Genomic DNA, 132,902 nt, shown 5'->3' with positions numbered 1-132,902 from the left:
AACTTTTCTGGTTTTAAGCTTGTAAACAATATTTCCACCAACCTGTTTCTTTTTTTGGGAAATCAAAATAATGTCAACAGTTTTTCCTGATATGGATTGTACTGATCATGATTGTTTGTTGTATGTATGGTCATATTCATAGGGTAAAACTTTGGCATTTGTGTTGCCTATATTAGAATCTTTGACAAATGGAATTCTCAAGGGATCAAGAAAGACTGGTTATGGAAGATCTCCTAGTGTTTTAGTACTTCTTCCGACTCGAGAGCTTGCTAAACAGGTATTCCAAATTAGAACTTAGTTTTGTATTTTTGTGTGCAGCTGTACTATGATTCACTATCTCATCTCTTGATGATCATAACCATATATCTCAGGTGCATTCAGACTTTGAGGTCTATGGTCAAGCAGTGGGGTTATCTTCATGCTGTTTGTATGGTGGGTCTCCTTTCCGTGCTCAAGTAATGTCAATAAAGGAAGGTGTTGATATTGTTGTTGGAACTCCAGGACGTGTAAAGGTATATTTTTTTTTCCTATAGTTTCATAAGAATTTTTAGGCCCAGCTGTTTTCCCTAAAAACTGTCATATCTTGCAGGATCACATACAGAGAAATACTCTTGACCTAAAAACTCTAAATTTCCGTGTCCTCGATGAAGCAGATGAAATGTTGAAAATGGGTTTCGTGAATGATGTGGAACTAATTCTCCGTATGTGTCTTCACTGTCTTTCACCAATTTCGTTTCGACTTACATCCTTTCAAAAGGATTTTTTTTTTATCTAAGCATAAATTCATATTGCATTCTTTCACTTGTTTTATGACTAATGTTAATTTTTTTCCGTCCTTTTTTATTCACAGGCAAAGTTGAGGATGCTAAGAAAGTTCAAACTCTCCTATTCAGTGCTACATTACCTGACTGGGTAAAGAAGGTATATATCAATTTTGTTTCCTAGAATTTCACTCTTGTTTCAAGTAATTTTTGTCCAAGGATGTAACCTAGTTTGTACTTACTCTACCGCATGATTCCATTTCCATATTGGCCTAACATCTTATAGGAACACCATCGCCTTTGAAAACTATAGCACCTTAAGTTTCAAGTTCAAAGAAACTGTATGAGATAACTAGTTGATTATGAATTCAATTTTATGCTTATGCCCTTTTCCACATATAATACCTTTTCCCCAAATGTTCCCAGATATCAGCAAGGTTCCTTAAGAAAGATAAGAAAACAGCAGACCTCATTGGCAATCAAAAACTGAAGGCTAGTGCTAATGTTAGGCATCTTGTTCTTCCTTGTTCTCCTTCCGTGAGACAAAAACTCATTCCATATATTATCGATTTCTATAGCAGGTTTGAATTTTTTTTTTTGTTATCCACCCACACTTTCACTTCTCTGTTTATTCGGTTCCTTGTGGATTGGTTCCTAAGAGTGTGCCTGTGGAAATATTCGTAGTGGAGGCCGAACTATTATTTTCACCGAGACAAAAAAATCTGCAGACAAGCTTGGTAGTATCTTACCTGGTGCACAGGCTTTGCATGGAGACATAATGCAACAACAGCGAGAAGTATGTGCATGACTATGAGAGATCTTTTTCTTTAAAATCATATTGCCCAAGTGGTCTTCAAATTCATCAATTCATATCTCTGTCTCTGTATTAGGTCATACTAGCTGGATTTAGGTCTGGCAAGTTTTTGGTTTTGGTTGCAACAAATGTGGCAGCTCGGGGATTAGACATCAGCGATGTGCAATTGATTATACAGGTCCTTTATATTCTCAAACTAATTTCATCAATTATTATTATTATATGAGTTTAGATTTGAATATTATTAGTGATCTTAAATAGCTATGACTTGGAGATCTTACCTATGCTAACAATATGTTCCATTGCATAACTAAACTTTTTTCAGTGTGAGCCCCCACGTGATGTCGAAGATTACATTCATCGCTCTGGGCGAACCGGAAGAGCTGGTATGTATGTGTATATTAATTCCCCAGGGTGTTCATTCATTCATTTCATTCATTTGACGCCAAGTTATGACAGAAGTTTCTTTTAGGCAATACTGGCATTGCAATCCTACTATATGAACCCAAAAACAAGTCCCGTGTTTCTCGAATCGAAAAAGACTCCGGTGTTAAATTTGAGCACATCTCTGCACCCGAGTCTGCTGGTATTGATGAATCAGCTGAATCTTTAGCAGCTACTGCTATTACAAACGTTAACAGGTAAGCTACTACATTCTTGTTCGGAAATGCTTCATTTCAGAAACACTCACCGTCAAATGTGACAGATTCTCTCGTGGTAGAGATGGGAAAAGCTTCTCCAATGGAGGTGGTCGGGGTGGCCGCTGGGAAGGTGGCCGGGGAGGAGGTCGAGGAAGAGGACGTGGAGGTGATCGAGGAGGCAGCCGGGAACATGGAGGAGGTCGGGGAAGAGGTCGTGCCGGTCAAGGAGGCAACAGATTTAACCGGAGGAGGTGAAATGTATATTTTTGGTGGTTTTTGTATCTCATATCGTAGCTAAATTGTTTTTTTTTTTTGAATTTATTCTAATGTGTTTCAATTACTCAAGTCTGATTGTGAGCATTGTTGCTCCTGTAGTACGTAGCTGTGGCAAAGTTGCATATTGTATTAATTTATGCACGAATTTACTATGTGTTTTTGATAAACTAGTATAAGAGTACAATGAAATTCTCCAAGTTAAATTTTATATTGGTTTTAAAAAGGGTACTCAAACAAGTCAACTCATTGAAAAACTAAGATTGAAATGATTAAATCTGGAGTTTGATTTGATTTAGTTTGGATTGGAACAATTTGTCATTCAAATATTCTATTTAATATAATTAATTTATTGAATATTTCTATTCTTTGATTCCGTTAACTAAGATAGACCCGGTCGAATCACCGCGGGGATAGACCAAAACGGACCGCGTCACACAGCATCGCATGGCGGCTCCGGCTCGCACGCATCGACTCATCTTCTCCGACGCCTTCCACCGAGTCCGAATCCCCCACCGTTGTCTTCCTCTTCTCCCCTCACCGCTCGGCGCCGGCATCCATCACCGCCGCCTCCGGCCCCAACTGGTCATCCAGAGGATGGCCTCTGGCGAGGCTCAATCCACTCCATCGTCGACCCGTATCGCTTTGCCGAACGGCGATTCTGTTGAGATCCTCGCGGCCCCTGGTGTCTCCGATTCCGATCTCAGGTTAATTATCCGCATTCATGCTTTCTTTTTTTGTTTCGTTTGCTTTCTAAGATCGAGCGGTTGTTTTACAGGAAGCTTTTTTTTGTTTTGTTTTGTTTTTTGGATCCAGGAATGCTGTCAATTCTTTTGTCTTTAAGCAGTGGTTGAAGAACATAAGTAGTGAAACAGGCCTTTTAGCAGGAGGATTGTCTTTAAGACAAGTTTACATTCAGGTAATATCTTATTGATCCTTTTTTGTAATTTACTCAAGTGTTTTTCTCGGTTTCCTAAATTTAGTCTAGTATTTTTCCCTACTTATATATCGATGTTTGAATAACACATCGAAGGATTAAAATTAGAATTCCGTGAATTCTTATTCCTATTGTTAATCACCTTGATTATTAAACTTATTTTTCGCTTATAATTCACTAATCTCTCGTGGAACTCTGCATAAGATGTTTCACTTATAATTCACTAATCTATCATGGAACACTGGAACTCTGTATACGGCCAGCCATTATACCTGACGCAATGTAAACGCATCGAAATTTAAGCAAGGTTTTGATTTAAGTTAGACACGGAAGATGAGTTAATCATGAATTATGAGAGATCATAACAGTGAAGCAACTTTCTAGTTTAAGGACAAGGGATAGCTATGAAAAAAAATATCAATATAAAAATGATTAAAGTTGATCAACTAATCACTTATCCTAAAAACTCAAACTTGTAGGAAAGAGATTATTTATATCCTAAATAAAAATTACCAAAATTCAATCACAAAGATGAGCTTATAGGGTTAACAGCTTATAGGGTTAATGTTTCCTAGTCTATAATATTTATAAGAAGTTTCCTTGTATGTCTTCAGTTATATCATTTTTTCAGGAGATGTTTTTCAACATAAATATATGGAGCCTAGAACTTATGAACCATGATATTCCTTTGCGTCATGCTAGTAAGATGATTAAAATGCAGGATCACTCCCTCAGTCAACAACATCCTTGTCATGAATGTTGTGCAAATTAAGCGCTTTCTCTCTTCACTGCCACCTCTATTCATACTTATTATAGCTATTGGTTACATCCTTTTGGTTTCGTTGATGCAACTGCATTATTATGTTGTATTTCCCTTTTTTTCATTTTCAGTTTTTTGAATGCTTGATTGTTGTTTGAGTGATTGATACACCTTCCTTACAGGGAGTAGATATGTTTGGAAGAGGTGTTGGATTTTTGAAGTTTAAAGCAAATATTGTTGATAAAGAAACACAAACAAAGGTATTCCAATTATCAGATTTTAGACGAATGATTGCTCACAACCACAATTCTTAGTAAATCGAAGGCAACAATAGATGTTATGCTAAGACATTGAAGCTTTTACTCATTCTCTGAGTTTTTTTTTTTGCTTTTTCTTGTATATATGCACTATACATTATTAAGTATTCGAATCTTAAGCTCAACTAGGTGATTTTCCTATAACTATGTAAATGTAAAGTATGGCTATTAACATCCACATGCCATCGCCATAGTAAAAGTATATATATGCAAGGTTTAAATTATTGTTCTGTGCAAGAGTTTTGTTCCTCAATCGGAAGGTATGATTTTGACACCATGTTGTGGCGCCACTTGGTACAAATCGAAGTTCGTTGTATGGATTTAGACAAGTTGGAAATGTATGTCTCATTCATACTGCCTGGCACAACAAGAGTGTTCAAAACATGTTCTTATGTTTTGACGATAAGGGTTTCTTTCTTTTCTGTGGGTCTAATCGTTTTTCTTCTGTTTCTGTGTAAATTAAATTGTTTTTTCCTTGGTGCATGTTCACAGGCAGTTGGTTGAATCTTTTTTCCTTAAATCAGGTTCTTCATTTTCTTTCTATGTCCTGTTTAGCCTTTTTTATATCTTCTTTATCTCTTTAGATTCCTGGAATTGTGTTTGCAAGGGGACCAGCTGTTGCTGTGTTGATACTCCTTGATTCGGGTGGAAAAACCTATGTTGTTCTTACAGAGCAGGTATGTTCCTAGACTGACCGCTGCGCAAACCACTTGTAAACTTTTATTTATGCAGAAACCACAGTAGTTTTCTCTAATTTTATGTCTTCAGAACCTCACCAAATCTTTGAATGTTTAAGCCTAGGGTTCCTGTTGGAAAACTCATTCTAGAAATCCCAGCTGGGATGATAGATGACGAAGCTGGAGATATCATTGGCACAGCAGTTCGTGAGGTAATCACGAACTAGATTCTCTTATCTAAAAACTTTGGGCTAAATCTCTTATCTAAATCTATTTATGGCATGAACTAGATCAGTATAGAGATTTGGCCTAAAGTTAATATTCATTTGATAGTTGAGAACACCATCCTATTACGTTCAAGATAATAATTTTGTAAACTGACATTTTCATTTAAAAAAAAAACTATATTCATATTGAATTATCGTTGATACAGGTTGAAGAGGAGATAGGGATATCCTTGAAAAAAGAAAACATGGTGAATCTCACAGCATTTCTTGATCCAAACACTGGATGTAAAGTTTTCCCGTCTCCGGTAAATTATTCATAACTTGGTTATTTGTGTTATCTTTCATCCACACAGAACTACAACCAGTGCAATATAAGTTGCTGTTCAGTAAGATGACTAGATTTTAATGATTGTAAGATACAAAATGCGAGAACAAGATGTATGCGCACTTCAGCATGAAGTGTTTATACCTTGCTTTTGACCAGACATGTTTCTGGTTATTCTTTGCAGGGAGGGTGCGATGAGGAACTGAGTCTGTTTCTCTATAAAGGCACTGCAGATGAGGAGACAATAGCCGCTCTTCAGGGGAAGGAAATGGGCCTTCGCGACCATGGTGAGCTGATCAAGGTACATGTCGTTCCTTACGATAAGCTATGGCAGGTGACCGCCGATATGAAAGCCCTGGCCGCCATTGCCCTCTACGAGATGGCCAAGAGGAACGGCCTTTTACTTTGAAACCACAAAGCTCGTTGTCTCCACTCGATCTACATGTAAAGATGTGTTCTGATGTATTTTTCTTAAGGAATTAGTTTCACTTTAAACTTGTCAACTAGCAAGTGAGCTGCAATTGGATTTGGAATTGTGTGAATAAGGCTAAACCAGCAAATGCAATAATATAGCAAGTGTTCTCGATGCTGGCAGAAGGAGAAATTGTTATTTTGTGATCAAAAGATCACGGATTTTAATCCTGAAAACACTTCATGTACCGGTCTGTCATGCAGCAATGCATGGTTTTAAGAACATTCATACGGTCTGGTAAGTTCGATAAAAGCCTGAATTTAGCTATTTAAAGTCCTAAAATTCTCTTTCTATATTTTGAAAATAAGAGAACAATTTCAATTCGTGAATTCTATTCATTGTACTTCTGCTTAAATAAAACAGCACGGTTTAAATTTAAATTATTTAATTAATAAATAAGCTTAATAAATTGGATAAACTAAACCAACACACTTTTAAAATGCTCATTTTTTGCTTTCCGGAAATAGGAATAGAATTTGAAATCCTAAATTTCTATTATTGGTAACGGGCTCCGTTCTTGGGGTTAAATCGACCGGTGCCATTTGAAATCCCCAGGTCCTGGTACGAGCACCAAACTTCCCCTAGCCCCTTCTCCCATTGCGAGATCTCCTCCTCCTCCTCTCTCTCTCTCTCTCTCCTCGATCCTAGTTGTCGCCGACGACTATACCGTCGGAGGTGGGCGTCGGCGGCAATTTTTGGGTCCTTCTGAAGCCCTACGCTTGCAATGAGGCCGTGTAGTACCTCTGTGACAATTGCGTAGCGGTCGATCTCTCCTATTGGATCGTCCAGCACGACACCGTCACGCCGTGATCGTCGCCGTCATCTCCGGAATCCTCACCTGCGCAGCACCGTCTCCCTCTTCTCCAAGGTTCGCCATCCTATGCCCCCGTCCTCCCCGTTTTCTTACCAAGGTTGGAGGACGAATGGTTAGGGTTTATGCTCCATGAGCCTGATCGGTTGCGTGGTTACGTTATTTTGTTTAGATGGGAGCTCATTTGCTGTTTGTGGTGGAGGAGGAGGAGGAGGGAGTCTCCATCTAAGTCGCGGGTAAGGATCGAGCGTTTCTTCCAGATGTCGAGTTTCAATCCCTCGGAGCTGCCGAAACACGAAGGCGATGGGTAATAGGGGACCCCTGTGAGGTAGTGTAATGGTTTCTTCACAAATATGTTCATATTGGCATCTCTGTTGAATTCACATTGTGTTGAAATTGACATATCTGTTGAATGCTTAACGTTTTATGTTTTTTTTCATCATACGGGGAAATTTTTTCTCTGATTCTGTTTGAGGCTGACCCTGACAGCTGAAATGGTTCGAAGCATGAAGTCCCCTCCAAGTATGAGAAAGCATATAGCATTACATTTGAAATGGCACATGGATCTTTAGCTTCTTTTTCCTATGAGATTATTTGTAAAAAATAATGGGTTAAGTATCAATAGTAGGAATTGTTTGTTCACACTGATGCGGTGGTTTCCTTCTGCCCTTGAGTGTAATGTGGGTCAATAATCCTGCTGATCTGTCAGTCAAAGTTACGACGAGTCAAATTTGACGCACAAGAGAACTAATCCCGTTCAGATAGGACTTAGATCTAATCGGATTTGCTAGACTCCCTACACAAGCTCTCAGTCTTAGACTCCCTACACAAGCTCTCAGATTCCGTCTCAGTCTAGGACCCCTTCTCAGTCTTTGACTTTGTTTCAGTCTCAGACTCCCTCATAGTCTCGAACTCCCCCTTAGTCCTAGACTCCCTACACAGGGTCTCTGTCTCGGACTCCATCTCAGTCTGTTCTAAAAATCGGCCTAGGCTGCCGCCTAGGTGCTAGGCGCTAGTTAGCCACATCGAAAATATGCTAGTCAGCTAGCCTAGGCAGCTTTGGCATCTAGGCGGGATTAGGCGGCCCTAGGCACTGAATCAGTCGAATCGTCTAGGTGCTACGGAAATAGTGCAGAGTTTTCATTTTTTTTTTTTAGTTTGGGCTTTTAAATTTAAAGCCCAATCTAAAAAAAAAATTGAAATGTAATCTTGATTTTGTATCCAATGATGATATTGAGTTTGTGTTCGATGAATATCAAGTTGTTGAAAATTATAGTGAAGAAAAAGTGGAATAAATTTGTGATATTTTATTAGTTGTGTGATTTTGAACTCATTTTAAACTTGATTTATTGTGTTGGAGTTATAGAATATGATTTATTATGTAATTTATGTTGATACCGTGGAATCCGCCTAGTGGCACCTAGTCTCGGCCTAGGCGCTAGGTGTTGGTCTGGTGCCCGACTAGCGCCTAGCGAATTTTAGAACCTTGGTCTCGGACATATCTTAGTCTCAGTCTCGGATCATATCTCAATCTCGGACTCCATCTCAGTTTCAGACTTCGTCTCAGTCTTGGCAGCAGACACCATCTCAATTTTCCCATTCATCCCTGAAGAAATCTTCGTCTCGACTCCCGTTGCTAGCGTTCTCCTTCAAAGGAGGAGCCTGACATCATCTCCTTCAAGGCCACTCCATATTGATGTCATTTTCTCTACCCTCAGAATAGGTTTATGCCTTATGTGAGTGTACTGAGAATGATGAATATTCCAGGACGCGTGGCGTCCTGAGAATGGTGAGATAGTTATGAGATTCTTAAATTGGGTCTCCTAGATACCCCTCCTATTGACAAGTGGCGCTATGAGAGTGGTAAGGCAGCCAACGGTTGTCGGATCTGGTCCCGTCTTTGGTCCTTGTGATGATGATATTCCAGCTGACGTGGAGATGCACTTTAGATGACCATATAAGCACTCATGAAGGTAAAGACAAAGGGGGGAAAATTTTTGCTAACTCAACCAGGTTCTCCTTTTTGCGTTTTCCTACGCATCATCTCAAATAAATCCTAACTTGAGCGTCGGAGTGGCTCCCGGATCCATCCCCCGGCTCGTCTAACCCTCCATTTGAGTGTGTCTTAAGTCCCCTCATCCTTTGGACTGACACACACATGTCGGAGACTTGACGATCCACGGTAATTTGGCCAAAACACACACTAAAGCAGAACTGGTTTGAATTATTAGATTTAATCTAAAGCATGCTTCAAAACATTGGAATCCAAAAAGTTAAATATTTTTCTACCATTGATTGGAATGGAGTATTTATTCTATTTGGTTCTAAATTTTTGGGAGGAACAATTTGAACCCTGCTAGAGAGAGGGTGACTTAGCACTATCTAATAGTTTATTGTTGCTTCCCATTGACTTCTACCTATTTGTTGATGTGATATGTGTTGGATCTTACTGCTTGAAGGAGGTTTCTCCGCCACCTTAGCTGCCCTCCTAGAGCCAGGAGGTTTCTTTGATAATACAGTGTTGGTTTGAATTTTTGTATAGAAATCCTGTAATTCATATAAGATAACTGTAGTTGCATATTCATACCGCTCTTAATTCGCTGGAGTTCCTCAAATTATTGGGGATGGATGCCTACTTTAGAAACTTGGTGTGAAGCTGAAGCTCATTGTACACAACTAAATCACGAAGGCCATCTGGATGCTTCCATTATTGCTGGCAGTTGTTCCTTTCTTTTGGGAACAAAATGCATTGTAAATTGCCTGAGCTCTAATTCTAGAGTAAGGATCAGACCTTTATTTTTCATTTGAACATAAATGTTTAGTTGATGTCCTCATTGCACGTGTTCTTTTTTTCCTTGTTTTATTGTTTGGAGTAATTTCCAGTTAATATATCTTTTTTTTTGGCTCAGCTCTAGTGCAGTCTTCTATCCTAAGATGTTTGGCACCATTTTATCAGGAATCCTACGAGCGCTATAATTATCAGATATTGTAAAGCTTCTGGCTCGCAGTGACCATGATTTACATGGTGTTCCTGGGTTTGAGATTGATGCTGCTGTTTGCTTTGTGAAGCTGTATTCTAATAATGAGACTTTAGATCTGTACGTGTCAGATTAATGTTTGGCTTTGGTTTAGTTGTATTGGTGGCGTGATTGTTTCAACTCATTTCTCTTCAAACTGATTTTGACATGCTTTTTAGGTTTTCCCTAATTGGGAATGGGGATTCAAATATAGTAAATGGAATTAAAAAGTTGCCCACAACTGTTTGATTCCCATAGTGCAATCGGAGAAAATGAAATTTGAAGACAGATGGCTTTCTCATGCAATTCTGTGAACTATTTGTCCCACAATGCTTACAAGTCTTTGGCTGCGTGGATGACCACATTTAGCATCTGAATTCCTTTACAGGTTTGGAACTTTATAGTTTCTGGATTATCCATCGATTCCTGCTTTTTCACATTATGCCTGTATCTTGCTATTTCTGAACTCCTTTCAGACTCGTATTCTATGTTTTAGTGTTGTGATCTAAGGCATAATGTTAGAGCATCTCCAATGGGAGGTTTTTATGAGCTCTTTAACTTTCACTATGAAGTGTCAATGAATAATAAGAAATGGGGATCAATATTGCGGACCGTTTCTTAACCTCTTCTGTTTTTTGATGGGGCTACAAAAGAAGTTCCTTTCCATTGTCGATGCCCTTGGGACAGGAGCTTTTTTATGGCCCCCCACCAAAAAAAAAGAAGGGAAAGATTAAGAAGCGGATCTGAAATATTGAACCCCGCTTTTTAATATTCATTGACACACCATTAAAGAGCTCATAAAAACCTCCTGATGGAGATGCTCTTAGCCTCTTTCCGTGTCTTATCAGAGTAGGATGATTCTGAGAGAGAAAATGGTCACTTTGGAAAACTCTAGATGAGATGGCGGCAACAATAGGTGAGATGGATGGATGGATTACGATGGAGAGACTTACAGTTTTCCAGAATAGTAGAGATGTAGGTACTCAATTGTATCAGAAAACACTGTGATTACAGAAAAAGATGAAGTGTGGAGCAGCAGTCATGGTATCTGAACTCTCCATAAGGTAATTGTCTTTGTTTCTGCTTGTCACTACTGGAAAAAGAAAAGGTAGTTTTATCATATTTAAAAATGATTTATATTGATTGGATTGAAGGTTAGCGCAGCTGTCCAGTTCATCCCAGTTGTATCCGCTGATTTGCAGCGCCATCATTAGCCACCCCTCCACCTTGCCATAGAAGTAACAACAATCATATTATGCCCAACTTTACCTAGATTCTGAAACAGATTGATAACCTGCAGGGACCAAATAGTCATAACATCATTTCTATTTTGTTTACATTTCACATTTTATGGAGAAGCTGGTGAATGCTTTGGATTTTGAAATACCTAATATTTTGAGTTTGCGAATGATGAGTCCTCTCATAGATTGACGCTTATGCTTTTTCACATTTGATTTGCAGGCCATACCTGGATAGTTAGTGTTCACTCAGGCTGAACATCCCATTCCTCGCCCTTGCCGCACGGCAAAATTAAACCTGCGCATCGCATGGTCGGGTGAGTTTTACCCTCATTGCTCACATCACAAGCGGCCAGGATTAGATATGCAAGACGATTTGTCTGGTGCGCTCTTCCATCTCTCGCAAATTTTCACTGTAGGAGGGCTGCACGTTAATTCTGTTAACAATATACAAACTTTGCATGACGGTCAATAGCTATTTGCAGGATCTTTGATGTTCTGAAAACAATATCTATACTTGATCGTTGTTTGGAACAGCGATGTGGTGGAACGTTTGATGAGCAAATAATGGTCCGATTTAGAAATTTGAACCATTGCTGTTGATTGAGTGGGGCCGGTTGGATTTCTGATGATTAATTGGGCCGTGTATGTGTTTTTATGTTGGGCTCCGAATTAGCCGATCTTGGGCTGTGACTTGTAATAGGTGGTCATTCAATAAGGTTAATCAACGACAGCGCCTTAAGTAACATGGGGGCTCCCATGGACTATTTCATCGGTTACCAAAATAAATGGTTATGTGCCATTTTCTGAGCCACTAATAAGCCGTGAATGTGTAAAAGCCATTGCAGGGTTTCGTATTGCTCTTTCATCGTGCGTGTAAGTGTTTAAAAGCCGTTGATGGCGGCGAGCCGTTGTAAGCTTGTCATTGGCCTGTTTACGTAGTCATCTGCTAATAAAAAATAGAGTGGCCCGTTAAATGGCTTTTACAGGCGATTATAGGACTTCCTCTTTGGGTCATTTTTAGGCCTAGCTTATCAAATTTTTACTAAGCTTTAGCTAGACCATTAAATAGAAAATGGGTCGTTTTGGGCCTTTAGTGGACTGTTAGGGACTTTTGGGTCTTAATGGCCATATATTGTGTATTGGGCCTTTGATGGGCTGCTAAACATTTGATAGGCCATTAAATGGGCTCATTAGAGTTTATTAATGGGCTGTTAAATTGATTAATTTGGGTCTTTAATGGGCTGGTTGTAGGCCTTTAACGGGCCGATAAAAACTTTAGACCTTAATAGCCCATTATAAGGCTGTCCTGTATAATGGGCCTAGCAGGCCATTCATTGGCACTTTTGGACCATTAATAGGCCTTTATGACACCACCAAATGGGCTTTTTAGGCCTTTAATGGGCCATCAATGTAAACTTCTCAATATGTCCGGAGTGATATCTGCGTAATCAATGGGCCGTTAAATGGATCTCACAGGCCATTATAGGGCTTTCTATTGGGCTCTAAACGAACACGTGCGGTTTTAATAGGCGGCAAATATTAAATAGGCTATTTCGGACCTTTAATAGAGGGCTATACAAGGCTATTTTGTAACTAATTGGCAAACGATACGAAGTAGATAATGGATCGACAATGATTACGCCGTAAAAGCATTTTTTTTTCTGACTATTTGTATGCCTAACAGTCGAACTCGAGACTGAAATTTTGAATTTGATCAGGTTTCAGTTGGATTTAAATTTGATATTTTCAAATTAAAGTATTTCAATTTAACTTTAGCTTATTTTTTAAAATCAATTTGAAAACAAATCGAGACTTAAAATGGTTAAAGAGCTAAATATCTCAAGTCGCCAAATGGAGGAAGTATAGAGGAAGGATTTTTAAGAACGATAACATTCTGAAAAGTCAATTTCACCTCGATGAAATAAAGATTTGAAAAGTTTCAAACTGAAATAAAGTTCAAAAAAACCCTATGTGTTTTTGCTTTAAATTGTAAATCCAAATCAAACTAATAAATTATTTGATAAAAGTAATTGATTTTAGAAGCTCACCCCTGATGCTTTCGTGTTGCTCTTGTTCTGGCTTAATCCATTTTTAGTCCTTGCCCTCTTCTTCCACTGCTCTTGAACAAGCAAGAAAGAATAAAAACTCTTCCCTAAGGACCCTGTCCACCCCTTTCAACTCATTCATCTTCACCTCAACAAACTCAACAACCCTATAGATGACGGGTCATCATAGACCAAGATGAATAACTGAATCAAAGGGAAGAAAACATCAAAAAAATACTTTTAAGTGCCGCAGACAAACAGCAAAAAATCCACTTGTGAATATATCCTCAAATGATATTTCGAAAAGAGATTCATCTACTTGCACATACTATTGTACCGACTCTTGAACAAAATGTTACAGAATATTCTCGTCTGGATAGACAGTTATCATAATTATAATTACTATTAAATCAACTAAATGCTTTGGCCTTCGGGTCCAATATAATTTTCCAAACTTATATTTAACTACAATTCATTTATAAAATAATTCACCCTATATATATATATATAGAGAGAGAGAGGGGGAGGGGAGGGAGAGGGGCATTTTCATCAAATCATTGTTGAGGGCTTTAAGGGAAGGAAGCAATGTAGCCGCCATCTCCCTCGTCGTCGGCAAGCCACCGCTCTCTCTCTCTCTTGCTCTATCCTCTCCTCACACACGTTGATCTGCCACGACTGACGCCGTCCCTAGTCGCCGGACACCTCAAGCCTCTCATCCCAATGTCGCTGCCACCACAGCAACGCAGCTCTAGCCGTCGGGAGCCGTCGCTGGTGTTGTAGCTCACGGCCAAGCCCCTTTCTCCCTCGGAGCCCTAGCTGCTAGAGCAACCGCCTCCAGCAACTGCCACTGCCCTTTGGGCCACCGGTAGGCAAGCTCCGCCTACGTCTCCCTCTCCCTTGGCACGTCGACATCCACTGCCGCTTCCAGCAGCCGCCGGCAGCCCAGCACCGCCTCCCTCTCCCTCCTTATCGGCGACCTTCTCTCCGCCGACCACAGCCAGCCGACGCAGCCCTCCAGGGTCGCTGCTCACCTTATTGTCGCTGCCAGGTCGCTAGCCGACCACGCCAGCGCAAAATCTGCCCCGAGCCGCAACCAGTTCCCATCGTCGCAGACGACCTCCGAGCCGTAGCCGTCCCCCATCGTCGTAGACGGCCTCCGATCCGCGTTGTCCTACACTTCCGACGCTGATCCAGTATCCGATCCACATTGACGTGCGTTTTCGACATTGTTTTGGCCTTCGAGCCATCATTGTGTTCCAGCCTTTGAACTGTTATTGTGTTCCAGCCTTTGAGCCGTTATTGTGTTTCGGCCTTCAAGCCGTCGTTGTGTTCCGACTTTTGTGCTGTTATTGTATCCCAGCGTGTGTGTCGATGTCATATCCCGGCCTACGTTCCGATATCATATCCCAGCCTGCGTACCGATGTCATATCCCGGTCTATGTGTCGCGACGAAGTCTCGGCTTGTATGCCGTCTTCCAAATCCAGGTTGCGCTCGACTAGGTGCCGTCAGATCCAGCTCTTCATCCTGCTCAGAATCATCTACTCTTTCTGGTCACAACAACTCGAGCAGCTGTTGGGATGTATACTATATGCCTAACTTTTGTATGAACATCTATGTTAAAATATTTTGAAATGAGAATCACTTTGGTCAAATGTTTACATTTTATATTTATATATATATCAATACAGTTGTCCATTTAATTTATATTGTAGATAACATGGTGAATGGTGTCACACAGAAGATCATGTTATTAGTTCCTTATAAATTATAAATAGTAGCTCACAACCAAGATGGATTGGGACAACCATTGGAACAGTTGTAGTGTAATTTGATATTAGTTTGTCTTTACTATAAAATTGTACTAGTACACTATGTGTGTATTGAGCAGGACCGTTTGAGGTTGTTTGATTTGTACTGACTACATAAAAGAACAGAACCTCTGTTATTATAGATATGCATCCTCTTAATCCCTATATAATAGCAAGCACGTATACTTAGTATTTATTTCTTTAACTTATCAATGCGGAGATTTATTCGTTAAATCAATAGGTCTAATAAGTTGGGAAATAATATTGTTTATATGGTGTGTTGTCGATTATAGAAGGAATTTGTGTCATAATTATTTAGGTTGATGATGTCCCCTTGAGGAGCTCATAAAGATTATCATGTAAAATCTGCAGGTGGACTTAGTCCGACATGATAATAAAGTTGAGTAGTACTACTCTTGGAATTAGATGTTAATTAATTGAATTGTCAGTAACTCATTTAATTAATGGGCATACGATATCTTAAACACTGGGAGATTAACGCACTCATGATAAGAAGGAGCCCATATTGTAATATAGGATTGGTGCGATAGTTCAATAATAACCCTTTAGTGGTATGAGTTATTATTGATGGATTTGAGTTGAATGTTCGAGCCGAACACAAGAAGCTCAAGTCCATCAGGAGGCCTAAACCAATTCCTCCTCTAGATTCCTGTTGTAGCCTCTATATAAAGTCTCCCATCCATCCATCCACGAGTAGTTGTTGTTAGTTTTGGTTTTCAACGCCACCTCCATCTCTTTTCCTAGGGCCGACGACACCTCTTCTTTTCCTAGGGTCGGCGACATCTCTTCTCCTTGCTAGGGTCGGTGCCACCTCCACGTCCTTTCCTAGGGTCGACACCACCTCCTCTTCCTTGCTAGGGGTCGGCGCCTCATCCTTGCTAGGGCCGACGCCTCCTCTTGCATCCTTTGTGGACAACACCTTGGAAAAGAAGAAGAAGAGGAGAAGATGTCCCATCCTAGCTATTCTTTTGGTGGTCGGCGGTTTGGAAACAACGAACGGAAGGGTGTTGTTATCTTGGTAGATCGTCGCCCACACGACGTCCAAGAAGAGGAGAGGAATACAACAGAAGATCAAGAGGTCTTTAGCAACAAAGGAAAGATATAACTTGTTCTTTGATTCCGCTGCGTAATTAGTTTAATTTTCTTTGTATCATTTTTGAATACCAACACAAGAGGTCAGCGATCTTGTACTTTGATCAAGGCGTGCTTTGATCCGTCAAGAACTTGCTTGATTGATCAAATACATGTCTGATCAAACAAGCGGGTTGCTAGGAAAAGTTCTGTACTTGTACAATTTTTGTACAAAGAAATTGAACAGAACGGAATTCTAATACCTTCAACAGCGTACCGGCCAACTCATCGATCTACCAGAGGATGCCCCCTGGTTAGGGTACGTTTACCATATTCATTCTTCATTTATTTCATTATTATACTCTCAGTCTGTTTCTTATATATTCGTTGAATCTGCCTCGATCATCGAGGTACCAGGGACCGAGGCAACCCGATCGCTGACTGCAGGTAGTGTTGACTAGAGGACTCCTGATAACTTAGTCAATATAGAAGGAAGCTCAGTATACCCCCTCTAGGTCATAATAATTCAGTCAATATTCCGGTCCTATCATCCCGACAGTCCGTGTGTGTGTGTATATATATATATATATATATATATATATATATATATATATATATATATATAACGAAACATAAAATTTAGATGCAATCCAATTTCTAGACGGTAAAACATGTATAGGTAAATCAGTTTTCTAAAGAGCAGGTGCTTCAGTTTTACTAAATTAAATGTAATATTTTGTAGATATACCTACAATAGAAGAATCAATGAACTAAACAACTTCCAATGAAAACACGTGTGAAGAAGAGCTACATCTAAATTTTAAACTTTTCCAATACTAGCTTAATCATCCACATCTAGATTTGACAAGAAAGAACTTCTAAACATGAGTACTAGCATAACTATAAGTCTACTATAACTAATAAAGGACTAATCATTTCATCTAATACCAACTCTAACTGATACAAAATTTAAAAACAGTTAAGAATAATACTAAGGCAAGATTCTACTGAGTAAGATTCTCACCAAAGTATGCAATCATGGTGCAATTCATTCAAATAAGAGAGTTGACTTTTATGTTAGGCTTTGCTACTGGTCCAGAATAATTAAGCTTGCATGAACAGTACTTTACTCAGCTAGCCTTGTATTATTAACTCACTACCTACATGAGAAACACAATGGTCGTTCCATTGTCAATTTGTTAGGTTCCACCAATGAAATTAAATGCTTAAAATTAATTATAATTCGTTCATTTTAAGCCTATAAATCTACACCCGTATATTGTTATTTGAGGTCTTGTGTCACAGTTTCAAAAGAAAAAATGGTTTTAAATCACAGAATCATGAATTCCATGGATGTATTTATTAAAAAGACCTGCAATGCTCAGAATAATTGAAACAAAATACAGACCGAATAATAGCAACAAAGTAGAAACTACTTTTTCTTATATATTATATTAATATAACCGAGTGATCACATAAACCTTGGCATGGGAATATCCTATGAAAGCGCCTCTACAGGATTTAATACTCATTAACAATTAATCATCCATGACGGGAATTAAATACCGAACTAATTCGGAAGAACAAAAAACTGACTTTCTACAGAAAAACTTTTAGAAGCCCTCCATGCACCATGCAAGCAAAGTTCCACAATGTAGGCAGCAGCAGAAGCAAAAAAACAAATCACATAATGCGTATTATAATATTGGGTATTGCTAAATGGTCAGAATCTGGCCAGCTAGAATATATGCATGCATGTATATGCATGGGTATTTTAGTAATTTCATATGGGCATATTAATTATATGCATGTATATGCATGCATTATAATTGAGAGATAGAGATTTCTAACTGGCCAGATTCCCATCCCAAAGTTAATTATATTATGGGTAATGCTAAATAGTCAGAATCTGGCCACCCAAAATATATACATGCATGTGTATGCATGGGTATTTTAGTAATATCATATGTAGATATTAATTACATGCATGCACATGCATGTATTATAATTGGGGGATATAAATTTCTAGCTGGCTAGATTCTAGCCAACAAGATTTACTGTTATATTATATGCGTATATATTTCTTGAACTCACATCATTTGATGTGCCAACCCATGCTTATCCCATCCCAAAGTTTTTTTTGGATCACTCTCCCCCGCTCTATTTAAAACCCTTGCCCTTCTTTCCACTTGTTCACCCTACATTAGATGGAACGGCCTTAGAAACGAGGGCAACTCCTTCCACCCGAGAAACACCTTAATTCTCCTCCTCTTCCATTGCGTATGTACTTCCATGTAGTGTGGGGAGGAGACATAAGGATACATAGAGAAAGAGGGCAATGTCATTGGCTGAACCCAGTTTGGACCAGGGCTTGATCAAGCCATGGATGAAGAAGGCTGTAAGGGCGAGCACACGGCCAAGTGAGAACATGGCGGAGGCCAAGCGCATTCTCGCGCTCGCCTCGCCCATTGCGCTCACTGGACTCCTCCACTACTCTCGCTCCCTCGTCTCCATGATCTTCCTCGGCCGCCTCGGCCATCTCCCCCTCGCCGGCGGTGCCCTCGCCATTGGTTTCGCCAACATCACCGGCTACTCTGTTCTCTCTGGCCTCGCAATGGGCATGGAGCCATTGTGCGGCCAGGCTGTCGGAGCACATCGACCCACCCTGCTCGGCCCCGCCCTCCACCGAGCTGTCCTCCTGCTCCTCGTCGCTTCCCTTCCCATCGCCGCCTTATGGCTCACGATGGACCGGCTGCTGCTCCTTTGCGGCCAGGATGCGGACGTTGCCGCCGCTGCATATGCTTATGTTCTTGCCTCCCTCCCCGACCTCATATTTCAATCCTTCCTCCACCCCATTCGCATCTTCCTTCGCTCTCAATCCATCACGCTCCCCGTCACCTACGCCACTGTCATCGCCGCCGTCCTTCACCTCCCTCTCAACTATGCCCTTGTCTTTCGCCTTCGCCTTGGCATCCATGGCGTCGCTATTGCCTCCGTTTGCACCAATCTTAACATACTCCTCTTCCTCCTCCTCTATATATTATTCGCTGATGTTCACTGCCCCACCGGAGTACTCAACCTTTCCACGGATTGCTTTAGGGGATGGCGCTCACTTCTCGGTTTTGCCATTCCTAGCGTCGTCTCCGTGTGCTTGGAGTGGTGGTGGTACGAGATCATGGTCCTCCTTTGTGGCCTCCTCCTCGACCCCAAATGTACAGTCGCCTCGATGGGCATCATCATCCAAACAACCTCACTGATCTACATTTTCCCTTCCTCCCTGAGCTTCAGCATCTCCACCCGCGTCGCCAATGAGCTCGGCGCCGACCGGCCCGATCGCGCCCACCGTGCTGCCAACGTAGGCCTCGCCTGCAGTGCCGTACTCGGGTTACTGGCGTTCCTGTTCGCGGTGGCAGTTCGGCACGTGTGGGCGTGTATGTTCACGTCCGACGCCACCATTGTGGCGCTCACAGCCACGGTGCTGCCCGTCGTCGGGGCTTGTGAGCTGGGGAACTGCCCGCAGACGGTGGGGTGCGGAGTGCTGCGTGGGAGCGCGAGGCCACGCGTCGGGGCCAACATAAATTTGGGCTCTTTCTACGGCGTGGGGATGCCAGTGGCGACAGCGCTGGCCTTCTGGGCGAAATGGGACTTCATGGGGTTGTGGATCGGCATGCTCGCGGCCCAGGCAGCGTGCGTCACGCTGATGCTGCTCGTCGTACGACGCACCGACTGGGAGCTGCTAGCGCAGCGCGCGCGACAGCTCATCGGTGTCCGTCTCGACCCGGCTGCCGCTGATGAAGCAGCCGTGGTGGTGGTGCAAAATGACAAGGATGAGAAGCAGCCAGAAGAAACAGCAAAAACTGAAAGCAGCGTTAACATTAACTACGACTCGATTGTTTGGAATCAACTATGATGATCCTGTGGCTGCAACAAGTCCATAGCTTCCCATTGTTATCTTATTTTATCTTTTCTTCGTTTCTAAACAAAATATCACTGCGATCCCTTTGTCAGCATGCGAATTGGGAAGAGATCAGACATTGAAACGTTGCAAAGCAATTAAAGCGGGAAAAAAAATTAAGTGAAGCTTTTTAACTGCAAAATTAATTGGGGAAAGAAGGAAAAAAAAAAACAAAAAGGAAATTTGATTGAAGATTCACTAGAGACCACTGCTTTATGTTTTGGTCTGTGTTCTAAAACAGTTCAACTGAAAAAATTACCGTCTCAGATGGACCGGATTAATTCCAGTTTCTTTTTTAAAATATTAAAGGTCTATTCGTCTGAAAGGATAAACTAAAAAATAATTTACTCCTCGGTCCATCCGATTTGTCTCATTTGAGCAGGCCGAGGGAAGGGTGGAGGATATTAATTTTTTTTATATGTTATTTTATTATTTGATTCAATTTTATAACCTCAATCTAATCTTTCATTTTCTCAACTTCTCGCTATCATACACGCCTCTGCAAGCTCTCTGTCTCTCTCAATCTCCATGCCTTTCTCACACTTATTTGGGTTTTCCTTGTGTTTTCTATCTCTCCTCTAATCAAAATCGATTAAACAGACATGTATGATAAAAGCGATATAATATATAGTTGAATGAAGAGATTAGCTATGGTTAAATTGATACTTTTGATCTTCTCATAATAGAATAGGAAGAAAGTTAGAAGGATTTGAAAGTTGCCTAGATGGAACGAGAGATAACAGAGGAGAATATTGTTGTCTTTATTCAATCTGGACTATCTGTTCATTAATTTATCACTCTAACTCCGTGAATAAAGGATGGATGAATAGGCTATCTTGTTCATCTACTGTCTATCTAAGTAAACAAGAAGAAAAATAAGTTAAAACAATATTCAGCTACATATCCATCCATCCGTTCAACTATACAAGCCCTGAATTTAAATATTTAGTCCTATATAACATTACACCATATTGCATGCCCATATATCAACCAAAATTATTAATATATAAATATATATAAACTTAGAACAATTATACTTGATTTGAATAAGCTCCATGTACAGGTTTCTCCATCCCATAATTAGATATCATATAGGATTCAGAAAATTATAAAAATTATCTAAGCTTTCTGATATTAATTCATCCGTTTTGCTCAGAAATTTTATATGTAGATGGTCATGGGTACAAATCAATTATTGTTTTGTGTAATAAAATGACTGATTATTATGGGGTCAATAGGAATCGAGATAAAATGAGAAGCAAGGTGGAAGGAAGAGATTAAACTTGGCATAAATAAAGTTGGACCATTGAATAAATAGATGCATATTATCAATTTACTAAACTTTAACTTTAAACCATTTATTGAGATTCAACTATGGGATATCAAATTGTAATGCTATAAGAATATATCAATTAACACAGTGACAACTATTAAACTTGTTAACTAACACAGGGAGAGAGTCTTACAGATGCAGGTGGAGCCAAGAAGATTCATCACGAAGCAGGGATAGTTGCTGTACTCATACGCACACACACAAAAATAAATAAATAAGCATACGGCAAGAAACTCAAAAGAACATAAGAAGTACAATGAAAATGACATGGTGACCGTGCAGCCACGATTACAAAAATGCTAGAATTAACTTAAACTAATGGAACCAACTTGTTGAGATATAATCACTCACGATTAGTTAAAGGATATTATCAATTGTCACTTGACATGCGGTACCCAATTGTGAATAAGAGTCGGATGTTCATTGATTTTCCAAATCTCCAAGAGTCATTGGTACACGAATCTAGCTCTTTTGATTAATCTATTCATGTTTGGTATATTAAGGGTGGTGACAGTTGGAATGTTTGCATTAACATCATCATTTTTGGCTTTAAACAAAGATATCTGCTTGTGATTCATTACCGAAAAAGTTGATTATGGATCACCAAAACCATGATTAAAAGTGTTCTAGCCAATTGGAATAAGTCATATCTCATTGACAATCCAAAGAATTAGACAAACTACTCGCAATGTCATTTGCCTGGTGGGTAACATCACATGATGCACTGTTGCGTTTAAATACTTGCAAAATTTTAATTTATCAATGAAGTGTGATTTGCCATGGATTGCGCATGCCAATCACAATCTTGGCAGAACTTGCTAATCAAGATATATTTTTTTCTGTAGTAGAAAAATGTCATATTTAAGCATGAAAAAGTACTCCAATCTTCATCAGAGTCTACATATATGACCATCCTAGAGAATGCCAATTATTGACTGTCAAAGGCTGTTGTCCATTGATCCCAGACCATATGAGCATGCATTAGGTTGGTCCCTAGTATTTTCTTCCAATTCACAGCTTAAATTCACATGGTAGAGGACCATCACCATGCATTTACATGATTATATAGATTGAATGCACATGCTCTAGTGGCAAAGCATGATAAGGACATTTATACAAGTTACAACGTAAAGAGAACAAACCTTACGTTCATCTCCATATGAAAGACACTTCCCTTGGTAATCACTATGAATAATTGTCTGGCATAATTATGGAATTTCTATTGAACGCTTTTGAATGTGACGTAAAGAATAAGTTCTCAGAAGATGGAAAGGTGCAGAGAGATATAGCAGAGTCGCCTGATAGCGTCGGAACTTGGAAGAGTCTAAACTATAAAATTAGCAAGTGGCTAAGATCACATGGCAAGATAATATATCTAATAAATTATATCAAACAAGTTCTTAATGGGGACTTCTTGGAGATTTTAAGGAGCGGAAGTTCTAACAGATGGGAAGAAGCCAACTGACTGTTGGAAGTCTCTAATCTTGAGAATAATAATAAGCTAGTGGCTAAGATCCCATGATAGGATAATGTATCTAATATATTCTATCAAGGACCTTCTGGCTATTTTTTAGGAGTGCAATTAGAGACATGTCTAGTGGAAACCGGTAAGGGAACCACACTTCCTCATTGACCAGAATGCATACATTTGTTTTAGTTCAAACTTCATTATCAGTTCTCATTTCTCTAGATAAAGACAAAAGGAAATCATGTAAATTAAACCAATGAAAGATAATACAAATCCAACTATTAATTATTCTTGCAATGCAAGCATATGCCTCTTACTTTTTTATTCCACTCATACTTTCTTATTCCACGCACATTTTACTAGTCCTCAGTTTGATTCCTTTTGCATAAAGCATCAAGAGTGATGATGATGCATGAATAAATTCAAGCGGAGTTTTGTCTTTTCGCTCCTTATTTAAATTTCCAAAGAAATAATGATTATTATCCTGTTTTGAGAAACCGTGCAATCGATAAGCGATAATGATGGGGATTAGTGCAAGGGAAACCTACATATATTAATCTAAAAGCAAAAGACAAAGTAAGAAGTCAAAAATAAAATTAAGCAGTTACATTTTATCAAACTACAATAAAAGGAAGTACATCCGTTGAAGACAAGTATTAAAAAAAAACACATATTTCACAAATAATGTAGGGTTGGAACTTAAGCTAAATAGTTTATTCAAGGTGAAGCATTAAAATAAACTGTGACTTTGATGGTCGGTAAAATAAACACTATTATTCACTAAAGAATTGGATGGTCAGCCATGAGCCTTTCTAAGGTATGGTCATTACAAAGTACTATGGAATTCTCTATCTCAACACTATCCATGAAGTCAAGGCTATGATCTCTATGCATTTTTGTTCTATTTTACAAGCAGGTGTGAAACTTCATTTGGTTGAAATGGTTTATTCGAACTAAACCTTTCATCCAGGGAACAAGAAATAATATAATATCAAAAATAAACTTAAATTAAATAGGAAATCAAACAAATTACCCTATCGTGGCTTCACGACCGCATTTGACGAGCACCTCATCTCGGGAGGGTTCAACGAGCGTTTCATAGGGATTCTTGCAGGAGGCGAGATCCGTTTCGCAATGCATCACCGGAAGATGAATGCTGTTAGATCGGTCGATTGGATAATATATAGGGCAAAGGAAGGGTAAATACCTATTCTTCCAGTTCAAAGATCGAGCATAGAAACAATCCGCCATGAAATCGCCTCGCCGATCGCATTCGATGGAGCAGTTTAGGTCGCCGCGTGGGAGAGTAAGAACATTTGAGGATTTTGAAAGTTTCTGATTATTTGCATATAAATATTATATTTATGGAATAATTATTTACAAGGTTTATTTTAAATAATAATAATAATAAATATCAAATATAATTATTTAGAATATATTTAAATCATTCAATAAACGTACATAATGCATATATTGATTCATAATAATCATCGATCAAAATTTTTATTTATCATTGATATTCAATATGTAACATAAATAATGTCAAAATATTAATCTATATATATTTAAAATATATTTTGCTAACATATAATTAATTTGATAAAAATAAATTTAACAATTGTGAAAATCTGAAACAACCAAATAAATAATTAACAAATTTATATAAAGTAAAATTATTTAAACTTAATCTCTAACAAAGTAAAATGCTACACAATTGAGTTTTTAGACAATAAATTTAGCTCATTGCTAATTTTGAATATAGGCATTTAAACAAAAACTAAAATATTTAATTCTAATTTAGTCCTTAAAATTCATATTTAAAAAAGTAATATTCACCTTTTTGGCTTGTGCGAAATTTAAAATGGGCACTTGAAAAATAAATCAATGGACAATGGAAGAGAAAATTGAACTAAGCAATTGAATACGTAATAAGTGTTGAAACAATAACCTTTTGTGATGTATCAGCAGAGATATGATTTGAATCAAGATATAAGCAATGTGTAGCCCATTTATCAGTTTCACTGCAATATCATTGGCAAAGATGAACAACATAAACTCCAGTAGTTCTCTGAGCAATATCACAGTACTGAAGCTCCAAATGTCATTTCGGAGCTTACACAAGGTAGAAGAGAAGCAGATCTCATCTTGAAATATATATTACATAAACTTGTGGAAGAAAAGTTTGCAAAACTTGTAAGGGAGTCTGTCTCTGGGATCAAAACTACAATGGATGAGGTGAGGTGGGTTCCCTTCTAAACTATAACCTACAAGAAGAGGCTAGTAGGATGGTTCTAACAATGATTTTATACTTCTTCGTGTGTATGATTTTTAGGCTAGACATCATGTACCAAAGATGCAACTAGAGAAGATACAATACTAGCACAATGGTCGCGATTGAATTTCTCAATCCGATTTCATATTGTTTGCCTGGATCATTGCAGTCTTGGAGCCACAATCCAGTATAAGAAAGAACCATTGTCACAAGAAAGCCTGCTGTGGATCATTTCCCACGTTAACTCGGATTGTCAATGATCAGAATCACTTATCTCAAACACACATCTTTTCGGAATCAGAGTTGAATTGAGTGCACAAACATTTCCACACCTAGAGATGGAGTGAAACATTGGTGAAATTTGTGCGCCGACAGAGGGAGATATCCTCTTTGCTGCTAGGACAAGGTGCTTCCCGACTTCATATCTGTTGCAGTTAAAAGTTATACTATGCTTGTTGAATGGTGATCGACGAATCTTTGATATAGACTGAGGTGTCAAAGGAGCAAGTTTTCTATTGACTCGTCGTCTACTCAGCCTTTGATGTTTGTTTGCTCCCGACAAACTATTTTCTGCTTGGCGAATGCAGCACCTATTGGTTTTCTTTACATTTGCAATAACACCATGTGAGATCTCATCGTCGTCAAAAGTTGGATCATGCTTGACAATTATTGCAGTTTTACAGCCCCGAGAAGAAGAAAATTTTGTTTCTGATGCACTGCTATTGACAGAACAAGCTGGGATTTCATTCGAGGCTCTTTCCTCAGCCGAGTACTGTCCATGTTTCATTGCAAAACTGGTTTCTTCGATACAATTAGAATCATAAACATCTGAAACAGTCTGTCTCCCTAATTTTTGCCAAATTTTGGAAGCATTCACTTCGTCATTGTCACAGAAATATCTCAAAATAAGACCACTAACAGAGATTTCCTCTGAACAGTTGGCACTAGGAACCTCTTTAATTGGTGAAGAATTCATCTTTTCCCCACCTTTTGATGGGTGTTCTGATAGCCAAGTTTCGCCCCTTTGAAACACCTTCTTTGCAGAATCCACATCAGAATTTACAGATTTGCAGGTTTTAGAAGTGTCCACAGCCTCCTTTGCAACAGCATTCACTTGAATGTTTTCTCCTAATTTCACTATCTTAGTTACATTAGGACTTTTTCTGTCATTCAGAGTTGAGAATCCTTGTACTTCAGAGCGCAAGGATTGATCAGAAACTTTGCAACATGTTGAGATGTTGTTGGGATCGTTACTTGAAGCTGACATTATTTTGGAATTTGGACAGACACTTTCACCCTGATGAGAAATTTTTTGTCTTCTGTGGTTTATAGAGGGAGGTGATTCTATTTGTTGCAAAGTTATGTCAGTCAATAGGGATGCATTCATTTGAAGAAACCAAGCAGATCGCGATCCACAACAGGCTTCCCTTATAAACATTGAATCGGGAATATGATATAAATTCGTTTTTTGCTTTACCTATCACAAGTACACTATCATATCAGAGATTTGACGAAAAAAAATAACACAATTAGGACCTTCAAAAAGGCATACCATGAGGGAATGGACAATGATTTCTCCTAAGGTTGGAAAACACAAAATATGCTCACACTTGAGCTTACCTGGAAAGTAATCACAATATATTACTTAAACATGATGAATAACAAAAAACAATAAACATTTATTGACATCATGGAGAATCATCACCATCGTCAATGTCATTGATATGGCAGATGATGTGGAGCCTCCGAGTCAGGTCAAAGTCAAGAAATCCGGTTGACGTGACATTCCAAGTCAAGGAGGGGTGAACCCTCGAATCCAGCACAGTCGATCGACACATGAGAGTTCGTCTGACCGGACCGATGGGCTGATCGGACACCGATCCATGAATACTGATGAATAGTTAAAGACGAGTCAGCACTTGCTAGAGCCAAGGCTTCTTTGCCATTCAAAGACAACGCGATTAACCAGCTTTTGGTCGAGCAGTCCATTCAATTGGACTAGATGCCCGGTCCGATTGAACTCTTTGGCTAAACAGATAAACCAAGTGAGGAACGAGTCCCCGAAAACACTCTGTAAATCCGATCGGCCGCCTTTGCAAGTGATGGTCGATCGGGTCATAGGAGGAACTCGATTTGCTTATCATGTATGCATATTGCGGGCCCCTCAACCCAACGGCTTTATATTCTTTTTTGGCATTCCGTGCCACGGAGGACAGAGAATATTCTACATGCAAACTGTATGCTAGAAGCTTCTTCTCTGCCAAATGCAAAGATTGCACGTCCATTTAAGGAAAGGTGTCAGAGAATCTGTATGATCAGTCCTTTTTTGAAAATGCTTTGGGATTCGTGCACAAACAAGTAGCACTATAAAAGTGGTATCCACCTATAGGTGCAGGTAAGTGATGCTACGCGATTACACACGCTCATAACCACGGTTCATTCTACTCGATCATATCACTGACTTGAACGTCGAAATGCCTACGCCGAGGACCTCTTCCCTGATCCGGGTGCTAATGCTCTTTTTTGACACGCAGGGGCACTTTGGAGTCACTATTTGACAACGACGAGTCTTCATTTAGTTAACAGCAGAGTCATCTTTCCCAGCCTACCGTCTTCTCAGCTTTCGAACAAGATCAGCTATCAACATCATCATTGTTATCAAATCATACCAAACCTAACCGTTTGGGCTAGCCATATCACTAAATATTGTTCAAAACAATTGAAACATCACATTAGTTAAACTTTTCTTGCGTCTCGCTCTATCTAATACACCGTTCATTATAATTAGCTAAACTCCTATCGATGTCTTTAAACATGCTTATATCATTTTAACTTATTTTTCAATTGCACCCGGATAAAAAAGATTTTGTTTTTATATTTTCTATGAATTACATATTCATCTTAGCATTCTCATATTTCACATTATTTTTTGTATTGAACCAACATTAAATCTAAGCGATGAAAGATAGGGGAGCAAATGAGACTAGAGACCCGGGTAGTCCTTGTTGTGAATGAAACACTAGGTATTGTGCATGTCAACCCCTGCAGTATTGTAGCTAAAGTGCTAAGTATCCTAGGTATCATACTAACAACACTACTCTAGGTAGCATACTAACAAAACCTGATTAAGCAGTTTCTTCAGAAACCATTAGGGAGATTGCAGAGATCGAATAGCCATTGCAGCAAAGCAAGAGAAGCAAACAACGGTAACAAATCTACATTGATCAAATCAAATGGACCGAATAGAGAAGATCACTCACGTTTGAGGTCTCGAGCCGTGATGCTACCGGGGGCGGACAGGGCGAGACGAGTGCCGAGGCTGGTGTCGACGAAGACAGGCATTTCGAGTTCCATCTCCACGAAGAAGACGCAAAGATGCGGCCTTTGCCTCCGCGTTCGGCGCTCTCTCTCTCTCTAGGTATTGTTTCTTTCCGCCTCTTTATGGGCCGCGTTTCTCGGGGAAGAAGAAAAATAGAGTTCTGAATGAAAATTAATACGAATATTTTCGAATTAATAAATATAAAGCATAAATCAATTCAGCGCCTCATTTATTATATTAATAGAATTAATTTTCTTAATTTTTTTAATCACTCAAGTTATTCGGTCAAACAGCAAGGAGAGAAGATTACTACATCCCGTTACATTCGTTACAGAGGGAAGAAAAAAACGTACCTTTTTGCAATTCCCCTTTTCGGTTTGGTTTGGGATATCTGGTGCGATAATCCCGATCTGCAGGCGACGATTGCTCCGCTCCCGATTTTTATCCATTTTGTTTGATCGGATTCGGAAGGGGGCGTGGACGATGCAGAAGACGGCGCAGGCGTGGTTCTCCGGCGGTCCCAGCGAGCGCGATCCGGCGCCCTCCTCGTCCTCGCTACTCGCCGACTGGAACTCCTACGCCGCCTCCAGGGCCGCCGAGGACGGCGGCTCCTCCGTGCTCTCCTCCTTCGACATCGAAGCTGCCGTCAGGACCGCCAACGACAAGGTCACCGACACCTTCAGCGTGTGAGCGCACTGCCGTCTCTTTTGCTCGTATCGTTTGTTTTCTTCGTTTAGTGATTCTATGTTGAGGTACCGAAAGGGAGGATCACGACGGGATTTGCCTCTTTGAATGTGAGAAATTTAGAAAAGATTTCTCATTTCCCTTTGCGTGTGTATTCCTTAAAGTCCAAGATCCTACTTTTTTGCTGCCTGCTTTCAGCAAGAAGAAGAAGGGATCCATAGTAGCAAAAAAAAAAAAAAAAAAAAGAGGAAATTCTATGTTCTTTTTCTTCACGAAAGAACCTTACCAAATGAAGAGATTTGTATAGCATTATCGTCCGTGGAAGCAAATGATCCAAGGGGCATCATGACTGCCTTGATGTCGAGGTTGTTATTCATGTCACTAGTTACTTAGATGAGAGAACTAACCAATTAATTTGTTAGGTTCACCCATTGACCATTTTTTTAAGTCTCTGTTAATAGTAGTTCACTTTCTCTTGTTTAAGCTTACAAAGTTTCTTTGTTAGGCTACAATTCACCATGTATGACTAATTTAAGATGGCATAATCTCTCCTCTTAATTTTTTAGATTCCTGTTAGGACCCAAGTTCCAACTCATAACCTAACATGATCCCCATCAATGGTATGTTAAGTCTAGCAGGGGCTACACCACCATCACAAATGCACCCTCTCCAATAGCTTACTGTGCTTAGAATTAGTTTGTTTCTAGTACCAATTGTCACGACCGACTTATACCATTAGCCTATTGGACAACAACAAAGCCAAAATGCTTAAGCCTGAGATACTAATAGTTTGCTCGTCATCTGAATTGGGGTATTTCATCCTCAAACGCACATCACGTTATGAAGTCTTGTTGGGAGATACCAGAGTGATTATCCGGATGTTTATACGCGCAAGGTTATTTGAAATGATTCCTGGAGGGCATTTTCATTGCATGGTTGCATATTTGGAGGGTTTGAACAATAAGAATAAACTAAGATGATCAAGCATGTTAAGTATGCTGTATCATAATTATCTAGAGTGATGACATCATGATTGCCCTATCAAATCTGTCTTGCTTCATATTCTCAGTATGTGCTATCATTAACATTGCCATGGTTGGAGCATTTAAAGTTGTTTCTAATCAAATTCTTTTTGTTTTCTTGCTCTAATTGCTTATATCTTGTAAATCGCCATGTTTTAGTGTTACTAAAGGCGTTAGGGAATTACCCGGAAGCTTCCAGACTGCTACCAGCAGTGTTCCATCTGGAAAATCTCTGATGTACTTCAGCTTGCTCCTTGCTAGTGGCTTCTTTCTAGTTTTCATTGCGTTCACCATGTTTCTTCCGGTCATGGTGCTGATGCCTCAGAAGTTTGCCATCTGTTTTACTTTGGGGTGTGCATCTATTGTTGGATCTTTCTTTGCTCTTAAAGGCCCCAAGAATCAGCTCAAGCACATGTCTTCAAGGGAGGTATTTTACTATCTAAAGGATCATAATTTTGGAAATGTATTTATCTGCTCTAATAATGGGAGTAATTTTCTAACATTCTGAAAATAATTCCAAGATTTAAAAGATAAAAAGATTAGCTTATAATCAAAAGATGTGACATTCAGCTAAGTTTCTACGCCATGATATAAACTGAAATGCTACAGCTTACACAGCTACTAGGAAATATAGAGCAAATAAGAGTGAAATGTTAATGTATCACCAGATTCTTGATCCTCATGCACTCCAGTGTACTCATTTTCTATGGAGAGGAATACAAATGGCTTTTGCAAGTGGCCCTTTGCAAAACCATTTTCTTGTGTTTTGAGAGCCCTGCACTGTGTCATTGATCTAACCAAACGACATGTGATATTTTTCAAAAAGTGAATATTGGTCTACAATATACATCTACTTTTGTCTGAGAAGAAAAATGATGTAAAACAGGAAGAAGGAAGAAGAGATGATGATCAGGAAGATACTATGAAATGACTGATTTATATGCATCATAACATACATGCTGCTTCTTTGCAGAGACTTCCTTTCACTTTGGGATTTGTTGGCAGTATGGTTGGCACCATTTATGTGTCAATGGTGCTTCATAGCTACATTCTGTCGGTTCTATTCTCTGTCTTACAGGTAATCGTCTTTTCATTCTCTCTTATGTTCTTCAAGTGTAAAAGAAAATGTGCACATTGTTCTGAATTCAAGGCGTTTGTACCATCTTGTTCAAATTATGCCCTATACTTTGTTCCTTGTTCGTTCATGTCAAGTTTATAAGAAAGATAAACCCTCAAATCCAAAAGTTTTACTCGTGCATTGAATGGAAATGAATGTACATTTTCTTTAGGGAGCTTTGGAGTTTAAAAAAAAAACAACTTAAGTTGCTAACATTGCTTAGCCATGGATCGTTCAAATGTTAGATAAAGAGAAGGGAATCTCATTTGGTGCTGGTAATTCATTTTGATAGACATGTTTCTTCACTAATCAATTTCGGAGATCTATCTTACAAATTATGCATCTTGCCTGACTGGTGATCTCTTTTCCCTACATTCAACTCCTTTCTTTGTAGCTAGTTGACACTTTGCTATACTTCATGGAGAATATTTTCTGTTTTCTGTGGAGATCAATAGTTGATTTTCCATGTCTCCTCAGGTTCTTGCACTTGCATACTATGCAATCTCATATTTTCCTGGAGGATCTGCTGGCCTGCGGTTCCTTTCAGCAACGATGACATCCTCAATACTCCGATGCTTCGGAAGATAAAGCAATTGTACAGATAATCAGCCAATTCAGTTTCGAGATCATCCAATGGAGAATGTGATTGGTCAGAAACTTTTCAGCTTTAAACTGGATCCTAGAGTTCTTGGCTCAGCCCACTGGTGAACAATTGGAAGCTTTTCGATTTTCAATTTGATTATTGAAGTTGTAGCACACAGTGCAAATTCTGAAACACCTTTTTGCTTACTTTCTCCACAGTTATTGTGGGTGTACTCAGTATTAGTTAACATTGTTTAATTAGAAACATATCAAGATTAATCCTCCTTGCTGCTATTTCAATGATCAATTTTGGATTGTCTTTTGCTTCATTCAACCTGATACGGGATATAACGAACGGACCTAGGAGATGACGTGGAGGTCAAGATGATGTGGTGATCAAAGTCAATGGGAGAAAGCATCCCCCATTTGGCTTCGTTGTTCACCCAGCATTAGGGTTCTCAGTTCTCTCGATCGGTAGGGTTAAAAGTCGAGCGAAAGTTGCCAACTGGCCCTTAAGCCGGTCAAATGTACAGAGTCTAATACTCTACCTAAAAGATAATTCGTCTAGTCATTTAATAACCGATCAGGTTTTGGGCAGTCAGTCTTATAGGATGGCCGGTATGTTTGGCCCATTTCTCAATCGACCAGTTATAAACTTGGTCAGGATATGAATCGACCTTCTCGAGGCTCGTGAACCCCTCGACGTATGTCTAGTCAGGTAAAAGGTCACCCAGATTTGAAGTACTTATCTTCATACTAATGCCCCAAACAAACATCCAGTAAAGCATGGTTTACTAGAGGAACTTCCAGGACACCCAAAGCATCCTATCATTTCTCAACAGATTTATAACAAGACCAAGGCGTTATACTATTATTCTCCAAATGAAGGTCTCAAGGATATGTAGAACATAACTGAGTGGCTTAGATGCCGAGATAGATATAAAAGCAGTCAACCTTATTGGTCAGTCAAGATACATACAATACAATATAACAGGGCAAATTATACAAAATATGATTGAGCAGCTCAATCAGCCCCGGTCCTAACATTCAGGAGGCCCTGGGAAAAATGATAAAATAGGCCCTAATTTTTTTAATAAAGTAAAATTTATTTACAATGACTTCTTCTAACTTTCCTAGAAGCCAAATCATCTATATTATTAATTTCAAAATTTTCTAAAATCTCTTTTTCAATAGATAAAATTGTTAATCCATTCAATCTCTCTTGCGACATTGTTGATCTCATGTATGTTTTCAGTGATTTTAATTTTGAGAAACTTCTTTCAGCTGATCCTACAGTAACAGGCATAGTCAACAATATTCTATAAGCAATTGCAACATTTGGATAACAATCTATATTTTTTACAAAATTAAGAATATCAATTGCCGACATTATCTCATTTGGTAAAGTTAGTTGTAGTATTTTTAATTCTGTAAACAAATCATCTAACTCAACATCTAATGAATTATCATGCGTAAAAGTGGATGTCAGATTAACACAACATTTTCTCAACTCATCATTATCTAATGATTTTAATGTTTTCGAATCAAACAAAAAACCAAATATATTTTCAAATGTTTTCATTTCATCAAATCTATTTTTCAAAGAAGAAATTGCCATGTCTACAATAATCACAAAATAATCAATTCTAAAAGATTCTTCAGGTGATAGTGAAATTTCATCATCTTCTTTCTCATCAAATTGTTTTTTTCTAAAAATACGACGTTTCGTTGAAAATACTGGCTCTATATTCATATCAGATGCAAGACTTTTAGCAATAGTCAAACTTGTTGCAAAACCATCATTCCTATATTTTTCAAAATATGATATTATACCATCTAATTGTTTCATAGCAGAATCAATGCACATAGATTTTGATTGTAACTTCTTACTTATCATGTTTATAGCAAATAAAATATCATACCAAATAACCATACCAAGTAAAAATTCAAAACTTTCAATTGAGTTAACTATACTTTCAGCTTCACTCTTAGACTTTGCATCATCACAAATGTCATATAACTTTAATAAAGCACTTTGCACTTCAAGAGTTTGAAACCTAATAGCTTGAACACTTTTAATACGACTTTCCCAACGCGTGTTTGAAAAAGATTTGATAGTTAATCCTTTCACATTATCAAGTAAAACTTTCCATCTTTTAGGAGAACTTGAAAACAATGTATATATGCGTTGAACTACTCCAAAAAAAGAAACGGCTTTAACACAAGAATGTGTCATATCGCTAAGAGTCAAATTAAGACTATGACAAGCACATGGCATGTATAATGCTCTTGGATTTATTTCAAGCAATCTCTTTTGAACTCCTTGGTGTTTTCCTTTCATATTAGAACCATTATCGTAACCTTGACCTCTAATATTTTCAATACTAAGATCAAGTGATTTCAAAATATTTTTTAATTCATTAAAAAGTCCAAGACCAAACGTATCATTAACTTTTAGAAACTCTAAAAAATACTCTTCTATTTTCACATTGCTAGATGACATATTAACACATCGTACTATGAAAGTCATTTGTTCTTGATGACTAATATCCGGAGTACAATCAAGAATTATTGAAAAATATTTTGCCTCCTTAATTTTCTTAATGATAATACTTCTAACATTATCGGCTAAAAGAGAAATCAACTCATTCTGAATTTTATGACCAAGATAATGATGATAAATTTCATTATTTTGAATGCGTCTAATATGATCTTGCATCACAACGTCAAATTTAGCAATCATTTCAATCAACCCTAAAAAGTTTTCATTACTTTCTTGATATAGTTTCTCATTAGATCCCCGAAAAGCCAAACAACGTTTAGAAAGACATTTTACAATTGCTAATATTCTTGTAAGAACTTGTCTCCAACGCTCTCTTTTTTAAGAAATTTCTCGTTGTAGATCTTTATCAATTGTTTCATTTTTATCTAATCTCATTTTTAATTCCTTCCAAGAGTTCATATTAGTTATATGTTCAATAGAATTTTCATGTTCTTTAAGTCGTTCACTGATATGTTTCCAATCTCTAAACCCATCATTCGCTAAAGAACTTCTATTGTTTTCAGATTTAAATAACTTACAACAAAAACAATAAACTTTATCTTAATGTTTACTATATACCAACCACTTTCGATCTCTTTCCTCTCCATTACTTAACTTTTTAAAATAATAAGTACTTGAAAAATGTCTAGAGTAGTGATCAAAAGGAAATGTGAGATTTATTTCTCTTATAGGCCCCTTTTCATCTAAAATATCACGTGCATTGTTATCAAGATTATCCCAATTTCTTGGGTCATATATATCAAGTGGAGGAATAAATTGTTTATCAATATTATTATTCTCATTATCTATTACATTAGTAATATTTTCATGCTCTCTTAAATTATCTTTATCTTCATTAACATCATGAATTTCATTAGATTCATCATTAACATCATGAATTTCATTAGACTCCTCACTAACATCATGTATTTCTTTAGACTCATTTACATTATCCCTATTTAAAATTTCTATATTTTCATTAGAACTTGTACTTTTAACAAAGAATTTATTAAGAGCGCCTCTTTGTGATTCAGTTAATTGTTCTAATCTTTTTCTTTTTTTTTTCTTTTTTCACATCCAGAAATATATTTTTTAGGTAACATATTATAATTCACAAAATCACAATTAAAAAGCTATAATTTAAATCAACTTAATCTGAGTATAAAAGGAATAATAGCACCTGGATTGAAATTATTTGTAGGCTTAGCACTTAGCAGCTTAAGCACCTCGCCTCGGACACGGTCGACTGTAGTAAAACAGCTGTTATTAATTTAATAATTAAGTCAACATTAAATTCCAAATTTACAATTAATTAATTAATAAAAAATTCATATTCTATGAACAATTAGCTAATTAACAAAAAAAAAATCCTAGTACAGCACCATGTAGAGTCTGTAGACTTGCAATCGTCGGCTCGCAAGTCACAACTGTTGGTTGCTACTCGGAAAACCTAGAGGTTCCACTGTACAAAAATTTTGTACAAAGGTCTGAACCTTTTCCTAGCTACTATGTGTTCTTTTAAATTAAATTTTGGATCGCCTGCGGAACTTAACACGTTTGATCCAAAACTTAATCTATTCGTTCTTTTAGGTTTTGACTTGGGTCTCCTGCGAAACTTAACACGTTCAACCCAAATCACCTTAAGTTATTAATTCCATTAAATATTAATTTCCATAATTGGTTCCCAGTACTGACGTGGCGAGGCACACGGCCTTCTTGGATATGGGAGCAACCACCACCGACTAGACAAAACCTTTTATGGAAAGATAATATTTAATTTCCTAAAATAACTTTAGGTTAACCGAAAAGAACAATCAAATCACAAGGGAAAAAATACAAAACAAAATAACACAACTTCGAAAAACATATTCGAAATACTAGAACGTAAGCCTCTTGTATTTGGTATTATTTTCAAAAATAACTAGCATGATGCGGAAAGAAAAATTACTAGTTATACCTTTTAGAAAGACCTCTTGATCTTCTACCGTATTCCTCTTCTAACCTCGGACGTTGTGTGGGCAACGATCTTCCGAGATGAGAACCACCAAACACCTTCTTCTTCCTTACAATTGCTTTCGGAAATTTATAAAAATTTCTCAAATAATTTTTCCCTTCATGGTGGTTAATAAAAAGGAAATTTTATAAATTAAAATATTTCTTTTAAACATGTGGATAAAAAGAAAGTTATCTCTAAAAAATTAAAATCTCTTTTAATCTACAAATAAGGAAAGATATCAAATCTTTTCTTAATCTTTTGTAGAAACTTATAAAAGAGAATATTTAATTTTAAACTCTCTTTTAAATCATGAACATGATTAAAATTGAAAGTTTTCTTAAAATTTAAAATCCTCCTTTAATCAACAAATAAGGAAAGATTTCAAATTTTAAACTCTCTTTTAAACATGTAGATGATTTACAAATAAGGAAAGTTTTTACCAAAAATTAAAACCATCCTTTTAATCTACAAATAAGGAAAGAGATTAATCTCTTCTCTTAATCTTTTGTAGAAAGTTATAAAAGGAAAATTTTAATTTTTAAACTCTCTTTTAAAATCATGATATCCACATAAGAAATAATTTTAATAAAAATCCTTTTTAATATTCTAGTGGCCGGCCACCTAAGCTTGGGACCCAAGCTTTGGCCGGCCACCTACATGGCTCATCCACTTGGACTGGCCGGCCCTAGCTTGGGTTCCAAGCTAGCTTGGCCGGCCCCATTGGATGGGTAAGAAGGTGGGTATGTGGTGGGTATAAATCTCTATATACAAGAGGCTACGATAGGGACCGAGAGGAGGAATTAGTTTTGGTCTCCCGATGAAATTAAGCTTCCCGTGTTCGCCCCGAACACACAACTTAATTCCATCAATAATAATTCATTCCACTAAAGAACTATTATTGAACTACCGCACCAATCCCAAATTACATTTTGGGCTCCTTCTTATTATGAGTGTGTTAGTCTCCCTGTGTTTAAGATAACAAATGTCCACTAATTAAGTAAGTTACTGACAACTCACTTAATTAATATCTAGCTCCAAGAGTAGTACCACTCAACTTCATCGTCATGTCGGACTAAGTCCACCTGCAGGGTTTAACATGACAATCCTTTTGAGCTCCTCTTGGGGACATTCTCAACCTAGTATCTCTAGGACACAGTTTCCTTCTATAATCAACAACACACACTATAAGTGATATCATTTCCCAACTTATCGGGCTTATTGATTCATCGAACTAAATCTCACCCATTGACAAATTAAAGAAATAAATATCAATTATATGTGCTTGTTATTATATTAGGATTAAGAGCACACACTTCCATAATAACTGAGGTCTTTGTTCCTTTATAAAGTCAGTATAAAAGAAACGACCTCTAATGGTCCTACTCAATACACTCTAAGTGTACTAGTGTAATTATATAGTTAAGATAAACTAATACCTAATTACACTACGACCTTCAAATGGTTTGTTCCTTTCCATCTTGGTCGTGAGCTACTGTTTATAATTTATAAGGTACTGATAACATGATCCTCTGTGTGTGACACCACACACCATGTTATCTACAATATAAATTAATTGAACAACTACATTTATCACAAATGTAGACATTTGACCAATGTGATTCTTATTTCTAGATAAATGTTTATACCAAAAGCTAGGCTTTTAGTATACACTCTAACAATCTCCCACTTATACTAAAAGACTAAGCTGCCATATCTGCTGCCATACATCTGATTCCCATCCCTTCAACATGCCCATCAAAAGCTTTTGCCTTAAGGACCTCAGTGAAAGGATCTATAGGTCATCACCTAATGCAATCTAGGCGGCAACAACTTCTCCTCATTTATACGATTCCTCGTATTGGGTGGTACTTGCGCTCTATTGTGTTTACTTGCTTTATAGACTTATGGTTTCTTCGAGTTTGCTACTGCACCAACATTATTATAATAAATTGTAATAATTTTTGGACAAACCAGAAATCATATCTAAGTCTATCTTGAGGTTATTGAGTCATTCAGCTTTTATGGCTACCTCAGAGGCTTGCCATATACTAAGCTTCTATGGTGGAGTTCAGAAAAACACCTATGCTTATCACTCTTCCATAGTTATGACTTTACCTCCTAAAGTAAACACAAAACCCCGAGGTTGACTTATTATTATTCCTATCCGATTGGAAGCCAAAATCCATGCAACCCACTAGGACCAAATTAACTGCCTTGTAAGCTAGCATATAATCTCTAGTGCCTCTAAGGTACTTCAATATATGCTTTACTGCAGTCCACTGTCCTTGTCCAGAGTTACTTTGATATCTGCTAACTATGCCCTTGGCAAAATAGATTTCTGATCTCGTGCATAGCATATATTAGGCTTCCGATAGCCGAAGCATAAAGAACTGCCTTTATTTCATTTATCTCCTTTGATGTCTACAGAGACATATCTTTAGATAAAGTTACTCCATCCTGAAAAGGTAAGAAACCTTTCTTGGAGTTTTGTATGCCTAAAACGAGCAAGGATTTTTCCGATATATGAAGCTTGGGATAAGTAAAATATTCTTTTCTTGCGATCCCTTATTCTTTGATCTCAAGAATATATACATTCTCCCAAGTCCTTTATATCGAATTGTTTGGACAACTATACCCTTACTTCTGACAACATTTTGATATTGTTTCCAACTACCAAAAATGTTATCTACGTATAATACAAGAAATACCACCACGTTTCTATCACGACTTTTGTATACACAAGACTTATCCGGTTACTAAATAAATCCATAGACTTTAATAAACCGGATGTTCTAAGACCTTGAAGCTTTGCCTCAGTCCATAGACTGATTGAGCTTGCACACAAGATGCTCTTAGCCCTTTGCAATGAACCCTTCTGGTTGCTTTATATGGATGCTTTCTTCAAGACTTCCATTAAGGAATGTTGTCTTGACATCCACTTGCCAAATAGATAAAAGAATCCGGATAGACTTAAGCATGGCTACTAGTGAAAAAGTTTCCTTTTTCATCAAGCCTTGCCTTGAAAGTTTCTACCTTCCTGTCTATCCTTCTTTTCCTATTATAGACCTTTTACACCCAAAGGCTTTTACACCACTTGGTGGTTTTACAAGCTTCCAGATTTTATTAGAATACATATATTCTAATTCTATTATTCATTACTCTTTGCCAAGATGCTGCATATTTATCTTGGAGTGCTTCGTCACATGTCCGGAGATCAGGTTCATGTCCTTCAGGGATCGAGTCCAAAAACTCTCCCAAAACATGAATCTTTTAAGGTTGCTTAACAACCCTCCCACTACGACAAGGCATTGTGTATCATTTGTGATACGTGTTGCAGTTTTCCTTGTGGTATCTCATCTTGTATAGTTGGTACTAGATTAGACATGTCTTTTATTATTTCCTTAAGAACAAATTTACTTATGAGCACGTGGTTCATTATATAGTCCTTTTCTAAAAACAGTCATTGATGCTAACAATAACCTTCTGATTTTTAAGACTATAAACCTACTTTTGTTTATCTAGGATAACTTACAAACAAGTGAACTCCTATCCAACTTATCATTATCTCTCATATGTGTTGGATTACCCGAATCCGAATATGCTTCAAAATAGGCTTATGCCTATTCAGCAACTCTATATGAGTAGAGAGTTATGACTTTGGAAGGTACTACGTTCACTTCCGTTTCCAGAGCATATTCTTAAAACAAATTTGGTAATTTTCTGAATAACTCATCACCTATCTAATTATTCCATAAGAGTCCTATACCTTCTTTCTAATACATCATTCTGTTAGGGTGTACCAGATGCAGTTAGTTGGGATTGAAATCCAACTTCTGATAAGTGACTCCTAAATTCTCCCAAGAGGTACTTGCCACTACGATCTTACCATAGTGACTTTTACTTTAACATTTCTCCGCATCAGCCTTGTACTCTTTGAACTAATCAAAGTACTTAGTCTTGCGGCACATTAAGTAAATTTATTTGTATCTTGAATAGTTGTCTATAAAATAGACAAAATATTCAATACTACCTCTTGTCTGGATAGCCATAGGATCACACAAATCAGAATGAACCAATTTCAACACATATTTGACTCCATACCCCTTAAAAGCTTCTTTTATTTTCTTTAAGGTAAGACTCCATGGAGTTGAAAGATTTTCTACCGCCAGATCACTACCAATGAATCCTACTCAAGTATAACCTAGCTTTTAGATGCCAAAGATATAATTGGTTCTTTTCTGAAGGTTGCTTTCTCTTAAAATTAGAAGATGTGTTACTAATTTCCATTTGTTGCATCGTGGGAGTTATTGGATTATAAATTGTCAACCATCATACCAGAATAGATAATTTCCTTATTTTTCTTGATAACATCTTTGTTATCAAAATAGACACAATATCTATAATAGTTTAGAAACTGAAATCAGGTTCTTTCTAAACTTGGTACGTAAAGACAATTACTTAAAATCCATATTTTATTCTTATCAAAGGATAAACATCTCCCACTGCAACAACTACCACTTTTACAGTAGTGCTCATGTGGACGGTGATTTACCTTTCATTTAGTTGTCGGGTTTCCTGGAACCCTGAATTGCAGACATGATTAATGACATCTTGTATCTACACTCCAGGTTCTGGTAGATAACACCACTAGACATGTTTCAACTAATGAATTAAATACACCTAAATTGTTCTTAGTTCTAAGAAGACTTAATGTCCAAGTCCTATTTCCAATCATTACAATTGGGACTACTAAGTCTTTTTCTATAGTATGACTACTAGGGATTGACAAACATCCTAAGAATCACAAAAATATTTGGTCAAGATCAACTCCTTAAAATCTCCATGAATTTTGTATATACAAAATCGAAGAGGAGATTTTATTCATTAATTTTATTATCTCGTCAACTTTACTTTATGACGAATAAAATTAATAGTTGATCTTTCTTTGATCAAATATTTGGTCAAAACTCTTTGAATTTAAAATAACATTGATTCCTCAAACAATATTATTTAAATTCACCAACACCTCAAACACCGTGAATTTTGCATGCCACGTTAGTGTGGACGTATACAAAATTTAAACATTTGTAAGAGGAGGGTTTTACCCATTAATTATCTTGTCAATAAATCTTTATGACAAATAAAATTACCTCAAACACCGTGAATTTTGTATGCCACGTTAGTGTGGACGATACAAAATCAAACATTTGTAAGAGGGGTTTTTAATTATCTTTATGTCAACCTTTTTATTTGACAAATTAATAATTGGTTTTCTTCGGTCACACAAATAATAGCAGTGACTCAGATGGGGAGGATACTATTAGACATGCCTAAGTGTATACCATTACTTGACACTAAGTCCATTAATAAGATTATGCCCCTTCCGTTGGGGAAGATCACACGCTCTTAATTAACTTCCTATAGTCATCCAAAATTGGAAGTCTGTTCTAGTGATCCACAAACAAGCTCATCCGTTATGGAGGAAGGCACTCAGAGCCAACGCGCAAGCTTGTTTGCATCACTTACAAACCAGTAATGAAGACCATGGGATTTATTTAAAAAACCCTCTCCCACTTAGTTATTTATAAACGAGGAATTTTTAACTATACTAGTCTATGTATACTAACATGCACACACAGTACAATATAAAAGCAATAAATAGAAAATCTAATTTTCAACTATTATGACTTTTATCTATTGTTGTCCTTCGTGTGTCACCAACCCTAGCTGCTGCCATCTTTGGCCACTGCCACCGGGTCTAGTTGTCGCATCCATCTTGCTCCTTGTTCCGCTGCGCCTCTGGTCCTCAAAAAGTTCCACGCCTTGCAAGATTCGATTCGCGACATATATAGAATTTTTACATTTTTCGATCCTATATTCCTCGAAGGAATGTACATGTATCTAGATCAAAAAAATAAAATCCTAATAAAACTAAATACAGCTCCTGCTGTATTTTATAATACAATCATGCACACACAATAAAATGCCCTTGACATGTCCAAGGGTCCAATCACACACATAATAACTATAAGCCATAATAGTTGGATCCTACATCCACAAAGTTAGCACATCCTACTATTATCCTGCCTAAATTATGTATGACATGTGCATAAATTAAACTAATACCAAATACACAGAGGCAAAACCCTAGCTCTGATACCAATTGTTGGTTGCTACTCGGAAAACCTAGAGGTTCCACTGTACAAAAATTTTGTACAAAGGTCTGAACCTTTTCCTAGCTACCATGTGTTCTTTTAAATTAAATTTTGGATCGCTATGAACTTAACACGTTTGATCCAAAACTTAATCTATTCGTTCTTTTAGGTTTTGACTTGGGTCTCCTGCGAAACTTAACACGTTCAACCCAAATCACCTTAAGTTATTAATTCCATTAAATATTAATTTCCATAATTGGTTCCCAGTACTGACGTGGCGAGGCACACGGCCTTCTTGGATATGGGAGCAACCACCACCGACTAGACAAAACCTTTTATGGAAAGATAATATTTAATTTCCTAAAATAACTTTAGGTTAACCGAAAAGAATAATCAAATCACAAGGGAAAAAATACAAAACAAAAGAACACAACTTCGAAAAACATATTCGAAATACTAGAACGTAAGCCTCTTGTATTTGGTATTATTTCCAAAAATAACTAGCATGATGCGGAAAGAAAAATTACTAGTTATACCTTTTAAAAAGACCTCTTGATCTTCTACCGTATTCCTCTTCTAACCTCGGACGTTGTGTGGGCAACGATCTTCCGAGATGAGAACCACCAAACACCTTTGATCCTGTCCGAACCAGAAGTCAACAGACGCTGGGCACGTGGCGCTCCAAGGCTCGCTGATGTAGATCTCCAACTAGTGTCGAGATGCTCCGGCTATCCTGCACAGAAGTCGAGCCGGGAAGGGGATTCCCAGCGACGACCCTCCGACGCTCAAGTCAGGTAAATCACGATGAACAAGGTGGCTCCAGAAGTCTCAGAGTACGTACCCGAATCCCCCTGCCGGTGAAACCTGAGGTTCTTTATATAGAGCGGTGTCAAGTTTGGGCACGCGTACCGAAGTGCATAAGTGTCCTCTGTCCTTTCCTAGGTATGCGGCTGTCAGAAAGCTTACCTGACCCATATCGCTACAGTCAAAGCATGCCCTCGATGGGACAGCAGAATCCCCTGTCACAAGATTTGGAGCATGGCACACACGTGAAACCTACAGGTTGTCAAAGAAAGAAATCCTCTGGCCTTTTTCTTTGCTCCAAACTTGTAGTCCGAGCGGACGGATACCTAAACATCCGACCGGACATCCGCAATGGTTTACTTGTGCTTTGTGGAGACTAACAGGGGTGCTTTATGACTGCGGTCGGTCAAAAGGTCAGCTCGGTCCATGACCTTTTTAACTGAGCGTCGGAACCCCGATTTGACAGGGTGCCTCCCAACTATAAGTGCGAGTCGGCCGGACCCCTCCAGGTACTCGATTCCATCGACCGGCCGACAGTCCAATCGGACCGACCGTCTACGGCCGTCCGTCCGGTCGGACCACACTCTCCTCTGGGTGGGCGGCTGTTCCGGTGACTTCCACTTGGCGTTGACTTTGCAAGAGAGGGGGGGGGCCACTCTTACTACCGGATCACTTGCCTTCCCTTCAAGTCTAGTCGAAGGAGGCGCATAGTCCGACTGACTGGACTGTGAGTCTAGCCGAACGGCTCCTCCATGCTAATACTCTCCGCCCGGTCAGCGGCAGAGATATCCTTGAATGAATCAATGATGGCTTTCGCCGGATCTCCTTGCATTCTGCGCCAATCTTCGACATCAATGTCGATCATACCTTCATTAAATGCTCTGAATGATTGACTGCCACGTGGAGCAATGCCATCAGAGTACGGAGGCGGTTGTATGATATTTTGATGTGACCGAAGCAATTCGAAATAAACGGCTAGATGTATGCATTGATTCCCGTGACCTGGATCCGATGGTGGAGGCCGCCCGGCCCTCACCCTATAAATTCTTCATTTCCTCCTCACCTTCACACGCCTCCGTCACCTCTACTGTTGCTTTCTGCGCTCTGGAGCTCCGGCGATCTCGCTTCTGCCCTTTGACGCTATCCGGCGCCTTTCTTCGATCCCTCTTCCCCCAGTAAGGTTTTAGATCTCTCCTTTTTCCTTTCCGATATCTAATTCGCACTTCTGCTCTAGTTTTTGAAACTCCATTTCCTCGTCTTTGAAACTTCCTTTTTGATTTCTTCTGTCCCGATCATGGCCAGTTCTTCTCATCCCGAAGAACAATCTTTAGGCCCATGGTATACTACCATGCGATCTCGTTTCGAACAACGGGATTTTGATATTTTGGCTGACAATTTCGAAATCCCCGAGGATATCGAAGTTCGCCTAGCTGGTCCTGCCGCTCGGCCTCACAGACCACCGCGCGGCGGTTTCTGTGTCTTTCGCGACCAATTCATCGCCGGTCTGCGGTTCCCCGTACATCCTTTTATAGTAGACGTCTGTAACTATTTTAGCGTGCCGCTCGGCAGTTTAGTACCAAATACCTTTCGTCTGCTCTGCGGCGTTGTCGTTTTGTTTAAGATTCACAACATCCCCCTCCGACCGGAGGTCTTCTTTTACTTCTATTATCCTAAGCAAGCCGAGCCGGGCACCTTTATGTTCCAAGCTCGGCCCGGTCTGGTCTTCTTCAATAAACTACCCACTTCCAACAAACATTGGAAGGACTATTATTTCTACCTCCGCATGCCCAGTCAGCCAAACTTTCCGACCCAGTGGCAAGTCAGTCTACCTCCCCCTCCCGAACTGAAGAAATTCAAGACCCGACCGGATTATCTTCACGCCGCAAATGTACTAGCCGGTCTGCGGCTTGACATCAACAAGCTTCTTCACGAGGGAGTGATGTACATTTTTGGGCTGAGTCCTATACGGACCCCACTTCCGACCGGCTTCGGTAAGAATTTTGCTTGGGCATTTGCTTTAATTGCTAACTGATTTCTTCTTCTTTTCATGCAGCTGACATCGTCATGGACTCGGTGATGGCCGGCGTTCTAAAGAGAAAGGCAGCGGCGCTGGAGGCCGCGGCGGCCAAGGAAATGGAGGCGCTGGGTATTCAGCCGGTCGGTTCTCACGAAGGAGAGAGTGGCACCCAGGCTGAATCGGCCGCTCCGGCCTCTCAACAGCAGGCGGCCAGCGGAGCTACCCCCTCCAGGGAACCAACGACCCCCGAGGAAGGATCCGTTCGGGAGGAGGAACAGCCACTGCAAAAGAGGCGCCGGGTGGAGACTCCGCTGCGCTACCTCGACCGCGAAAGGGAAGGCGCCTGTGCCCGAGACCATTTCGTCCGACCGGACGCCTTCTGACTGGGACGAGCTGACTGCTCCGGTCGAGGCCACTCCGGTCGAGGCCACTCCGGTCGACACTCTCCCCCCTGCTCGCCGTTCAGTCCAACGTTCGACCATCCATTCGCGATCTTCTGCGCCAGCTTCTGATCCCGGTCGGGCGATCCCTGGTCATGGCCGCACCGTACGGGCTACTCTTCATCTCCCTACTGAAGAGTTGCTGCCAGAAGCTGACCGGACAACCGTGCCCGAGCACACTATTACTTTGAAAGGGCCCCTCGCCGAGATGTGGGCCGACGCTCGGGCGCGCGTAGCACTGATCCCTCTCCAGAACTTAGCCAACAGCCACATGCAAGCGGCTACGGGGGTAAGTTCTTCGTTGTTTTTTGTTTTGCCTAAAATATTTCCGCTCGGCTTCTAACAACTGCGCCTTCTCGTTTCAGAGGTGGGTGGAAGAGATAGCAGTTTCCAGCCGTCTGGCTATGGCGGACGAGGAGATAAGGCAACTGCGGGCGGCAGGTGGTCCGAGCGGCTCCCAAGGACCTTCCTACTCCGAGCTGCAAAAAGAGCTGAAGAAAGCTCAAACTCTGCTGGCTGCTGAGCAGAAGAAAACAGCTGACCAGGCCCACGCCCTAGCCGAGTCCGAGCGACAGGTCAAGTCGCTTGACACAAAGATAACTCTGGCCACCACTCGGAAGAACACAACCATCTCCGATCTGGAGAAGAAAAACGTGGAGGCCCGGGGCCTGGAGTCGAAGATAAAAGAGCTGACGGAGCAGCTCGATCGGGAGAAGGCAGGCCGCTCGGCTGATGCGGAGAAGATCGAACGTCTGAATGAGGCCCTCACAAGCTCCCAGGCAACCTTCAAAGAATACCAGGATGCCGAGCCGAGTCGCCGCTCTCCGACAAAGCCACATCCGATCGCCCGAGTTCTCGGAGAAAATTTGCGAGCGGATGTACTCGGCTTTCGACTTGGCAATTACGGCTACTATGACCTATCTGAAGTCGAAGGGCCTTCTTCCGGAGTCCACCAATATTCCGGGCGGCGATCAGGTGGAGCTTCTGAGCAACATTCCGAGGGACCTCTACGACTACATCGAGTAATTCTTGTAATTTAGCCGCTCGGCTGATCATGAACCCTTTTGTATTTAGGCCACTCGGCCTAAGGTTTTAATTTTAATGAAATGCTTTCCTTTAGTGTATTTTATCTTCTTGTACTGTCCCCTTGCTAACACTTGTGCTGTGCGCTCATCTCCTGTCACATCACACCTTTGGAGAATCGCTAGAGTATTTTCTCCAGCTCTTCCGTTCGGCCGCACATAATTCTGTGTTGCTACCAAGAATCGCTGGTTATGAGACGATCCGAACCTCTCGATGTTCAACCTCGGAGCTCGACGGTTGGCCTGCTCGGATTATTTATGGACGCCGACTCGTCTCTCGATTTTTAACGACGGAGCTCGTCGGTTAGTCCGCCCGGACTATTTATAGACGGCGGCTCGTCTCTTGATCTTTAACGACGGTGCTCGTCTCTCTTCCGCTCGGAGGGTTTATAGACGCTGGCTCGTCTCTTGATCTTTAACGACGGTGCTCGTCTCTCTTCCGCTCGGAGGGTTTATAGACGCCGGCTCGTCTCTTGATCTTTAACGACGGTGCTCGTCGGTCTTCCGCTCGGAGGGTTTATAGACGCCGGCTCGTCTCTTGATCTTTGACGGTGCTCGTCTCTCTTCCGCTCGGAGGGTTTATAGACGCCGGCTCGTCTCTTGATCTTTAACGACGGTGCTCGTCGGTCTTCCGCTCGGAGGGTTTATAGACGCCGGCTCGTCTCTTGATCTTTAACGACGGTGCTCGTCGGTATTCCGCTCGGAGGGTTCACCGTCTCTTGATCTTTAACGACGGTGCTCGTCGGTCTTCCGCTCGTCGGTCTTCCGCTCGGAGGGTTTATAGACGCCGGCTCGTCTCTTGATCTTTGACGGTGCTCGTCTCTCTTCCGCTCGGAGGGTTTATAGACGCCGGCTCGTCTCTTGATCTTTAACGACGGTGCTCGTCGGTCTTCCGCTCGGAGGGTTTATAGACGCCGGCTCGTCTCTTGATCTTTAACGACGGTGCTCGTCGGTATTCCGCTCGGAGGGTTTATAGACGCCGGCTCGTCTCTTGATCTTTAACGACGGTGCTCGTCGGTCTTCCGCTCGGAGGGTTTATAGACGCCGGCTCGTCTCTTGATCTTTAACGACGGTGCTCGTCGGTCTTCCGCCCGGAGGGTTTATAGACGCCGGCTCGTCTCTTGATCTTTAACGACGGTGCTCGTCGGTCTTCCGCTCGGAGGGTTTATAGACGCCGGCTCGTCTCTTGATCTTTAACGACGGTGCTCGTCGGTCTTCCGCTCGGAGGGTTTATAGACGCCGGCTCGTCTCTTGATCTTTAACGACGGTGCTCGTCGGTCTTCCGCTCGGAGGGTTTATAGACGCCGGCTCGTCTCTTGATCTTTAACGACGGTGCTCGTCGGTCTTCCGCTCGGAGGGTTTATAGACGCCGCCTCGTCTCTTGATCTTTAACGACGGTGCTCGTCGGTCTTCCGCTCGGAGGGTTTATAGACGCCGGCTCGTCTCTTGATCTTTAACGACGGTGCTCGCCGGTCTTCCGCTCGGAGGGTTTATAGACGCCGGCTCGCCTCTTGTTCTCTCTCGCCGGTGCCCGCCGGTCTCCCGCCCGGAGGGTTTATAGACGCCGGCTCGTCTCTTGATCTTTAACGACGGTGCTCGTCGGTCTTCCGCTCGGAGGGTTTATAGACGCCGGCTCGTCTCTTGATCTTTAACGACGGTGCTCGTCGGTCTTCCGCTCGGAGGGTTTATAGACGCCGGCTCGTCTCTTGATCTTTAACGACGGTGCTCGTCGGTCTTCCGCTCGGAGGGTTTATAGACGCCGGCTCGTCTCTTGATCTTTAACGACGGTGCTCGTCGGTCTTCCGCTCGGAGGGTTTATAGACGCCGGCTCGTCTCTTGATCTTTAACGACGGTGCTCGTCGGTCTTCCGCTCGGAGGGTTTATAGACGCCGGCTCGTCTCTTGATCTTTAACGACGGTGCTCGTCGGTCTTCCGCTCGGAGGGTTTATAGACGCCGGCTCGTCTCTCGATATTTAACGTCGGAGCTCGACGGCCACTAAGGCTGATTTTGACACTGCCGTTCGGCGAAGCTATTTGTCATCCTTTAATTATTTCTGCTTCCTGCATTACAAGGACATAGGCGACCGAAATGTATATAAATTTACATTTAGCGCACCTTTCACCCAGCTCGGATAACGTACTACTGGCCGAACGGCTAGGGGTCTTCTTCGTCGAGCGCTTGGCTCGGATACTGTACTCCTGGCCGAACGGCGCGGGGTCTTCCTCGTCAAGCGTTTGGCTCGAATATTATACCTCCGAACGACTCGGGGCCTTCGGCATCGAGCGCTTGACTCGGATACTATACCTCCGGCCGAACGGCTCGGGGCCTTCGTTATCGAGCGCTTGGCTCGGATACTATACCTCCGGCCGAACGGCTCGGGGCCTTCTTCGTCGAGAGCTTTTGGCTCCGATGATATACGCCCGGCCGAACGGCACGGGCCTTCTTTCGGAAAATTACGATGAATTATATGCCCGAAAGAAACAATATCTGAAAGACTAACCTGCCGATCAGCATAAGATTTGACTCAATTTCTCAACTCCCGAATACCCGTGGAGTGAGGTGGATACAATGTACTCGTCGAAATTTATCAAGGCCAGGAGGATGGCGAAACTTCCCGGTCAGTCCTCCCTGGCCGGTCGGCCCACCCAGAGGTGGAGGCGGCCTGCTGCGTTATCCTTTTACTTGAGCCTTCTGCTCCGGTTGCTCCACGAGCCTAGCTACTCTTGCCTCTATCAGAGCGTCGAGTTTCTCCACGGAGAGCATCACCATGTGTGGTCGTCCAGCCTCGTCCATTGTTTCCGTTCGGACGCAGGAGAGTTCCCACAGACGGCGCCAATTTGATCCTGTCCGAACCAGAAGTCAACAGACGCTGGGCACGTGGCGCTCCAAGGCTCGCTGATGTAGATCTCCAACTAGTGTCGAGATGCTCCGGCTATCCTGCACAGAAGTCGAGCCGGGAAGGGGATTCCCAGCGACGACCCTCCGACGCTCAAGTCAGGTAAATCACGATGAACAAGGTGGCTCCAGAAGTCTCAGAGTACGTACCCGAATCCCCCTGCCGGTGAAACCTGAGGTTCTTTATATAGAGCGGTGTCAAGTTTGGGCACGCGTACCGAAGTGCATAAGTGTCCTCTGTCCTTTCCTAGGTATGCGGCTGTCAGAAAGCTTACCTGACCCATATCGCTACAGTCAAAGCATGCCCTCGATGGGACAGCAGAATCCCCTGTCACAAGATTTGGAGCATGGCACACACGTGAAACCTACAGGTTGTCAAAGAAAGAAATCCTCTGGCCTTTTCCTTTGCTCCAAACTTGTAGTCCGAGCGGACGTATACCTAAACATCCGACCGGACATCCGCAATGGTTTACTTGTGCTTTGTGGAGACTAACAGGGGTGCTTTATGACTGCGGTCGGTCAAAAGGTCAGCTCGGTCCATGACCTTTTTAACTGAGCGTCGGAACCCCGATTTGACAGGGTGCCTCCCAACTATAAGTGCGAGCCGGCCGGACCCCTCCAGGTACTCGATTCCATCGACCGACCGACAGTCCAATCGGACCGACCGTCTACGGCCGTCCGTCCGGTCGGACCACACTCTCCTCTGGGTGGGCGGCTGTTCCGGTGACTTCCACTTGGCGTTGACTTTGCAAGAGAGGGGGGGGCCCACTCTTACTACCGGATCAACCTTCTTCTTCCTTACAAATTTCGGCCATCAAAACTTCTTCTAGGATGAAGAGGTTCGGCCACCACCACCATGCTCCAAGGGATGCAAGAAATAAAACCACCTTTCTCTCCTTCTTCTCCTAGCTAGGACCGGCCACCATCAAGAGCTCCAAGAGAGGTTGCCGCCGGCCATAAGAAGAAGAGAAGAGGAAGAAGCTAGGGCCGGCCACCAAGGAGGAAAAGAGAGGAGAAGAATAATAGAGTTGATCACCCATGAAGGCACCTCTACCCCTTCTTTTATAATCCTTGGTCTTGGCAAATAAGGAAATTTAATTAAAAACTTCCTTAATTCTTTTGCCATGAAAAAGAAAAATTTATTTAATTAAAAATAATTTTCCTATTCTCAATTACAATGGCCGGCCACACCATTCCACAAATCAAGGAAATTTTAATTCACACAAGAATTAAAACTTCCTAATTTGCTTTCGGAAATTTATAAAAATTTCTCAAATAATTTTTCCCTTCATGGTGGTTAATAAAAAGGAAATTTTATAAATTAAAATATTTCTTTTAAACATGTGGATAAAAAGAAAGTTATCTCTAAAAAATTAAAATCTCTTTTAATCTACAAATAAGGAAAGATATCAAATCTTTTCTTAATCTTTTGTAGAAACTTATAAAAGAGAATATTTAATTTTAAACTCTCTTTTAAATCATGAACATGATTAAAATTGAAAGTTTTCTTAAAATTTAAAATCCTCCTTTAATCAACAAATAAGGAAAGATTTCAAATTTTAAACTCTCTTTTAAACATGTAGATGATTTACAAATAAGGAAAGTTTTTACCAAAAATTAAAACCATCCTTTTAATCTACAAATAAGGAAAGAGATTAATCTCTTCTCTTAATCTTTTGTAGAAAGTTATAAAAGGAAAATTTTAATTTTTAAACTCTCTTTTAAAATCATGATATCCACATAAGAAATAATTTTAATAAAAATCCTTTTTAATATTCTAGTGGCCGGCCACCTAAGCTTGGGACCCAAGCTTTGGCCGGCCACCTACATGGCTCATCCACTTGGACTTGGCCGGCCCTAGCTTGGGTTCCAAGCTAGCTTGGCTGGCCCCATTGGATGGGTAAGAAGGTGGGTATGTGGTGGGTATAAATCTCTATATACAAGAGGCTACGATAGGGACCGAGAGGAGGAATTGGTTTTGGTCTCCCGATGAAATTAAGCTTCCCGTGTTCGCCCCGAACACACAACTTAATTCCATCAATAATAATTCATTCCACTAAAGAACTATTATTGAACTACCGCACCAATCCCAAATTACATTTTAGGCTCCTTCTTATTATGAGTGTGTTAGTCTCCCTGTGTTTAAGATAACAAATGTCCACTAATTAAGTAAGTTACGACAACTCACTTAATTAATATCTAGCTCAAGAGTAGTACCACTCAACTTCATCGTCATGTCGGACTAAGTCCACTGCAGGGTTTAACATGACAATCCTTTTGAGCTCCTCTTGGGGACATTCTCAACCTAGTATCTCTAGGACAGTTTCCTTCTATAATCAACAACACACACTATAAGTGATATCATTTCCCAACTTATCGGGCTTATTGATTCATCGAACTAAATCTCACCCATTGACAAATTAAAGAAATAAATATCAATTATATGTGCTTGTTATTATATTAGGATTAAGAGCACACACTTCCATAATAACTGAGGTCTTTGTTCCTTTATAAAGTCAGTATAAAAGAAACGACCTCTAATGGTCCTACTCAATACACTCTAAGTGTACTAGTGTAATTATATAGTTAAGATAAACTAATACCTAATTACACTACGACCTTCAAATGGTTTGTTCCTTTCCATCTTGGTCGTGAGCTACTGTTTATAATTTATAAGGTACTGATAACATGATCCTCTGTGTGTGACACCACACACCATGTTATCTACAATATAAATTAATTGAACAACTACATTTATCACAAATGTAGACATTTGACCAATGTGATTCTTATTTCTAGATAAATGTTTATACCAAAAGCTAGGCTTTTAGTATACACTCTAACAGCAACAGAGCGGAGCAGCCGTGTAGAGCAGAGGCGGAGCGATTCAATAGAGGAGAGGACTCAAAGCCAGAGGAGCAGGAGAGCAGCTGAACAGAACAGCCGAACAGGCCCTGGCAGCGGTACGGAAGCGGCGTTTTCTTCTTCAGCAGTTCAGCTCCTCCGTCCTCCGATGCCGCTCGGTGCGCCGAGTAGTACGCCTCGTGCAGTCGTGCGTCGGGGGCAGTGTGTTTCCGGCAGTGGCGCGGCCGCGCGGGGGAGAGCGGAGTACTGGCGGAGAGGGTCCCTGCTGTCCCTCTCTATCGCGCGGCCCTTCGATGCGCTCGGAGCAGCAGCCGTCGGCCGACGGAGGTGAAGGAGAGTACGCAGTCTCGCAGCGGCGCAGCCGAACGGAGCGATTTCGCCAAAGGAGCAGCGCCGACGATGGATTTCGTGGAGCAGTAGCCGGCGGATGCAAAAAGCACGGATGCAAAAGGCAAAAGGAAGGATGCGAAAAGTAAAAGGAAAGTAAGCACTGAGAAATAACCGGCGGATGCAAAAGCCAAAAAGCAAAAGGAAGCAAAAGGAACGTTGGCAGCTGTTGGCGGATGCAAAAGTCAAAAAGCAAATTGAAAATAAACAGCAGCCGGCGGATGAAAAAAAAAACAAAAAACAAAAGAAAATAACATTTAACCTAATTATTAAATACATATTTATCTGTAAATTTGGGCCCCCCAAAATATTGGGCCCTGGGCAGACGCCCAGGATCGCCCGGCCTCTGGGCCGGGCCTGAGCTCAATAAGAATGATCGGTCTCAAGGACCGCCCAAGATATACTCATCAAACAACATCCTAACACTTATCAGAATAACAACTATGTCTCGAATATATTCTTCTGGAAACTTCTTCAAGAACCATCGTGTTTCCCATCAGCAAACCAATTATAATAATATATTCCTTCAGTAATCTCAATAATAACAGAAGTTATAAACGACAAAAGGGGTATAGATATAGGTAAAAGAAAGATTCCTTGAACAATTATAGTGTATTACCTAACAAACTCTTACACACTTTGCAACCTCATGATCCCGGAAGTTATGTGAGGTGGTAATATAAAGAGGGAAGTTTTCTCCATGGTGGAGGTATGTTCTCTGAACATCTGCAACTCTACTCTCGCACACACATTCTTACTGTTCTTCATCCGCCTGTTCGGATCGATACTGACTTGAGCATCAGAGGCCTCTGCTATGGACTCCCCCCTGGTTTTTAAGTGCTGACGTCTGGTTGGCTTGTCTTCTTGTGCGCAGGATCTAAGAAAAGCTTTTTCTCATAGAAAAAAATCTTCTATCGATCAATTACCAGTTCACCGTGCCCAGTGTATCATCCCTGAAGTTTTTAGACAGGATCACAACCAATTATGATGACTGTGCGGCTAAACCACTTAATCAGGTTCGAATACTTATGGAAGTAATAGAAGTTGGATTTGGTTGAATTGTAAATACTCCTTCTAGAGTTTGTGATGAGCTATTTTTGCTTGATATACTCGACTATGAGTACACATGTGTGTATGTTTGGTTTTATAATAAATAGAGGTATCTATAATCTCGATCAATTTACGAGCACTCGTCTATATAAATTATCTCTACTCGACTCATCTTCTTCCTTGGAGCGGCTATCAGGTCCACCGAGTCGATTCCTTCCCGAACGGTCTATAATTCATTGCGATATCTCAAAATATTATGATGACATTGTTAAGAACAAATCAAAATCCAACCAAATGGCAATATTTGGACTCTTTTGTTTGAACTAATTGATAGTCCCTTAATTAAACAACTAACCATAACTTAATTTGTTTAATTAGTAAATCTAAAATCTTTTTTTGTTTAAAATAAAAAAAATCCGATCATATAGGAGATCCACCTCGTTTCCTATTCCTTGGTCCAAGATATTGAATTACTCCCATTAATTACGGATTTGCTTCACTAAACCTCTTCCAAGTGTCCTCTATTTAGGAGTACAAAAACCCTTAACCACACCTAATTTTCTTATTAACTCAGTTAGGCGAAGGATTAAAGAAGGAAATCCAAAGAGATGAAGGCCCTTCTTCTCTTCACTCTTCTATTCCTTTTCAATCTCGCATTTGCAACAAAGAAGGTAAATAAATAAATAAATACTCGTGGACAAACTTTTTTAATGATTTGATGCGTATTTAAAATGTATTCGTATATATCTGGTGGTTAATTTAGGATTATATTGTTTACTTGGGAGGACACTCTTATACGGCTGACCCTACTTCAGATGATTTTGAGAGGACAACTCTATCGCATTACGATTTAATTGGATCGATATTAGGAAGGTAAATACCTTAATTATCTCAGGATTTATTGAGTTAATATACAATTAAGAAAATTTTAATTTAAATATTTTTCTTGTTTGTATCATTATTTCAGTAATGAAGCGGCCCGATCTTCTATTTTCTACTCGTACACAAAAACCATCAATGGCTTTGTTGCGAGGCTCGAAGACGAAGAAGCCTCAAAGATCTCGAGTTAATATTTTCTCCTATTTATAGATAATTCATTTATATATGTATAAAGGCAAAAAAAAAAAACATTTTAGACTGTCCAAAATTGGCATATATAATTTATAATTTATTTTATAGGGCATCCACGAGTTTTCTCGGTGTTCAAAAACAAAGAGAGGAAATTACACACGACGAGGTCTTGGGATTTCATGGGCGGTGAATTGAACAAGGCGAGCGAAGCCCATTCCATGTCTATATGGGCCAAGGCCCATTATGGGGAAGGCGTCATTATTGCCAATCTAGACACAGGTCGTGTATTTTTTTTTCTATATATATATATAAAGAATTTTTTTAAAAAAATTGAAATTGGATGAAAATGTTGTTGGTTCAAAAGGAGCGTGGCCCGAGTCAAAGAGCTTCAGTGACGAAGGATTGGGTCCGATTCCAGAGAAATGGAAAGGGATTTGCCAAAACAATTCCAACTCTACTACTTTGAGGCCTTTCAACTGTAACAGGTCAGATATTTATGATTTTATTTTGCGTTATTACTATCAAAAATAAATTGACAGCGAACCTCTAATATTAAACTCAACTTCCTACTCAAGTTTTTCCATCAAAAAAAAATTATTCTCACTTTTATATACTTTTCTTTCCTTCAATTTCATTTAACTCCTTAATGTACACCAATTTACTTAATTATCTTTATTTTTAAATAAAAAAATTAAAATAAAATATAATTCATCTAAAATTTAATATAATTTAATTAAAATTTAATATATTTTTTATCAATTAGAATCAATTAAAATAAATTAATAATCTATCCAGTTTTGACGTGTGAGAATAGAATCCTTCATTATGTTTTTAGGTACAAAGAGTTTAAAATAAGATATAATTTCTCTTAAATTTAACACTATTTAACTAGAATTGAATATATTTTTTATCCAATTGAGTACGATTTTTTTACATGATGAATCGATTGATTTAAACTGAATCGATTGTTATGAGCTCTCAATTAATTCGTTAGACTGAAAAAGAGTCCTGCTCAATTGAATAAAAAATATATTCAATTCTAATTTAAATATGTTAAATTTTAGAAAAATTATACTTTATTATAATTTTTTTTTTATAAAGGAAATGAAGACAGTTAGATAAATTGATGTGTATTACGAAGTTAAAGTAAATTGAAGAACAAAAAATCACTAATGAGTTTAGGATAATTTGTTCTACTACTACTATTATTATTATTATTATTATTTTAGAAATTTAATTTAAAATCACTAATGAGTTTTCATTATAATTGAACTGATTCAGGAAGTTGATTGGCGCGCGATCTTACAATTTGGGCGACCAACACTTGCCGAACGGCGATCCCTCCCCTCGGGACATCGACGGCCACGGCACCCACACCCTCTCCACCGCCGGCGGCGCCTTCGTCCGCGGAGCCAGCACCTTCGGCCAAGGACGCGGGACCGCCCGCGGCGGCGCCCCCCGCGCCCGCCTCGCGGCGTACAAGATCTGCTGGATTGGCTGCTCCGACGCCAACATCCTCGCCGCCTTCGACGACGCCATCCACGACGGCGTCCAAGTCATCTCCATCTCCGTCGGCAGCCCCGCCTCCGAGTACGCCACCGACTCCCTAGCCATCGGCGCGCTCCATGCGGCTCAACGCGGCGTCATCGTCGTCGCCTCCGCCGGCAACGACGGCCCCCTCCCGGGCACTGTCGAGAACGTCGCGCCGTGGATCTTGACCGTCGGAGCCAGCACCATCGACCGCGACTTCGCCTCCTACCTCACGCTCGGCAACAACAAGCGAATCAGGGTAGATCAACTCTAACACATTACAAAGTTTCAATTTTTCTCCTTTCCATGAATCTCAAAATTTTCCACAATTAATTCAGGGAGAGAGCCTCTCACAGAAATCTTTGCCGGCGACGACGTTGTACCCGCTGATCGACGGCGCCGCTGCAAAGCTGCACAATGCGTCACAGGAAGAAGCGTGAGACGATTCTTGCATCTTCTTCAATCCGAATCGAGCTAAAAAGATTATAGATTTTGAACAGGGTTCGATGGTTTTGATCCAAATTTGCAGGGGAATGTGCCAGCCAGAAACGCTCGACAGTAGCAAAGTCCGAGGAAAAATCGTGCTCTGCACACGCGACAGCTTGTACCCGCGTGTGACCAAGGGGTTGGTCGTCGAGAAAGCCGGTGGGGTTGGCATGGTCCTCGCCAACCCCGCCGACGCCGGCAGCAGCACCATCGCCGACGCCCACTTCCTCCCCGCCACCATGCTCTCCTACAACCACTCGCGCGTCGTCCTTGCTTACATGAAATCCACCGAGTAATCGAACATCAAACCCCCCCAATTCCCGTCTGATCGTCATATAAAAATTCGATCTTTGTTCCATTCTCCAGGTCGCCTAGGGCTTCCATCTCCCCTGTTTCCACCCAATTAGGGGTGAAGCCATCCCCTGTGATGGCGGGCTTCTCGTCGCAGGGGCCGAACCTCATCAATCTGGAGATCCTCAAGGTCCGTTTCGATCGATCTGTCGAGTGGCTTCCGTTGCCCTAGTCAAAAATTGATTTTGGTCTGGAATTCGCAGCCCGACATCACGGCGCCCGGCGTCAACATCCTCGCAGCCTTCACCGACGCCATCGGCCCTTCCGGCATGTCGACGGACAAACGCCGTGTAGCGTTCAATGTGATGTCCGGCACTTCCATGTCCTGCCCACACATCGCCGGCGTCGCCGCCTTACTAAGAAAGCTCCATCCAGATTGGAGCCCCGCCGCCATCAAATCCGCCATCATGACCACCGGTACTACTGACTCTCTTCCTCGGCCGATCAGATTTTGATTGTGTCAAAAGCCCTAATTTTTTTTTTTTCATAACGTAGCGAGGACTCGCGACAACAAGAGAACGCCGATGAAGGACCTCAACTTCGTCAAGGCGACGCCTTTTCATTACGGCGCCGGCCACGTCCGGCCAAACCGCGCCATGGACCCGGGGCTGGTCTACGACCTCACCTTCGCCGACTACGTGGACTTTATCTGCACCCGGGGCTACGGCCCCAACGCCACCGCGGCGCTCGTCGGCCGGGGATACCGGTGCCCTAAGAAGCCAATCAGAGTGGAGAACCTGAACTACCCCTCGATCGCGGTGCCACAGCTGGCCAAATCCTTCACCGTCACGCGCAGGTTGAAGAACGTCGGGGCAGTTCCGGCGAAGTACAGGGTGACGGCGAAGGCGCCGTTCGGGATCCAGGTGGCGGTGGAGCCGACCGTGCTGCGGTTCGAGAGGATCGGGGAGGAAAAGAAGTTTCATGTTCTGCTGACATCGAGCAACGAGAGCGTGGGAGTAGGGTTTCTGTTTGGCGGGTTGACGTGGAGCGACGGGAAGCATTACGTCAGAAGTCCCATTGTGGTCAACGTCGTCTCGTGATCTTTGACTTTTCTATTGGGATATTTTTTCCCCTCCTTTTCTTAATCTTAGGCCGAAACTAGTTTCAATAAAAGTAGTTTTCTATTTTTATTGTTTATTTTTTAAATTACTAAAGGCGAATAATGTCAAAACATTAATGACAAATATTTTTTTTAAAATTTCTTAAATTATTATTAAAAAATAACAGACAAAAAGTAAATATCTATTCATATTTTCGGAAATAAAGAACTATTAATTAAAAGAATTAAATTTTCTATAATTTTTTGAAATCAAAGAAAACTGTAATAAATACTGTCAAAATATTTATTTTTTTAAGGGTAATTTTGCATAGAGTCCCTATTAACAAATAAATCTTTACATGTAATCTCATCCATAAAAATCTTTGTTTTCACTTCCCAGTCAAATATATTTACCTAATTGCCTATGATATTTTTAGGTACAAAAAATTTAAAAATCAGTATAAATCCTCTTAAATTGAGTATATTAACTTAGAATCTAGTATATTTTTTTATCAAATTGAGTATGATTCTTTTTTCACCTCGAAATATACTCGATTTTAGTTTAATGTGCTGAATTTAATAGGAATTATACTCATTTTTAGACTATTTGTACTGAAAAATATGAGGATTAATTTCGATAGAAAATATACTCGATCCTAGTATAGAGTGTTGGATTCTAGTGTAAAGTACTGAATTTAACAGAAATTATACTTATTTTTAGATTTTTTATACCTAAAAAATAAGAGGGACAATTTTAATAGAAAATATACTCGATTTTAATATAAAGTACTGACTTTAAGAAGATTTTTATACTCGTTTTTGGACACTTTGTATTCAATTTTGAATTTTTTGTACCTAAAAAATTTGAGGGGCAATTTAGGTAATAATATTTGCATGAGAGAGTTGAAACAAGTAATATTTTACATGTGCAGAGAGTGAAAACAAAATTTTTTGGACATGGGGATTGCATATAAAGTTAACATTGTGATTGAGAATTTTTCTCTAATTTACCGTTTTTTTTAATAGATACAGTCGAAATATAATAAAACAAAGATCCAGAATTTGTTAGTGTAATGAGCGATGGTTTGAGCAAGGAGAAAAGCCCCCTCAATTTGTCCCAGAAGTACTAGAGCTGCAAACGAATCGGTTCATAAACTTTTTGAGCCGACTCAAAAAAATATTTAATTTGTATTTAAATTTATCAAATTTGAGCTGAATTTGAATATGTTCAAATTTTTTTCGAATCGAATTCGTGTCTAAATTATATTTTCCGATAGTTCAAAAATCACTCATGAGTTTTAATATTTTATTAATATAAATTAAATATATATTAAATAAATAAATTTTGAATATTTCGAATATATGTGTTCAAGCAATAATTCGTATAGTTTATGAACATGTTCAAATTTTTCGAATTGAATTTGAATCTGAGTTCTAATTTAAACAAAATTCGAACATAAAATATTAAAATTTTCGAACTTGGAATTAAACTCGAACTCGAATATAGTTAGTTCGAATCGAATTTGAATCTTAAGACTTTTCAACATATTTGACTAGATTGAGTTTGTTTACATCCCTATCAGGACTAAAACACTATTTGCCCTTGAAATAGTGATGTAACTCGCCATAATCGCCGCCCGGGACAGAGCAAGGAGAGAGAAGAAATTGAGGGAGAGAGAGAGGAGAGAGGAGAGAGAGAGAGGAGTGTAGGTGAAGCTTTGTTGATGCAATGGTTTGAGCTAGGAGACAAAAAGCTACTACCTTTCCCTTCCTCGCCCTTTCGCCTTTCTCCCCTGTGGATTTCTAATCCTTGCGATCTTGTTCGTCTTTCTTTTCGACTTTCGAGGATCGCTTTTTCCACTCGAGAGGAGGATGTTTTCGGGGTTGATCCACCGACCGGAAGCTTCGATTCCACCGGAGGAGGCGCAAGTCCCGACCCTGGCCCTGACGGCGGACCCCAAGCCGCGCCTCCGATGGACGGCCGAGCTCCACGACCGCTTCGTCGACGCCGTCGCCCAGCTCGGCGGACCTGAAAGTTAGTATCTTTGGCCTCCACTTGAAGCTCTTTTTACTTCTTTTTGCCGTAAATGACCGAGAAATGTCGTCTTGTGAGCCGATTTACGCGTCGATTTGTGGTCGATTCAAGAGATCTGTGGTTCGTCGCTTGCATCCCTTTTTTCCCGCCTTCGAAACGCATCCAGATCTGAGTTTCTCTCCTTGCTGGTTGACTCTAGGTTACTTTGTGATCCAATTGGGGTCTCCTGATTACATGAAATCGCATGACTTCGAAATCCCATCTAATTTGCATCTTCCAGTTCATCTTGCCACTAGATTGCCTCTGAAGTACGAAGTAATACTAGTCAGGACACCATTTCATACTTTTGGCTTCAATTAAGTTTGAGCTTTGGTTCTTTGAGGCATCTACAACCTATCAATGCCACTAGAAAGGCGACTGCAACCTCAGCAAGGAGTATCAGAGGCACTTGTGATCTGAACACCAGCAGTATGTTCGATGCGAGAGCTACAGTGGCAGTAAAGCAGGATTTGTTTCTAGGTGAATTTATTCTCCAATGGCAGCAAGATGCTTAGAGGGAAAAAAATCCAGTTTTTCACCAAGATTTTGTCAATGTGAAGCAAAGAAGGTATGGATGTTCGATCGAGGTGATACCAAGGGTAGATTTCGAAAGGGCTTCACATCTTAAGCTGTTTGCATGGACGATTGAGAGTAGGAAGGAAGGTGCATATATAGAGAAAAGAGAGGGAAAAGAAGGCTACACACCATTACATCAAACTCATGGCCTCTGTCGAGGGCATTGAAGATTTAGCTTGCTTTTATATCAAATCAGGACTAAATCTACACATATGCATACGCATACATGCTTCAAATGAAATACCTATGATTTAGTATGTCATGCAGAAACTATGGCCATATACTCTAGCACTAGTTAATGGCATGAAGTCTGATATGGTGTTTGGATATGTTGATTTGGCTGTTTTCAGACAATCCTGTTTCGCATATACGAAGCTGTCTCCTAATATTTTGGTTGCAGCAGTTCAGTGATTTTAACATAGCATTGTTTCAGACTGTTGTTGGTTTTACACTTTATTGTCATTGTTTACCAAAAGGGATGAGTAATAGTTTCCTTGTTTTTGTCATATTTTACTTGAATATGAAGTTTTAGATTAACTTATCTGTTATGTTTTCAAGCAATTGACCTTAAAGTATGTTTTTCTAGAATTGAATTCTGTGATGGATCTTTTGTGGTTGGCATCTCTACATATCTTCCTAGAAGATCACAGTCACATTGATTCATTGATGTAGTTCACCAGTTTAACAGCTAAATGTGATAACACATTGAATATTGCAGAGGCAACACCGAAGGCTCTCATGCGGACAATGGGCGTTAAAGGACTTACTCTTTTTCACCTGAAAAGTCATCTCCAGGTATCAACATGTTAAATTCTACCATCTCATGAAATTCATTCTTTGTTGGTGATGTAAATCAATAAAATACTTTGTTGTTTCCCTGTTATTGCTTCCAGAAATACAGATTAGGAAAGCAATCGGGCAAAGAGATGACTGATCAATCAAAAGACGGTAAGTCAATTGGTTTATATCTTTATACTTGACTCATTCCAGGTAGAATAGAATCCACAAAGACTTCTACGAAAGCCTTTTCTAGCTAGGAATGTGTTCTCTTCGAAATGTTTAGAAAGTGTCTCAAAGTACTCAGTTAGATCATTTGGGTCTTTAAGTTCTTTCCATATACTGTGAATGCAATTGGCTGTGTTTTGCCTGAACATGCTTCCAGTCAGCTACCACACATCGTAACTGGTGAGGGAGACCAAACTCATAATTGAGATTTTTATCTCTATTTGAAGTTATTTGTTACACCGATATCGCACATGAGAATTCGCTTAGACTACGTTTTCGTAGCATTATTAGTTAATTGTTATTCTGTCATTATGACTTGGTAATCAGATAAGTAACCTTGCTGCAACAAATTCATTGTACCTTGTATTTCAGCTTCCTTCCTTTTGGAAAATCCAAGTAGTGGTGCTTTGTCCCCAAAAGTGCCTACTCCAGATGTCAACGAGTAAGTCGAATTTAACCTTGTTACTGATATAATCTTTGTAAAAAGAATCTTGCTGCAGATATAGCTCGAGTTAATTTCGCATAAATCAGCAGTTCTAAATATTGACATGGTTCTCCTTCTTTCAGGGGTCAGGAAGTCAAGGAGGCCCTGAGAGCACAGATGGAAGTACAAAGAAGATTGTTTGAACAAGTGGAGGTACCGAATCGGTCGCTTTGTTTCCATTTGCATTTTCCCTCACCTTGGCGTTTGCGGGTTTCAGTCTACTATAATGAGACTTTGAGTCCATTTCAACATGCAATACCATCGACCAATATGTACATTGTCTGAGCTCAAATTGCTTAGCTGAGTCTATTAACACCTTTTTGGACAATTTGATCAGGTCCAGAAGCATGTGCAGATCCGAATGGATGCTTATCAGAAGTACATTGATTCCTTACTAGCAAACGCGTGTGAGATAGCATCCGATCAAATCGTTTCTTCAAATTGTTTCGCATCACAGAGCATGGACTTCCAACCATGCCAACCAGAACCATTTGCTCCTCATCTGACCTCTTGACCCAAATCTGTTCTCCATCAGTTATCTGCAAGTTCAATGAATGCAACTGGTCCTGATTACCGGAGTACTGCTCGCTGTCGTTCTAGTCCTGATTGCTGAATCGTCTGTCATCAAAAGCCAACTCTTTGATCAGAAGCCACAGGAATTGAAAGACGGACCATGCTAATGAAAAAAAATTCTTGTTAGTGTTGTATTAGATTTCTTTGATTTTGGATGTGGAGGAAGAAATTTAGTGGACACTGGTTGATGTTTAGACGATGAGGTGTTTTCCCACTCTATTGGATATCTAACTCTTTTTATCGAGTTTGGTTTTATTCTTGAACCATCAGGATGAATGTTGCTCATTAGAATTAAGTTTACTCAAGACGATCTATCCTGAACTCTAGTTCAGCCTTTTATTTTGCTCATCATTCGATATGGATTACACAATTAACTGGAATCCCGACTTAAACTCACACAATTAATGCTTGCACGTAGTATAACAACAGTAGAATTTCGGCTTAAACTGAATTATCTAGAAATAGCCAGTACAATCGCAAAATAAAAGCGAGGAGAACTATGTTTTCATACACAACTAAATTTTTATTAATGTCCATCTTAATAACTGAAATCATCTTAAGAAGATCTTCAAAGAGTTTGCATTAAAGTTAAGTTACATTCTAATGACAATAACATCATCTCGCTAGCATCAACTACGTTTTGGTGCCTGAAAAGAACCAAAGCCAAGGCCACCAGTTCATCTCACTATCGATATATGACGTGCATATACGGAAATACAAACTTGAGTTCTCTGATAATTTGAATCGAATAACATGTATAGCGAACTGTTCTTCTGGATCTCTGCGAGTCTTTTAGAGAACAATCTAGCAAACTAGCAAGATTGATGGAATTTCCTTGAATCTGAAAATTGAATAGCTTGAAAGTTTGTCTACTGGGTGTATGAATCAAGCAGGGCTAGAATCTGAAGTTGGGATCTACGTCCATTGACCATGCAAATTTCGCTAGTAGTGATTTGTTGAATATCTGGAAAGACAGGCAAGCCAAATATTAGAACACAAGTAGAAATGACATCGCATTCCTATCAATAGAGTAGACTATTACAAGACACGAATTTTAACCAAGGAAAGCTGGCTTCACGTATGTGATGCTCAGGAAAAAAGTAGGAAGCTGTGTACCTTCTCAATTGGAACTTCATGTCTCTTGCACCATGCGACTGATATTCTCGGATCTAGGTAATTGATTTTTGATGTTCCAAGTGCAACTGTTTTCAGATCCTCTTTTATTTGTTTATCAATTTCCATCTTTTCTATCTTTGCATCAATCTGAGCAATCTTCTTTCCGATCCTGCAAGTTGAGATGCATCAGATATTTGTATTTCAAAACAGAGGTCCAAATTCAACAGTTCAGAAGTTGGTTACGCTTCAGGGGCCAAGTTTTTCTTCGTCTTTCCTTCTTTATCTTTGAGTGGAGGCTTCCCTTTCCTAGCCCTGTTCAGATCCGTCGACAATTCCTCCCTTTGTGCCTGTTTACAGCACATTGGTATACTTGTGAGGAAAATCGTGGAGAAACTATACAAAATTTTTGAGTAATTTACTGAAGCACCAAAAACTTGGGACCTTCAAATCATTTATCTTTTCATTCAACTTAGACATCTGATTTTCATGAGACTTGGAGACGCTGCGCTGATGGTTACAGATAATTGCAACCTGTTTCAGAACACAAAATATTGGTCGTGATCACGACTCAATGCTAAAGAATAAAAAGAGAATAAGAACAAAAATTACTTCTTTGTTTGCATGCTGATAGACTGCAATTTTCTCAGGTGCGGTGCCATCCTTAGTTTCCTTATTTAACTGCGTCGTGATGAAAATAGCTAATAAGTCATCCTGATATGGCTTATCTAGGAAACTGTATCATGATTTTATTGATGAAAGTATTAAAAGACACACACATAAATCCATAAAGGTATAATAGCACTAGAAAAAAAATCAATTTGCACGGTATTTTGAATGCTTAAAAATGCCCCAACAATAGAAAGTAGTTCTGTTCATGAAAACATGTGTATCACCTCCAAAATATCTTACAGGTGTTTTTTTCATTCAATATGAGCTGCCAATTGTTTTGATCAAACACCATCATTGTTCTTTAACAATCAAAACTAAAACGATAAAGCAGGTCAATCAAAATAGCTGATGGAGACTGTAAAACCTTGAGCATACAGAGGGACTGAAAATCAACATAAACTATGATCTCAGTTTCTTTCTTACTATAGCATCCAATGTGATAGAAGCGTTGTATGTACGGAAAACTTTTGCAGTAAGTCCAGGCATGAGTTCCTTGAGATGTGTGTTGAGTTTGCTTGTGTCCAACAAGTCAAACAGATCGTCACCCTTGTCTTTCTTACCACCATTACTCCTTTTAGCTAACAAAATACAATGGTTAATTAAGGTCCAAACATAAGGTCGATAGAAACTCGGCTAACAAAAAATTCGCAGTTATGTCTCACCGGTTTGAAAATCGCCGATTGCTTTATAGACAGGTGGTTCAACCTCCACAGTGTTCAAGTATCGAATAGAATCTTTACCTAAGAAGTCAAACTAGAGAAATCAAAATGTTAAGACCACTCCGCAAAAAGATGAGACACGGTGTACACAATAGATTCTACCTTCAGCTTATTTGGAGGGACCAGCTCTACATTCTCCACCTTTAAAGTACAGCAACCAACGGTATCAGCCTCATCATCATCCTGTATAACAATTTTCATACCAAAAGGGATAATCAGTTAACACTTGCCATACAAAGTAATTCTAATTAACCACACCTGCAATAATATATACACCTAGGATTAATGTGATAACATAGTTAAACTTGGAATTATAGCAAGCATTTCAGTGTATAAACATAAGATAATATTGAAGGTTTCATCGACTTATCTAACAGTCGAAAGAAAAAAAGAAAATCCAACTACTATGCATGCAATAATGAAAATAGTCAAACTAGTGTCATCTAATTTGAAGCTGGACAGTTGAAGCCAAGGTTTAAAATCTAGATCTGTGCCCAATTTTAGTTCCAAACTGGAACGATATAGTTTCGGTACCGTATCATATCATGCCGATATGGTTTCGATATTTTTTAAATATAAAATATATTAAATAAAAATAAAAAATTAATCTAAATATTTTTAAAATACAAAAAAATTATATATATATATATATATAGTTTTATTAGGGTTTAATTAAGTTTATTTAAATTATCCCTATTATAGTTAGGAATTAATTGAAATTATTAACCTAAGTTTTATTTAATTAAAAGCTAATTTCGCACTTTATGTTTTGCGCTGCCAATGGTGCCAGCACCCCTCGCACGACGTGCCCATGGCAGCCGTGGGACATCAAGCGTGCCGGTGCCAGTTCGCGGGCAGAACGAAATATCTCACCCACACCAGACGGTTCGGAATGAGATTTTAAACATTGGTTGAAGCTAATCAGATAATTGAGAAATAGAAGGAAATGAGAGGCAGGATTAAAAAATTTACAAAAATCACAAGAGGAGAAAAAAAATACACACATAAACCAACAAAGAACCTAGTTAAACTTTGATGTTGAATTGGTACCTTTTCATTGCCTGCCCTAAGTGCTAGCTTATCAATAAGATAAGTTGCCACTGCAATTTGTCGCTTAGTTGGATCTTTACTATTGAAATCTCTTGTATAGTTTGCACGGATATTTTGTATATAATCCTGCAATATAAACAGCATGATATGAAAATAATGCAACAATATCTGATGTTCTAAAATGAAGAGTATTTGACTAACTGTAGCAAGTTGCATTTGTTGTTCATGGAGCAGTACGCAGGTCAAAACTCATGCTGCTAGTAAATTCAAGGGAAAAGTAGCTGTTACCTTCAGCAGCCTAGCTTTCTCATACTTCTCTTTATCACTTTGCCCTTTTAATGAACTACTCGCTGCCAGAAAAACATACTTGAATTCTTTTGGATTGATTGGATCATTCCAGAATGCCAACCATGTAACAGTGTTATCGTGCTTTATTTCTTTCCATCTGGCAAGTAATCGAATGTTGATATAAGAATGGTCTTATGTATATTCAATTTTACCCTCACAAACTGTAAGTAGTTTGATCTGGTCTGGTGCAAGCCAAATTAAACTTTTATTCCCTCAAATTATGTTACCTTTCACCAGGTATTGGGCATTCTGGAATTGGTGCATCTTTCCCTATGTTGATTGTAATATCTTTTGGCCTAATTCTCTGTTTCAACTTGCCCATCTATAATCACAGCAAGCCAACAGTCGTTCAGCAGTATAAAAGGATAACTTGATATTTTAAATTGACCCAGACAGCTAGAAACCAATAAATTAGATATAAAAACATGAGTGTGACCTTTGGATGCTCTCCTCGGCCTCGGAATAATCCTGGAGGTTCGACTCTGAAGTTCCCAACCTAAAACACAATAGTGGTCAGCATAAAATAAAAGAGAACACATGGTTATAACTTGTAAAATATGCATTTCCAGTATTTAGTATATAGCACTGAAACAAAATTTATGGAGGTGTTCAAATGATGACTGATGTGGGGTGAAGATGAAACCATGTGGACAAGGGTGTATTTTGGGGATTTCATTGCCTTTTGCCCTTTTTTAGGGATTGTCTTCCTCGAAGAAAAGGAGAAGGCTGCCCTTTTTCTTTCTTTCTTTCCGCGTGACACTGCCAACCCCCCCTCTCTCTCTCTCAGCCGATGGGATCACGCTATTGGCAGCTTCCACCGGATCTCCTCCTTAGCCACTGGCTTCTCCTCTCAAACGCTGCCATCCTTCTCTCTGCTCCCCTCATGCTGTCTTTCTTCCTTACGAAGCCACTACCTCCTCTCTTCTCTTGTTAGCCACACCGCTAGCCACGCCACCTCAGGCAATGGCATTCCTCGCTGCCATCGCCGGGCAACGCCTTCTCCACCATTGATCACCGGCCAAAGGCCGATCTCCCCCTTTCTTCGCTATGCTTCGTCGCCGGTCAGACTGTTGGTCCTTCTCCCTTCCTGTCAACCACGCTGGCAACAGATCTCCGTGCAGACACTACCCGACTAATGCCAATCTCATCGCTTGCCATTACCGACATCGGTCTCTGTCGTGGATCTCCGCACCCCCACCAGCCGATCTCCAACAGATCTCTCGCTGTCATATGCCTCCGAGCTACTACTGTCGTGCACCCCCTGCGGTGCTCCATGTAAATCAGGCCTTTAGGCCACCATTTCTGAGTCACCCGTAGCCGTCTACGACCTTGCAAATCCCATGAATTTCCGATCGACTCTATCAATCGGATTTGGTACATCTTTGTTTGGCTCTGCCACCCCATTGATCTAGAGCATTTCCGATCAGCTCCGCCGACCCTGCTCTCTAGTTGGCCTTGCTAATCCCGACCCGACTCCCGGCTCCTAGCTCCCTAATCGGATACTCCAGAGGTTCAACTCCCGATCAGATACTCCAGGGGCCTGCTCACCAATCAGATACTCCAAGGGCTCAACTCTTTGACCGAATATCTAGCTCATGTCTGATCGTCCCTACCATTCAGATGCTCTGACTCACCTCCACTATGACCTGATGCATCTCATAAACCCAGAAATTCAGATGCTCTTGTACGTGCACTAACATGACACATGGAGTAGTATGGTGGACGAAGCATGATCCCATGAGATCTTCTACATACCAAATATGATTAATGTGACATTCTAATACGATGATGGAACATCACCCATACGAGGACATAACATCATGTCAAAAGCGCATCATCGTACACCATCCCCTCTAACAGTCTCGGATATGACATCTCTTTTCAGATTATAAAAAGTCCCGCCACGCGTGTCAAGGTACACGCACATCTACAGAGATACATATTACTTTACTACACTATTCATCTTCTCCATTTCCATCATTGGGATCTGATTTGAACGTCGAAATGGAAGGCCGAGGTACCTGACCATCCCTCTAACGCTCCATTTCCTTTTTTTTTCATGTCTTCTAGCAGCCTTGCAGGCAGGACTCTCAAGCACACTTTCGGTTCCCTGTTCTTGACTTTTTTCTCGGAGGTCCAGAGATTCAGTCAACTGATAACCATCAATTTTGCTATATTTTGATTCATATATGCATGCTTTTATGATCTCCTCATAGGTTGAATTCATATTTATATCATATTCATGAATTGCATTTATTCTTAGAATTAACTTCAAACTATCTCATTTTTGCGATAGTTGATGCTAATATTAGAATATGATCTTTGTAGGCATCAAAGGACAAGGACTTGAGGTTGATCAACCAGGATTGAGCTCAATTCTGAGATTAAATGAGAAGATCAAGCTTTGGAGCGAACTGAATTGTTCATTCAAAATCAAGAGCAATATGAGCCATACATCAAAGATCTACTCCATCCAAGCCAAGGGGAAGTAGATCACAGCCATCGAACAAGATCTGGAGCTTTTGATCTAGATCTGAATTGATCCAACCATTGATCAAGATCCGAAGCATTCTGGACTGTTCATTCAGATCTGGATCAGATTTAAAGGGGAGAAGCCACAGTGTTTCGTTCGCTAAATTTCTACAAGGATCGCATCAAAACAGAGGAGGCGGACGAGCTTGCATTCCTGATCCACCTTTCACCATCGACGGTGAACGGAAGTTAAGGGTGCTTCCCTTTCTCCGATCATCATCCACCTATCACCAGTCGGCGACACCACTTCATGACTTCAACCTTTTGATTCATCACTGATGGCCAACTCTGTCGCGGTTTCATGTGAAGAAGAAGCGGAGAAGAGGAGAAGCAAGCGGATTTGATTTGGTTTCTTCATCTTTCAGCCGTTGCCAAATTTCTACAGGGATCGCATCAAAACAGAGGAGGCGGACGAGCTTTCATTCCCGATCCACCTTCCTTCGTCAACAGTGAACGGAGGTCAAGGGCGCTTCCCTTCCTCCGATCATCATCCACCTATCACCAGCCAACGACACCACTTCAACCTTTTGATTCATCACTGATCGCCAATTCTGCTGCGGCTTCATGTGAAGAAGAAGTGGAGAAGAGGAGAAGCAAGCGAATTTGATATGGTTTCTTCGTCTTTCAGCCGATGATCTTCTTCCTTGAAGCTCTGCACCCATCTGAACGATCAGAAGTGTTTGCTTATGATCCCTCTGATTTCTGCATCGATTTCTAGCTTCAGCTGTGTCACTGGATCAGATCATCTGATTTGATCTGTTCTTCATCATCTGCAAGGTCCGGACATCTTCGTCCAATTCTGTGAGTGCTTGGGGTTTCCTCCAGCTCACCTTGGTTTATCACTTCTCTCAAATTTCATTTATGCCTTTCTGTCTTTTCCATTTCCAGCTTCGTTTAGTTGTGTTGCCAGATTAGTTTCGTAGATCTGAATTGTTTGGGTTATATAAAGGTTTAGATTTGTTTCCTTGTTTTCAATTCATCTGAATGTTTGCCAGCTCCTTGAGTGGAGACCTGAATTTGAGCTTGTGTTGGTTCATAAGCTATTTTCGATTACTGTGCAATTGATTCTCTGTTTATTGTTCTTGGCATTAAGTGGATCTGAATCTGTTTTGCTTATATTAGTTCTTGTTCTATTTAGTTCTATTCCTCCATGGATTTGACTAGATCTCCTTCCATGTGACGAATGGTTGATTGTGTTGGATTGAAAAGAATTTAGATATCTCCACAATTGCATGATATTATCCACTTTGGGTCTAACCCCTCATGGTTTTGCTCTTGAGCTCTATCCAAAAGGCCTAATGTCAATGGAGATATCTTTTCTCTTATAAATCCATGATCTTTCCCATATGTTTTCAATGTGGGACTATGTTTGCAACCTTGCAACCCCAACAGTCCCCCCCCCCCCTCAAACAAAGGACCACAGGCTTCCCACGTACGATCCTCGACCCACCAGGTCTTCCTGCCCCTCGGTCCACCCGACCTATTAGGACTTCCTTGCCTAGCCGCAACTAGGACTTCCTGCCCCTCGGTCCACCCGACCTACTAGGACTTCCTGTCTGGTGTCTGGTCCTCTTGATCCGAATATAGGAGCCCCCACTTTCTTTGTTCGAGGTCAATATTATACCCACATGGCTCAATCAGATCATAGCTCTTGTGCACAGTTGACGGTTAAACCTTCTGGTCGGGGCTCTGATACCAATTGTTGGATCGAAAAGAATTTAGATATCTCCACAATTGCATGATATTGTCCACTTTGAGCCTAAGCCCTCATGGTTTTACTCTTGGGCTCTATCCAAAAGGCCTCATGCCAATGGAGATATCTTTTCTCTTATAAACTCATGATCTTTCCCATGTGTTTTCAATGTGCGACTATGTTTGCAACCTTACAACCCCAACAGGTTGATCCCTCATGCATCTAATCTTTGTAATTTGGATTGTTCTAGCTTTGTTCTTATTAGTCTCCATTCTGTTAATTCTAGTTGCTTCTCTTTAATGCAGTGATTAGGTTAGTTTATGTTCCATTACTTGTATTGTCTTCCATTTAGTAGGTTTGGTTTCATTCTTGCATTGTCTTTATTTGTTAAATTTAGTACTAAAAATCCAAAGCCCCAATTATAATAAACACCGTTTACATTCTTGAGAGAGATGATCCGGGTCATTCCCTATGCTTCATTAGCTTAGAGGGGTTCGGTAATTATTTGACACCAATTCACAATATCATCCCCTCTGACAACCCCAGATGTGACATCTCCTTTCAGGTTATAAAAAGTCTCGTCCCGCGGGCCAAGGTACACACACGTCTACAGAGATATATATAACTTTACTACACTATTCATCTTCTCCATTTCCATCATCGGGATCTGACTTCAACGTCAAAGTGGAAGGCCGGGGCCGGGGGTACCCCGGCCATCCCTCTAACGCTCTATCTCCTCTTTTTTCTGTCTTCTAGCAGCCTTGCAAGTAGAACTCTCAAGCACTTTCGGTTCCCTATTCTTGGTTTTTTTTCTTGGAGGTCCAGAGATTCAATCAACCTAGAAGACAACCCAGCCTCTTCTTCCTCCTAGTCATGGAGACTTGGTCAACATCAACAACACCTTATTGGTAGTCTAGCTCTCACCTATTTCAGACAGGATCAATAACCATGAATGATGTATGAGTTAAATGTACCGTGAATCATATATGAGTTCACCTCTACATGAGTTATAAACTTGAGTAAAATTAGTAAGCTTTTTTCCATCAATACATCATAAAACTGGCTACCAAATAGCTTGATAACACGAATAAAACTACGCATTAAAACCAACCTTCTCTTTCACACCATCAACAATAGCCCACATGTATTTCTCCTCTTGTTTCAATTTTTCTTCCTTTGCAACCTTCTTTTCCTACATTAGATGCATAGATACATAGTTATTCCTACTTATTAAAAAATGCTTAACTTGATTCAAGAGACAAGAAAAAGAATACAAGTGAACAAAAAATCAAATAAATTACTACTGAATTTGTTCCTTACAATAATATATTTTCTAATTATTATAAACTATAACAACGAAAACATTAAGTTTATTGCAAACATGATCCAGTAGTAAGCAAAAGCAGAATGACAGCCACTATTCACATTATCATAAGTAGCTCCTCCCAATGCTATTCTTGCATTCTTCCTATCTGTGTACAAAGCATGTATTGTTAAAATTCAAGAAGGCTAGAATAGTTTGAAATGGAATTACTAAACAAAGTTCAATTTACCAATCATGCCAAGTTATAGTAGAAAATTAAAGAAATAACATCTTTGCAATCCAAGGATATCTAATCAGTTATGGAGTATGAATTAGGGTAAATGACAATAAAAAAATAAGTGAATATGATAGTTTGTACAAATTTATTGTTTTATCAGCACCAGTTCCCCAAGCTTTATTAAAAAACGCAATCAGATAAATAGCATGAACCCATTATTGGTACATATTAATGCAAGAGCCAAATGGATAAAACATTGTGCTTATGTGTTCTGTGAATTCTGTCTGATAAAATAATTGCCATAATTTTGTGGACATTTCACTGTAATTTACCTCGGAAGTCATTTGCTTCTTCTTCTCCTTCTCTTTTAGATGCCACTCATATATTGGGGTAAAATCACATAGCTCGAACTTCTTAATGATGTGATTTTTACCAAGCATAAGTCGCCAGTCATGCATAAAGTTTTCAATAAATTGCTTTTTGCTAGCATAATCTGTGTCCTTCATGACAGCAAACATTGTTGCAACCTACAGCCAGGGAGTTCCCATATGTTAAAGAAAAAGAGTCTTCAGTTCATGGTCTGGAGTTTGACAAGGAAATAATACTTTTTTTAAAGAGTGCAATAGAATACAATTATTGTATGAAGTAAAACAATAGTAGAGAAAGAATTATAATCCTCAAACAAGAAGCAATGTAACCATCTTAAACCTAACCTCCTCTTGTTCAGGTGTCAAATCAACTGGTTGTCCCTTATATAGCATTTTAACCCCGTGAGGCTTGTAAGGAGGAGGAAATATAACACCATTGTGCTCCAAGGTAGTCCATTTCTGCCCCCCACCAGAACCCGGAGGCATCTTCAATGACTTGGAAAATTTAGAATCCTTCATCTTTTTCTTCATTTTAATGTTACTCTTCTTGAGTGACGAGCTAGTAGTTTTGTGCAATGCATTCTTGCTGATTGATGCACTGTTAGATGACACTGTTTTTTTCATTCTTTGTGCAATTGGTAAGTGATCATTATCATCTGTTTTACTTTCTTTCTTAACAAAATCTTCCTGTTTAACCTTCACAGAAGCTGAAGAATCTGAAAGTTTTGACTTCTTAATTGATGAAGAATCAGCAGGATTGGCACCAGAAAGGGGCCGCTTTTGACCACCCTTGGCAGAGTTCTCATCACTGCTTTTGTCCTTCTTGTCAGAACCATTTAACTTCGACTTAGAAGATGACTTCTCAGCTACATTGGAGTCTTTCATAGATGAACCACCAATTGCCTTGGACTGAAACCTGGAAAGAAGTGGTTTTTCATCTTCCGAGTCATCAGATTCTTCTTTGGTCTTTGAAGTTAATTTCACAGATAGAGGTAAAGGCTTTGTACTTTGAGAAGCCTTCACGGCCTGTAACGAGGCACTTCTGTTGACTATACCAGATGAAGAGTATTTCAAACTCAATGGTTTATCATCATCAGAATTCTCACTTTTTATGTTTGACTTGCTCAAATCCATGTTTCCTGCACTTCCACTTGTAAAGTTATCCCCTTTAGAATGCATGCATATTTTCTCTACTTCCATGGAACGTTTTCTCTGAACAGCTACAGATGTTGAGTTAAGTGTATGGCTTAATGGTTTATCATCATCTGAATCAGATAACCCATCCTTGGGTTTCGGATTTGCATCATTGGTTATTAATTTATTGTGGGATGCAGGTTGCAAAGATCCCACATTTGGGCGAGCCAAAGGAGGCTTCTCACTAGATGCCTTAGAGAGTAACTTAACATTTTGCAAATGTGAGCTCTCACCATTCTGAGCAATTTGGTTAGAAACAAGATTAGAGCCGGCATCCTTTTGAGTATCAGTCTTCTTTGAAGTAGAGCTCAAGTGACGTTGCTTTGATGAAGAGTTTGCCCTCCTAAAAACCAAAGGTGCATCATCATCTTCTTCGCTGTCATTCATAACTGCATTGATGCAACCATGAACCGACATTAGCTATATATTAGTTTGACCAAATAGATCAGGTTCTACCTGAAATTCACAAAAAAGATTTAGAAGGCTAAACGTCAGGTAGGAAAGATGACGTCAACATCCATGGTACCAAGTGAAGAAAATTTTGCAATCTTTTGCGACGGGACAAGAAGTCAAGGCTGGATCAGTAAATAGATAAATGAATCAGTATGCTTGCTGCTCAATTTACAAGTTTTTTTCTCATATTTCCAGCTGACATGTATAATTCCGAAGTATTGCTAGCTCAAGATTAAGAATATGCAACCAAAATTTTCATGCATAACATCAATCACAGGAAGGAAGTTTGAATCTAAATCTTAAAACCTCACAAATGTTTCACTTGATTACCGCATTCAACCATTTTTCATTGGTTAGTGTACTCTAAAATGAATCCTCGCCATGATATGAATGTTATTGCAACATATGCATTTTCTACAAGCAAGGTGAACAACCAGAGCCTAACAATGACACCTATAACCACCAGGTCGACTCTCAACCAGGACACCATACTCGAACGAATGAACAAAACATGAAACACAACGCACACGAGTCTACATCAATGCTGAAAAAAAAAAATCTTCACTGTGGAGCAGCAAATCCGCACAAATCTATTGAAACCAGCTAAAAATGCGTAAAACCAATCAATAATATACTATTTTTAGCATACCGATGGAACCGGCAAACTGGCTTCTTAGAGGCGGAACCTGGGATGACGCGGATAAGCAAGAGGAAAGGAAGCAGTAGCAAATTCCGAGGTGCGATTACTGCGGCCGTTTAAGATTTATAAGTCGGGGAAGCGGTTAGGGTTTTGATGAGTAATCCTCCAGCTTGCCTCTGGTCCTTCGCCCGCTCCCTCAGATTCTCTCGCTTATTGCTCTTTGCGTCCGAAATCTACATCGATTTCGGAGCTTATTTTTGCTGCGCGATGAAGAAATCGGTGTCGATCGGCTGGCCGCCGTCGGGTTTATTCGCCCTCGCCTTTCCTTCGCAGCACTGAATGAAGCTTGAAGCATCAGTTTATTGTTTTGGAGGATTAGAATAAAGTTTACAGATAAACCCTTCATTTTCACGAATTGTTTACACAGATAAGTTCTCTAACGACCAAAGTTTTTTGGGCAAAAATATAAACATTACATAGCGTCGTTTCTTTTTTAAAAAAATAATAAATTAAATACACGTCCCTCCTATAATTTTATTTCAAAAATATCTTTAGATTCAACCTTATCGTTACAATCATATATATTAAAGGATTTAAAATTTATACGATATATATATATATATATATATTCTATTAATATATTTAAAGTCAATTTAAAATTTAAGATTTATGAAACTAAGTGATAATTTTTATAACTGTTTTAAATTGATTTTGAGTAAGTTAAAATAATTTTGACTAAGTTATTAATAGTATTTTGATATAAATAGTGTTTAAAAATTCTAAATTTTAAATTAATACTAAACATGTTGTAATAACAACCTCTTAATTTTTACACATTACAATAGCTACGGGGTAGTTTTTGTACAATATAAATCTTAAATTTATTCTATACTGTGTAAAAGTTACCCGATAGTTGCTACATAGTGTAGAAGTCATCCATAGCTTTTAGCCAACAATGTTATATCAATAGATATTTTACTATTTTATTAAGAATATGAGTTTCTTTACTAACTAATTTGGGTAAAGTCCAAAATAAAAATAATTTAATATTATTTTTATATAAAAAATATGTACTGTCATGATTTTTTTTAGTCTCACATCTTAAGATTGATAACACCTGAGCAGAAAATTTTTTATAAATATCTTGGACCGACGATGTTAGAAAGAATACATTTTCCAGTCTTTTGGCTAAGATCAAATATAGTATCTGTTCTTATCAATTTAATATATGATATAAAAAAATTAAATTAAATTTTTATGAGAGAAAGTTTGTTGTAGTAGCATTTTTATGATGGAAAGTTCGTTACAGTAATTTACTACTAGGGTTCTCAAGCTTCACACTTGCGTTCCATTGTTACATCCCTTGGGTCGCATGATCCTGACTCATTCTTATTAAGTCCAATTTATAAGTTTATGACACTAATTTACTCATATTCACATACAATGTGTACACTAACGGGAGGAGTAATTTTTTGAAAAAGAAAAATACGAGTGATTCCTAAAATTTAGGGCGCTTTTTTATTTTTGATCCTTCATTGGCCATTTGTATTGACAAGATGTGATGGAGATTCGCGCGTAGAAAAGATTTTGCTAGGATGGCGATGGTCGCATTGGCATCGATATATAGTTGAACCGGAGAGCAAATAACAAAATATGTCATTGTTGATAGAGTCTAAATTCTCGTATCTTATCTTTTTCTTTTTTTCTTCTTCTGCTTATCTCATCTCTACTTTTAGTCATGGATTCCATGATTTCAAGGCGATTTTGGATTTGATTAGTGTTCAGGTATCAATTCTGTTTGTTATTGTGAAATTTTCCCTTTTTTTTTTACAATAGCGAACGATTTCATGTGCAAATTGCTGATCTTTCTAAAAATAGTGGGGATAATGATCCATTGGATAGGTGGTTTGGTGTTGACTATGTGAAGACTCCTAATTGGAAAAACGATAAATTTGAGCAGTCTTGCATGTCAAAGGAAACATCAACAACCAGGTCAAGAAAGAATCTTTGGCACAGGCACTCCAACGCTCAAGTCAGTGAATGATCATGTGGAAAGCAATGAAGAGTAGTAAATGGACAGTGTATGTGCAGAGTTTGCACGCGTAAGCATGCCTATGTCTGTAAGTGAAGACCTCACTTTTATAGTGTAAATTTTTTCTCTACATTAATCTCGGTGTATTTCCAAAAAAAAGGACAAATCATAATGATTTTATGACAACTTTCCAAAATGGATTCGTAATTTTTTCATAGAAGCTTCTACCGTACAACTCACACAGGGAATATTCCCTTGATTCTCTCACAGCTGTTACAGAAAATGACAAGAAATAAGATTGGGCAAATATGGAAAGAGATTGACGTAATGGAATTATAATTGGGTTACGTCTTTTGAGAATGAATTGGACACTCTTTGATTTAATTAATGAACTAAATTGGTTTAATTTTTTAATTAAAAGAGTTTTGATAATTGAACCAATTGATTTGATTTTAAACTAAAGTTAAGGTTAATGATATGGATTGTGGATTAGTGAATATAGATTTCAATAGTTAAAGCTTTAAATAAATTTTTTATAATTTCATTATGCCATATTATTAACACTATAAAATCCATTGAAATATTCTCCATATTTAAAGTTCTAAGTGATTTTTTTTAATGATATAATTTATAACATACAGTTACGTGACAATAGATATAATTTGTATTCAAACATTTTAAATTTTAGAAGCCTTTTATAAATACGGATGAGAGAGAAATAAATTAAAATTTAGATTTGTTTTCCCTTATTTGTTTTTCTCTCTTTTATTCACTCGTGTTTTCTTTTTCCCAAAAAACAAAGGTGGGGTTCTCTCCCTTTTTCCACCGCCGCCGACGCCAACGGTTGTGCCATCGCCCAAACCAGCCGGCCACTGAAGGAGCTCCTCCGGTCAGCTGGCGCCGGCAGCCACTTCTAGCCGGACTTCGACCGCCGGACAGCAAGGTGAAAACTTCTCCTTGCTCTTGACGTACGTGTGTCGCCACTGTCGAACTCTACCGCTGACCAAGAACAGTTGTGTCGGTTGTGAGGTTCCCGTGAGTTGCCGGTTGCTCGAAAGTGAACAACAACTCCTTACCTTATTTGTGTCGTCGGGCTGCTTCGGCCGCCGGACATAAATCTAGTCGTGATCTCTCTCAGGTCATTCTGTCTTCGCACAGGCTAGAGAGCTTTCGTGAATATGGAACTCGGACTTTGTGAAGTCATATTGGCGTGGATACAAAGAGAGACAACACTCGAGAGCATTACTTTGGTTGATTCAATTTCACTCCTCATTGATTAACTGTTTGCTCGTTGATTCCGAAGGAGGCTTGCCTTATGAGGTTAGCAAATGTTCTCTACTAGGTTTGTTAACGAACTTTTAAGGTACGCTTAGTGTAAATTTACCTTCCGTAAAATTTTATATTGTGATCATGTCCGCATGAAATGTATTTTGTATGCGTGTGATGTGTGTGTTGTAATAATTAGAAATTATTATGTTTTTATTTCTGTTGAACATGATTTTGAAATGTATTTTAACATGCATCACATCGGACATTCCACCACGTCTGGGATTTAGACGTGAGAGGAAGCTCCCTTATAAGTCAACCGATCAGTCCGAGAGTCTAAGACATAGGCGTCAGAGCAAGTTCACTTATAACTCGGTTGATCGACACAAGAGTCTGAACTTGATCGAGAGAACAAGCTCACTTATAACTTGGCCGAATGGCACGAGAGTCTGTGACTTGGTCATGAGATCAATCTCACTTATAACTTGGTCGAACAACACGAGAATCTGAGACTTGGTCGTGAGAGCAAGCTCACTTATAACTCAGTCGAATGGCATGAGAGTTTGGGGCTTAGGCATGAAAGCAAGCTTACTTATAACTTGGTTGAACGACATGAGAGTTTGGGACATAGGCATAAGAGTAAACTAGCATATAACTTTGTTGAATAACACAAAAGTCTGGGATATGGGCGTTAGAGTAAACTCACTTATAACTCGGTCGAACGATACAAAAGTCTGGGACATAGGTGTGTGAGCAAGCTCACTTATAACTCCACCAATCGACATAAGAGTCTAAAACTTGGTCATGAGAGCAAGCTCATTTATAACTAGTATCTAGTCTTGGTCTCAACTTTAAACATCTGAAATGACTCTAAGCTGGACCGTACTTATAGTCTCACTTGGACTCGTTTTCCCTCGATCACTTTCCTCCAATGATTTACCTTACTTACCATTTACAGTCACTTGACTTTCCTCCTGACTCATCTGGTCTTTCTGTCAATTGTCAAGTCCACAAACGGCCAACTGGACTTCACCCAACTGTCAAGTCCTACAAATCCAGCTGAACTTCTTGCTAGATATCAAGTCATACCTCGACCTATCTAGACTTCATGCCAGTTATCAGGTCCTCAGTAGGGATGGCAATTTCATTCGAATCCGATGGATAATCCGACATCCGACCCGAATGGAGGAGGATATGGAGGGAATTTTTATACCCGATTATAGTAAATGAGTATTCGGGTATGGGTATTTCGGATATGGGTATGGAGGTGGATGTGGTAAAATCCTACCCATACCCTACCCGATACCCGATATATTTATTTATTTATTTATACGCCTCATTTTTTATTGGGAAAGAAAAAACTTTAGCCCATTTTTCGTCTTAGAAAAAAAAACTTAGTTTGTCTCTTTGTCCTATTATCAACACGCACCTCATCTTCTTTTCCACGAAAAATGTTCACCCGATCGAAGGAGCGCGAGACAAGGAAGAGCTGACAAGTACATTGAAATATATTTTTTTTTTAAATGAGAATGGTAGGGAATAATAGGATGATGGGTAGGATATGGGTACCCTAAACTCCGACGGGTATGGGGATGGGTATAAAAGTTAAATACCCGATGGGTATGGGGATGAGTATGTGTATAGATATAATAAATGGGGATGGATACGGAGCATACACTACAAGAAAATTGGGATTCTACAACACTTAAACGACAACGCTTTTTATAAAAAGCGTTGTCTATTTTTTTTTAACAACGTTTTTTTGTGAAAAACGTTGTCTATTTCATTATTTTCTTATTAATAGACATCACTTTTCTAAAAACTATTGTCTATTAGTGATTTTTACGGGTCAAATACAACGCTTCGTAAAAAGCGTTGTATATTAGACTGATTTTTAGTGTCTACAACAACGTTTTATAAAAAGTGTTGTCTATGTTTAAAATCTCATCTAAATCTTGATTAATACAAATCGTTGGATCTAAATCTTGATTAATACAAACCGTTGGATCTAGGTAAGGAGTAGAAAACCCGAACCCTTCTCCCAACTTCTATCTTCTGATCATTTTTTATCCCGAACCCTTCTCCCAACTCCTCATCTCACGCGGCCTTCTCCATCCAACTCCTCTCCGGCAAACTCCTCTCAGGCCTCCAGATCCGGGCCGTCGGCGGACTCGTACATCGGGAGCCTCATAAGCTTGACCTCCAAGAGCGAGATCAGATACGAGGGCATCCTCTACAGCATCAACACCGAGGAATCCAGCATAGGATTGCGCAACGGTATAGTTTGCTTTATGCCCAATTCCTCGCGTCTTCGCTTTTCTCCACTCCCCTTCGCGCTGTTCCTCGTCAAAAGGGAACACTTTTTCGAGCTTTTTTGGCTGGATTTTGGGTTTCTTGTGTCCGAGGGATTGCCGCATCACGAAATTTTATTTGGAGGAGGCTTCCAGTTTTCGTGATTTTATTATTTTATTTGGGATTTAGGTCATAGTTCTGGGTTTTAGTTTTCTCTATATCCATGACAATTTTCATGTGCAAGTGTGGTATCTGCGTAATATTTATGCACTTGTAAGCATGAAACTGCAGTTTGTTTGGGTTGTTCATTATTTTGGTCTACTGATTTCTTGTTATGTTTCATAAAAAAATTGTATCTAACAAATGATATTTTTGTTTGAACTAACAAGATATGAACCATGTGATGCCTCTTACTGGTCATAAACAGAGGCTCTAGAAGTTCATATGAGAGTATCAGATGTTATGCATGGAATTTTTCCGTGACCTGAGCATTACACTATCCCAACAATTAAATGGATTGAAATTTTACCTTATTTTCACAAGATGAAACGACTTCTCTTTGGTTCCATATCTATGCACATGGAGAGCGGTGATAACTGATGATTAGTTGGGTGAAAGGAACACTCCATATAAGTGCTTAGTTGTTTTAATATGATGATTTCCTTTTCTTGTATGAAGTGATGTAGTGTGCATAGTATAGTGAATTCATGGACGGGTTAGCATTAATTGGAGAGAATATATTGAGATGATTGCATGCCAAGTGCACATCAGGATATGCAAGTACACCTTTTAGTTCCATTGACAAATGTAGGAGTAATCCTTGTTTAATAAGTTGGAGAGATCACCCACATTAAAGTTACTACTAAATTTTGTGGTGAGGATATTTGGCTAATATATGTTTATGACTTTTGAACTTAAATTACTAGATACTCAGGAACAACAAACTTGTGAGCCCATCCTCTCACCGCTTCCCATTATCAAACTTTTGGGCTTCTTTATTGTTGTCAATGCTATAGGCCTTCCAGTTTCATGTTCCATGATATTATGTTGTGTACTATATTTGGATTAAATCCATCTTCTAATTCATGCTAATCATATAATAATTGCATCCAAGAAGTCAAACTTCATTCTCTAGCTGTTTAGATTTTCATCACAAGTGAAAAACTCAATTTTCCCTTATGTTTACAAAATATTAACCACCTACTTCTGTTGGGAGATATAAATATCTCCACTGCATTAGCAAACTTATGCCTAGAAAACATAATTCATAAATATCTGCTGTTGTTTGCTGTTTTCTTTTGTTGTTGATATTCTAAAATATTTGTAATTAATATTTGTTGTTATTTTTATTTTTGTTTTTTGTTGTCTACCTTTCCTTTGTTATCTGTTGTTTTAAAACTTGTGTTTGTGTTAATATTTTGTATATTATTTACAACTATTTTGAAGGTGTTAGCTCATTATTGGTTATTTAGTTGTTATAAGAATGGACAAAGAATGGATGTCAAAGGATAGACTATCACGTGAATATGAGTTTGGAGTAGAGTCTTTCTTGCAATTTGCAATGACAAATGCTAATGATCGTAACACAATACCTTGCCCATGTGCAAAATGTGGTAATTTAAAGAAGAGAAATGTATAAACTATCAGAGCACATATGTATTGTAATGGTAAAGGTATGTGTAATTACGTATAACATATATTTTAATGTGTATATTTTTTGATTGCATGGATTACTTGGCGAACGTGAAGAATGTTTTGGCATAATCTGAAGAATGATGTGTTGGCCAGAATTTTACTATGTTACATAATGATAGTCTTTAAGTACCAAGTAAGATTGAACAAGAGATCTGATAGTCTTGTAACATATGATTTTTTTGAATTCTTTTAACGGTTTATCATCTTTTGGCTGCTTCATATTCTAAACCATTTTTTGCAGTTGGGCAAGTGGAGCACTAGATCCTGAAAGCACAGCATCAACTGACATTGTTACATCAGTAAAGAGGTAAGTTTTCTAGTTTATTGTACCTCAGGATTGTAATTTGCATGTGGAATTTATTCTTTGAATTCCTTTCTCTTGCAGAGGTGTCTGGGCGATGATTGCTGTCTTTTTAGCCTATTCCTTGCTGCAAGCACCTTCAACGTAAGCTATGGCTTCCATTTTTGAGAGCTCAGAACTTATAACTTTATGATGTAGATGCATGTATCTCAGCATTATACAAGGTCATTCGAGAGCATTTGTTGCTTTGTATCTGGAATAATTTCCCCATCAAGAATTGCAATAATGCAGTTTTTCTATAAATTATGGGCATTGTCACTTGTTTGTACACTCTATAATTTCCACATCAAGAATTGCAAAACGTTGTCTTTGCATAAAACGACAACGCTTTTAAAGCGTTGCAAAAGTGTTATCTTTGGTACAAACGACAATGCTTTAAAAGCGTTGTCGTTGAGCAGACTTTTAACAACAGTGCCTTTAACAACGCTTTTTCAGACACAAAGACAACGTTTTAAAAGCGTTGTCTATTAGCTTTTTTGTTGTAGTGATATAAAATCTTACCCAAATCCTACCCATTGTCATCCCTAGTCCTCAGACCTAACTGGACTTCAGTCTGGTGCCAGGTCATCTAGATCCGTCAAGTTCTGCACTCAGTAAAAGTATCAAATAAATATAACATATAACTTCAAAATATTTGTCATTTATTAAAACCTGATTTTGACCATTAGTACTAACTGCACCAACACTAAGTATTATATCTAAATATTTAGATATCGTTGTAAACTTTTCTAAAAGTTCTCTAAATTTTACTATTTCATCTTTCAATTTGAATTTTCTTCTTCAAGTTTTGCAACTTAAGTTGGATTTCTAGATTGAACTAGTACAGTTGTTCAATTTGATTTAAATTGTTCCTTAAGGTTTTGATTTTCCATAAAGAGCAGTTTAATTCCATTTTTCAAATTTAACTAATTTCTTATTCATGCATCTAATAATTTTAAAACCCTGAACAGATAAGTTAAAGTTTATCTTGTTAGAACCTTCAGAAATGGATATGGATTTATGGTTCAACTCGTACTCAGACTCGCCTTCTTGTTCTAACTCGATTTTTGATTCCGGTCCGATTGCCATCAGTGCAAGGTAGTTGTTCTGCTTCGATTCGTCATTGTCCAATTCTTCCGAAGACGCCTCGTCCCAAGTTACTTTGAGGGTCTTCTTCTTCTTAGACTTCTTCGGCTTGTCTTCTTTGAGATTTGAACACTTGTGCTTGTAGTACCCTTTTTTATTGCATTCAAAGCAAGTGATGCTTGATTTGTTAGAGTTGGGTTTGATCATCTTCGGAAGGTCCTTCTTGTTGAATTCCTTCTTTTTTCTAGTAAATGTCTTCCTCACCATGTTCATAAGTTGCTCTTCTTCATCTGAGTCAGAGTGAGACTCAGATTCTGACTCATGTTTAGTCTTGGTATTTTCATGCTTTGTGGAATTTGCAATAAAGGTTATACCCTTCTCAACCGGTTTGGCGTTAATTGGTGTAATTCTAATTCGTAAAATAATTTATCTAATTTTAATTTTGAGAGATTTCTCGAAACTTTATACGCATCTATAATAGATGTCCATAATGCATTTCGAGAAAATGAATTTAAAGTGTATCTTATGATGTCCTGATTCTCCAGTTTATGGCTGATCAGGTTGAGTTTGTTTAGAATATCCTTGATCCTTGCATGTAACCGACTGACAACTTCTCCATCCTGGATTTTTATATTAAATAAAGATTTTAATAAAAGATCCTATTTTATTACCTTTACGTCGTTGATGCTCTCATGTAGATCGATCAATTTGTCCTAGAGTTCCGTCGCGTTCTCGAAAGGTCCAGTCTGGTTGAGTTTCTCTTTAGTCAGCCCACATTGAAGAGTGTTCCGTGTTTTTGAGTTAATTTGGACATTTTTCTTTATTTCTGGGTTCAATTTTTTCGAGTTGAGAGATACTTTCATTGCTTCATAGATTAATACCTTATATCATTGTTGAATGGAGAACCATTAGTCAAGTTATGTCTTTAGGCACGCTTCCATTCTTTTTTTCCAATAGGAGAAATCATCACTGTTGAAGAGTGGAGGCGAGTAGTGTCATAACCTTCGCTTTGAACCATTTGGATCAACACTCGCACAAAAGAAAATAAAAAAAGGAATTTCTAAGACTAAGTCTTGGGATAAGTGTTGGAATGTATACTCAAAGTCTAGCTTTTTGTATAAACATTTATTTAGAAATAAAAATTACATTGGTCAAATGTCTACATTTATGCTAAGTATAGTTGTTCAATTAATTTGTATTGTACATAACATGGTGTGTGGTGTCACACACAAAAGTTCATGTTATCAGTTCCTTATAAATTATAAACAGTTGCTCACGACCAAGATGGAATGAGATAAACCATTAGAGTGGTTGTAGTGTAATTAGGTATTAGTTTATCTTGACTAATAAGTTACACTAGTACACTATGAGTGTATTGAGCAGGACCATTTGAGGTAGTATCTTTTTATACTGACTATATAAAAGAACAATACCTCAATTATTATGGAAGTATGTACTCTTAATCATGATATAATAACAAGCACATATACTTAATACTTATTTCTTTAATTTATCAAAGGGTGTGATTTAGCTCGTTAAATCAATAGGTCCGATAAGTTGGGAAATGATATTATTTATATGGTGTGTTGTTGATTATAGAATGAACTGGGTCCTTGTAATCTAGGTTGATGATGTTTCCTTAAGGAGCTCATTAGGATTGTCATGTAAACCCTGCAGGTGGACTTAGTCCGACATGATGATAAGGTTGAGTGGTACTATTCTTGGAGTTAGATATTAATTAAGTAAGTTGTCAGTAACTCATTTAATAAGTGAGCATTCAATATCTTAAACACAAGGAGACTAACACACTCATAATAAGAAAGAGCTCATATAGTAATATGGGATTGGTGCAGTAGTGCAATAATAACTCTTTAGTAGAATGAGATATTATTGATGAACTTGAGTTGGGTGTTCGGGGCGAACACGGGAAACCAAAATCAATTCCTCCTCTCGGTCTCTATCGTAGCCTCTTATTTATAAAGTCTTATACCCACCTACACCTAACTTCTTACCCACCTTTGTTGGTTAGTCCTAGGAAAACGTACCGGTTCCACTGTACAAATTTTTTTTGTACAAGTGTCGAACCTTTCCTTAAATAACATATTGTGTTCTTTAGAAGTTAAATTAGGAATCACAGACAGAACTTAACATCATTGATTCCAAATTTAACTTATCTGTTCTTAATGGTTTATATTTGAATCGCAAGCGGAACTTAACACTATTGATTCAAATCTACCTAAGTTATTAATTCCATAAATATTAATTTCCAAAATTGGCTTCCAGGACAGCATGGCGAGGCACATGACCTTCTTGGATATGAGAGCAACCACCACCGCCTAGGTAAAGCCTTTTAAGGAAAGCTAATATTTATTTTCTTAAATAACTCTAGGTTAACCAAAAAGAACAATCGAATCCCAAAATCGAAAAAGAAGAAAACACAAACTCGAATAATAAATTCAATAAACTAGATCTAATTGTCTATTGTATTTAGAATTCTTACAAAGAAAATAACTAGTATGGTGGGGAAGAAAATTACTAGTTATACATTCTCTTTGTAAGCTAATGACCTCGAGATCTTCTGTCGTATTCCTCGCCTCGCCTTGGACGTCGTGTGGGCGACGATCCTCCAAGATGAACACCACCCAAAAGCTTCTTCCTCTTCTTCTAAAATCTGGCCTCCACCACCACTAAGGAGAAGAGAGCAAAGCGAAAGGGAGAAAGGAGAGGGTCGACCACCAAGAGATCTCCAAACAAGAGAATAAGAGTTGTATATCATGAAGCCCCCTCACCCCTTCTTTTATATTACTTGCCCAAAGCAAATAAGGAAAAACTTTTTACAAAAAATAAAATCATCCAAGAGTTTTTCCTTTTCCCTTTTAATTTTTCCTTTTCTTTCCTCTTGATTGAATCAATCATCAATTTTGAATTTGTGATGATTTTATTAATTTTAATATGGCCGACCACTTGCTTGGACACCAAGCAAGGTGGTCGGCCACCTCATCAAGGGGAAAAGGGAATTTTATTTTTATCAAATTTTACAAGAAAAACTCTTATAAAATTTTATAAGCTTTCATTCCTAAAGTAGGAGTTAAAAAAAGAAAGTTCTAAAAATTAAAACCAAGTTTTAAAATTTAAACTTCTCTTATAAAATTTTCTTTTTTTAACATGATGATAGAAAATTTTAATTTTAAAAGTTATCTCCCTTTTTTTTCTTAAACCATGAGGATGGTTAAAAAAGGAAAGTTTTAAAACTTTTAAAACTCTCTATTAAAACATGTGGTCAAATTCAAATAAAGAAAGTTTAAAAAAATTAAAATATTTCTTTTAAACTTAAAGTTAAGTTTTCTACAAAGAGAAGATTTTAAAAATTCAAAACAACCCTCCTATTTGAATTAATATTGGTCGACCCCTACAAGCTTGGTCACCAAGCAATAGGGTCGGCCCCTATAAGAGGATGGCTTAGTCACCAAGCAATGGTCTGACCCCCTTCTTGGATGCCAAGAAGAGCCTTACATTTGGATGGACTTGAGACTATAATGAGGCTACGACAGGGACCTAGAGGAAAAATTTGTTTTGGCCTTCCGATGAGCTTGAGTATCCCGTGTTTGCCCCGAACACACAACTCAAGTTCATCGATAATAACTCATTCCACTAGAGAGTTATTATCGTACTACCGCACCAATTCCAAATTACATTATAGGCTCCTTCTTATCATGAGTGTGTTAGTCTCTCTATGTTTAAGATTACAAACGCCCACTAATTAAGTAAGTTACTGACAACTCCTTTAATTAATATCTAACTCCAAGAGTAGTACCACTCAACTTTATCGTCATGTCGGACTAAGTCCACCTGCAGGGTTTAACATGACAATCCTTATGAGATCCTCTTAGAGACATTCTCAACTTAAATGACTAGGACACAGATTCCTTCTATAATCAACAACACACACTATAAGTAATATCATTTCCCAACTTATCGGGCATATTGATTTATCGAGCTAAACCTCACCCTTTGATAAGTCAAAGAAATAAATATTAAATATATGTGCTTGTTATTATATTAGGATTAAGAGCGCACACTTCCATAATAACTAAGGTCTAGTTCTTTTACTAAGTCAGTACAAAAAGAACTTACCTAAATGATCATACTTAATACACTTAAAATGTATCACTGTAATTTATTAGTCAAGATAAACTAATACTTAATTACACTACGACTATTCTAATGGTTTGTTCCTTTCCATTTTAGTCGTGAGCAACTTGTTTATAATTTATAGAGAACCGATAACATGATCTTCTGAGTGTGACACCACACTCCATGTTGTCTACTATATAAATTAATTGAACAATTACATTTAACAAACAAATGTTCATATTGACCAATGTGATTCTTTTATTTCAAAAATAAATATTTACAAAAGATAGGCTTTAAATATACACTCCAACAACTTTAAGGTGGCCGACCAAGCCTAGCCTGGAGCCCAAGCTAGGGTCGGCCAAACCAAGGCTAGATGGGTCAAGTGGTGGCCGGCCCTAGCTTGGAACCCAAGCTTAGGTGGTCGGCCACAATAAAATTAAAAGAGGATTTTAATTTTAAAAAAATCTTTCTTTATGTGGAAGCCATGATTTTAAAAGAGAATTTTAAATTAAATCTTTCCTTTTATAGTTTCTACAAAAGATTAAGAGAAATGTTTGATATCTTTCCTTATTTGTAGTTAAAAGGAAGATTTTAATTTTAGAGAAAACTTTCCTTTTTGTAATCATCCACATGTTTTAATAAAGAAATTTTAATTTATAAAAGTTTCCTTTTATAATCAACCATGAAGGGAATTTTTAAAAGAGAAATTTTTATTTTAAAAATTTTCGGAAACAAATTAGGAAGTTTTAGTTTTATGTTTAAAATTTTCCTTATTTGGAGGACTTGTAGGGGCCGACCACAAGATGGGTTAAGAGGAAATTTTAATTAAATTTTCCTTATTAGTCATTGACAAGGAAAATAAGAAAGTTTTAATTATGTTTAAAACTTTCCTTATTTGTCAAGACCAAAGAATATAAAAGAGAGGGTAGAGGTGCCTCACCTCATAATAACAACACATCTATTATTCCTCTCTTCTCTTCCTTGGTGGTGATCAGCCCTTATCCTTCCTCTTCTCCTTTTCTTCTTCTTTGGTAGTCGGCGGCATCAACTCTTGGGGCGATTTTGGTGGTCGGATTTAGCTTGGAGAAGAAGTAGAGAAAGGAGACTTTGTTTCTTAGCATCCCTTGGAACTTGGTTGGTGGCTGAAGTTCTTCATCTCTAGGAGATTGTTGATGGTCGAAACTTGTAAGGAGAAGAATGAGGCTTGGGTGGATTCTCATCCCGGTAAATCGTCACCCACACGACGTCCGAGATAAGAAGAGGAATACGACAGAAGATCGTGAGGTCTATAAGCTACAAAGAAATATATAACTAGTTGTCTTGTTCTGCATCATACTAGTTTTCTTTGTATTGATTTTAAAATACCAAACACAAGAGCCTAACGATTCTATGTTTTGGATTTATGATTCGATTCTGTGTTTCTTTTGTTTTTCGATCTTGTGATTCGATTGTTCTTAATGGTTAAACCTAGGGTTACTGTAAGGAGATTAAATATTGAATTTCGTTGAAAGGTTTTGTCTAGGAAGTGGTGGATGATCCCATACCCAAGAAGGACTAGTGTCTTGCCATGTTTAACCTGGAAGTCAATGTCTGAAATAAATATTTAATCAAATTTATAACATGGGTGGATTTGGATTAATAATGTTAAGCATCATTTGCGATCCAAGTCTAAATCTCTAAAAACAGATAAGTTGAATTTAGAATCAATAATGTTAAGTTCTGTTTGCGATTCCAAATTTAATTTCTAAATAACACAATAGGTTGTTAGGGAAGGTTCGGGACTTATACAAAATTTTTGTATAGGGAAACCGGTATGATATTCCGAGTAGCAACCAACGATAAGTACTACAGAAGGTAAAAGAGAACATACAGATCAAGTGGTGTTGCATCAATTTTAAGCAATTCGGAGAAATCATAATGAAAAGACTTATCTGAAGAGGTAATTGTGCCAATTCAGATAAAATAAAAAACTTAAAATTAAAAAATCCCTACTTAATTGATGGTTGCACCAATTCAGAATAACCTCGCTCTAATACTACTTGTAGGATCGATGAGCACGTAAAAAGGGAGAATCACGTGTATTTAAAAAACTTTATCCTTTTGAAAACTTAAAGAAAAGGTGAGTGCGCAGTGAAATAAAAGAAAAGAAAGCATGAGAAAAATACAACACATTTGGTTACTTGATATGGAGCCTTCAGTGACTTCTACTTTAAGACTCAGGTCCCTTAGACCTATCGATAAGCAATCCACTAAATTCTCTACAATAAACTCCAAGTAGAGTAATCAAATATAAAAATATGAAGAAGGACAGTGTAAGATGTTCGATTGAAAGCGTTAGAGGTGAGGTGAATAGCGCTCATGGCTTTTAACATTTTTTGTAAAAACTCAGAGCAAAGAGATAATGCAGCAAAATAAGATAATAAAAAAGAAAACAAACGCTAACACTTTGTTTTTTACTTCATTTGAAGTTTGTGACGACTCCTACTCCAAGGCTCACACTCGTTGAGTATTTACTTTGACAATTTACTAATAATTCGAATTAGTACAAGTACAATAATTTAAATGTTATAACTGAAATTATACCGACAACTAAAGATTATAAGTTCCGAGCTTTCGGTCATCAAAGTCGCGTCGTAGAGTTATAGCGTCGTCTTTGGAGCAGCGTGCAAGAGAGAAGTCGTCCCTTGAAGTTATGTTTTGTTCTCTGCTCAAACCCTATTTTTATAAGTTGTTGAAGGCACCTTCAACTGTGATTTTTATCCCTTGTGCATCGATTGCGATAAGCTATGCAAACTGCACTGTTTAACCTCTAAAGAGCGCCTTCCATGCGCTCCTGGGTGCCTTCCCATAGCGAAAACCATATCCTCAAGGCTTATCTGTGCAAGGGGGCCTCCACCCTATCCAGGGTGTCTTCCACTAGATCTGAGGTGTCATTGAGCAACTCTGAGATGCCTTGAGCAATGTTCACTCGAGGGTAATTTATATGTTTCAACTCCTGTAAAACACGTTAGTCCAAATACACGAAGATACCATATAAAACAAAGGTAACACAACAAATAATATAGAAATAAAGTATCGGGACTGTCCGGTTCTAACTTTGAGTTTTGTTGAAACTCTAGATCAAACCAACACCTATTTTCCCTCTATAAGGAATGCATCCTCACATATTCCACTCAGAAGAGATTATCTTTTGTCAAACCGGTCCTCCAGACCATTTGGACTTTTGCTCAGCATCCGAGACTTCATGGCTTTCACCTATTATCCTCAATCCTAAGATTTCTTGCCTGGTGTACGCGACCTCCAAGATTTTTATCTAGTGTCCTCGACCATAGGATTTTTGCCCAACGTCCTCGACCTCCAAGGCTTTATCTAGTCCCACGAACCAAGACTACATTACTTAGCAACAACTAAGATTTTCCAACTACATAGAGTCTACTACGACTTCTGTGTCTAGCCTTAACTAGGATTTTCACTTTGCCTAAGATTACTTAGGACTTTCCTATACACTTAGATAAACTTGTTAGATCACAACCTAGCTTAACTTTGAACATTTATCAAATATCAAAACACAAATTTAATTAGCTAGTGCTTCTAGCACCAATAATAAATCTACACTGCCTTAGCAATAAAGTAAATAACTTTAATTAAATTGTTACCAACATAGAAATGTTGAAGTTGAATGCTCGTGTGTTGATGTAAATTTGCTGATTGAAGTCGTAGATTCGTAGCACGACAATAGCACAGTGAAGTCGGAGTGTCCAAGCTACTGGCCGAACAAGGCTTCTAAGGAGTGTTGACGGCGCCTCCAACCTAATCCGAGGCGCCTTCAACCCCAAACTTGATATTGCAAATTTCGACCTTTATCAGCTCAGAAGCCCTCAGTCTTTTTTCGTGCGAGGGCGGCTCCAAGCGCTATAAGGCGCCTCCAATGCACTCCGAGGCAACTCCAACGCGCTCCAAGGTGTCTTCACACAGTAAACTTCCATCCTTGAAGTTTATCTGTGTGTAGATACCTTCACTGGTCCAAGGCACCTCTGCGTAGCTCCGAGGCACCTCCTTACACATCCGATGTGCCTCGAATACTATGCATTTTAACCCTGCAAAATGTGTTAGTCCAAAAAATAAAGTATAACTTGTAAAATAAAATTAGCACAATATAAAATAGTATTATTAATTAGATCATGTGTTACCAAGATCAAGATCTAGTCATGGTCTCAGTTTAGATTTATAAAATGATTTTAAGTTAAACTAGCATCTATAGTCCCACCAGGACTCATTCTCACTAGATCACTCTCCTCCAGTGATTTACCTCCACTTACTATTTGTAGTCACTTAACTTATCTCTTGACCCATAAGGTTTTCCCATTAGTTATCAGATCCGTAGATCCAACTGAATTTCAACCAGTTGTTAGGTCTCGTAAACCCAACTGGATTTCTTGTCAGATATTATATTACACTTTGATCTATCTAGACTTCGTGCTAGTTATCAGGTCTTCAGACCTAATTAAGCTTCAACATGGTGTCAGATACTCCAGATCCATCAATTCCTATACACTCGATAAAAATATCAAATCATACAGAATTTAACTTTAACCATTTATCGTTCATCAAAATTTAATTTTAACTATTAATATCAACCGCACTAATAATATGTGATCCAGTACTTCTCTTACGCTAGTATTGTGCTGCTTGTTAGATATCACAAGTTGCAAGTCTACATTGGATGACTGGTAGTAAAAGATCGATCAATTATTTGTAGATTAATAATGTTCGATGTTCCTATCCATTGGATGGCTGGTGCACTTAATTTTCATTGTCAATAACAAGCTTTGTGAAAAAAAATAATAATAAACCACACTTGAATTTTGATCAAAAAAATTGAAAGTGGCAAGGAACTTAAACCAGCAAGAGTCCAAACCATGGCCTATTCAAGCAAGCAAAGATTGAAGTAAACAGGTCATTAACCTTACCAGGATGATAAAATTAACAATCAAATGTTATCTCTAAGATCTTCAGTTTAAAATTTATCTTATTCAACAAATAAAAATTTGAGAGCTTTCACTATATATTATCTGAACAAAATAATCAAGTGGATCGTTATATATGTTATCTAAAAACAATGCTGAATACATCTTCAACATACAGGGCTCGAAGTTTAAAAATCATGCTTAGCTTAGTCCACTAGATTAAAATATGGTGATCTCCATATTTCACTACCACAGATATGGAAGTTTAAAATAGGTAGATTAATAGCATAAATAAAATCTGCTGCTTGAATATATGGGGACATTAGAGCCTTCATAAGCACAATACAATCATCAGGAATTAGAGGATCATACTTGCCTTAGTTTTCTGAATTGATTACTACGTCAATTAGAGCATAATTACAGATGTTATATCAGAAATACGAGAGAACTGATGATATTTCAGTTTAGAGTTCTGTCTTCGATTGGCTCGCGTTCAGAGGCACTACAAAGAGAAACGTATATATAAACAACTTGAAATAACAAAGGAAATATATAGGTATGATTGAGATTCAACAAAAGAAACCTCTTATTCAGTTATTTGTAAGTATATTTTAAGAATTCAATTGAAAATGTGTCGGGAAAAAATAAATTTTATTGTTTCTTTCACTTTTCACTCCCTTTAATATAGTGTATATGCATTATATGTGAGCATAAATGTTCATAAACAGTTAAGATAAATGCTAACTTTTTTTAGACAGAGGAAATCAACGTCATGTACTGGTCACTGCTCAGATGTAGTTACTCATGATTTATCTCTCTTTGTATAATCTGGAGATAAACTCTGAGAGGCGCCTAGGATGAGTGTTATCACCTTTGCAATGTATGTGAGTGAGTGAATGATTTAGTTTAGCTTCTCATCCCTTCAACTACTATTTTGTGAAGAGTGACTCAGCATGCGACAATTATTGCAAGTAATTAAAGAACATTATGCAAAAGTCAGCTTTACCTACATTTATTTAATTGGTGTATTGATGCCTATAAAGCCAATATATTTTAAATCAGTCTGAAGTACCCAGAATGATGCTTCGACTTCCGGTATGCATGTCAGAATATCGATAATTTTCAAAATGCCCCATAATGTTAATTAATAATTCAATAAGCATAGGAAAGGGATTCTATCATTAACCATGGAGACAAGTGAATAAGTATCCTATCTCTGGCCAAATCTGGATGAAAGGGATCTTTCATCTAAAGTTATGGCCCACAAGTAGTCTCCTAGTTGTTTTGCACTGGGACTGAGTGACTGAGTCTCGTTTGATGCCAGCTAGAACTAGACAAGACAAGGTGAGATGTAAAGGCACTATTTATCATGTGTCACCGTCTGTGATAGCCAAGGCAAAGCAAGAAGGAAACTTATCAGCTGGCAAAGTTTGAAAGTCGCAAAATGGCATGGCCAATACCATTTCTCAATATAAAGAAGCACACGAACCAACTAAGCATGTACTGCACCGCTAGTGAATTACGCGCTAGAATAGAGTTTATGAGACCAACTTTTTCTCCCAAGGCAGAAGGCCGTCAGAAGAAGAGACAGAGACTTGTAGAGGAAATCTACATGGTGAGGGGACCAATGGGACCAGATTGGAATAAGCAGCTGTGGCGCATTGCAGGAGGTCCCTCGTTGCCTGAAGCAATTATTTATAGCGCTGGGTCCTCTGCGATGCCATACGGCAGTAAGCATTTCCGATCCCCAAGAAACGGATCTCGTAGCAAAGGGGGAAAAAAATCATTGGAAAAAAGGTGCGCATTTAAGTTTGAGAAAGAAAAAAAAATTAGCTAGCTCTCTGCACAGCTACACTCTACCCCCAAAGTTTTATTAATATTAAAACCCCTCAATACTTTATCATCACGATGCCAAAATGTCACCTGTCTGTTAAATATATATCTTAATAAAACTCTAGGAGCCGTTTGGCAATTGGATTAGTTAATTCAGAGTTTAATGCAACAGAATCGGAGGAGAGATTACCTGAATTGGTGCTATCATAGCCAAAGAGGGAGGTCCCGGTTCCTGTCCCGGGGAAGGGAAGGGCATTGTGATGCGGCGTTGCATCCCTCTCCCACGCCATGGATGATTGTTGGGGGCCGAGGAGGTCGAGGTGCCAGACCTGGTACTGCCGCGGCAGTAGTAGTCGTCGTACGTCTTCGCCTGCAATAGCGGAATCCGGTGACCACGGAGCAGGATTCCAGGCCAACGCTTCTCTTCCGTTAGCAGCACCAGCGCCAGGTTCGCACTGCCAACATCGCAGTACACGTCAAAGAACATAAATGTGAAGCCTTTCGCCAATTACGTACAGGTCTCGTACGTGGACGGTGGACCACCCGCAAACAGCGAGCGGCCGTACGGTGCAAGCATTTAACAGGAGTCGTGACTGTGTGCTACAAAGGAGAAAAAGAATAACAGGGGTTGGTGGCTGGCCGCTTTCAATCGCGGACCGTTGCAGCCAATTATTGTAGGTGAAAAAAAAAACAAGGAGAACTTTAGATTGTCCTGTAAAAATACCTATTTAATAACTTAGCTGTCGTACACCTCCAACTGGGAGGGAATTTAAAAATGAATTTATGATTAATTATAAAGTATTATACAGAACAAATGAACAATTTAATAACACTTTCTAAATATAATTTTGCAATATTTTAATATTATAGTTTGGTAACAATTAAGAATTATAAATATTCAACTTAAATTTTACACATTAATTGTAACTAAATAAGTTTTATTATACAATTCGATACCACCCATTCCCATTGAATAATTCAATAATATCTAAATAATAATAACTTAATAGCACATAGGAGTTGTAAACACATTTAAATTTTGGTACATTCTAACATAGAAAGTAATTCAAATTTTACGCACAAGGGAAAAGGTATTCAATCATTTAAATTAATAATTTTAAACTTTTTGATGTTTAGAAATAAAAGTTTAGTCATTAAAAATTGAGACAAATTTATTTAGAAATTAGTTTGTGATACTTTTTTAATAAAAAATAAAGTTACATACTGTTATACTGGAAAATTGGACCGATAAATATCAATCTTAAAAGAACTTTTGGAAAATGCTCATAAAATTATTTCATCTTTTATAGATAATTAGAGTCTTACCTGCGTCGATAAAATGTGGTCCAGGAAGCTAAGATCGATGCACGGGTTGACTGCCGCAAGTCTCATCGACAGGAACTGAGAATAAACAGTATTACAGTGATTTTTTTTTAATATTAAATATAGACAAAATTCATTTAATACAGCACATAATCTGTCTTTTTTTTTACATTGCCCTTTATGATATTTTAAAGTTTGCAACATGTAACAATAATTAAAAAAATATTTGATAGATTAATTTAAAATAGTTAATTTAATTGAGTACAATAAAATAGTTTATTTCATAAAAAATGTAAATATATATATATAATAAAAAAATTAGACCTATGAGTGTGAAATATTAATTTTTAATTTGAGTTTGTTTGAAAAAGATCATAAGATGTAAAACAATTTAAGAATAAGAGTTAAGAGCAGAAAGGGCTTAAAAAACAGAACAGCTCAACAAGCAATATAAGTGAAATTATAATTTTATTCAGTTTCTTACACACGCCATTAATGTGGATTAACAGTCTCCTCTTTATTAATGTTAACGGAGGATTCTGATATTTTACTTTCATTTTATAATAATTATAAGAGATAAAAAAAGTAATATTTAAAGCATAAATTATAGGATAAAAAAATAAAAGTACAAGGGTAAAGTAAAATTTTCTCGCAGATAAACCGTTCATTAAAGCATAAATTTGAGACTGGCAAACAACAGTACAGACAGTCAAGAACGGTACCTCAACTTGCCTTTGCAGAGACTGTACGTGGTTGATGATTTCATCAAGAACTAAAGCTGTACCTGTTATCTGCGTCAAAAAAGACAGATCGGAGAATTAATTCATTCTACACTCCACTTTCAAAAACGTGCATTCCAAAAGGTTATGCAATAAAGTTTTTGTTAGTTTCAGCCAAAAGATTGTGTGCAATCCTGAAGAGGATCAATGTTCAGTCACTGTAACAGTCACTGTTAATTTCACTTAGGCTGCTTCAGGAAATAATACAAAAATTTAACGCTGTGAGCTCCTTGAATTTTAGTTTCAGCAGGGAAGATTAATTAGCTTTTTATTAATTAATCATCAATGGCAGAGTACGGCCCTCCACAGAAGTCATGTTCCCTAGTGTAGTAGTGTGACAGTGAATGTATTTTGTATTGGGAAAAAAAATGCATATGATATTAACAAACGAGCACATCAATTTAAGCAACTGGTACAGTAAATGGGTGCATATGAGGACCCTCCCTTTAGGGAAAGCTCAATAAAAGGCGCTATACACCTATAACTTTTGTTCTATTTAACCTATTCATTAGCTAAATGAAACCTAAATATAATCAAAAGTGTTTAGGGTAGTCATGGAGAGCTTCTATAGCGAGGGACCATATAAGTCTTTCTCTCCAATATTTATATATTATGATGGTAATGACTTGTGTTCTTTGTAATCCATCCATGTCATCTTGATGTTGCAAGCTTTTATATAGCTGTACCCGTTACGTCTGTCTCACATATAGACTTGCGTGATAGGGCACTCGACCACACTAATCACATCATGTCTCTGTCCTCTCTAAACTTTGCCTGCAATCGGCGCCTGGACCATCACTTTGGTTCCATCCTCTTCAATTCACCCGAGGGCACCAATTTGCAGCAACCCCATGCACATCAATCGCTGTACATGGTTCTGCTGCGGCATGGAATCGATTCACAAACCAACAAATAAACACACCCAACAACTGGATGTGGGATTAGACACCTAATCACAATAGCAACGCCGGATCATAATGGAAGGGAAATGCCCAAATGAATCCGACCAAGTTTGGCCCAGTCAAAGGACAGACAATGTAGCTTACAAAAGCAAGCCGACAAGATGTTTGATGGGCCAAACTACATCGCCTATCACTGGCTCCAGGCAAATCAAATGCACGCCACTCCCTCATCTGCTAACTTTTCTCCTACTAAAAGGTCAAGAATCGACCTTTTATGCGTAACAAGGAAGTAATTTGCAAAATTGATTGCGTAAGGAACGCTAAAAGCTTTGAGCCTATCGATGCCATCCAAGTATAATTAGAATGCCAATTAGGGAACAAGTACCATCAAATCCCGGGAATGATTGAGAAAATTACCAACCTTGCTGCAGCCGGGGACCAGCTCCTGCAGAAGCTTCATCCGCGCATTTATTTTCTCCCTTCGAGCCTATAAATTGTAAACAATGGGATTAGTGATAATCCCACAGTTAGATGAAGTATTTTAGTCGTTAATTAATCGAGTAGCAGTGGTGGTGTGGAGTACCCGCTCTGCTAAGCTGTGGCTATCGGTTGCTTGTCCTCGGCGAGCGCGGACGTGAACGTAGGGGAGCTTCTCGTCGGCGGTGTCTTCCTCCGTCGCCGTGGCCTTGGTTGGGTCTTTTTTCTCTTCGGTCCTCTTGATTTTTTTTGCTGTTCCCCTCGCCTGCGTTCCAAAATAGGAATGTCTCAGGGGGCTGGCTTCGTGGAAGGTCGATTAATTTACATACCTTGCTTTTCTCGCACGTCCCTTTCCTCTTCGCCGGTGATCTCTTCGTCTTCGGCGAGGGGAGAACGGGGACGGAAGGGGGCGAATCGGGGTCCAGCTGTTCCACCTTCAGCCTCGGCGAGATGCCTCCTCCGGAGCTCGAAGTGGGGGACTCCTCGGATGCGAAGACAGAAAACCTCGCCGCGCTCTCGACGATGGCAGCGTCGGAGGGGAAGGTGGGGGAGCAACCGAGCGGAAGGCGGAGCTCCCCCGCCGCGCGGTCGCCTCCAAGGCGGAGTCGCCACATCTCGGCGGCGCCAGCAGGGGAGGAGGCCGCCGCAGTGAGGCCGTGCTCGTGGAGGAGCTCCGCGGCCTGGTTGCCGGAGAGGCCAAGAAGCGCGGTGAAGGAGCTCCCATTAGAAGCCTCGAAGTTAGGGTGGACGATCAGACTCTGGATCTCCTCCTCGAAACGGAGGGACTCCGCGATCTCCGCCGCGCAGGTGCCGGAACTCCCCGATCTGACGCCCGAGATCTGCGGGGCCTCAGCCGATTCCATCAAAACCTAAGCCAATCGCCTCGATCGCAGCACAATTGCCAGTTCCTGCCGAAGAACGCCACTGGAAACCCCTAAATCGAACGGATCGATCCCGATTCGCGCAGCGTTCTCTCGATCGAGCCCTAGAGCGACTCGAGGAAGCGACCGATTGAACTATCTCGAATGGAAGCACGTCAAATGGGCTCGAAGTCTGGAAGCAGTGAAGTAGGCATGAGCAGAGTTATATAGACAACTCCACCATGGCCGTCGTCGAGGAGCTCGATTTCTTTGTAATATTGTCCGAGTAATTTCATTTTTCGTGGCGCGTATAACGGAATGGAAACCGACCTGCTTTGAAAGCAACGGGTTGTGACTGTACGAATACACAACCCTTATGGAAAAGGAGGTGCGCGAGTCGGGTCACCGTCGGTGACCCAAATGAGATCCTCTACCTACAAGTACTCTTCGGCTTCGTTAGAGGATTCGAGGGCTTATGTCTTTGGCGAGTGGCCCATAGGAATATCACCGGCAGACCGCCGTTTACGGGCAGCTGGAGTTTTCGATGAGAATCTCACCGGCTGCCCGCTCTCGATGGGCAGCTGAATTTTACCTTCACAGTAATTGGATATTTGTAAAAATATTTTACGATCAATATTTAAAAAAAAATTATCATCACTGTAAATGCAAGGATAAAATTTTATATAAAATATTATTTTTTTCGTTGTTGTGTAAAGTGCTAAACAGCACAAGGATAAACATTATAAGTTTTTCCAACCTAAATTTTATTATTAGACTTTTCTATTGTTGACACCTTAGTAATTTTTTTTAATGTAGTTCTTCCAATCTATATTAATCCCGAAAATGATCAAGATCCTTAGTAAATTTTATATTAATTATCAGAATAAATTAAAAATACCTATAAAGATTCATCAGATGGTTAATATTCTTAAATTCATGAAAATTTGGTTAATATTCTTAAATTCATGAAAAAAATCTTCGATGGTGTACCATAATTAAGATTCAAATTTTAAATCTTTTGATTATAATCTAATCATTTTACTAATCATGAAGGTGATCATTGTTGGGTAAATAGCGATAATAAAAAACGTGGAGCGCGCAACGGAAAAGTAAAGGTAAAATAATAAAGCAACGCTAACAAGAGTCGTTTTTTAATTGGTTCGGAGCCTTTATTGACTTCTACTCCAAGAGTCGCACTCGTTGAGTGCTTTCGTTGGGTAATCCACTAGCACTTCGAATATTTGATTACAAAAAGTTAAGTACAGAAATGCTAGAAAGAAAATACCGACAATAGACAATAAGACAAAAAAACAAAGCTTTGTCGGAGAGTCTTCGCAATGTCGCAGAAGCACAGAAGAACGTGAGTTGTTTCGTTGTTCTTTTGCTCCAGCCTTTATCCTTCTTATACAAGAGGTTCGTGGCACCTGGATCCTTTCGAGTGCCCTGAATATGATGTAGCCGAGTCAACCAGGACGCTCCATGTGACGAAGTGACGTTGTGGATAAAACTTACATTCCGGGTGCCCGGACTCCATTTTCCAACAACTTCATTTCCCTGCAAGAAAATGTTAGTCTGAAACATAAATGTAAAATATCTTACAAAACAGAGTGTTAGCACAGTTTATAATCAAAATATGATAGTAATTAGATTCCGTCTCCTCGAGACCGGAATCTAGTCATGATCTCGACTTAGATATCCGAAATGGATCTAAGTCGGATCGACGTCTAATGTTCCCTTCCCGGGAACGCGTCCTCACAGTCACTCCCCTCCAGTGACTTACCTTCACTTACCTGTCAGACGTCTGGTCAACCCTTCGACCCCGTCTGGGCTTCGTGCCAGCTATCCGGTCAACCCGTCGATCTAGCTGGACTTCGTGCCAAACATCCGGTCAGCCCATCGACCCGTTTGGACTTCGTGCCAGCTATCCGATCGGCCCGTCGACCTAGCTGAGCTTCGTGCCAGACATCAGGTCAGTCCGTCGACCTGTCTGGGCTTCTCCTGCACACTCGATCAAAGTGTTAGATAACAATGAGACTAACTTAACTTATTTTGTCATTCATCAAAATTTGAATTAGACCGTTAGTACTAACCACACCAACAACCATCCCATCCATAGAAGTTTTATACTAATCATTAAAAAAAATCTCCTATAATATATCATAACTTAGACTCTAATTTTAAATCCTTAATTATATGTTAAATGACCTAACTATTATACGGTTAACTTGGGCAACCCATAATTTCTTAAATATATTTATGTTTGTAACATTAATAAACCCAAATAAGAAAGAAACTATAAAATTATTTAATTTTACCATGTAATTAAGTGACGTATTTTCTACTTTGTTATGTAGTATAAATTTTATATATATATATATAATTTAGATATTTAATCCTCATCGATTCCATCCATAAAAATTTCTGTCATTCTACTGAAGAAAATTTGGTGTAATGTGTCATGTCATAGTTAGTTGGGATTTAAATTTTAAATGTTCGATTGAATGATGCGGAAAATTTGACGAAGTGATTAGGAAAATCGAGAAATAATTAAAATGGGAGCACCCTAAATGATTTGAAACATATAGATCCTTTAGATTTTTGCTTTAAAAAACAAAGCAAGTTATTTGCTGGTATCACGCTGAAGACGACTTTTGTTTTAACTTATAAATCAATTCGTTTCTTCCGTCCAATAGGGACGCCCCGTTGACTTACTACTTTCCATTCCCATCTAGAAGTCTTCGCAGTCCTCCTCGTTGCATTCTCCTGTTCGCAATCTCATCCTCATCCATGCGATTTCGTCAAGCTCGAAGAGATCGAGTATTGACCGAAGATATTTTGTAGGAGATCGAAGTTTGGGGGCGAATCATCAGCAAAGATCGAATCTTTGCGGGATCTGCTGCTCGTTTTCCGGCGCCAAGGGCTTTCCGGCGGCGTGATGACAATGGAGAACCAGGTGGTGGTGGCGATCGATTGTATCGCGGGGGGTAGCAAGGCGAAGGAGTGGAGCGGCGGTGACAGCGAGGCCGCCGCGCTGCAGACCGGCGACATCCTCGAGGAGGTCATCTTCAGGGCGCTGCCGCCTGCGCGGGCGCCATTCAAGGGCGGCCGGGCGGCGGTGATGAAGCAGCTCCACACCGCGTACAAGCGCGGCGACACCTCCGTGCTCCTCAAGGCCCGCCGGGGATGGCCCGACGACCCCAGCGCCGCCACCATCGAGCTCCAGGCCTGCATCACCTCCAACCCCCAGGCCGGACGCCGGCAGTACGTGCTGCGATCCATCCAATACCCCAATCACGCCGTCGGCATCGTCGACCGCTCCCTGTCCGACTGCTTTGCCTTGCTGGGTAATACCTACCCTTTCCCTCGTCGGCATCATCGATCGTTCCCTAATCGATTCTCATGTTTAACCACTTCTGCAAAAGGATCGAGGAATTCCAGAGCTGTCAGTGCACTGAGCAACTTCCAACTCCAAGATGGCTACGTCTCATATCCTTGGGAAAAGATGATGCGTAACTCACTGGACACTCCGAACTCAAGCGGCTTCTTCTCCCTGCTCATCCTCCCCAAGGCAGTTGACCCTTCGGGCACGCGCTACAACTCGGTCGAGGACACGTTGGCCCGGGCCAACGCGTGGCTCGACTGCTCTCAGGCCTCAGGAGTCCCCATCGCCTGCACCAGTGTCCAAACTGAGGCCCTACTCACCAAGGTACGAGACGAGTCATTGAACTCACTATCAATTCTGCGAGTCATGGTTCATGCTCGAGCATCGATGCATAGATTTCCGGCGAGACAGCTTCGTCCACTGTGAACACGGGGTCCTTGGCTGACCTCTCCAACTTAGCCAATGTCAGCCTCTACGGCTTCGAGGACTACCACGGGGTGGACATCGGGGTGATCAGGGCCGTCAGGCTTTGGTACACTCCGAAAGCAGGGGAGATGGCCGTCGAGATTAGGCTTCGGGAAGGCGACTCTAAGTTAGGCTTTGCAATTAGTCGAACCGAAGAGGTGTGTTCAATCGTTTTCTGTACTGAATTCTAGTTTGGTCGTCACGTAAATGTAGGAGTTTGTGTTACAGGGGTTCGTCTACATATCGTCTGTGATCGACGACGACAGCCCCAACATTGCGGCCACTAGATCGGGCCTCCGAGAGCTCTTCAGAGAAGCCACGGAAGTCTCAAAGCTACTTGTCGTTTCCAGGGTCGGCGGCGAGAAGGTCCTGCCATGGATGGTCTCCACCTCAGGCGCGATACGGTGCTTCGACACGGTCTCCCTCAGCCAGAAGCTCTCGCTCCACCGCCACGCGCTGAAGCCGATTCTGCTCCACCTGTTCATGTGGGAGAGAGAGATGGTGCCTCCGAGACCGGCGAAAATGGCCGAGAAGCCGGAGGATAAACGATTGCCCTCGCCTCATGTGGGTCGAGTGCTTGATGACTTGGTGTACAGGGGAGGGCCTGACGGATCTCTCACTAGGGACACAGCTGGGGATCTCTCGTTCAGATTCCACAACTTCTCCATCACCCGGAACTGGGTTTGATCGGTCCGACGATCGACGTTGGGTTTCATTAGGACACTTCTTAGACGCACCAAATTCATGGATTGTAAAAATCTTTAAGTTATGGATCCTCCTCGTAAAGCTTAAAGAAGGCCCGTAATTTATCTTATATTGGCTCTCAGATAAATGAGTAGTTATTCTTTATTTATTTTTTCTATATTGACCCTAAGATAGATCGATAATACTAAGAAATGAGCACAGTTATTTTTTTTACCAATTAAAAATTCATCCAAATCCATCCGGCTCATTCCTGAGCTAGACCAAAAATATTCGGTAAATTAGGAAACACGTATCTAAAATTTTAAAATATTCAACTCATATTTAAGTTTCCCTTTCTAAAATTTTAAAATATTCGATTTCCCGCGAATGCTCTTCATCGTCCCTCGTACCTCAGCTTTTTCCTTCCCAACTAGGGATGTAAACTAACCGAACCGAGCCGAACAGTATTAGGTTCGAGCTCGGCTCGTTTAAGTTATATTCGGGCTCAAGCTCGGCTCGAGCTCGAATCGAACTTTTATCACAAGGTTCGAGCTCGGCTCGTTTTAGAATTATCAAGCTCGTGAACAGTTCGAGTTCGGCTCGTTATTAACTCGATTATCAAAGTTAATGAGCTCAACTCGTTAAGCGAGCTCAGGCTCGTTTTTGGACTCGTTTAGAGTTCGTTTTTGTGCTCTTTTTTTACTCATTTTAAAGCTCATTTTAAGGTTCATCTTAGAGTTCGTTTTTTTAGCTCGTTTTTTTGGCTAGATTTAAGGTTCGTTTTAAGGTTCATTTTTTTTTGCTCGCGAGCCTATAAACGAACATGTTTGCGAGCTCACGAGCCGAATATCCTTAAGCTCGAGCTCGACTCGTTAAAACTGTCAAGCTCTAAATCGAGCTCAAGCTCGGTTCGATAAAATAAACGAACGAATTCGAACGAATTTTTTATCGAATCGAGATCCGAATAGCTCACGAATCGTTTGATTCATTTACATCCCTATTCCCAACGAGTCAATCGAATCTAAGGGATGGGAATCTAGGGTTTCTTTCTCGGTGAACGACAACGAAGACCGACGAACAGGAACTCGCGAGACTTCCCAACGGATCTATTCTAAGTTTGAAAAAATGGGATATTTATAGATTTTTAATACCCTTTTAAAACTGAGCATATGGGCTGAACTGGGCGGGCCAATATAAAATAAATTAATATTAATACACGTAGTTGACTAATATTCCTTATTTAATGCACGATTTAGATTATTAATATGACATTGAATAGGATTTTATTTCTTGGATAATCCAAATTGATTACCGATGCGATAAAAACTTCTCTGAAAGTTTAATTCAAATAAATTAACATAATTTAATGTTATATTTAATTTCCTAAAATTGTTAAAGTCAATTTCACACTTTCTAAAAGTGAAAATTTTGGTTACAAAAAATAGATAGCTAATAAAAATGTTCGTTTTTTTATAAAAAAATATATTTCTGAGTAATTAATAAATGAGCAAATAGTTTGTTTTGCTTATTATTTGAATCATAATATTTTATAAAATTGGGGACCTTTATAAATTGTTTAAAATAAAAGAAAATAAGAAAGTTTCAAAAAATAAATAAAAAATTTATGTTACTGCCCAGGATCGAACTGGGGACCTTTAGTGTGTAAGACTAACGTGATAACCACTACACCACAGTAACTGCCTGTTAATTTTTCAGGTTTTAAATTATTGAACAATATTATAATAGATTATTATAAAAAGAAATATTTAAAAAATTATTAAAATATCATCTCACTCATATTTATAACTTATTAAAAATTATATTTGATCTATTAATTAACTTAGGAAATTTTAATTATAAATACTCCCAACAAAAATCTCTCGATCAAACCCTAAAATTTATGGAGCAAAAGTCAGCTGTCGTCCCTCCACGTTTCGAAGACATAAAGAACAAACTAGAAGAGGAGAACAAAAAGAAAGCCATGCGAGCAACCATTCTTAAACTGGAGGCTGAAATTTCTGATTTGCAGAATGAGATTGCAACGAGAGAGGAGAAAGAATTCACAATGGTTGGATTCTGCTTTGCGACTGGACTCGCGTTAATGGCGACTGCGTTTTAATTCTAAGTATAGATAGATATATCATGATAATTTGTTTGGCTTTCTACAAATTCCCAAGGACATGCATGAACTCACATTGCTTGCTAGTAAATTGATTTGTTCCACAGTGAAAGCAAATTTATCTGATTGGATTGGAAGGTATTAATATGTGCATTAAAAAACAACAATATCCCATGCGTTGTGACTGTGATGCTTGAACATTAAATGATCTACAGTTGGTATATGTTTGTTTGTTTTGTTTTTTTAAGTTTCTTGGGCTTATTGTACCTAGAATGATGATTATGTTTATTTTAGACGTCCTTTATAATTTGTTCTCAGATTATATAAAGAGAGATAAATTATGATGTCAATTTATAGTTAAATGTTGGATTATGACTGAAACGCATAAACAAAAAAAATGAGAGTTGTAAAGATATATTTGTAGGAAATGGAGAAAGCCATATGGTAAAAGTCATCATATCCCTAGGTAGTTTAAAAAAGAAGAAATAAGATTCTTCTTGAAATAGTACCTTCATCCCTAGGTCATCATCCTATTGAGGAGATACATTATTAACTGCAGTCTATATACTTAATAAAGAACCTTCAAAGTCAGTTCCATCTACTACATATGAACGTTGGACAGGCAGAAACCAGATTTAAGTAATCCGAGACCCTGGGGTCAGCTGCTTATGCTCATGATAGTTCTCACAAGTATGGAAAACTGAGATGTAGGGGTAAGAAATATATCTTTATAAGATATTATGAGACCTCCAAATGTTATATTTTCATAGAAGAGCAACTAGATGGAACCGTCTCCGAAATAGACTCGAGAGATGCGACTTTTCTCGAAACAGAGTTCCCAATCTGAGATGATGTTGATAAAAATGTTCCTCTATTTGAGGAGGATGAAATATTATCAACAAGAGAGGTGTCAAAAGGGATACCTAAGTCTAGTCAACCGAGTGAGAGTGATATGACGAGTCATGAGTTAACTTCTTAACAGTCCAACTTACGGAGAAGTGTTCGTAAGATCAAACCTAAGAAGAGGTTTGATATTAAGAATGAGGCATTGATTACACTTCCAATTGACGACGACGAACCTCAATCCATTGAGGAAGCATTGAGATGTAGAGTTAGAGAAAAATGAAAAGCTGCAATAGTTGAAGAGATGGAGTCCATGATTCAGAATCACATTTGGGACTTAGTCGATCTTCCTCCTGGCCGAAAGGGCTATTGGGAATAAATGGATTCTCAAAATAAAAGAGGAAAGCTGATGGATCAATTAACAGATACAAAATTTATTTAGTTGCAAAAGGATATACCCAAATGGAGGGTATTGACTTTGAAGAGACATTTTTTCCCGTAGTGAAATTTGTGTCAATACGAGTTATTTTGGTCTTTGTGACACATTATGACTTGGAATTACATCAAATGGATGTAAAAACTGCTTTCCTTAACGATGATCTTGACGAAGAAATCTATATGATTCAGCCAGAAGGTTTCATTGCTGAAGGCCAAGAGCCAAAAGTATGTAGACTTAGAAAGTTTATATATGGGCTAAAACAAGCGTCAAGACAATAGAACATAAGATTTAACGAAGTCATTTTATCTTATGGTTTCGAGATGATCAATGAGGATCATTGTGTTTTCCTGAAAAGGGAAAAAGGAAAGTATGTCATTTTATCATTATATGTTGATGATATGTTGATAGCTGGAAATAACATAGGATATGTGAATGAAGTCAAAAAGTGACTGTCATCACAATTTGATACAACATATATGGGAGAAGTTGAATACATCTTAGGAGTGAAGATCATAAGAGATCGTCCTAAAAGACTTTTGGGTCTGTCACAAGAGTCTTATATAAATAAAATGTTACATCATTTCAGCATGTCAAATTGCAACGTAGAACATACACCTATTGTGAAAGGTACTGTTTTGAGTAAGAGTATGTGCCCTAAAACTCCAGAGGAAATAGTTAAGATGAATAAAAAATCATATGTCAATGCTATTGGTAGTTTGATGTACACTATATTGTGTAGACGTCTCAAAAACCATATGTTTTGAGTAAGAGTATGTGCCCCTACATCTTAGTAATTATTGAGTATGTCTCTGCACGTGCTATGCTTGCATATCCTTTTATTAAGTCAATGACTAAAGAGTCATTTAAAGAACATGTAAAGTCTTTGAAACTTCGTTGAATGTAACAATATTGAAATAACAATCAGATTTTGTGATTTGATTATGTCATTTGCCATAATTTATTCAGTGTATATGTTGTATTTGTTACATTCATATAAGATCTCGGTGAGCATGTTGGCAGGTGGAAATTGGTCCACTCACATGGGTAATCATCTATATTTGTTAAGTACAAATAGGGGTAAGACCATTACTTATGGAATAACTTATGTAGCTTAAATTAGAGACAGATCCATAAATTGAGGTCGCCTTGATAATTGTGTCAAGATAAGATCATTTATGTGTTAATAATGATCGAAGTAAATGAACCCACCATTTACTGAACCTGTTGAAGGCCAGATTAGAATTCATATGTTAAATTCAGGATTAAACATTAGGTATATCTAAATCAAAATCTGTACGATGTTAAATTTGAACGCAACATGTACTCTTTTTAATAAAGAGAATAGCATCGTAGCATGTGATTAATACCACATGTGCTATTGAGACAATAAAGGTAGTAGGAAAATGGATCCTTGTTTCTCTACTATGTGAGACCTTTGAGATTATACGTTAATCTCATTTTTTACCTTAGTGACTATTTAGCAGTTTACTTTAAATTTTAATCAGTGTATGCTACTTTAGCGTGTATCCTATGGCTATGTATGATATGGAGCATAACTAGGAAAGTGACTAATTAAAATGAATAGAGTCTAGCTAAAAAGGAAAAATAAGTATATTTACATCTTTTGATGTTATTCACTGGTCGACCCATTTCTGTTATATATAGAAATGAATGTGAATATTAGATATGAAACATGCTCTTGACATAATGGTCATTATAAGAGATTAGATATGTTCATATTGATATAAATAAAGATTATTTAATCTAGGTAACTAGCAAGACATGGATATCTCCAAGATAATGGCTATGTGCCACTTGAAAATTCGATGGATCCTGGATAAAGGCTATGTGCCACCAGGAAAGAGGTTATGTGTCATGCAGAGTGTGTCTCTAATATATTTGAACAACTAAGTAAAGTGTAATAACTTTATTAGCATTAATTGTTCCGGACGCAAAACTCTAAAGCACACAAGCGTTGGATTTACAATTCTGAGTTCGTTGAAAAGCTTCTGGACCAAATATATATTTATAGACTTGGTCGGGGCGCCCCAAAGGGGTTCCGGGCGCCCTGGGGGGATAAACTTTATCCCCCAATGATCAGATCGAGTCAAATCTCGATCTTGGTCAAAAGTCTGGTCTGGGCGCCCGGAACCCGGGTTCTGGGCACCCCGGAGCCCAAAGTCAACAGATGTTGACTTTTTCGTCCGGGACCTCTTCTCTGGTTCAGTCCCGCCTCGGTTCGGTTCTTCTCCTCCGGATCCGCTCGCTTGGGTGATCTCTGCCATCCGGAAAAGGCTCACCCGAACCCAAGTTCCGGTCTTCTCGAGCAGCCTTCTGCTCCGGCTTCTCGTTCCTCGGAATCACCGCGTGTTTCCTTCTCGCCCACCAACGTACTCATCCGCAGTCTTCGTCCCTCGGTCGCACCCAGTGCCGACCTTCTCGCTAGCTTCATCTCTTGCTCCCCGAGCAATCTTCCGCTCCGACTTTTGTCCCTTGGAACCACCACACGCTTCCTTCTCGTCCACCAGGGTACTCTTCCGCAGCACCTCGTCCCTCGGACGCACCGCGTGTCGTCCTTCTCGCTAGCTGCGTCTTCCGCTCGAGTACTTGTGCTCCTAAGCTCCTGCACACTTACACATAAGGTTAGAAATACACAGGACCTAACTTAACTTGTTGATCACACCAAAACAACCTTGGGGTTCCAACAATCTCCCCCTTTTTGATGTGACCAACCCAAGTTAAGCTAGGGTCAAAAATAGATATGAAAATTAAATAATTTTCAATTTTCAATTTTTCAATAACGTGCAACAAGATAGAAAAATTAAATTTCAAAAATTATAATTTTCAAATTTTCTACCTCCCCCTAGACTTATACTTTTTCTTCTCCCCCTTTGCTTACATAAAAAATTGGGGTTGCAAGAAAAGTCTAAAGGTTGACATTTAGAAACTTATAAAAATCTATCCCAATGATTTTCAGAAAAAATATTTCCAAGTCAAGGAAAAATTTCTAAGTCAAAAAAAATTTGTGAAAAAATTTCTTAGTTTTTGCTATCAAGAAAAAATCTTTCTGAGCCCAAAACTTTATGCAAGAAAAACTTTAAGAAAATTGATAACATTTTAAAAAAAATTTCCTATGCATTTATTTATTTTATTCTAATGCTTTTATCAGAAAATTTTAAATTTTCATTTTAATTTATCATAATTTCTTAACTTTGAAGCAAGAAAATTTGAACATGTAGAAATTTGTATAAATTGTAACATGTTATTTTCTATTGTATTTTGAATTCCTAATTTGCAAAGATATTTTGATAGTATAAATTCAAATTTAATAGAATTTTTCAATAATATAATTTGTAAAAATTCTTTCGGCAATGTTTTTACTTTGCAAAATTTTTCAGAAGAATATTTTGTAATTCGCAGAAGTATTTTGTCATAATTTCTAATTTGCAAAAATCTTTCGACAAAATATTTTGTAATTCACAAAAGTTTTTCGGCAAAATTTCTAACATGCAAAATTCTTTTGTCAAAATATTTTCTAACTTGCAAAATTCTTTTATCAAAATATTTTGTAATTCGTAAGAATCTTTCAAGATAATTGGTAAACTGGAACACTCTTTCGATAATTCAATTTTTAAATCACAAAAATCTTCAGGCAACTTTTCTATTGAATTATTCGATAATTCAATCTTTAAATCACAATAATCTCCATGCAACTTTTCTATTGAATTGGCCAGATGTTCTGAGGGTAGAGGTTACACCTTACTTACCTCATCGGCCGTTGGTTCTCCCCCTGTTGAATTACTTTCTTCTGAAGACTCTCCCCCTTTCTCGATGCTCATTTTGGTTGAGCTTTCTTCATCTTTAGGTGGGTCTTCTGTTATGATTGTTGTTTCAGCAATTTCTTTAGTCTCGGATTTGACTTCTTCTGATTCTTCATGAATCTTCAAGAACTTTTCCCAAAGTTCTTTTGCGCTTTTGTACTCGCCAACTCTATTGAAATCTTTATTTGGTATTACGGTTAGAATGTGAAATTCTGCCCGACCATTTGCCATTGACTCGTCACGTTGCTTTTTGTTCCAGAGGCGTAGATTGAGTTCTTTTCCATTCGTTGTCTGTGGTGTTTCATAGCCAAATTTTAATATTAAAGAAATACCAAAATCAGAATTAAGATATACCTCCATTTTTTGTTTCCAAACGGCAAACTCCCCCTCGAATGCTGGTGGGTAGTCGCTAGCTCCGACCATCGTTTTGTTGCTTCAGACGGCGGTTAGTCCTTCTAAGGTGTTTCGGCTCTGATACTACTTGTAGGACCGTTAGGCAGGCTAGAAGGAGGTTGTTGGATATCCTGTAAACATAAAAACAAACAAACCTTCCTCAAACTCTTTAAGATAACACTTGCATAAATAGATTAAGCAGTAAATTTAAAGTATAAAATAAGAGGCACCAGTGTTTACTTGGTTACAACCGATGTGGTTGTTAATCCAAGGAAAATTAAGCCCAATATCAATCTCCTTTAGGCGGAGAAGCCTCTTACAACGTTGACGCACAAAAAGAAAGAAGCTCAACTAAAACTCTAAAGTACACAAGCGTTGGATTTACAATTCTGAGTTTGTTGAAAAGCTTCTGGGCCAAGGCTATATTTATAGCCTTGGTCAGGGCGCCCCGAAGGGGTTCCAGGCACCCTGGGGGGATAAACTTTATCCCCCAATGATCAGATCGAGTCAAATCTCGATCTTGGTCAAAAGTCTGGTCCGAGCTCCCCGGAGCCCAAAGTCAACAGATGTTGACTTTTTCGTCCGGGACCTCTTCTCTGGTTCAGTCCCGCCTCGGTCCGGTTCTTCTCCTCCGGATCCGCTCGCTTGGGTGATCTCTGCCATCCGGAAAAGGGCTCACCCGAACCCAAGTTCCGGTCTTCTCGAGCAATCTTCCGCTCCGGCTTCTCGTCCCTCGGAATCGCCGCGTGTTTCCTTCTCATCCACCAGCGTACTCATCCGTAGTCTTCGTCCCTCGGTCGCACCCCGTGCCGACCTTCTCGCTAGCTGCGTCTCTTGCTCCCCGAGCAATCTTCCGCTCCGGCTTTCAACCCTCGGAACCACCGCACGCTTCCTTCTCGTCCACCGGGGTACTCTTCCGCAGCACCTCATCCCTCGGACGCACCGCGTGCCGTCCTTCTCGCTAGTTGCGTCTTCCATTCGAGTACATGTGCTCCTAAGCTCCTGTACATTTAAACACAAGGTTAGAAAAACACAGGACCTAACTTAACTTGTTAATCACACCAAAACAACTTTGGGGTTCCAACAGGACATGCCCACGCTCCCCACTACTCTTGATGGAAAAGACCATCATACCCCTAGACCATTGTAGATATCTACAAAAAAAGGAAAGATTTTAATAAAATTAAAATATCTCTTTTTAACCATTGTAGATAACCATAAAAGGAAAGATTTTAACAAAATTTTGTTTTTTAAAAAAACTTCCTTTTCTATTAAGTTATGGTCGACCCCTTGCTTGGGTAGGAAGGATAATCAAAATGGGTGAATGTGAGGCTTTATAGAGGCTAGAACAGGGACCTAGAAGAGGAATTGATTTTGGTCTTCTGATGAGCTTGAGCTTCCTGTGTTCAACCAGAACACTCAACTTAAGTTTATCAATAATAACTCATACCACTAAAGAGTTATTATTGAACTACCGCACCAATCTCATATTACATTATGAGCTCCTTCTTATCATGAGTGCGTTAATCTCCCTGTGTTTAAGATATCGAATGTCCATTAATTAAATGAGTTACTAACAACTCACTTAATTAACATCTAGTTCCAAGAGTAGTACCACTCAACTTCATTGTCATACCGGAACTAAGTCTACCTGCAGGGTTTAAATGACAATCCTTATGAGCTCCTCAAGGGGGCATCATTATCCTAATAAATAGGATACAGTTTCCTTCTATAATCAACAACACACGATATAAATAATATTATTTACCAACTTTATCGGGCCTATTGATTTAACGAATAAATCTTAGCCTTTGATAAATTAAAGAAATAAATACTAAGTACATGTGCTTGTTATTATATCGGGATTAAGAGTACGCATATCTATAATAATAAATGTTCTGTTCTTTTATACAGTCAGTATAAAAGAAACACCTCAAATGATCCTACTCAATACACACATAGTGTAATTTTATAGTCAAAATAAACTAATACCAAATTACACTACAATCATTCTAATGGTTTGTCTAAATCCATCTTGATTGTGAGCTACTATTTATAATTTATAAGGAACTGATAACATGATCTTCTGTGTGACACTACACACCATGTTATTTACAATATAAATTAAATGGACAACTGCATTTAACTAAATGCAGACATTTGACCAATGTGATTCTTATTTCAAAATATATGTTTATACAAAAAGCTAAGCTTTTAGTATACATTCTAACAGTAGGGGGAGTTAGATTTTTTTTTTCAAATTCTGAATTCAAATCAGTTTATCTTTTACTTAGTGTTGTAATTTCTTTTATTGCAAACTTTATACTTGAAATATTTTTTTTATTTATTTGGCTTTTATTACCCTAATTTGAATTTGAGTTGATGCACATCAAAAAGGGGGAGATTGTTGGACCTCGTAGTTATTTTGATGTGATCAACTAAATTAGGGTTGGGTCTTGTTTGGTTTTGATCTCTGTGTCTAAGTGCGGTGGAGCTTAGGAACACAAGAAGTTGAGCGGAATATGCAGCTAGCGAGAAGGATGACACGGGAAGGGAGCCAACAGACTCGATGCATCCGAGGGATGAAAGGGTTGTGAAAGAGTATACCGGTGGACGAGAAGAACTCGCGACGTTCGAGGGATGAGAAGCTGAAGCGGAAGCCTGCTCGAGGAGAAGGTTGGAAATTAGGTTCGGATGAGCCTTATTTCAGTTGGCCGCAATCACCTAAGCGAACAGAGCAACGGAAGATCCAAAAGAATGCTGAAGTTATTTTTATGCTGCAGGCAGAGGGCGCCCTCCATAAGTATGGGAGGCGCCCTCCATAAAGGATGAGAGGCATTCTCCATAAGTATGGGAGGCACCCTCCATGCTTATTGAGGGTGCTCTGGACCAGTCTTTGTAGCCATTTGATAATGGATAAAGTTTTATCTGCTGTCTTGCTGGAGCATAGGAAATCGATTCGATACTGATGAACGGTATCTCTGATCAGTAATACAGGTAAAATGAATATGAGATATATGATTTATTGATCCAGTATTTATGGACCAAAGAATTCTTGTACTATATCTTTTTCTTAAATATCAATTTAACTTTAAACATAAATGGAAAAAATAATCGATTCGGTACTACTGAATTGAACGGTATCTCTGAACAGTAAATATGGGTAAAATGAATATGAGCTATATGATTTGTTAATTTTAAAATTTAGGTATGTGATTTGAGTATGGTAAAATTTTAAATACGTGGTTAGGTAATTTGTTGAAAAATAGTCGATTCGAATTATGAGAACCGGACCGGTTAAACCATTGTCACGTGACGACCATGCCTAATTTCATCCGAGTTCCGACCACATCAATACCATTGCCGAGGCTTAACACTTCTTTCAAGTTCCCTCCATAAATTGCGTTCGGGTCCGGCCGTTAACGAGATCCCCTCCCTTCGAAAGCTCTTCTCGTCGTCTCCGATCTCTCTCCCGCACTCGCCTTCTTCTCTCTCGAATTTCCCAGATTCCTCCGGTTCCGCTCGCGAAGTCGATTCAATTCGCTTCCTCAAGCTCGATCCGGATCGTTTCTTGCTTTCGCTCGAGTGGAATCGACGTTGAAGAGGCGGATCTGTCCCTTCCATCGTCGCGAGTTGGATCGAGGTGAAGGGAAATTCCTCTCTCTTTGACATCGACGGTATCTCTGTCGGAATTTTGGAGCAAAGGATTTCCGGGATGGAATTCAATCCTTCGGATAGCAGTGGTAAGAGTTTACTAGCATTTTCCCCTCCGAGTGATTGTAGTGCTGTGGTTTAGGATTGTGTTAGGTGATTTTTTTAAACAATAAATTTGTAATAATCATCTTTCATCGCGTGCGAGGTTGTGATAATTTGTGGGAGATCGCTCTTCTCCAGGGGGGAGCTAGGGTTTCTTGAACTCGATAGCTGATACGGTTGGTCCTAAATCGGTCTTTGCATCGTTTGATAGTCGTCTTTGGTGAGATGACAGAGTTGATGAAGGATGGATTCATGGTCCTGACGATCCTGTGCTCTGTCTGACGTCCTTACATTCGGAGGGTAATCTGTTCGTCCCCCACTCTCGACATGTCATTAGTTGATGTCTTTATCGTCGGGATGATATTGTTGAATCTTTTGGGTATACAATTATGGAAATGGGGTTTGAGTTTGGACGATGGTGCTTAAATTCTTTCCTTTCATCCTTGAGCAAGGAGGCCCAAGAAGATTCAATAGACTTCGGTTGAGATATAGTCTAAGGTGCATATCTTCCATTAGTGATTAGAAAAAGTGTTGCTAATTAATGGTAGCCTTTACTTGCCACATTATTATCCCACTTTGATTTAACTCAAACGTCACAGCCCAAGTCGTCGGGCCTATTCTTGTTGCTGTTGTAGGTCTTTTTTCTTTGGCGGTCAAAGCCAAAGCCTAAGGTTTAGTAGGTTTTTTTCTTTGGTGGTCTGTGACTCTGTGTTGTTCTCATTAAAAGGCTTGCTTGAACTAACATTCAGATCACTCTAGATATCATAAGTCTGTATGGGGGAAAGGCCTCAAAACTCAAATGGATTATCAATGGAATGCAACAAATTCCCTATATGTACAAGAGGAGATCCCTTTGGAAAACCTTGGGTTCCTCACACCATGAGAGGCCTTGACTCAAACAATGTTGTTGTTGCTGTAACAAAGATAATTTTATACCAAGCATCCATGTAGGAGCTTGAAGTCTTTGTTTGGGAAAAAAATCTTGAATTGTTTGGCGAACCATGTTTCCAGTTTTCCCCCTCGTGTACTTGTTGGTCTATCTCCCTACAAAGTTAATTGACTAATCAGCATTTTAAGGGCGTGCCTTCAAACCAGGTGAACTTGCTCTTCCCTTCTTAGTTTAGAGAAAAATAGATGCAAGCCAAGCAATTGTGGGCCTTGTCTCTACAGATTGTGATGATTTAAAGTCTCACTCACTATGATTACAAGACATTTTCGCATTTTGGATGATGTTACCTTGGTGCTGCTCCAAATCAATTAACCAACACCTAATATATGTTCTTTAGACACCATTCAGTTAGTAATATTACTTTTATCCTACTATTCAGAGTCTAGTCATAGCAAGAAAACAGGTGTTGCATTACTAACTAGATTAATTTTCTTCTGTTACTACTCGCTGTATATTTTAGAGATTTCATAGTGAAATAGCCGTCTCCTTAGCTATTGTGTGATTTTGAGGGTTCATTGCCATGCTTTATTACCGGTTTTGTAGACCTCATTTATTTTTCATTTCTTATGAAGATGACTTGTATTCGTAAAGGCATTAAGAATCCTGCACATTGTATCTACAAGTATGCTTTAAATATGGTAGTTCTTGATAAATGCAGGAACTGATGATGATCTTCCTCCACCCCATCAGAATAAGGGTATCAGAGGACACATGATGACAGGTTACAAGAGGAACGTTGTTGGTGCTATGCCCTATTCCAGGATGCAAAATGATATGGAAATCCAAATACATCAACTTGAGCAGGCAGCATACAATTCAATTCTGCGAGCTTTTAAGGCTCAATCTGATGCCCTTACTTGGGTAATTGTCTGCTTGAAGTTCATATTGTTACTTCATCACCGTTTCTTGGTTTCGATTATTATTCTGTATGTATAAATTGGATGCCTTTGGGAGCAATGTCTTCAGGAGAAAGAAAGTCTAATAACTGATCTACGAAAGGAGCTTAGAGTATCAGGTGAGGAACATAGAGAACTATTAAGTAGGGTGAATGTGGATGACATTATTCAAAGAATAAGGTCAGTCAATGGATCAATCAAAAGAATTGCATTTTCAGCTTCAGTTTAATGTATTTTGTTAATTGCTTCATATTTTATCAATTTTTTAAATAGGGAATGGAGACGAGAAGGTGGGCTTCAGTCTGGGTTGTTTAATAATATTCAATTGGATGGTCCTACTCCCAGTCCTAGCATTTCAGCTTCTCATAAGAGGCAACGTACTCAGGCTGCACCCTCATTGTCTTTCGACGCACCATCTCCTGGTTTGCACTTGCAGCCTTCATCATCAGCTGCAAAAAGGAGAACGGCAATAGGTGCAAAGGGAAAGAAACCTAAGACAGTAAGTATCAGGTCAATAAAATTTACTCGATGCCATTCTTCTGACATTATGCAATTTATCATGCATTCTAATTCTCGTGTTGAAGTTACATCCACAATACAGAGTCAAGCAATACCTAGTGCTGCTTCAACAAAAACTATGCAGTATCCTTCTGCAGGTCCTAGTGGAAGAGGCCAAGTTCCTGCATGCAAGAATTCTTCTGGTGCACCTGCTGTTAATGAAGCAGCTAAAAAAATTCCATGTGACCCACTAATTGGGCGAAAAGTCATGACTCGGTGGCCTGAAGATAATAACTTCTACGAAGCTGTTATCATGGAATACAATCCAGTGGCAGTAAGTCTTCTCAGTTCTTTAAGTTTTTTCTCCTTGAATCCTTCAGCATTGCAAATTCTTTTGATATTCTGATTATCTAAACTTAATAGGGCTTGCATGGTCTGATTTATGACGTTGGCACAGGGAAGGAGACATATGAATGGGTCAATCTTAAGGAGGTAAGTAGATAGTCCTGTCATGTTAGAATATATGATTCATATTTTGTTCAGGAGTTTATTGTAACAACTTCAGTTGTGATTTCACTCCTGAATCATGAGAAAGTTGAAATAATATGAGAGTTTTAAACGGCTAGGTTTAAATTAGATCCTTTCTGGTTCACATTTCAGTAGTTGTGCTTTGTCTCCTGGACTTGCTGGTTTCGGTGTGATTTGACATCATTTGGATTCTAAATCATAATTGGTTGACATGAGTTAATTATTTTCATGCTGTATTGTACCCTCTTTATTATACATCATCACAGATTCTTCCTGAAGATATAAGATGGGAAGGTGGGGATCCAGGTATCAGCCATCGTTCTGGTCAGAGCATTAAGAAGCCCTCAGGCCGCACTCGTGCAGCTCCAGGAGCAGGGAGAGGAAGAATAACCAGGAAGAAACAGGCGAAGAAAGATTTTCCACCATTCCAGAATGGCATCAACAAGAAGAGCCTCGACCACTTGGAGATCTTCAACACCGAGATGCTCATAAGAGAAGTAACAAAAATTTTAAATCATTCATTTTCATTATTCCTATTTTAACACTCGCAGTCCTTTGAATTAGGTGGAGAAGGTTTTTGTTGCAAACCATCCTGATCCTGTTGCCATGGAGAAGGCCAAGGCGTTGTTGAAAGTAAGAAAAGCTTTCTTTTTTGGTCTCTCGTGTTACTAATCAATGTTGAGTGACACCCTGCAGGAGCATGAACAATCGCTGATCGATGCAATTGCGAGGCTGGCGGGTGCATCTGATGGCGAAAGTGGTAACTAGGTATAAGAAAAATCCTTAACATCATATATATAAATTTTTTATTCGAACTAATAAAAAACTTAATTTTTTCTATCTTGAAAACTTTAATACTTATTTATTATAAAAATTTTAATTTATAATGTCTTTAAAAAAGTTTATATTCCTTTATTTTAATAAATATGTAATGTGTATAGAATTATGGGATTCTAAAGAAATTTATTGTCAAAATTTGGATTTATTAGATTTATATATTTTTTTATAAAGATTTAAATATAAACAGATAGATGTCTAGTTCTATAAAACTTTGTTGTAAAAATGTGCATTTCATGTTTACAAAATGTCAATCTAAAATTTTTTACTATTGTAAAATTAAAATGCATAACTTTATCACTCAGTCTGCTTTGTGACACATGATCTGTCATCGCTAAGAACCAAAATGCTGTTACTATCCCGTCTGGAATTAAGTTGGTCTCTTTTTTCCCCCTTTTATATTGGCAGAAGGAGACGAACACCAGTTTTCACATGGAGCAGGATCATGGATGGAGAAACCAGCAACACCAAGCTAATCTGATGTCGATGGCACAGGTCACAGGCGGTTTTTAGAGGACCTTACAATGGTGACGACCACCACCTGGAGATGCCAAAGACTATGATACTAACTTATGAAATCCTTGTGTCTATATTGCTTTATACTCGGTTGACATACAGTGGCAAAGGAACACGGCAGCAGCCCAAGGATTGGAAGCTGAAATTACAAGCAAATGCAGCTTAACAACTCACTGGTCGGTACCTTGAAAATGCTCAGGTGAAGGGTCCAATTCTCGGTACTTGTACGCATTCTTCCTGACATTTGAATGCATTATTGCAATTACAAACAATGCAATTACAAACAAAGAGTTTTGCTAAATGCAATGGCCCAACAGAAGCCATTAAGTGCATATGAAGTTCATTGATGGCACGTAAACACAAGAGTTACAATTCGAATCCAATGCAAAAATATAAATAATTTTAATTTAAATTTGATTAGAAATGAAATTCAAACTTGAGTTTAAAAAAGTTTAGATCAAACTTAAACAAATGAATTGTGCTAATTTTTTATTTGAACATAATTAAATTATAATTTTAAAAAAATAATAAATTTGAGTTCAATTCAAGTTTTTAAATTTTAATTTGAGTATATTTATTTAAAAAATTATGTAAAATTAAAGATGATTAGTGAATAATCAAGTAAAATATTATGAATTTAAATTTGTCATCCCAAGTTATCCCAAGCTTGTCATCCCATAGAAGTTGGGAATATGCTTGCTTCGTGGCCATCTCTAACCAATATCCAACAAACCATTTGGAAAAAAAAAAAAACCAAGCTGACCGATTTGATCAATCAAGGTCTCACTAAAAAACAGTTAGAAATTTGCAGTCAGATGCTAAATTGTGTAGTCTAATTCAATAATCACGATTTTTCCATTGGCAAGCTAAATTGTGCTCAGTCACGAAGCACAACAAGAAGACGAACCCTGAGCACAGAAATTTAATCTCACACTTTATTCAATGTCGGCAAAAGTCGCAGAAGACAATGGAACCTATGCCAAGAATGAGTTCTCTTGCCTCTTCATCCTTCCAACTTTTATACTTGCAGCGTCGGGCTGTCAGTTGCCAGCCCCATGGTATTCAGACCATTATCGACATAGACAACCGACCCAGTCACAGCCGATGCAAGTGGAGACACCAAGAAGGCTGCTGCATTGCCGACTTCATCTGTATAAACAAGTTTACTTTGTTATATGAAATAGTTTGCTCAGTTATTTTGATGGACAACATGAAATAGTGGACAAATCAGTTGTGAATTGTGTCGTGACCTGCAAGCAATTCTTTCTGTAACGGGGCATTCACATATGAATAATCAATCATCTTTTCGATGAATCCAATGGCTTTCGCAGCTCGACTTCCCAGAGGGCCTGAGCATATCAGATTCACATACCATGTTTAGGTGACATTGAAAAATGGTTTGCTGGGGTGAGTTCAGTTAACAATAAAAAGAGGAAACTGCCCAACTAATGGGAGTGAGGTTTGAACAACCCAAGTGTAACATACAAGGAAACATTGACACACACCTGCAGATATTGTATTGACTCTAACTTGACCTTTTCTTCCGGCTTCAAAAGCCAGCACCTACATCCAAAAACAAAAGCAATACTAGATGAAAACATCAAAATTACTGAATCTATATTTTGCCAAATATAAGCTTAGATGAGTGAACTACCATATAGTTTGGGTTTAAATATTTCCAAACACTACCCGGACTTGACAATCAATTTCATATACAACAATTACAGAAGAGTTGAACTTACTTTTGTATCGCTCTCCAATGCAGCTTTTGCTGAGCTCATTCCACCTCCGTATCTGCAAGTTGATGCAAGAACTAAACAAGTATTCCAAATTATAAACTTTGGAATAACCGAATAACAAGGAAAAAGGTTATACCCTGGGATTGTCCTTTCAGAAGCTATGTATGTCAAAGATATTGAAGCACCGCCTGCCATGTTTAACGGAGACATCCAAAACAAAGTGAAGATGAGATATAAAATCTATGTGCCAACAAGAAAAGGAATTGTTTGATAACCTAATTTTGGGTTTTATTATAACTACTAGCATTGCTTTATTCTGTCCGTAAAGAAGAAGATATAATGATGGATTGATAATGATGTTCTTGTCAGGATCTCAAGTTGAAATATACACACAAATGGAACATGCAGTTGTTTTGTTTTCATGGAATCGAAAGAAACCTGGATTCATTATTGGAAGAAAGTGCTGAAGCAGGGAGACAAAAGAGTAACTCGAAGCTGAAATTGCAGCAAGATACCCTCTTCTAGATGTCTCCAAGAGTGGTTTCGTTACCTGTTTATGAAAACCATAATTTAGAACTAAAGTAAAAAACATCATGATTATATGATGGTGTAAGGTAGTACCTCTGGTCCATTGGCAAGAGAATGCACGAGGATATCAATGCTTCCAAAATCTTTCGTCACAGCCTCTGCCACTTCCTGCACCAAGCAGAAGAAGGCATCAGTAACACGAGCGTGTGAAAAATCAAATGAATTATCATTCCAGGCTTTAGTTCTGTTTACACTGTCTCTTGGAGAAAAAAATGTTTAATTAGCGTACAGAAAGGGGAATTCAAGTTGGTGAAGACAAGGAGTTGGTGCCTACCTTAACAGTCCAATTTGAGGATCCAGCATAGCGTTTGTTTGTCTTGACCTAAATAAACACCATACAAGCTGCTGATTATGATCATAAATTGGAATAAGTGCCAGGAACCAATTTTATCAAAAGCTTCTTTTACATACATCTTCAGGAACATCATCAGGAGTATCGTAAACAGCATCAAGAGGATATACTTTGACAATATCCATCAGTGAGCCATTTGGCAATCTGTAAATACAATCTGAGAAAGATAACTACTGAACATGAAAGAGAAAAAAAAATAAATACAACCATGTATGCCCCAGATAATAGAGGAAGGCATACTTCCGTGACTCATCAAATTTGCCACGCCTTAAGCTTGTCTCAAATATGTTCAGTGCCTATTGATGAATGATCCAACAGAAGGTTAATATTTCAGTGTTTATCTAATTACATAATAACAGACTAAAAAAGACTTCGGAAGCACTTACAGGCACCCATGTACCAACAAGTATTTCTGCCCCAGCAGCGGCAAGAGCCTTTGCGATTGCCCAGCCATAACCATTATCATCAGCAACTCCAGCAATAAATGCCCTTTTACCTAAATAAGAAGAACACATTATCATCAGTATTCCCAGCAACCAAAATGTCATAAAATTTAGGAATCAAGCATTAGGATATGTGATTTTCTTAATGTAGGTAGTGAAATATAGAACCCCAGTATCCAAAAGATGTAATGAAATATGACTCTCATTAAAAATGTTATATAAAACACTGCATGGTGAAAAAGTGTAAATAAGAACAGAATTTTGACATCTGATATAAGGTAACTCAATTGATTGTTCACAATGCATAATGATAAGCCGGAGCATGAATGTAGGCAGTCAAACATAACAATCCATATACCCATCAGATGTTATCAAAAATGGGTTACCCTTATAAATACAAGATAAAACACTACATGACAAAAGAAACAAGGAAAAACAACAAGCAAACTATGATAAGAAAATAGTCCTGTAAGAAAACAAAACTACGTAGGTCATAAGTTACAGAAGTAGTCCTGAAATTTCAAGGAAAGTGACAGGGCAAACTATGAAGAACCATATATATATACCTCTTAGATCAATAGGCAATCCATATGCAATCTCTTTCTCACTTTCCCCAGACATTGCCCTGATAGCAAACCTTTGACACTTTGAAGGAGAAGAATATCTCACACAGAGAGGCTGGGGAGACAAGGAACTTGGTGAGTTTGCTGAACTTTGTTTGGTTACTTTTAGAGTGGACCCAGAAATTGCCATCCTAGTGGTGAACAATCTCCTGGGAGAAGAGACGCAAGCCTTTGCTGCCGTAGCTTGCAAACCAGTAGCAACTAATGCCTCCATTGTCTCTAGCAGTAGTAGAAACCTGAACAAACCACAGAACAACAGTGGGTTTGCCATCATAAACACTCATTTAGATCCGCTGTCTTATGCAGATGCAAAGTTTTCTAACTTACAGACATCCAGCTTCACCATTAGCATTCCAAAAAGCTAAAAACTAATGAGGTACTAGCTTTGCATATATCAAGAAACACACAACGAAATGTAACCAGCAAACGTAAACACCAACACGTCGGATGGTTAGGAAGGATAACTATCTAAAATCCATTGTTTGTCCCTAGAATGAACTAAAAACTTTCTTGCATGGAAGGTTTCCATTTGGGCTCTCACAAATGACAAATCAATTTTTTTCATACGAACATTTTCATGTATCAAACAACACACAACCAAGGGCAGTCGGCAAACAAACACTTTCATGTTGGATGCTTATGAGCTAGGAAGTATAATCAAGAAACACGCTATTCAAGTCTAAAATTAGCTAAAAGCTCCACTTTATCCAACGCTTCCATTTCGGATCCTCGCCAGTCACAGATCAAACATTTCACATGAATCTTCGACTAACATTACGACCTTGTGAAACAAAACATCACAAGAACAAAAGAGGATCCCGAAAAAATTTTAATTATTAGAACGAGAACAATTTCAGCTGAGATAAAAGTAAAAAATAAAGAAAAATATACCAGAGATCTCAAACTACTCGCTGGTGACAAAAATGCTGAGAGAGGAAAGACCCGAATAAGCGGAGATCTCTCACCTTTCGGAGGACGACGGGCAAGCGCCAAGGGCAGTGGCTGGCCTTCGGATCAATCCGACGTTAGGCTGCTCTGGTTAAATCGAAGCGTATTTCGATGACACCGAGGAGCTGAGATAGAAACTGGTCCGCAGTCCTGCGGAGTGATCGAGAGAGAGCGCCGCGTTTGTCTTTGAGCTGTCAATGGCGATGCGTTAGGGTTTAACCTTCGAGTTGGCGGAGCTCGAACTCAGTCGCTGAGTTCACCCATTGAGTCACTTCAGCCCGTGATCGCCTTTTGAATCACGTGAAGACACGTGTCCTGCTTGGATATTAGATTGAATTAGATAATTAATTAAAAAAAATCTTCTGCACGTTGTTTAAATTGAATAAATTATTTTAAAATTTGATATTTAGCAACGTATAAGCAACAAATAGACTTTATGTATGCAAGCAAAAAAATATAAATTTTAAAAATAATAATTTTTTAGATAATTAAATGTATGTGTATATTAAAAATAATATCATAATTCATGTTAATAAATATAATTAATTTACTAAATATCAATGTAATATCACTTTGGCTTATATAAACTTAATGGAATTTCATTGATTGCTCGCGAATTCTCATCTTGACCTTTATTTTGGCACTGTTTTACTCATTTAGAAGTAGAGACGGATCAATCCGTGGTGGGACGGATCAGTTTGTGATAAGTCAACTATTTAGTGGAGTGGGACGAGTTGACCCGTCAACTTAGCAGGTTAAAAAATTTTCAACCCAATCTAATCCAAGAAGGATTACGGATTTGACGGGCCAACCCACAGGTGTATCATAATTTTTTTTAAAAAAATTAAATATTTTGTATCTTCAATGTTTACTTCAGAAAAATTTCATCAATCAAATGTATTCATAAACACATATTTTAAATATAAATAGGCACAAATGAGTATTTATGTAGGATGAAAAGTATTATTTTTATTTTAAAATTATGATAAAGAAAAATAATAAATTGACATAAAACTTAACTTACATGTATTTTTCAACCCGTGGATAAATCCAAATTAATCACGAATCGACCCGCGCGGGTCGTAGACCTAAGTGGGTTGGCCTATGACGAACTTAGATTGATAAAAATTTAATTCAATCTGTTTAAATTGTTTGATAGGATAGATTAATCCGATGATCCAATTTAAATTGACAGCTATATGAAAAAGTTATAGATTATCCAAGGATTTTTCTTAAGAGCATGTCCAGCGTCATCTTCATTCTTCACTCTTAAAGTGACAATATAATTTTATATTTTTATAGTTTATATTGAGCAAAGAGGCATTGCTTTTGATTTTTTACAATTACAAAATTATATTTTAAAGAGAAGTATAGTCTATTAGGATTTTAATTATCTGAATTTATCTCTAATAACCTCAAATCTCACCATCCACGTGTCTATGTCATCCGCATGTTAATTCCAATCATTATTGTTTTCTCACATTCATATAATATTGCAATCCACTTGGAAAGCAATCTACTTTTTCAAGGACAATGAATACTTTATTTTTATTTTAATCCATTGTTAGAAGTAAATTATTTTTCCCATCCTCTGACAGCCACCCCCTCTCTTTCCCCTATTAAATTACCTTTTAACCCTTATTTCTTTAAATAACAAGTTATGTTTTTCTAATTTTATTTACTTCTTTAGTTTTTTTCAATTTTATTTACTTCTTTAGTTTTATTTTTTTAATAAATTTTATTTATTATTTTTCCATTTTTATCTATATTTTACTTTTAAATTTTTTATAAATAATAACCCCTGAAATTTACTATTAAAAAAATAAAAAATTACAGGAAATCTAATTCTCTATTCCAATATTACTTGTCTCTGTTCCCACTCATTACCTCAACCCACCGTCGGCGGCACCATCGACGGTCCTCGGTCGCCGCCTCGATTAAAATTATAACCTAAGGGGAAGGTGAACGTAGTGGGATCGCATCGATGCGATCAGCGCCGAAATTTGGCCGGATTTGAGCAGACTTTCCTTCACCATCGATCTGAGTCCCTGCTCAAATTCGGTCAAATTCCGATGTCGATCGTGTCGATGGCGATCCTCCTCGGTTTACCTTTTCCCTAGGGTATAGTTATGATCGGGGCGACGACCAGAAGCCGTCGGTAGCGAGCTGGAGGCGACGAATGAAACACGGGGAGAGAGAAAATTGGGGACATAGGATCCGATTTTATATTACAAATATAAAAATAGTACGATATTCTTGTCGAAAAAATACTTAATAAAAAAATTTAAAAAAACAAAAATAAATGGAATAAAACATAATATAAAGGTAAATAATATGATGGAGCTGAGAGCGAATGTGTGAAATGTGAAAATCTACTACTAAAAAATAAATAAAATATTACAAATATATAATAAAAAATTATTTAAAAAGAATAAGATTGATAAAAACTGATTAAAAAATAAAACTGTTAAAAAAAATTTGATAAAAAACTGATTAAAAAGAAATAAAATTTTGTAAAGAAAAAACACGGACAGTTAATAAGGGCCAGGGGTATAAAGGTCAAAAAATGAGTGGGGCCGGGTGGTGAAGGTGTCAGGGGAGGGGGGAAAAGCAGGTCTCTTGTTAGAGCAACTGCAATGCCATTAACGCATCACGCGTTAATGGCAATATATTATTAATATATATGTACGTTTTTCTCAATTGGTAGCATTAACGCGTTTAAAGAATTGAACGCGTTAATGCTACAGTACATGCACAGTGCTTCCACGTAGATATTAACAGGCTCTATTAACAGAGCATTGCAGATGCTCTTAGAATAAGAAGATCCTACCTTTATCTAATGTTAATTTATATGAAATGTTTGACATAGTCCTTTTAAATACTGATGAATCTTATAGCGGTTGGGAACTGGTGGTGGAACAATCTGAGCATGGATAAAATAATACTATAACACTGCTTTAGTGAAGTAAAAGATAGATGATCTTGTCGAAAATTAAGTCGGACGGATCGTCAGATGAGATGGTTGGAATGTTAACTGAATTATTATCGGACGGAGGGAGAATATTGAGATGACTTCTATGTTGATCAAGTCGTCAAAAGTTATTCGGTCAATGCTACCTGCAGTCAGTGACCGGGTCGCCCCGATCTCTGGTACCCCAATACTCAACGCAGATCCAACGAATATATAAGGAACAAACTAATAGTAAAATGCTGAAATGAATGTAGAGTGTGTACGATAATGTACCCTAGCCCAAGGGGGCGGCCTCTAGTGGATCAGCGAGCTGGTCGGGACGCTGCTCGAGTTATCGTGACCTGGAAGAGCAGACAACTCTGAGCAGGATGAAGAGCAGGATCTGACGACACCTAGCCGAATGCGACCTGGATCCGAAAGACGACATACAGGCCGGGATCTCGCCGCGCCACATCGGTCTGGATATGACATCGGCACGCAGGTCGGGATATGAGATCAGCATGTAGGCCGGGACACCACATTGGCACGATGCCGGAACACAACAACGACTCGATGACTAAAGCAAAATAGAGACTAAGACTCCGAGAGACGAGGGCGTCGAGTGGTTAGATTGACAGCGGCAAGAGAGGCGGTGCTATGGTATCCTAGAGGGCTATGTCGGAGGCGACGGATCGAGAGGTAGCAGTCAGGGAAGGAGTTATAGTGTCGGGCCGACAGCTCGGGGATATTCGCAAAGGCCTTGCAGCGAAGGGGATGCTAGTCGAGACCGTAACAACACAGCGACACAGACAGTGGGGAAGAAGGAGGTGCCAGTGCGACTGGTCCAATGACCAATCGACTAGTCCCAGTACATTCTCACACACTCATCCTTGGAGTCGCCTTTGAAGTCCTCTTCCTCGACTTTCGTCCCTCATATGCACCCGAGCCCGCGGCTCCTCTCCGTGCCATCCTTCACTTGCCTTGAAGTCCACTTCCCTCAGCTCCATTCCATTGCTTCTCGTCCAGCGGGCCCTCGGATGTCTTTCATACCATCCTTCACCGACTCAAGGATCCGAGCCCTTGGATGAGTTTCCCACACTTGGCCGCACCAAGTTCTCATGTGTTTCACCAAGTCCTACAAGACTCAAACACATATCAAATACATATGAAGTTCTAACTTAAACCCTTTGACACATACATCAAAACCTAGGTTGATCACACTAACAGTGTTTTCCTTTTATATTGGAACCATTATCATAACCTTGATCTCTAATGTTTTCAATACTAAAATCAAGTGATTTTAACACATTTTGAAAATCGTTAAAAAATCCTAAACCTGATGTATCATCTACTTTTAGAAACTCTAAAATGTACTCTTCTATTTTCACTTTATTACCTACATATTAACACACCGTACTATAAAAGGTATTTGTTTTTGATGACTTATATTTGGGGTACAATCAAGAATTATTGAAAAATATTTTACTTCTTTAATTTTATTAATGATAACACTTTTAACATTATTAGCTAAAATAAAAATCAACTCATTTTAAAATTTATGACCTAGGTAATGATAATGAATTTCATTACTTTGAATACGTCTAATATGATCTTGCATCACATAATCAAATTCAACAATCATTTCAATCAACCCCAAAAAATTTCCATTATTGTCTTGATAAAGTTTTTCATTAGATTCTCGAAAAATTAAACAACGTTTAGAAAGATATTTTACAGTTGCTATTATTCTTGTTATAACTTGTCTCCAATGCTCTTTTTCTTTGGAAATTTCTCATTGTAGGCCTTTATCAATTGTTAGATTTTTATCTAATCACATTTTTAATTCATTCCAAGTGTTCATGTTAGTTATATGTTCAATAGTATTTTCATGTTCTTTAAGTCGTTCACTAAGATGTTTCTGATCTCTAAATCCATCCTTTGCTAGTGACCTTCTATTGTTTTCAGATTTAAACAACTTGCAACAAAAGCAATCAACTTTATCCACATATTTACTGTAAATCAACCACTTTCGGTCTCTTATTTCTCCATTACTTAAATGTCTAGAATAATGAGCATAAGAAAAATGTCTAGAAATGTCGTCCAAAGGATATACAATATTCATTTCTCTTATAGGTCTTTTTTCAACTAAAATATCACGTGCATTGTTATCAAGATATCTCAATTTCTTGGATCATATATATCAAGTGAAGAAATAAATTATTCATCAATGTTAATATTCTCATTATCTACCCTATTTAAAACATTTTCATGCTCACTCAAATTTTCCCTTTCTTCATTATCATCATGAATCTCATTACACTCATCTACATCATTCACAGTCATAGTTGAATTTTGTGGATTTCCATGAGAACTTTTAATAAAGAATTTATTAATAGCACCTCTTTGTGATTCAGTCAATTGTTCTAGTTTTTTTCTTTTTTCCTTTTCTCATATCCAGAAAGATGTCTTTTAGGCAACATATTATAATGTATAAAACCACACCAATTACAAAAAAAAAATAGATAATTCAAATTATTTCACTAGTAAATGAATAATAGCACCTGGAATATGATAGTTTTCAATATTAATGGAAATGTCCTAGGTCGTTAAGTTAAGCACCTTATCAGACAACACCTGTTAAAAGAAAATTAAACCATTATCAAATTAAAACTAATTAGTAAAATTATGATACTTAAAGAAATAACAATACTAATTATAACACAAGTTCAAGCGCATAAGATCAAGCAAAGTAAGTACTTTCAGAGGTTTCTTGAACAACCAAGAGTTTCTTAAAACAAACTCTCTCCACCAAAATAGGTTCTTTTATCAAGACATTGCATTCTTCAACAGCAATTTGCTATCAACAAATACAATACAACAATGGAAACTCAGGATGTTATAATCCTGATAGTGTTTATCAAAAGGAACACAATCATCTTTAAGCAAGAATTATAACCATACTACTACTAGTGTAGGTAGGAATTAGGATAACCTAGTTCAGTAGTTCTACAACCAGACACGCCAATGACTTTTAATACATCACATCAATGTGTCGGTCTAAAGGCATGTGAAATAGTTTTTTCAAATAAATGATGGCTAAAACAAAAGTTAAAGTGTCCTTTATTTTTATTATCTTTTAAAATATATTATGTGGTATTTTTATTAAGAAACACAAAATAATTTAATTAAACTATTTATAACAACTTTAAATGTTATACCAATTTATCAGTTAAGAAGCTGAAGATTACAACCAGTGTATATACAAGCAAGAGAGTACATTGTCTGCATCTTGAATCAGAGATCAATGTAAATCTATAAAACTTGAAACATCTTTATCAAACTATTATGCTTGTTTATCTATTAGTAGATAATGCATTTTCTATTAGTAGATATACTTGCCTAACCTAACAATGTTTGAATTTTTGTGCTAGTTAGAACTTTCCATCAGAAACCCTTACAAACGTAAATGTCCACTAAGTACATCATTTTATCATGAATTAGAAAATAGACAATCCTCTAATAGCATTCTAGTCTAGTAGTCTACCTTCTCCTTTGAGGATAAAAGAGAATCTAGTACACCATTTTATCATGAATTAGAAAATAGGCAATCCTCCTTTTGCAATATATGAATAGAATGCCAAGATTGGTTTATGAATTTGTTCAGGAAAGAATTATCTCATTTCCAAATATTTTGATGGTCTGTTTTCAAATGTCCTCGGGGACTATGGCAGTTAACCAACATATTTCTTGATTTATTGAGTCTCTTAATTAGGCAAGCAAAAAAAATAATTCATATGGAAATGAGAGCCTGTCCTTCATCTCTCCTCCTAGATAAAAAATTTGGGTATGAAAACTCATAATCCTTGCATCTTAATTTACCGTCCCTTCATTGCAAGTTCAACTGACACTTAGGCACAATAGTTCTATACAAATAGCATAGATACAACAGTTTAAAATTATTCTATTTTTGTCAAAAATTTTGGGGAGCTTGGTTGGATGATATGGGAGTGAGGAATGAGAAAAGAATGAAAAATTAGTATTTGATTTAGAGAATTGACGGTGGATCTCACCGACTCAATGCTTCAAACATGAGAATAAACTATTACTTAGCAAAATAAAAGAAATAAAAATCCTTCCATTTTCATTTTTCACTTCCATGACCCAATGTCAATAGAAACCATTGAAACTAGGGCAAGTTAGCATATCTAAACTATGCATTGAAACACTAGATGTTTCACAGTTTCAGAATTTAGAGGGAAGCGAGCAGGACGAGCATTTTCCAGCAGCGAGGAAGGGAAGCACAGTGATGGCAGCCTATGAGTAAAGAAAAACAGAGCTCAAATTCTAATTCCAATAAATTTCTATGGGTTGTATTTATCATCATTCATCTCTTTGGAAGTTTGGATACAAAAATAACGGTAAAAAAATCTTGAGAAGTGACAGAGATGCGAAATCACATAAATAACTGTTGAAGAACCAACACCGTGACCGTGAGCGAAAGAAGAAGAGATTGCGACAGGGACATCTAAATCTCTAATATTTTCAAATAGAAAGGGAGGAGAAGACATATCTTGAGTTCTCTTTCTCGTAGAGTCGTAGGCTGTAGGCGCAGGTGCAGCGTGCAGGCGGGAGGCGGCGTCGCGGGTCGCGGCTAGCGCTGCAGGCATGCAACGAGTTTTCTTTCCATCGCAGTTGCAGGCGGCAGAAGGAATTTGCCCTAAATCTTTTTCATTCCTCCACTATCTATTAAACATAATATTTTTAAAAAAATATTTTTGAGCCCCCTCAAAATCTAGGCCCAGGGCCATCGCCTAGGATTGCCCTCCTCTAGGGCCGGGCCTGGTTGGAGGTTACCAAGTTGAGCTAGAAGACTATCCTACAAACCCGGACTGTGATTGAGATGTTCCTCCCTCCTTTTCTGACCAACTTAAACACTGGAGAGCTTCAATCCAAGGGACGCATTGGGGATAGGACTGACTTGAAAATCTAAATACTTATCTCCTGGTTGGAGAATCGTTTATCGAAAAAATTTATTGGCCGAAAGATATGAGTACCAGGTTCTTTCCTTTTCACTTACTACTCAGCATACTACTCTATTTCAACACTACCAGAAGAAGATAAAAAGGATGAGTAACAAGAGGCTAGCAAGCTCCGCCCTTTCAGCTAGAGCATACCGAGTTGCCTTGCCCAATCCAAGCCTCCAGCTCACAAGCACCATCGTTGGACTTAACAGGAGAAGATAACATCGATAATATGGTTGACAGCTAAGACTACTATAACAATACTCAATAGTGTCATCACTAGGACAATACTACTTTCCACCTGTCTCACTTTTCTAAATATCTTCCTTCACCCCCAAACAAATATTACTTTCCACCTGTCTCATTTTTCTAGATGCTTTTCTTCATCTCCAAGCAAGTACTTCCT

General features: G+C 38.7%; 12 protein-coding genes, 3 long non-coding RNA genes, 1 other non-coding gene and 2 pseudogenes across 29 annotated transcripts; 12 read left to right on the top strand and 6 right to left on the bottom strand.

Annotated features, from left to right (window-relative positions):
* Positions 1 to 121: 121 nt before the first annotated feature.
* On the top strand, positions 122 to 2,700 carry LOC122037108 (DEAD-box ATP-dependent RNA helicase 7-like). Its single transcript, XM_042596598.1, has 10 exons — positions 122 to 277; positions 372 to 512; positions 590 to 701; positions 851 to 921; positions 1,188 to 1,342; positions 1,446 to 1,557; positions 1,652 to 1,753; positions 1,901 to 1,961; positions 2,048 to 2,216; positions 2,282 to 2,700. Exons 2-10 carry the CDS (start codon positions 459 to 461, stop codon positions 2,469 to 2,471), a joined length of 1,026 nt encoding a protein of 341 aa, XP_042452532.1. The 5' UTR covers positions 122 to 277; positions 372 to 458; the 3' UTR covers positions 2,472 to 2,700.
* A 152-nt stretch (positions 2,701 to 2,852) lies between these two features.
* On the top strand, positions 2,853 to 6,326 carry LOC122037109 (nudix hydrolase 14, chloroplastic-like). The gene is made up of 7 exons (XM_042596599.1): positions 2,853 to 3,196; positions 3,306 to 3,408; positions 4,369 to 4,446; positions 5,088 to 5,180; positions 5,300 to 5,392; positions 5,614 to 5,712; positions 5,917 to 6,326. Exons 1-7 carry the CDS (start codon positions 2,937 to 2,939, stop codon positions 6,139 to 6,141), a joined length of 951 nt encoding a protein of 316 aa, XP_042452533.1. The 5' UTR covers positions 2,853 to 2,936; the 3' UTR covers positions 6,142 to 6,326.
* Positions 6,327 to 6,724: 398 nt separating this feature from the next.
* On the top strand, positions 6,725 to 12,080 carry LOC122037110. 2 transcript variants are annotated; one of them, XR_006127499.1, is made up of 6 exons: positions 6,725 to 7,072; positions 7,188 to 7,343; positions 9,972 to 10,113; positions 10,212 to 11,096; positions 11,494 to 11,653; positions 11,756 to 12,080. It is a non-coding gene; the product is annotated as an uncharacterized LOC122037110 (long non-coding RNA). The 2 variants fall into 2 exon arrangements; XR_006127498.1 differs by having other exon boundaries at positions 9,925 to 10,113.
* A 1,138-nt stretch (positions 12,081 to 13,218) lies between these two features.
* Positions 13,219 to 24,288, bottom strand: LOC122037111. 2 transcript variants are annotated; one of them, XR_006127500.1, is made up of 4 exons: positions 24,183 to 24,283; positions 24,009 to 24,082; positions 21,641 to 21,687; positions 13,219 to 13,485 (listed from the first exon to the last, which is right to left on the bottom strand). It is a non-coding gene; the product is annotated as an uncharacterized LOC122037111 (long non-coding RNA). The 2 variants fall into 2 exon arrangements; XR_006127501.1 differs by having other exon boundaries at positions 24,009 to 24,288.
* Positions 18,290 to 30,574, top strand: LOC122037106 (protein DETOXIFICATION 49-like). Its single transcript, XM_042596594.1, has 3 exons — positions 18,290 to 19,983; positions 29,038 to 29,252; positions 30,432 to 30,574. The coding sequence occupies exons 1-3, from the start codon at positions 18,558 to 18,560 to the stop codon at positions 30,438 to 30,440; spliced, it is 1,650 nt and encodes a 549-aa protein (XP_042452528.1). The 5' UTR covers positions 18,290 to 18,557; the 3' UTR covers positions 30,441 to 30,574.
* Positions 24,966 to 28,714, bottom strand: LOC122037107. 2 transcript variants are annotated; one of them, XM_042596596.1, is made up of 3 exons: positions 26,953 to 28,714; positions 26,800 to 26,867; positions 24,966 to 26,724 (listed from the first exon to the last, which is right to left on the bottom strand). In XM_042596596.1, exons 1-3 carry the CDS (start codon positions 27,083 to 27,085, stop codon positions 25,501 to 25,503), a joined length of 1,425 nt encoding a protein of 474 aa, XP_042452530.1. In that variant the 5' UTR covers positions 27,086 to 28,714; the 3' UTR covers positions 24,966 to 25,500. The 2 variants fall into 2 exon arrangements, with proteins under 2 accessions (XP_042452530.1, XP_042452531.1); XM_042596597.1 differs by having other exon boundaries at positions 28,508 to 28,714.
* A 5-nt stretch (positions 30,575 to 30,579) lies between the features above and the next one.
* Positions 30,580 to 31,977, top strand: LOC122037101 (protein transport protein SFT2-like). Its single transcript, XM_042596583.1, has 3 exons — positions 30,580 to 30,699; positions 31,246 to 31,350; positions 31,867 to 31,977. The coding sequence occupies exons 1-3, from the start codon at positions 30,580 to 30,582 to the stop codon at positions 31,975 to 31,977; spliced, it is 336 nt and encodes a 111-aa protein (XP_042452517.1).
* Positions 31,978 to 54,813: 22,836 nt separating this feature from the next.
* On the top strand, positions 54,814 to 58,773 carry LOC122037100 (subtilisin-like protease SBT5.3). Its single transcript, XM_042596582.1, has 11 exons — positions 54,814 to 54,876; positions 54,969 to 55,078; positions 55,173 to 55,270; positions 55,385 to 55,555; positions 55,641 to 55,761; positions 56,558 to 57,065; positions 57,145 to 57,242; positions 57,336 to 57,584; positions 57,659 to 57,773; positions 57,847 to 58,060; positions 58,139 to 58,773. The coding sequence occupies exons 1-11, from the start codon at positions 54,814 to 54,816 to the stop codon at positions 58,681 to 58,683; spliced, it is 2,292 nt and encodes a 763-aa protein (XP_042452516.1). The 3' UTR covers positions 58,684 to 58,773.
* A 1,532-nt stretch (positions 58,774 to 60,305) lies between these two features.
* Positions 60,306 to 63,649, top strand: LOC122037119 (annotated as a pseudogene).
* A 247-nt stretch (positions 63,650 to 63,896) lies between these two features.
* LOC122037124 (DNA topoisomerase 1 beta-like) lies at positions 63,897 to 76,084 on the bottom strand. Of its 2 annotated transcripts, none has more exons than XM_042596620.1 (16): positions 75,727 to 76,084; positions 73,776 to 75,080; positions 73,395 to 73,589; positions 72,633 to 72,713; positions 67,733 to 67,792; positions 67,524 to 67,618; positions 67,237 to 67,393; positions 66,949 to 67,074; positions 66,001 to 66,081; positions 65,842 to 65,932; positions 65,603 to 65,757; positions 65,120 to 65,188; positions 64,952 to 65,041; positions 64,754 to 64,857; positions 64,511 to 64,679; positions 63,897 to 64,358 (listed from the first exon to the last, which is right to left on the bottom strand). In XM_042596620.1, exons 2-16 carry the CDS (start codon positions 75,039 to 75,041, stop codon positions 64,290 to 64,292), a joined length of 2,808 nt encoding a protein of 935 aa, XP_042452554.1. In that variant the 5' UTR covers positions 75,042 to 75,080; positions 75,727 to 76,084; the 3' UTR covers positions 63,897 to 64,289. The 2 variants fall into 2 exon arrangements, with proteins under 2 accessions (XP_042452554.1, XP_042452555.1); XM_042596621.1 differs by having other exon boundaries at positions 73,776 to 75,013.
* Positions 76,085 to 76,886: 802 nt separating this feature from the next.
* Positions 76,887 to 77,094, top strand: LOC122037126 (annotated as a pseudogene).
* A 1,453-nt stretch (positions 77,095 to 78,547) lies between these two features.
* Positions 78,548 to 83,603, top strand: LOC122037122. 3 transcript variants are annotated; one of them, XR_006127506.1, is made up of 4 exons: positions 78,548 to 78,692; positions 78,908 to 79,069; positions 83,244 to 83,309; positions 83,388 to 83,603. It is a non-coding gene; the product is annotated as an uncharacterized LOC122037122 (long non-coding RNA). The 3 variants fall into 3 exon arrangements; XR_006127505.1 differs by having other exon boundaries at positions 78,548 to 78,806; XR_006127504.1 differs by having other exon boundaries at positions 78,548 to 79,069; positions 83,388 to 83,600.
* A 10,189-nt stretch (positions 83,604 to 93,792) lies between these two features.
* Positions 93,793 to 100,149, bottom strand: LOC122037103 (transcription factor bHLH48-like). 2 transcript variants are annotated; one of them, XM_042596591.1, is made up of 7 exons: positions 99,176 to 100,148; positions 98,953 to 99,111; positions 98,791 to 98,856; positions 97,411 to 97,479; positions 96,692 to 96,766; positions 95,556 to 95,820; positions 93,793 to 94,034 (listed from the first exon to the last, which is right to left on the bottom strand). In XM_042596591.1, the coding sequence occupies exons 1-7, from the start codon at positions 99,707 to 99,709 to the stop codon at positions 93,997 to 93,999; spliced, it is 1,206 nt and encodes a 401-aa protein (XP_042452525.1). In that variant the 5' UTR covers positions 99,710 to 100,148; the 3' UTR covers positions 93,793 to 93,996. The 2 variants fall into 2 exon arrangements, with proteins under 2 accessions (XP_042452525.1, XP_042452524.1); XM_042596590.1 differs by lacking the exon at positions 93,793 to 94,034 and having other exon boundaries at positions 95,097 to 95,820; positions 99,176 to 100,149.
* Positions 94,977 to 95,679, top strand: LOC122037104. The gene is made up of 2 exons (XM_042596592.1): positions 94,977 to 95,329; positions 95,538 to 95,679. The coding sequence occupies exons 1-2, from the start codon at positions 94,977 to 94,979 to the stop codon at positions 95,557 to 95,559; spliced, it is 375 nt and encodes a 124-aa protein (XP_042452526.1). The 3' UTR covers positions 95,560 to 95,679.
* A 2,262-nt stretch (positions 100,150 to 102,411) lies between the features above and the next one.
* On the top strand, positions 102,412 to 104,364 carry LOC122037117. 2 transcript variants are annotated; one of them, XM_042596610.1, is made up of 4 exons: positions 102,412 to 103,050; positions 103,129 to 103,412; positions 103,484 to 103,711; positions 103,782 to 104,364. In XM_042596610.1, the coding sequence occupies exons 1-4, from the start codon at positions 102,642 to 102,644 to the stop codon at positions 104,238 to 104,240; spliced, it is 1,380 nt and encodes a 459-aa protein (XP_042452544.1). In that variant the 5' UTR covers positions 102,412 to 102,641; the 3' UTR covers positions 104,241 to 104,364. The 2 variants fall into 2 exon arrangements, with proteins under 2 accessions (XP_042452544.1, XP_042452543.1); XM_042596609.1 differs by having other exon boundaries at positions 102,412 to 103,412.
* Positions 104,365 to 105,862: 1,498 nt separating this feature from the next.
* TRNAV-UAC lies at positions 105,863 to 105,935 on the bottom strand. Its single transcript has one exon. It is a non-coding gene; the product is annotated as a tRNA-Val (tRNA).
* Positions 105,936 to 115,221: 9,286 nt separating this feature from the next.
* LOC122037118 (protein EMSY-LIKE 3-like) lies at positions 115,222 to 120,164 on the top strand. Of its 6 annotated transcripts, none has more exons than XM_042596614.1 (10): positions 115,222 to 115,595; positions 115,841 to 115,908; positions 117,216 to 117,418; positions 117,524 to 117,633; positions 117,727 to 118,285; positions 118,375 to 118,443; positions 118,746 to 118,976; positions 119,044 to 119,112; positions 119,176 to 119,247; positions 119,725 to 120,164. In XM_042596614.1, the coding sequence occupies exons 3-9, from the start codon at positions 117,269 to 117,271 to the stop codon at positions 119,245 to 119,247; spliced, it is 1,260 nt and encodes a 419-aa protein (XP_042452548.1). In that variant the 5' UTR covers positions 115,222 to 115,595; positions 115,841 to 115,908; positions 117,216 to 117,268; the 3' UTR covers positions 119,725 to 120,164. The 6 variants fall into 6 exon arrangements, 5 of the variants coding, with proteins under 5 accessions (XP_042452548.1, XP_042452547.1, XP_042452546.1 ...); XM_042596613.1 differs by having other exon boundaries at positions 115,747 to 115,908; XM_042596612.1 differs by having other exon boundaries at positions 115,712 to 115,908.
* Positions 120,165 to 120,648: 484 nt separating this feature from the next.
* Positions 120,649 to 124,770, bottom strand: LOC122037120 (enoyl-[acyl-carrier-protein] reductase [NADH] 1, chloroplastic-like). Its single transcript, XM_042596617.1, has 13 exons — positions 124,543 to 124,770; positions 123,521 to 123,813; positions 122,898 to 123,007; positions 122,752 to 122,807; positions 122,571 to 122,655; positions 122,434 to 122,481; positions 122,193 to 122,267; positions 122,010 to 122,121; positions 121,708 to 121,759; positions 121,575 to 121,626; positions 121,338 to 121,395; positions 121,083 to 121,181; positions 120,649 to 120,981 (listed from the first exon to the last, which is right to left on the bottom strand). The coding sequence occupies exons 2-13, from the start codon at positions 123,789 to 123,791 to the stop codon at positions 120,851 to 120,853; spliced, it is 1,149 nt and encodes a 382-aa protein (XP_042452551.1). The 5' UTR covers positions 123,792 to 123,813; positions 124,543 to 124,770; the 3' UTR covers positions 120,649 to 120,850.
* Positions 124,771 to 132,902: the final 8,132 nt, after the last annotated feature.

The sequence above is a fragment of the Zingiber officinale genome, unplaced genomic scaffold (assembly GCF_018446385.1).
Source record: "Zingiber officinale cultivar Zhangliang unplaced genomic scaffold, Zo_v1.1 ctg233, whole genome shotgun sequence".
Lineage (NCBI taxonomy): Eukaryota > Viridiplantae > Streptophyta > Magnoliopsida > Zingiberales > Zingiberaceae > Zingiber > Zingiber officinale.
The sequence above is the reverse complement of the archived record's forward strand: the minus strand, read 5'-3'. Positions and strand labels throughout refer to the sequence as shown.

Excerpts from the sequence above, each read along its gene's own strand:
- LOC122037124 (XM_042596620.1), bottom strand. The coding sequence starts at position 75,041 with ATGTCGGTTCATGGTTGCATCAATGCAGTTATGAATGACAGCGAAGAA. Across the intron at positions 72,714-73,394 it reads AGAAGCAAATGACTTCCGAG|GAAAAGAAGGTTGCAAAGGA; the intron begins GTAAATTACAGT and ends CATCTAATGTAG. Across the intron at positions 65,189-65,602 it reads CTATCACATTGGATGCTATA|TTAAATAAGGAAACTAAGGA; the intron begins GTAAGAAAGAAA and ends ATCACGACGCAG.
- LOC122037106 (XM_042596594.1), top strand. The coding sequence starts at position 18,558 with ATGTCATTGGCTGAACCCAGTTTGGACCAGGGCTTGATCAAGCCATGG. Across the intron at positions 19,984-29,037 it reads GCGCGCGCGACAGCTCATCG|GGGGCGTGGACGATGCAGAA; the intron begins GTGTCCGTCTCG and ends CGGATTCGGAAG.
- LOC122037107 (XM_042596596.1), bottom strand. The coding sequence starts at position 27,085 with ATGTGTCGATCGACTGTGCTGGATTCGAGGGTTCACCCCTCCTTGACT. Across the intron at positions 26,868-26,952 it reads TATCAATGACATTGACGATG|GTAAGCTCAAGTGTGAGCAT; the intron begins GTGATGATTCTC and ends ATTACTTTCCAG. Across the intron at positions 26,725-26,799 it reads TCATTGTCCATTCCCTCATG|GTAAAGCAAAAAACGAATTT; the intron begins GTATGCCTTTTT and ends TACTTGTGATAG.
- LOC122037103 (XM_042596590.1), bottom strand. The coding sequence starts at position 99,709 with ATGGAATCGGCTGAGGCCCCGCAGATCTCGGGCGTCAGATCGGGGAGT. Across the intron at positions 98,857-98,952 it reads GCCACAGCTTAGCAGAGCGG|GCTCGAAGGGAGAAAATAAA; the intron begins GTACTCCACACC and ends TACAATTTATAG. Across the intron at positions 97,480-98,790 it reads TGGTCCCCGGCTGCAGCAAG|ATAACAGGTACAGCTTTAGT; the intron begins GTTGGTAATTTT and ends TTTTTGACGCAG.
- LOC122037100 (XM_042596582.1), top strand. The coding sequence starts at position 54,814 with ATGAAGGCCCTTCTTCTCTTCACTCTTCTATTCCTTTTCAATCTCGCA. Across the intron at positions 57,066-57,144 it reads GCAACAACAAGCGAATCAGG|GGAGAGAGCCTCTCACAGAA; the intron begins GTAGATCAACTC and ends CAATTAATTCAG. Across the intron at positions 57,585-57,658 it reads GCTTACATGAAATCCACCGA|GTCGCCTAGGGCTTCCATCT; the intron begins GTAATCGAACAT and ends TCCATTCTCCAG.
- LOC122037109 (XM_042596599.1), top strand. The coding sequence starts at position 2,937 with ATGGCGGCTCCGGCTCGCACGCATCGACTCATCTTCTCCGACGCCTTC. Across the intron at positions 3,197-3,305 it reads GTCTCCGATTCCGATCTCAG|GAATGCTGTCAATTCTTTTG; the intron begins GTTAATTATCCG and ends TTTTGGATCCAG. Across the intron at positions 4,447-5,087 it reads ATAAAGAAACACAAACAAAG|ATTCCTGGAATTGTGTTTGC; the intron begins GTATTCCAATTA and ends TTATCTCTTTAG.
- LOC122037120 (XM_042596617.1), bottom strand. The coding sequence starts at position 123,791 with ATGGAGGCATTAGTTGCTACTGGTTTGCAAGCTACGGCAGCAAAGGCT. Across the intron at positions 123,008-123,520 it reads ATTGCCTATTGATCTAAGAG|GTAAAAGGGCATTTATTGCT; the intron begins GTATATATATAT and ends CTTCTTATTTAG. Across the intron at positions 122,656-122,751 it reads AAATTTGATGAGTCACGGAA|ATTGCCAAATGGCTCACTGA; the intron begins GTATGCCTTCCT and ends TTGTATTTACAG.
- LOC122037118 (XM_042596611.1), top strand. The coding sequence starts at position 115,568 with ATGGAATTCAATCCTTCGGATAGCAGTG. Across the intron at positions 117,634-117,726 it reads GACATTATTCAAAGAATAAG|GGAATGGAGACGAGAAGGTG; the intron begins GTCAGTCAATGG and ends TTTTTTAAATAG. Across the intron at positions 119,113-119,175 it reads AGGCCAAGGCGTTGTTGAAA|GAGCATGAACAATCGCTGAT; the intron begins GTAAGAAAAGCT and ends GACACCCTGCAG.
- LOC122037108 (XM_042596598.1), top strand. The coding sequence starts at position 459 with ATGTCAATAAAGGAAGGTGTTGATATTGTTGTTGGAACTCCAGGACGT. Across the intron at positions 513-589 it reads GAACTCCAGGACGTGTAAAG|GATCACATACAGAGAAATAC; the intron begins GTATATTTTTTT and ends CATATCTTGCAG. Across the intron at positions 1,343-1,445 it reads ATTATCGATTTCTATAGCAG|TGGAGGCCGAACTATTATTT; the intron begins GTTTGAATTTTT and ends AAATATTCGTAG.
- LOC122037101 (XM_042596583.1), top strand. The coding sequence starts at position 30,580 with ATGGTGCTGATGCCTCAGAAGTTTGCCATCTGTTTTACTTTGGGGTGT. Across the intron at positions 30,700-31,245 it reads AGCACATGTCTTCAAGGGAG|AGACTTCCTTTCACTTTGGG; the intron begins GTATTTTACTAT and ends GCTTCTTTGCAG. Across the intron at positions 31,351-31,866 it reads TTCTATTCTCTGTCTTACAG|GTTCTTGCACTTGCATACTA; the intron begins GTAATCGTCTTT and ends ATGTCTCCTCAG.
- LOC122037104 (XM_042596592.1), top strand. The coding sequence starts at position 94,977 with ATGGCATGGCCAATACCATTTCTCAATATAAAGAAGCACACGAACCAA. Across the intron at positions 95,330-95,537 it reads AAAAAATCATTGGAAAAAAG|AATCGGAGGAGAGATTACCT; the intron begins GTGCGCATTTAA and ends TTAATGCAACAG.
- LOC122037117 (XM_042596609.1), top strand. The coding sequence starts at position 102,642 with ATGACAATGGAGAACCAGGTGGTGGTGGCGATCGATTGTATCGCGGGG. Across the intron at positions 103,413-103,483 it reads CTGAGGCCCTACTCACCAAG|ATTTCCGGCGAGACAGCTTC; the intron begins GTACGAGACGAG and ends ATCGATGCATAG. Across the intron at positions 103,712-103,781 it reads CAATTAGTCGAACCGAAGAG|GGGTTCGTCTACATATCGTC; the intron begins GTGTGTTCAATC and ends TTTGTGTTACAG.